At 47.4% G+C, this 144,179-nt stretch overlaps 1 protein-coding gene across 1 annotated transcript; it reads left to right on the top strand.

The window, feature by feature from the left end:
• Window positions 1-61,106: 61,106 nt before the first annotated feature.
• TF (transferrin) lies at window positions 61,107-129,894 on the top strand. The gene is made up of 24 exons (XM_038415100.2): window positions 61,107-61,263; window positions 65,410-65,573; window positions 65,839-65,947; window positions 75,540-75,725; window positions 76,344-76,473; window positions 78,890-78,945; window positions 80,046-80,218; window positions 80,362-80,533; window positions 82,767-82,927; window positions 83,333-83,426; window positions 84,283-84,321; window positions 86,464-86,622; window positions 87,659-87,809; window positions 89,466-89,530; window positions 90,668-90,852; window positions 93,054-93,240; window positions 94,236-94,259; window positions 100,382-100,648; window positions 101,710-101,804; window positions 103,758-103,835; window positions 105,758-105,840; window positions 113,662-113,798; window positions 115,190-115,244; window positions 126,006-129,894. The coding sequence occupies exons 1-24, from the start codon at window positions 61,221-61,223 to the stop codon at window positions 126,220-126,222; spliced, it is 3,030 nt and encodes a 1,009-aa protein (XP_038271028.1). The 5' UTR covers window positions 61,107-61,220; the 3' UTR covers window positions 126,223-129,894.
• Window positions 129,895-144,179: the final 14,285 nt, after the last annotated feature.

Raw genomic sequence — 144,179 nt, 5'->3', positions numbered from 1 at the left:
TGGTTAATAAGTGGCTGATAAGTGTCTGCTTCCATACTGGCTGTGGCAATCTTATTATCACTGCACTATATGGTCAGGATATGTGTCTGCAGACAATTTTTATCAGCAACTTCAATCAATCCTTAATGAAGAGAAGTCACCATGATCCCCTGGCAACTTTAATGTGCAGGTAGGAAAGACTAATGACATCTGGGCAAATATGCTTGGGAAGTTTGGGAGTTGGGTAGAAGAACAGGAATGAGGAGAAACTGCTGGAATTTGTGGCTGCCAATGATATGGTGATTGCTGATTTGCTCTCCAGTCACCCACAAGCAGAGCTGGTTTGGCTCAGATGTTTTACTAGGACTGTTATTGATCATGTTCGCGGAAGACACTAAGCGGGGGTGGGGGAAAGGTAGATACTCTGGAGGGTAGGGATAGGGTCCAGAGTGACTTAGACAAATTAGAGGACTGGGCCAAAAGAAATCTGATGAGCTTCAACAAGGACAAGTGAAGAGTCCTGCACTTAGGACGGAAGAATCCCACTCACCGTTACAGGCTAGGGATCGAATGGCTAAGCAGCAGTTCTGCAGAAAAAGATTTGGGGATTACAGTGGATGAGAAGCTGAATATGAGTCAACAGTGTGCCCTTGTTGACAAGAAGGCTAACAGCATATTGGGCTGCATTAGTAGGAGCGTTGCCAGCAGAATGAGGGAAGTGATTATTCCCCTCTATTTGGCACAGGTGAGGCCACATCTGGAATATTGCGTCCAGTTTTGGGCCCCCCACTACAGAAAGGATGTGGACAAATTGGAGACAGTCCAGCGGAGGGCAACAAAAATGATCAGGGGGTTGGGCACATGACTTACGAGGAGTGGCTGTGGGAACTGGGCTTGTTTAGTCTGCAGAAGAGAAGAGCAAAGGGGGATTTGATAGCAGCCTTCAATTACCTGAAGGGGGGTTCCAAAGAGGATGGAGTTTGGCTGTTCTCAGTGGTGGCAGATGACAGAACAAAGACAAATGGTCTCAAGTTGATGTGGGGGAAGTCTAGGTTGGATATTCGGAAACACTATTTCACTAGGAGGGTGGTGAAGCACTGGAATGGGTTACCTAGGGAGGTGGTGGAATCTCCATTCTTAGAGGTTTTTAAGGCTGACTTGACATCCCTGGCTGGGATGATTTAGTTGGTGTTGGTCCTGCTTTGAGCAGGGGGTTGGACTAGATGACCTCCTGAGGACACTTCCAACCCTAATCTTCTATGATTCTATGTCTCGTTTACCATTATTGGCAGCCAGCAGTCAGGGATATATGAGTTTGAAGAAGGACTGAACTTGTTGCTGACCATTGGCTTCTGCTGACAAAAGTGCACTTCTAATTTCAAAGACAGACAGTTAATGGGCCAAAATTAGTCCAATTCAACCAGAGACTCTGATTGCAACCACACTGTCCGATGGCTTTCTGTTTTGAACTGCTGAAGGCAATCAGTGCATTAGAGACAGAAGTCTCACTCCTTCCGTCATCTAATGAGGAATGGTGGTATTTCACCAGTGCTGAGCACTGTCAGCTCAGTGCTGGGGCCTCAGCCCTTTGAACCCCATCCATGGAACACTGAGGAGATGTTCCCAGCAGTTGGAGCTAAGTAGAAAGAGATGCTACAATATGAATCTTCAAAGACATGTTGGTTGAGAGCAAAAGCAAAAGGTAAATGGGTTTGACTGACTGAGTCATTGTGTAAGGAAGATAAGGAATCCTGGTGGTCAACTTGGGCAGCCAGTTGAGAACAGGCTGCCACCAGCCATGACCTGCACAGCCTCTACTCAACTTTTTGGTGCTTGAGAGGAAAGATGGCACCAGCTGGTCCAGTAAAGAATTGGGATGACAGCTTCTGTCAGAGGCTGCAGGACCAGTTGCATCTATGGGATGATCATTTTCATCATCATCATGGCAAAGATCTCTGGCAAGGAGCTTACGGCGGCCTGGTTGTATATTCAGTTTGTCCATCGCTAGCAAGCTTGTCACACCTCCAAAGCTTTTGACACGGATGTGATCACCAGCCATACAGCAGCATTCCTTGGTACACATGCTTCCGAGTTTGTTGGTCTTCCATTCTAATATGTCTTCACCAAGAAAGCCACCGAAACTGAACCAGTGCTGATGGAGGTGGTTTCTGGACTCAGCTTCACATATTCTCATTTCTGGTCTTGTCCATCTGCTTAATATGGAGCAGCTGATGAAGACTATGAGAATCGAAAATGTCAATCCAGTGCTCCTCAGTCTTCCTCAGTGCCACGTTTCACTAACAGCGGAGTTAGTGTAACTGTGGTTCTATAGAGCCAGAGCTTCATAGCAGGCTTGATGTCTTGATTTCCCCACAGAGGCTGTTGAAGGGCCTGAAACATGGCAGTAGCTACTGCTATTTAAGTGTCCTCCAGCACTGTCTATGATCCTACCCAAATATTTGACAGCTTCCACCTGCTTGATGTACCATCTGGACAGATTAATGGTGAGCTGGTTGTAATCTGAAGCTGGAGGCTACTTGATGGTGATGGTCAGAGCTTCATTTTATTGAGATTAAGAACCAGACTGATGCTCTCAGCTTTTTGCCTGACCAGATCAGCCATCAGTTGCAGTGATTCACCAAACTAAGCCAAAAAGACCTCAGATACACTGATGATGCTATCACAAAGCAGAATGGTGTTCAGCTCAATGCCACTGATAGCTGCCTCCTCACGCTTACCCATCAGCCAATCTGCTCGTATTGAACAGCGATGGTGACAGAACACAGCCTTGCAAAACTCTCATGGAGATAGGAAACCATGCCATGTATCTGCCACATACTTGACCACAGCTTTCTGTTCCATTATAGAGCTCTTCCATCACTGAGCCTATCTTCCCAGGGACTCCTCATCAGATTCCACTCAAAGCGCCAAATCACAGAATCATAGAATATCAGGGTTGGAAGGGATCTCTGGAGGTCATCTAGTCCAACCCCCTGCTCAACGGAGGACCAATCCCAAACTAAATCAACCATCTTCTCAAAAAACTGTCTCTAGGTAAAGATCTGGTCAACAATAGATGATCAGGTCTAAAGCCATACTGAGCATCCCAGTCTTTGCCACAAAGGGCAGTTGATTTGAGACATTAGCATGGAAGTGAAGGCTTTTCCAGGGACTGACAATAGTATAACACCTTAGCAGTTGTTACACTCTGCCTCATCACCCCTTTGAACAGAGGCAGAGTAACTCCCTTCTTCCAGTCATCTTGGATGGTATTTGTGCACCAGATAGTCTGGAAGAGCCTATGCTCAAAAAAGAGTGCCACAAAAAGTGGAAACTAGGTCTAATTACAAAGGATGAATGTAAACAAATAGCACAAGTATATACAGGTTTCAGAGTAGCAGCCGTGTTAGTCTGTATTCACAAAATCCGATGAAGTGAGCTGTAGCTCACGAAAGCTTATGCTCAAATAAATTTGTTAGTCTCTAAGGTGCCACAAGTACTCCTTTTCTTTTCACAAGTATATAGGGACAGAATTAGAAAGGTAAAGGCACAAAATGAGATTAAATATCTAGAGACATAAAGGGTAACAAGAAAACACTCTACAAATACATTAGAAGCAAAAGGAAGTCCAAGGACAGGGTAGGCCCATTACTCAATGGGGAAAAAACAATAATAGAAAATGTGGAAATGGCAGAAGTTCTAAGTAACTGATTTTTGTTTCGGTTTTCACCAAAAAGGTTAGTAGTGATTGGACTGCTAACATAGTGAATGCCAGTGAAAATGAGGTAGGATCAGAGACTAAAATAGGGAAAGAACGAGTTTAAAATTAGAAAAGTTAGATGTCTTCAAGTCACCAAGACCTGATGAAGTGCATCTTAGAATACTCAAGGAGCTGACTGAGGAGATATCTGAATTATTAGCGATTATCTTCAGAAAGTCATGGAAGACAGGAGAGATTCCAGAGGACTTGAAAAGGCCAAATACAGTGCCAATCTATAAAATCGGAAATAAGGACAACCTGGGGAATTACAGACCAGTCAGCTTAAATTCAGTACCCAGAAAGATAATAGAGCAAACAATTACGCAATCAATTTGCAAACACCTAGAAGATAAGGTGATAAGTAACTATCAGCATGGATTTGTCAAGAACAAATCACATTAAACCAACCCAATAGCTTTCTTTGACAGGGTACTGAATCTGGTGGACAGAGGAAAGAGGTAGATGTGGTATATCTTGACTTTAATAAGGCTTTTGATACTATCTCGCATGACCTTCTCATTAACAAACTAGGGAAATACAACCTAGATGAAGCTACTATGAGGTGGGTGCATAACTGATTGGAAAACCTTGTGAGCTGTAGCTCACGAAAGCTTATGCTCTAATAAATTTGTTAGTCTCTAAGGTGCCACAAGTACTCCTTTTCTTTCACAGAGAGTTATTGGTGGTTCACAGTCAAGCTGGAAGGGCATATCAAGCAGGGTCTGACAGGGATCAGTTCTGGGTGAAGTCCTGTTCAATATCTTCATCAATGATTTAGATAATGGCATAGAGAGTACACTTAAAAGTTTGCAGATGATACCAAGCTGGGAGGGGTTGCAAGTGCTTTGGAGGATAGGATTAAAATTCAAAATGATCTGGACAAATTGGAGAAAAGATCTGAAGTAAGTAGGATGAAATTCAATAAGGACAAATGCAAAGTACTCCACTTAGGAAGGAACAATCAATTGCCCATATTCAAAATGGGAAATGACTGCCTAGGAAGGAGTACTGCAGAAGGGGATCTAGGGGTCATAGTAAATCACAAGGTAAATATGAGTCAACTGTTGCCAAAAAAAAAAAAAGGGGGGGGGGCATCATTCTGGGATGTATTAGCAGGAGTGTTGTAAGCGAGACATGAGAAGTAATTCTTCTGATCTACTCTGCACTGATTAGGCCTCAGCTTGAGTATTGTGTCCAGTTCTGGGAGCCACATTTCAGGAAGGATGTGGACAAATTGGAGAAAGTTCAGAGAAGAGCAACAAAAATTATTAAAGGTCTAGAAAACATGACCTATGAGAGAAGATTGAAAAAACTGGGTTTGTTTAGTCTGGAGAAGAGAAGATAGAGGGGACATAACAGTTTTCAAGTACATAAAATGTTGTTACAAGGAGGAGGGAGAAAAATTGTTCTCTTTAACCTTTGGGGATAGACAAGAAACAATGGGCTTAAATTGCAGCAAGGGTGGTTTAGGTTGGACATTAGGAAAAACTTCCTGTCAAGGGGGTTAAGCACTGGAATAAATTGCCCAGGGAGGTTGTGGAATCTCCATCACTGGAGATTTTTTAAGAGCCAGTTAGGCAAACATCTGATGAGGATGGTCTAGATCAGGGGTGGGCACACTTTTTGGCCCTAGGGCCACATCGGGTATAGAAATTGTATAGAGAGCTGGGTAGGGAAGGCTGGGGGAGGCTATGCCTCCCAAAAAGTGAGGTGTGGCCTGGCCCCCAGCCCCCCAGAATTCCCACCTCCTTCCAGCCCCCCCCCCCCGCTTCCCACTCCTGACTGCCCCCTGGGACTCCTGCATCTGATCCAAACACCCCTGCTCTCTGCCCCCCACTATCCCACACGGATGCCTGTTCCCTATCCAATCTGCCCTGCTCCCCACCCCCTGACTGCCCTCCTAGGGCACCCCCACCCCCTATCCAACCCTCCCTGCTCTCCCCGCCCCATATTACCTGTGGGGTGAGGGAAAGGGGGCTCAGTCCTTTCCCTGTGTGTTTCCCCTGCTCGTTTGGTTGCTCTCCCTGGCAGTCAAGCAGGCCTCACTCCCGGTCTGGGTTTTGCTGCTGGGGAGAGGGGCCAAGCATGCTGGAGGTGGAGGGGGGCCCTGGCTTCCTCTGCCCCTGTCCCTGGCAGCAGGGCACAGTCCTCTTGACCACCCCGCCCCACCCCGCCTCCCCCTGTTCCTCGCCTCCCCCTCTCCCCCCCAGAACTCCCCCTGATTGTGCCATCCTGGAGCACCAGGTCTGGCAGCACTATAGCTGTGCCGCCCAGCCGGAGGAACTGTGACTGCAAGGGAGGGAGGCAGAGAGGGAGGGGAGCAGAAAGGGAGGGGCCATGGGCTAGCCTCTGCCCCGCTCACCATGCTGCCGGGGAGTTGGGCTGACTCCTCTGCAAGCCTGTCCTGATCCTGCTCTCTGGCAGGAGCTCTGGGGTCGATGGAAGGGTCCTGCGGGCCAGATATGGCCTGTGGGCCATAGTTTGCCCTCGTCTGGTCTAGATAATACTTAGTCCTGACACTAGTGCAGAGGACTGGACTAAATGACCTCTCAAGTTCCCTTCCAGTCCTATGATTCTATGCAGCCTTGGTACAAGAATGCTCTGACTTGTCTTCAGCAATCCATGGGTGACGTTACAAACCCTGGTGCCTTCCCATACTTCAGCTTATGGACTGCTATCCAGGTCTGGTCTTAGTTGAAGGAAGGTGGCTCTACAGCAACTTCCTGTCCCTCTTCAATTGGAAGGGGGCTGCAGGTGACAGACAACTGAGCAGTATCTTGACATGGTCTTCCCATCATTCCATACTGATGCTGCTATCCCAATTCTTTACTGGACAAGCGGGTGCCACCTTCCCCAATCAACGCCTGAAGTTGAGTAGAGGCTATGGAGGTTGTATCTGGTGGGAGCTGTTATAAACGGCCACTGGAGTTGAACCACAAAGATTCCTTATCTTCCTTACATGATGACTTGACGACCCGTCAAAGTTGAACCCATTTACCCTTTGCTGTTTCTCTCAGCAAACACATCTTTGAAGCCTCAAATTGTAGCCTCACTTTGAGGCTCCAACTGCTGAGAGCATCTCCTCAGTGATCTATGGATGGGATTTGAAGGGCTGAGGCCCCAGTACCGAGCTGACAGCAGTCAGCACTGATGAAATAACACCATTGCTGATTGCCACAAGCAGTTCCAAACAGAAAAGGTCTGATAGCTTGGTGATAATCAGAGTCTGATAATCGAACTAATTTCAGCCAATTAACTGTCTGTCTCTGAAATCAGAGGTGCAGATTTTTCAGCAGAAGCTGATGGTCAGTGTCAAGTTCAGCACCTCTTCAAACTCGTACATGCATGTCCACTGGCCCCCAATGACTGTTAATAAGGACATGGTCAGGAACAGTCCTAGTGAAATGTTCTGAGCTGTACCAGATCTCCGTGTGAAATCCTCGATGACAGAAAAGTGAATCAGTAAACCCAATCTCATTGGCAACCACAAATTCCAGCAGTTGCTCCCCATTCCTGTTTTTTGGCTTGATACCAAACTTCCCAATTGTGATTGCTCAGTTAGTATTGTCCTTTCCCATCTAAGCTTTAAAGTCACCCATGATTATGATGACATCTCTGTGATGGTGCCCCCTCATAAGGCTTTATGGAAATATGCTTATTAAGATATATCTGACGTAAATGGAATATGTTTTATGCTACATATGTCATATAACATATCTATGTTACGGTTATGATCTACTGAATCTATTAATCCTATTTATATGCATGTATCGTTTTTGTATTCAAAGTTATGAATATTGGCTCTGTACTGGCTTGATTTCTGAATAAGCTTAGTAGAGCATTTGATCAGTTCCTTGAGAAAGGAATGTGCAAATTAGGTGCCCAATCAAGAAACACTTAAAGGACAATGAATCTTGTAAGGCTCCAATCCACATAAGAAGTCTACCTGAGGACATTCAAGGAAGCATGTGAACCATGGCTGCCACCTCTAAGTTCTGAGTCATGCATGGACTTGTGACTTGCCCATGTGACTCCAAAACTCCATCTTGGAGCTGGACTTTGCATAGGAGAGAGGAGGGGGTCTCCACCCACAAGAGAAAGTCTATTTAAGCCCGTGGGAGACCCCCTCCATTTTGTGTTCAGCTGGCTAAGGAGAGAGCCTCTCCACCCCCAAGGATACCTGAAAGAAACTGGAACAAAGGACAGTAACTACAGGGGGTGTGAGTGATTGCTGGACCCAGACTAGAAGGAGACTAGTCTGTAAAAGGAAGCTTACTGGAACTGGTAAGGTTTTATCTGTATTGAGTTTTCTGAGACATAGACTTGTGTGTTCTATTTTATTTTGCTTGGTAATTCGCTTTGTTCTGTCTGTTACTACTTGGAACCACTTAAATCCTACTTTCTGTATTAATAAAATCACTTTTTACTTATTAATTAACCCAGAGTATATATTAATACCTGGGAGGGCAAACAGCTGTGCACATCTCTCTATCAGTGTTAGAGGGTGAACAATTTTGAGTTTACACTGTATAAGCTTTATATAGGGTAAAACAGATTTATCTGGGGTTTGGACCCCATTGGGGTTGGGCATCTGAATGTTAAAGACAGGAACACTTCTTAAGTTGCTTTCAATTAAGTCTGCAGTTTTGGGGCACGTGGTTCAGACCCTGGGTCTGTGTTGGAGCAGACGCGCATGTCTGGCTCAGCAAGACAGTGTGCTGAAGTCCCAAGCTGGCAGGGAAAGCAGGGGCAGAAGTAATCTTGGCACATCAGCCCCAAGGTGGTTTCTGTGATCCAACCTGCCACAATCTCTTCTTGGAGTTTCATTAAGAATTGATTGCAGTTGCTGGTTTAAAAAAAAAAAAAAAAAATTCGTTGCAGTCACATTGCTGGTGTTGGTGGGACCATACACTGTGATGAGGGTAAGTTGCCCACAGCCAGTACAGAATCAGATGTTGATCAGTCATTCATTAATCACCCGCTAACCCTGCAATGTCCACTGGGCATTGGGTGAAAGTCAAATGGCCAACCTTTAATGGAGCAACCTGTCAGGGTGGGCTGAGAATAAAAATGTGTGGGCCTCAACTTTCTTTTCACTGCTTCCTGGACAGGGCCCTTCCGATAAAGTGCAGATATCAATGTCTGGGCTTTCCAATAGCTTGACAAGGAGAATGGCTTTGGTTGTTTCAGACAATATTTATACATTCAGGAGCCAATTTTACATTTCCCATCAACATGCCAGGTATTGGAATGGCCCTTTTGCAAGGCTTCATTGGTCATTTTCATTTCAGTGGCAGAGAAACTCTCAGCCATTTTATCCAAAAGGACAACTGACCAGATTGTTGCAGGTGACTGGCTTCAGTATAAACACCCTCACAAGGTGAACGTATTGTTCCCAAGATTATTTCAAGCTACTACTCAACTCTCTGCCATCTCCTGACCCTCTTTTCTGCTTGGAGTGGGACAGGCAGTTCAGGTAGAGCCACATTCCTTTATCCAAAAGTGATCTGGATTCTGGCTGTAAATCTGAAGTCTGGGGAGGCCCCAAGGGTTTCTAACACCACATTTGAGTTGCTGAAGACAGGTGAGAGCATTATACCATGGCTTCATAGGCTCTTCCAGAACGTGCTGATATTATCCCTGATGACTGGAAGAAGAGGATTTTCTGCCTCTGTTCAAAGAGGGCAACTATAGAGGTATTATGCTGCTGTCTGTCCTAGGGAAAGTCTTTGCTTCTGTGTTAATGGCTCAAATCAGTGATGCAGCTCATGGCAAAGGCGACATGCTCATTGCAGCTTTAGAACTGGTTGTTCCATCACTGATCAGATCTTTACCTCAAGATAGTTTTTCTGGTCTTTGATTCAGCGCATTGAGCTAGCTTGTGGGATCTGATGAGGTGACTTGATGTCCCAGGGCGGCTAGTGTCATTGATCAAAGAGCTTGATAATGGAACAGAAAGCTGTGTTTGAATCTATGGCAGAGAAACTGTGTACTGTTTCCCATAGTCACTGAATTTCTAATCTGTCGGGAGATGCTTCCTCCCAGCAGGCCCTGCCCAGGCCCTACCCCCACTCCACCCCTTCTTCCAATACCACACCCCTGCCCTGCTTCTTGCCCCACCTGCCCTACCTCTTTCCGCCCCCACCCCGCCTCTTCCCCACCCAGTTCCGCCCCTCCCCGAGCAAGCTGCACCCTTGCTCCTCCCTCTTCCCTCCCCAGTGCCTCCTGACACTGCCAAACAGCTGATCTGCGGCAGGCGGTAGGTAGTGGGAGGGAGGGGAAGGCAGGAGGTGGGGCTGCTGGTGGGTGCTAAGCACCCAACATTTTTTCCCATAGAGTTGGCACCTATGCTGTTTCCTGTTCCCGGGGGCTTTGGCAAGCTGTGTGAGGTCGCCATTGTCAGTGCATCATGTAGGACTTGGTCTTTTTATAGCCTCCAGTCAGTATGTGTTACATGTCCTCTCTGTGCCCTATCCACAGGTAGAGTGGAATGCCTCCATACGGAGCAAGGCGCTGTAGCTTAGGTTGTAGAGACTCATTCTTTCTGCTCTCAAGGGACTGCGTTTACTGTCTGGTATGCCTGCCAGGATGGCAGCCTCCACACTTGGACAAAAGCTCTATTACAACAGTTCTCAACCAGGGGTATGCACACTCAAGGGGTACACAGAGGTCTCCCAGGGTGTACATCAACTCATCTAGATGTTTGCCTAGTTTTACAACATGCTACGTAAAAAGCACGAGTGAAGTCAGTACAAACTAAAATTTCCTACAATGATTTGTTTACACTGTTCTGTATACTATACATTGTATTTATGTTTTAGTACAGTATTTATATTCCAAGCCATTTATTTTATAATTATATGGTAAAAATGAGGCAGTAACAGTGTTCTGTGACACTTCTGTATTTTTATGTCTGATTTTGTAAGCAAGTAGTTTTTAAGTGAGGTGAAACTTGCCGGTAACCAAGACAAATCAGACTCCTGAAAGGGGTACAGCAGTCTGGGAAGGTTGAGAACTAATAATCTATGAATGCCATAGCGACACACATGGGCAGACCAGCTGCCTCCAAAGCAATGGCTCTCTAAATAGCAGTGTGCACACATGACTACGGGTTGATGGTAATTTTATGGCACAGCGCCCCCTACTGTATGAAGTTCTATCTGCATGTATCATTACACTCTAGGAGCACTGCAAGGGAGAGGGGGCACACACGTGAATAGTGTTTGGGGGTGGAGCCAGGTGTGAGAGTGCAGGAGACCTGTATCTCCATCCATGGGACCATCAAAGGGCAGTAAGAAGGACAGGGTGGACATGAGCTTCTGGTGTGGAAAAAAATAACAAATTTCAGCAGCAATGACTGAGGCTACTTACATGGCCTTCACCACCATAGAATGTGAGTACTTCAGAAATGCCTTCATGTCACCCCTGTGAGGCAAGGAGGTATCATTCTCCCTTTTACAGGCAGGGAACTAAGGAACAGAGAGAGTGTGGCTTGCCCAAGGTCACAATCTGTGGCAGAGCTAGGAATTGAATCTAGGCTTCCTGAGTACTAATTGAGTGCCTTAACCACAAGGCCTTCCTGCCTACTGCTTGCCATGGTCCCACCCCACAGCCCCTCCTCCTCTCACGCAACACAGCTCCATCCTTCAAGGTGTGGACACCCTACCAGCTGCTGAGAATCAACCTGACCCCTCCCAAGCAAGTGCCTTAGGGCCCTGCCCCAGGCACTCCAGAGGGCATCAGCCCCTCTCCCTTTCTCAAGAGTGCAGAAATCTGCAAATGGTGCTTTCCTACACATCTTATTTTGGCCCAGAGCCCTGTAAATTCAAGGGCTGGCCCTGCTCCATCTAAAATATCTACCCATTAAAAATGTTAGTAAATCTCTGACCTTCATGTAGTTAATCCTACACTTCACTGCACTGGCTATTGGTGACAGAGGTTCCCATTCTCCCAGGCTGGCTGCTTTTAAACCTTCAGCTCAGGTGGACACAGATTGCAGAAATGCAAACCAGCTCCTCTCTGACACAAGAGCATGCACTAATAATTTTTATTGCGTTATCATAGAGCCTAGGCCTGGCCCAGAACCCCACTGTGCTGGCGCTGTACATACACAGAGCAAAAGGACAGTCCCTGCCCCAAGGAGCTTACAATCTAAGACAAGACACAACAGTTGGATACAGACAGGAGTACAAGGACACAATGAGACTATTCATCAGCAGGACAGGCTGGCATGGCAGGCCAATCAGAGCCAAGCACAGGCAGTGAGAGATGAGAGGCAGGGTGGGAATTGACTGGGACGGGCCTTGAAAGTGAGGACAAGCAGCATATGTTTGATGTACTAGAGAAGGGGGAGCCAGTGGAGGGATGCAGAGAGAGGGTGATGTGGGCAAAGTGATGGGCTAGGCTGCTGCATTCTGAATGCCATGTCCAGGCACTATACAGAGGACCCTGCTGTGACTGTTGTGCTATAGCACCACCTAGTGGGGGACATTATTGTGCTTTTTCAAATTTAAAAAACCCTAAAAATTCAACTTCTCCCTTTGTAAAGTGTAGCGAGATCTGTGTGTTGCCAGCTGTTTATTCGCTGTCATGAAATGTCACACTGAAAACACTGAACTGGCCAAGGAATGTCAGTGTAACAAACAAAAAATGCCAAGATGTGATTTCTGGATAAACAAGCGAGACCTCTCCTGTCAGGTCTAGATACCTGGACTCTCAGTGGCGACTGGAGGAACCCAAAGTTCCTTACTGGTAAACTCCTCACATGCCTGCTGTCAGCAGCCTAGCCTGAGGTCTTTGTGTAGTTTCTCTTTCCTGCCAGGTGAGCTTATTGCTCTGAGTGCCAGCTAGACCTGGAGAGAGCCCAGGTAGCCATTAGCACCAAAGCCCATTGTACTCAGTGGGAAGATTTCTTTTTGACTTCCATGGACTGTAGCTCAGATCCTTAGGATCGGCATAAAGTGTGATGTAGTCAGTGATGTACTGAAACCAGGGCAATGTTAACAAAGGGGGGTGCTGAATGAGACCAAAGCATTGCAATGCCATTGGAGTGCCTCTCCACTTGGCCCTGTTCCCAGCAAACCCACTCTTGCAGTTCACCCAGCATCGTGGCTTTCCAAGAACAGGCTTTACCCTCTGCTTCTGGAACTAAGAAGGGACAAGATCAGTCAGAGAAGTGTTACAAGTGATGGAGGTCTCTGCAAGGTGCACCAGGGAGACCCTCTGCAGGAAGGGAAGGGAGTGTGGGGAGAGCACTAGAAGTTGAGCTGTCAGAGCTCCTGGGGAGAGTCTCCAGGTGCAGCATGGTGCAGACTCTGGGGGAAGGAAGAGTCGTGTTGAGATCCAAAGTTTCAAGAGGATGAGCATAGAGCAGTGTAGAGGCCAGCAATTCTAAATGTAACTTGTGTAACCCTTCTCCCAGTCAGAGTTGGCAGCAACAAGTGCCTGGTTCGGTATCTAGAGGTTCTTTTTCAACAATACAACACAAAAGCGGCTTGAGCACTCCCACCCACAGACCTGGGACAATTACACACCAGCCCCTAAGCACCTCTAAAGAGGCAATACTTCCTCTCTTGCAAGCACAGAGTCTGAGCATAGCAAAAAACTTTTAATAAAAGGAAGGAAGTAACTTGGCATTAATTTAGGAAAACACCGCAAACAGGGTTCATAAACATAAACCATGAGCAAAAGACCCACCCCCAAGTAAGTTGGGCAGTGCCCTTTTCCCCTCAGGTTCTTAAGTCCAGCAACCCAAAAGTCCCTTTAATGTGCCCATCCCTTCTCTGCAACCCACTCACAGTTGCTGTCCTTGGTCAGTGCAGCCTCAGAGTTCAGAGGTGCGCCTGCAGAGGTCAACTCCCACCCTGGGTGGAGGGGATAGTAAGGAGGCACCTTACTCAGTCTACTGTTCAGGCACTCACTCACTGCCTCTCTCTGCTAGCCTCCCTGCAGGGCTCTGTTCTGGCCCTCTCCACCAGCCATCCTACTGGCCACTCCCCACATCTTTCCGCCAGCTACCCTGCTGGCTGTGCCTATCCACCAGCTTGCGAAGATATCTTCAGCTCTCAATGATTTCAGTTGTTAGTGGAAGAGCTTTGCTGCTAGTGCAGACTGGGCAGTCTCTTGCATCAGAGACATGGTTCTAAAGTAAATCTAATACTTAGACCTAGGTATCAGTGACTTCAGCTCTGCGGCATTTAACAAGACTCTCAATAGAGTCTAAGGATATGTCTACAATACGAAATTAGGTCGAATTTATAGAAGTTAAATTTTTAGAAAGTGATTTTATACAGCCGATTGTGTGTGTCCCCACTTAAAACCATTAAGACCATTAAGTCGGTGGAGCACATCCACAGTACCGAAGCTAGCATTGACTTCTGGAGCATTGTACTGTGGGTAGCTATCCCACAGTTCCCGCAGTCTCCGCCGCCCATTGGAATTCTGGGTTGAGATCCCAATGCCTGACAGGGCAAAAAACATTGTTGCGGGGGGGTTCTGTGTATATGTCGTCAGGCCCCCGTTCCCTCCCTCCCTCCGTCCCTCTGTTAAAGCAACAGCAGACAATCGTTTTGCACCTTTTTTCCTGAGTTACCCGTGCAGATGCCATACCACGGCAAGCATGGAGCCCGCTCAGCTCACGTCTCCTGGGTGCTGGCAGACGCAGGACTGCATTGCTACACAGCATCAGGTCATTGCTTTGTGGCAGCAGACAGTGCAGTATGACTGGTAGCCATCCTCGTTGTCTCCTGGTTGCTCTGGCCGGCCTTGGTCAGGTCGGTTGGTGCACCTGGTCAGACATGGGGGCTCCTGGCAGACCTCGGTAAAGTCTGCCAGGGGCGCCTGCACATAAATGGGAGTGACTCAGGTCATTCTCTTCTTTAAGTTTTTTTCTAATGGAGATTCAGTCCTGCCTGGAATATTGGCAGAGGAATAGCTCTCCCAGCTAGCAGCACCGTCTGCTGCCAGCCTCCCTGCCCTCCCTCTGTGATAGCAACGGGCGACAATCATTTCGCGCCTTTCTCTGTGCGGGCGCCATATTGCTGTCAGCATCGTCATCCACCCGCCGCTTCCACTGCCACTCTGCTCTCCTGCTCACGCCATACCACGGCAAGCATGGTGCCTGCTCAGATCACTGCGGCAGTTGTGACCGTTCTAAAAACATAGTGCATTATCATGCAGTATTTGCAGAACCAGAACCTGCAAAAGCAGGCGAGGCGGCAACGGCAGCGCGGTGAGGAGAGTGATGAGGACATGGACACAGACTTCTCTCAAAGTACGGGCCCCGGCCATTTAGCCACCCTAGTGGCAATGGGGCAAGCTCATGCCGTGGAACGCTGATTCTGGGCCTGGGAAACAAGCACAGACTGGTGGGATCACATAGTGTTGCAGGTCTGAGACAATTCCCATTGGCTGCGAAACTTTCACATACATAAGGCACTTTCATGGAACTTTGTGACTTGCTTTCCCCTGCCCCGAAGCACCAGAATACCAAGATGAGAGCAGCCCTCACAGTTCACAAGCAAGTGGCGATAGCCCTCTGGAAGCTTGCAACGCCAGCTACAGGTTAGTTGGGAATCAATTTGGAGTGGGCAAATCTACTGTGGGGGCTGTTGTGATGCAAGTAGCCAACGCAATCAAAGATCTGCTGATATCAAGGGTAGTGACCCTGGGAAATGTGCAGGTCATAGTGGATGGCTTTGCTGCAATGGGATTCCCTAACTGTGGTGGGGCGATAGATGGAACCCATATCCCTATTTTGGGACCGGGCCACCAAGCAGCCAATACATAAACCAAAAGGGGTACTTTTCAATTGTGCTGTAAGCACTGGTGTATCACAAGGGATGTTTCACCAACATCAACGTGGGATGGCTGGGAAAGGTACATGGCGCTCGCATCTTTAGGAACTCTGGTCTGTGGGAACAGCTGCAGCAAAGGACTTTCTTCCCAGACCAGAAAATAACCATTGGGGATGTTGAAATGCCTATAGTTATCCTTGGGGACCCAGCCTACCCTTTAATGCCAGGGCAGTTAAAAGAGCACAGCAGGGCGTACTGCGCATCAGAGAAGCTTTGAAAACCAGTTTCATGACTGGCCAGTGTGAAAGTTCTGTTTGTTTCTTGATGAAAACCCGCACCCTTGGTTCATTCTACTTCCCTGTAAGCCAACCGCCCTCCCCTCCCGCCTTTGATCACCGCTTGCAGAGGCAATAAAGTCATTGTTGTTTCAAATTCATGCATTCTTTATTAATTCATCACACAAATGGGGGGATAACTGCCAAGGTAGCTCAGGAGGGGTAGGGGAGGAGGGAAGCACTGGGTGGGGTGGGGGAGGAGGGGAGGACAGAAGGAGAAGGCCACACTGCACTTCAAAACTTATTGAATGCCAGCTTTCTGTTACTTGGGCAGTCCTCAGGGGTGGAGTGATTGGGTACCCGGAGGCACACCCACCTCGTTCTTGGGTATCTGGGTAAGGAGGCTATGGAACTTGGGGAGGAGGGCGGTTGGTTACACAGGGGCTGCAGTGGCGATCTGTGCTCCTGCTGCCTTTCCTGCACCTCAACCATACGCCGGAGCATATCAGTTTGATCCTCCAGTAGGCTCAGCATTGCATCCTGCCTCTTCTAATCACGCTGATGCCACCTCTCCTCTCGCTCATCCCTCCTCTTCTCTCGCTTGTCCCTCCTATCCTCGCGTTCATTTTGTGCTTTCCTGGACTCTGACATTGTCTCCCTCAACACATTGTGTTGGGCTCTTTCAGCATGGGAGGCCTGCATGAGCTCAGAGAACATTTCATCACAAGTGCATTTTTTTCAGCTTCTAATCTTTGATAGGGATCTGGAACGGAGATGATAGGGGGAGCGTTGAAAGATTTGCAGCTGCGGGATGGAAAAAAGGGAGATTAGTCTTTAAAAAGAGACATTTTAGAGAACAATGGGTAGACTCTTTCATGGTGAACCAAGCTATTAATATTACATAGCACGTGTGGTTTCTTTACAAGTTCGCATTTTGCCTCTTATATCGAGGTATGGTGTGAGAGATCACACACGCAGGGCCAGCGGGCAACAGAATTCGGCTTGCAGGCAGACGTGGTAAGCCACAGTCTTTTGGCTTCTTTAACCTATGTGATAGACCCAGGCCAGTTGGATACAACAGAGTAGCGGAAGACACTGGATTTACAGTTTTCTGTTCCCTGACTGACCAGAGCAGGGGCTGCTCCAGGCTAATGAGAACACCTGACTCCAATTAACCTGCAAAGAGCCAGGTGAGATCATTAAGCTAATGTGACCACCTGACTCTGGTAATATAAAAGAGCTCACTCCAGTCAGGTAGAGACGAACCAGGGAGTCAGAGGAGAGGAAGTGTGGCTGAAGGGCTAGTTAATGAAGACACTCTCAAGTCATTGGTAAGGGAGCCCTAAGGTAAGGGTGAAGAAGGGAGAAGCGGGAGAGCTGTGGGGAAGTGGCCCAGGGAAATGTACCAACTCTGGCAGTAAAAGGTTAGCTGCCAACAGTTGCTACCATTAGGGTCCCTGGGCCGGAACCCGGAGTAGAGGGTGGGCCTGGGTTCCCCCCAACCCACCACTACAGAAGCACCTCCTGAGAGGGGAAAACAGGCCACTGTCAGGACAGGAAGCTAAACTGTTTTGGCATGAGGCTGTAGGAGTAACAGAGACTGTGGGAATTCTCTCAGCAACCTCCATTGCTGGCTTATGATGAAAAGGGCTTAGTAGACTTTATCCCTGGCCCTAGACAGAGAAGGGCTAGGTGGAGGGTTGCAGTGAGCCTCTGAAGCTAGCATAAACCGCCTGGAAGTGCGGGACCCATGGGAACAAGGTTGGAGCTCTGCCACAACTGGTGTCAGCAGTCGGATACGTGATTGTTCACAGCGTGGCAGAACAAAGAGGTTTTAAAAAAAAAAAAGTGCACTAGGGTTTTTGGTGTTGGGGTTTTTTTTGTACCACAATGGAAGAGGTGGTGAGAGCGCTGGTGCAAGCCATGGCAGCCCAGCAGGAGGCAACCCGGGCTCAGGCGATGGTGCAACGGGAGTGCATGAGGCTACAGCACGAAACCAACCAATTATTAATGAGCCAGGTGACCCAAGATCAAGCCTTCCTGTGTGAGGTAATGGACCAGCTGAAGATACTCACCACCCAGGCCCGGGGGTCCTATGGGACCCGAACCCTGAGGGCCACCGGTTGTCTGCCAAAGATGACGTCAGGAGATGACGTAGAGGCATATCTCTCATTTGAAAGGTCTGCTCAGTGTGAGGCATGGCCCCAGGAGCAGTGGGCCAGCATTCTCGCCCCTTTTTTGTGAGGAGAGGCCCAGAAGGCCTACTTTGATCTGCCCACCAAGGATGCCGCTGACTATTCCCGGCTGAGGGCAGAGATCCTAGCACGATCAGGGGTGACGGCAGTGGTATGGGCCCAGAGGTTTCAGGAGTGGAAATACAGGGAGAATAAAACTCTGAGGTCCCAACTATTCGATCTCATACACCTCATTTGGAAATGGCTACGGCCCGAGGCATGCAGCCCAGAGGAGATTTTGGAGACTTTCCAAGAGCATTGCCAAAGAATTAGTGGCAATCTTTGCCCGGGTAGAGCTATCAAAAGAAATCCTCACAGACCAGGGAACACCATTCATGTCCAAGTTGATGAAGGACCTGTGTTCCCTGCTCCAGGTCCAGACCCTGTCGACCTCGGTTTACCATCCACAAACCGATGGTCTGGTGGAAAGATTTAACTAGACCCTCAAGGCCATGATAAGAAAGGTGGTAAGCAAGGATGGGAAAGATTGGGACAACCTACTACCGTACCTCATGTTCACCATCCGTGAGGTTCCCCCAAGCTTCCACCAGATTCTCCCCCTTTGAGCTGTTGTATGGACGCAGCCCCCGAGGCATCCTGGACATAGCCAAGGAAATTTGGGAGGAGGAACCCAGTGAGGGGAAGAATGTAATAGTTCATGTGCTATGGATGAGGGACCGGATAGCCCGGGTCACTCCCATAGTGAGGGAGCACCTAGAGAAGGCCCAAGAGGCCGAGAGAACCTATTACAACCGTCAAGCCAAGGTTCGTCAGTTTCAACCCGGTGACCGAGTAATGGTACTGGTACCCACAGCTGAAAGTAAGCTGTTGGCCCGGTGGCAAAGGCCCTACAAAATAGTTGAACCCGTAGGGGAAGTAAATTACAAGGTGCGACAACTGGGACGTCAAAAACTAGAGCAGATATTCCATGTCAACTTTCTGAAACCCTGGCATGCGCAAGAGGCATGCACAGTGGTTCGAAAAGAGCTTTACTCAGAGAACAAAAATCCTGAACAGGTGAGGCAGTCTCCTTATCTAATGACATCCCAGAAGAAAGAGGTAACTGAGATGATCGCCCAGTATCAAGACATATTCTTGACAAAGCTGGGTTGCACAACTGGGACATATCACCACATCATCACGAACCTTACTACTGTATTAATGTAGATACAAGAACTCATCAACACAAATCCAACTAACCTCCCCCCCTCACACACACCCAATTCTCTGGGATGATCGCTTCCCCCTTCCCCCCCACCGCCTGGTTAACAGCAAGGAAGATTTCTGTTCAGCCACAGGCAAACAGCCCAGCAAGAATGGCCACCTCGGAATGTCCCCTTAATAAAATTCCCCTATTTCAACCAGGTGACCATGAATGATATCACTCTCCTGAGGATAACACAGAGAGATAAAGAACGGATGTTGCTTGAATGCCAGCAAACACCGGGATCATACGCTGCCATGCTTTGTTATGCAATGATTCCAGACTACGTGCGGCTAGCCTGCCATGGTAAAGTGTCCTACCATGGAGGACGGAATAAGGCTGCCCTCCCCAGAAACATTTTGCAAAGGCTTTGGGAGTACATCCAGAAGAGCTTCATTGAGATGTTCGTGGAGGATTTCCGCTCCATCCCCACACATGTTAACAGACTTTTCCAGTAGCTGTACTGGCCGCAAATGCATCTGAAGTCTTCAGGGCTACTTAATCATTAAACATGCTTGCTTTTAAACTGTGTATTATATTTACAAAGGTACACTCACCAGAGGTTCCTTCTCCGCCTTCTAGGTCCGGGAGCCCGCCTTCGGTGGGCTGGGAGGGTACTAGATCTAGGGTGAGAAACAGTTCCTGGTTGTCGGGGAAAACGCTTTCTCTGCTTGCTTGCTGTGCTTCATCCTCCTCCTCCTCATCTTCCTTGTCCCCAAAATCTACATCTCTGTTGCGTGAGAGTCCATGACGGTAGTTGTAGGGGCACCCCCTAGAATGGCATGCAGCTCATCACAGAAGCAGCATGTCTGGGGCTCTGTCCCAGAGAGGTCGTTTGCTGCTCTGTTTTTGTGGTAGGCTTGCTTGAGCTCCTTAAGTTTCATGCAGCACTGTGATTTTTTGTGATTCTGGGACTACACGGGTTTCAGAGTAGCAGCCGTGTTAGTCTGTATTCGCAAAAAGAAAAGGAGTACTTGTGGCACCTTAGAGACTAACAAATTTATTAGAGCATAAGCTTTCGTGAGCTACAGCTCACTTCATCGGATGCATTTCGAAATGCATCCGATGAAGTGAGCTGTAGCTCACGAAAGCTTATGCTCTAATAAATTTGTTAGTCTCTAAGGTGCCACAAGTACTCCTTTTCTTTTTGGGACTACACGGTCACTCTGCTGATGAGCTCTGCATGGTCACCTGTGATGATCAGCTCACCACACTGGCCAAAGAGGAAATGAAATTCAAAAGTTTGCAGGGCTTTTCCTGTCTACCTGGCCAGTGCATCTGAGTTGAGAGTGCTGTCCAGAGCGGTCACAATGGAGCACTCTGGGATAGCTCCCAGAGGCCAATACCATCGAATTGTGTCCACGCTACCCCAAATTTGACCCAGTGAGGTCAATTTCAGTACTAATACAGTCGTTGGGCAGGAGTACAGAAACCAGTTTTAAGAGCCCTTAAAGTCAGAAAAAATGGCTTCATAGTGTGGACGGGTGCAGGGCTAAACCAATCTAACACTACTAAATCCAACCTAAACTCATTGTGTAGACCAAGGTAAATTAGCTCTTTTATTACACTGGTGGTGAACAAGATAAAGGATCAAATGGTATTTACAGCCCTTAAACAGAGCCTACACAACCAGATATAAACTAGATAATTTTTTCACTTCAAGGTCTAAGAGACACAGACAAGGTTTTCATCTCAAGGCCAAAACACTTGATCACAGCCTTGGATAGACCAAGAGACTACTTACACTTGCTCTTAGCCCACAGAGCCAAGACACCTATTTCCCCACCCTATCTCAGCCCACTAGGCCTCTGGAACCCATGTGCCCTGACTAGCGAGCGTCACCTACCTGAGGGCGAGTCCCTCCATCGGGGTATGCCAGGCACAGTTCCACTGCCATTGATTCACACAGCAAGAACAACAACCATTCACTACTCTCGCCCCAACAATAAGGAGACTGGGAATCCAGCACCAGCCAGAAGTGATCATTTGTGCAAGCAATCCTATCATGCTGAGCATGTAGGAAGGGTGGGTGTACCCATGCAAACGAGATCAGCTCCTGAAGTCCTCTTCCACAGCTCATCACTAGATGTCAGAGAAGAGCTCATTCAGACTCTGTTCATGCTTGTTTTAAGGCAGGTGTTCTCAACCTTTTTCTTTGAGGCCCTGCCCAACACCCTATAAAAATTCCACAGCCCTTTGTGCCATAACAACTGTTTTTCTGCATATAAAAGCTAGGGCTAGCATTAGGGTAGCAAGCTGGGCAACTGCCTGGGGCCCCACGCCACAGAGGGTCCTATGTAGCTAAGTTGCTCAGGCTTCAGCTTCAGCTTCAGCCCTGGGTGGTGGGGCTCAGGGCCCAGGGCTTCAGCCCCAGGCAGTGGGGCTTTGGTTTTCTGCCCTGGGCCCCAGCAAGTCTAATGCTGGCCATGCTTGGTGGACACCTTGAAACCTGCTCATGGCCATGTCCAAGTGGCAGGTGAGAGACAAACTCAGCAGAGTTGGCCCCTTCCTCAGGCCCCTCACAGCTTAATGGTTTGGTGTACAGCTGTTTCTGGTATGTACAGCAAACTTCTCTTGCTAGAGTATGTTGGAAAATGGAATCCCTCCAGAGAGGGAGACAATAAAGGGACCAAGGACAGAGCCTGGAGGGACCCAGAGGAAGAGCAGGGAGGATGAAGAGCCACCTAAGGGGGAAATGCAGGAGGAGAAATTGGAGTCAGAGGAAGAGACCCAAGCACAAAACAGAGCCATGAAAGCCCCACCAGGGAGGGATTGACCATGTCCAAGGCAGTGGAAATATGAAGGAAAAGGAGAAGAGGGCCTCAGTCTTGGCCAGCAGTAATCCTGATTGCTAACAATAATTAAAATAAATACTACGTTAGCTCTTATACAGCACTTCTCATCCCTGGATCTCAAAGCGCTATACAAGGAGGATGAGAATCATGATCTCTTAGTACAGAAACAGCCATAGCAAGACACTACTCACAATAGACATTCATCCAGCCCCAGAATTTCAAGTCCCTTGAGGTTTCTAGAGAAGGTATAACAAACTCTCTGCCCCATGGAGAAAATAAAGTTAGAAGTAAGTTTACTGTCCTAGTCCAGTTACCTGCCCCGTGCATAGCTACTATATTAATGTAGACACAAGAACTCTTCCACATAAAGGATTTGTGAGGCATAACAGCATCTAGACTCTTTACCACTCATTCCTGTACGAGTCACCAAAGCAGAACCTCAGGCAGGCTGCCTACAATGCCAGGAGAAGCCAGGCAGTCACAGCAGGAGTCTATGAGGCACCCAAAAACTCCCCTGCCCAGGTGTCATTCTCAGGAGAACTTTGACCTAGTGCTGTCTCTGCCAGGGCCATATGACCAGGCTGTTGAGCAGCTAGTCCCTGTCCCCCTGCCCATGGCTGATGCTGATGAGGCACCATGTTCTGTGTAGAGCTGGTCGGGAATTTAGTGGCAATATGTTTCTTTGTCGGAAAATGTAGATGTGTTGACACTGGAACTCCACTCTGGGTGCGCTAGCACCCCCTGCACCTTTGAACAGAGATTTCTCATAACGGTGTCTGTTCAGCCAGTGCATGTGTTCTAGTGAGCTTCGGGCCCCATGCCATTGTTCTTCAGTTCCCTCTCAGCTGCCTTGGCCTGAGGCAGCTGTCCCCTGGAGATTATCTCAGTGGTGTCCTGGTTTCTTAGTATTCAAGTAATTAGTTAGGAAGTAACAGTAACTTTAGCTTCCTAGTTTAAAAAATAAAATGTATTTTAAAAAGTCTCTATATCTTATATTTAGATAGATATTAGTTAGTACATAGGTGAGTTCTTGTTCATGGGGAGGTTATGCCTGGTTCTCCCGGTTTCAAACAGTGTATCTTGTGCCGGGGGGCAATCCTGGTAAATGACAGGCACTCCCAGTGCATCCGTTGCCTTGGGGAATCGTACATTGCACAGAAGTGTAACTTCTGTCTGGGGCTGAAATCTAGAGCCAGAAAAAACAGGCAGATCAAACTACGCCTGGCTTCTGACCCAGGCCCAAGGAAGCCCCTTTATACACCAGTCTCTGAGCAAATCTGCTGCTTTCCTTTAGAGGATCTAAGAGGAAGATGCAAGATTCATCTCATAAGTCCTCCAGTGACCATGCCCCAACTTCACTAAGTAGGGTGAAAAAAGCAGTTCTAGGATCTGGTCAAGAGAATTGCTGATTCCTTGCATATCCCTCTCAAGGAGGTTAAAGAACCTCATTATATGCTGCTTGATGTCCTTCCCCATCTGATGGCTCCAAACTGCTTGTGGATAGCACAGACTCCAGAGCTACTTTGTGTATTCTTGGGATCTATATGCCTGCCTACAATAGAAAGTTTAGCACACCCCAGATGGCTCAGAGATCTTGTCCTGTTCAATTCCTGACCTCACAGGGACCACATGAGTTGTATCAAAAGAGACAGAAATTCCAAAGAAGGAAACGGTCCACCTCTTAGCCTTCTACCTTCAAGCAGCAATTTTGACAGGCTGGCTGAGGGCTTGAATTACCATCCTCATCTTTACCAGCTGCATCAGTTCACCTGCCTTCCTCCCATCAGTGACAGACTTTACGCCTTGGGAGTCGATTACTACAGACAGGTGGGTTTTTTTTGTGATTATCTCCATAGGGTACTCCATCTGCTTTACTACTCTTTTATTGACCAGCCCCACCTTCTTCATCCCTCTTAAGGGACCTTTCTCATGAGAGCTTGCTTCATCAAGAAATAGACTGTTCCCTAGGTGCACTACCATAGCACCAATAGGGACACACATCTCAAAGACCCACAGTTACTGCACAGGGTGAGTGACCATTTCTTTTTGTTGGAAAAGAAGGGTTTTGATTATTTTTTCCTACTCCAAAAGTTTTGAGAAAATGTAGAAATAGGCAATGTTTTCTTGTGACACTTTCTCAATGAAAAATTCTGGTTTTCTGTTTCAAAACAACTTTTTGCTTAAGATTTAAGTTAATTATAGTAAAAAATAAATAAAAAATGTTCAGAATTAAAATGAAATATTTAGATTGACCCAACCAAAAAGTAGTTAGAAATATTGGTTTATGAAAATATTTGAGGCTTTGGCTTTTTGTCTTGAGAACTTTTACAGGACAGGAAAACTGTCTGATGCCCAGCTCCAGTCCTGGAAGCCAGCAGAGGAGCTGGAGTCACTTTTTGGGACATGCCAATAGCTCCCTCCGGTTCTAATGCAGACAGAAGATGCTCCCTTTTCCTATGTACACACTAGTGTGTCCAGGCCTTGCTCCTTCCACATTCAGACCCCCTTTACCAGCCTTCTGCCCCAAAGGATTTTCCAAGAGAATCATAAAAAAGAAGAGCTCAGTTTAAAGCCCAGATTTTTCCTGACTGAAGCATTGCTCAGTGGTGACCACCCTAGGGAGCTATGACTTCACCTCTTATGGACATGGATGGAGGGAGCCAGAACCAAAGTCTCCTGTTCTGCAGGGCTGGGACATGTGAGTTACAGAACAAGAACAAACAAATCCAAAATATAATTCTCCAAAAGCCAAATAGGATAAAAGCCTCACACCAATTGTCAAAAGTTGTCCATGCAAACATTCATTGGATGAAACCAGAGTTGTACCTTGCAAAGGGAATTAAAACCAATAGTAAAAAGATCTTTAGTCATACAAATAAAGAGAAAACAAGGAAAGAAGTGGGATCATTAAGCACTGAGGATGGGGTGGAGATTAAAGATAATCTAGGCATGGCCCAACACCTAAATAAATACTTTGCCTTGATTTATAATAAGGAGCTTAGAGGTAGTGGCAGGGTAGCTAATGGAAATGAGGATTATGGAGGTAGAAATGACCACATCTGAAGTGGAAGTCAAACCCAAAAATTCAATGGGACTAAAGCGGGGGGGTCCAGATAATCTCCATCCAAGAATATTCAAGGGACTAGCATATGAAATTGCAAGCCCAAAAGGATTTTTAATGAATCTGTAAATTCGAGGGTCATACCCTATGACTGGAGAATTGATAATATAGTTCCTATTTTTAAGAAATAAGGAAATGGGAAAGTGATCTGGGAAACTACAGGCCTGTTAGTTTGACCTCAATTGAACAAATTTTGAAAGAGAAAGTAGGTAAGAGGTAAATCATAATTGGGATAAAATACAAGGTTTTGCAAAAAGTAGATCGCACCAAACCAACCTGATATTCTTCTTCTTTGAGAAGATAACTGATTTTTAAACAAAGGAAATGCAGTAGATCTAATCTGCCTGGATTTCAGTAAGGCATTTGATACAGTTCCACCTGGGAAACTATTAGTTAAATTGAAAAAGATGGGAATTAATAGAAGAATTGAAACATGGATAAGAAACTGGTTAAATGGAAGACTACAATGAGGCATACTGAAAGGTGAACTGTCAAGCTGGAGGGAGGTTATTAGTGGAGTTCCTCCAGGATTGATCTGGGGACCAATCTTATTTAACATTTTTATTACAGATCTTGGAACAAAAAGCGAGTGTGGTAATAAAATTTGTGGATTTCACAAAGTTGGGAGTTATTGCCAATACAGAGGAGGACTGGAATATCACACAAGAAGATACGAATGACCTTGTAAATTGGAGTAATAGAAATGGAATGAAATTTAATAGTGCAAAGTGCAAGGTCATGCATTTAGCGACTGACAACAAGAATTTCTGTTGTAAGCTGGGGATTTATCAGCTGGGAGGAACAGACGAGGAGAAAGACCTGGGTTTATTGGTTGATCAAAGGATGACTATGAGCAGCCAATTTGATGCCGCAGTGAAAAAGGCTAATGCAGACCTAGAATGTATCTGTAAAGATATTTCCAGTAGAGGCAGAGAAGTGTTAGTACCATTATACAAGGCACTGGTGAGACCTCATCTAGAATACTGTGTGCAATTCTGGTCACCCATGTGTAAGAAAGATTAATTCAAAATGGAACAGGTGCAGAGAAGGGCTATTAGGATGATCCGAGGAATGGAAAACCTACCTTACGAGAGGAGACTCAAAGAGCTTGGCTTGTTTAGCCTAACCAAAAGAAGGTTGAGGGGAGATATAATTGCTCTCTATAAATTCATCAGAAGAATAAATACCAGGGAGGGAGAGCAATTAAGTGCCAATGTTGCCACAAGAACAAATGGATATAAACTGGCCATCCACAAGTTTAGACTTGAAATGAGATGAAGCTTTCTAAGCATCAGAGGAGTGAAGTTCTGGAACAGCCTTCCAAGGGGAGCAGAGGGGACAAAACCCTAACTTGGTTCAAGATTGAATTTGATAAGTTTATGGAGGGGAAATGGCATATGGCCCATCCGCGACTGCTTTTAACAAATATTGCCAATGGTGGGAGATGGGACACTAAATGGGGAGGACTCTGAGTTATTACAGAGAATTCATTCCCAGATGTCCAGTTGATGGGTCTTCCTGAAATGCTCAGGGTTCAATTGACTGCCATCTTTGGAGTTGGATTGGCAGAGACCCTGTGGGTTTTTCATCTTCCTCTCCAGCTTGGGGCACAGGTCACTTGTAGGTGTAAATGGTGGATTCTCTGTAACTTGAAGTCTTTAAATGAAGATTTGAGGACTTCAGAAACTCAGCCAAAGGTTAGGGGGTCTATTACAGGAGTGGGTGGGCGAGGTTCCATGGCCTGCGATGTGCAGAAGGTCAAACTAGATGATCATGATGGTCCCTTTTGGCCTTAGAATCTGTGAGACCTGAAATGAAACTTTTTTAAAAAAATGTTTTTGGTTCACCAAAAAGTTCAAAACAATTCAGTTTTAGGTCAACCTGAAATGAAAAAATCCATTATTCCCACAATGATCTTAGCGGAGGCTAGTCCCAAAGGGTCACTGGTCTGCTCAGCGGAAGTACAAGAGAAATCTGTCATGTTAAACCAAGCACAAAGTGGTGCAAACACTCCCAGAGTCCAGGAATGTCACAAAGGGCCCAGCACACAGCTTTAGAGTCACCTGCCCAATCCCTAGAGGTAGCGCCTCCTACTGGAGTGCCAGTGAATGCTCTTTTCCTAAATCATTGGGAGTAGGCTGAGTGACACCTGCTGAGCTCTCTGCCCTGATACCTTGGGTTCTGCTACTATCTATTCTGTGGATGAATCAGGGTCACATTTCACCAACATTCAGTGAAGTTTTGCAGTGCTGGTTAGAAGTGATCAGGGACCAAAGCACCAGGTGAGTCACTCATAGTCGCCCACAGGCCTCAAGACCCAGATCCACAAAGATCTTTAAGCTCCTAATTTCCATGAATTTCAATAAAGACCAGGTGGGTGAGGTAATATCTTTTATTGGACTACCTTCTGTTGGTGTAAGGGACAAACTTTCAAGAATCACGGAGCTCTTTTTCAGATCTGGAAAAGGTGTCTGAGCTAAATATAAGTTGGGACATAAGGAGTTAACACATTAGGAATAACTATTTCACTAGGAGGGTGGTGAAGAACTGGAATGGGTTACCTGGAGATGTGATGGAATCTCCATCCTTAGAGGGTTTTAAGACCCGGCTTGACAAAGCCCTGGCTGGGATGATTTAGTTGAGATTGGTCCTGCTTTGAGCAGGAGATGGACTAGATGACCTCCTGAGGTCTCTTCCAACTCTAATCTTCTATAATTCTATGCTGCAGGAGGCAGCAGGATGTGTTACAACTGTTGTAATGGGCTGTAAGACCAGTGCCTCTGTTTAATCCATGGGTTTTAGTCTCTAGCAGAATTATGAATTTAAGCTCCCAGGCTCATCTTTTGAAGGTGTTGTGCAGTTTTCCTTTGAGGACGAGGACTGATATGTTAGATACGGAGTGATTGCATTGTGAGAAGTGTTCACCCACAGGTGACAGGGTGTTTTTGTCTTTTGTTCTGTGTGAGTGCATTCGAGAGCATAGTGATTGTTTGCTTTCACCTACATAGTTGTTGTTGGGACATGTTGTGATAGGCATGTGTAGGCCCCATGGATCTTGATGTTGTGAGGGTACCAATCATTGTAGCAGTGGAGATATGTCTGCAGATTTTTCTGGAAAGGTCTGGTGCCGCTTTGAATTGGTGTGTCCTGGTCTTGGAAACTTGCTTCTGATGATGAGTTTAGCGAGGTTGGGGGGTTGTTTGAATGCCAGAAGAGGGAGTTCAGGAAAGATTCCTTACAGGATGTGATCCCCATGAAGTATGGGTTTGATGTTACCCTGTAGGGGTGTCAGTTGGGGGGATAGGTGACAGCTAGGGTGTGCATTCACTGGGGGGTTTTCTTTTCTGAAGCAGGTTCTGATTTCAATGGACGACAGGAGCCCAAATACCTTTGTGGATCTGGGCGAGGATACTAGTGCCAGTAATGATTATTTGTCAGACCTACCTACCCCATCTGATTGCATTAATTTTCTTGAGTTTTATGTTGACCCCTCACTTATCACTTCCCTGTGTTGATGATTCACTAGGGGAGAAAAGCTAAAAGCTGGCCTTGTTCTGGAGGGCACGGGAGAGGCAGAGAGAATTGGTTGCAAAATGAATGACTGTAGCCCTCTGTCATGAAACAATGAACAATGCTGCATGGGTGAATTCCTGGGTGCTATCCCAGGGTCTGCAGGCACACAAAGCAACAGCGCATTTTGCAAATGAGATCTTTTGCTTCCTTTGCAGAGTGCTGTGCACACGACAGAACAAGCTCCGGCCATGGTGTTTGATCAAGGACTGTGCAAATGGCACTAAACCCTGGGCCAAGGCTGGGATTTCAGCCTACTGAGTGCAGCAGGTCAGCAGTTCAGAAGGAAACAGGACTGAGGTCCAAAGTACACACAGTAACTAACCAGCTATCTCTGGGATGCACACCAGGGCTGATGGCAGGCTGGGAACATAAAGGCTAAGCAGGGAGAGCATGAGGCTGGACCAGAGGGATGGGACTGGCACGGGGTGAAGTAGGCTCTCAGGTGCCTCACTGAGGAAGGAGAGAGTGAGCTAGCCAAAACCCTGCACGTCAAACCCTGACTCCAATGGCACCATGGTGACTTATAGCAGCTGGGGATCTGGCCCATTGACTCCAATTTTTTCCAGTATGTTTTGACAAAAATCTGCCCAAGCAACACTCAGAAATTTGGCCCAGAATAGCAGCTGTTAATTGGACGCTCCCCCTAGAAGAACAATGATCACAACCAATGAGAGTACTTGGAGCAAATCAGTGAGCCTCTTTGCCCCGGTAGGCAGACTTGCACTAGCTTAGCATGCTAAAAATAGCAGTGTGGACTCTGAGGCATGGCCAAGCCCACCCAACCCCCTGGGTTCGAGCTCGAGTGGCTGGCCCAAGCCGCTACCCGGGCTGCAATAGCCACATTGCTACTTTTAGCATGTTTACCCCAGTTGGCAGGCAGCTCCCAGCTGCAGTGTGTACAGTCCCTGTTTGGCCTCCAGTGTAGTGACCCTACACTCAGAGCCCAAAGCTCTGGATTAGATATTTCTGTGGTTCTATAGCTGCAGATGACAGCAACCCCAAATCCCACAACTCACCTAAACTTGCCCAAATAGCAGCTCTGCACAGCTGCTTCAGCAGCCCACCTCCTTTTAGGGGACCAAAGTATGCCCAGGGCTGTGGGAAGCCCAGGGCCATGGCAGCTGTGTTTGCTTAGCAAGCAGCCAGCTGTTTGCAGAGCGGGGGATTGATCTGGTTGCATTTTAGTTGACCTTTGCTCTTGGGAATTTGCAGTGTAATTCATCCTCCTGCTGCATCTGCCTCAGAACCCTTTCTGTGCAGGGGTCTATGTGGTAAATCAACCAGTCCCACTCCTTACCATTTCCTGGTTTTGCCTCTTCCACTGGGATACAAATCCCTTCTTGCCTCTTCTATGTCTGTCCAGCCCCTGGACTGTTGGCAGGACACAGGGCTCTGGGCGAACTATGCCTTACCAGCATATGTTCTCCTCACAGGGTAGTGTGAGGAGTCAGGTCTCTGATGTTCTTAGCTGACCCCCCTTCTGTTGAGGTCAGGGCACAAGGTTCGGATGTCCCTGGCTCACTCCAGCCCTACATGGGTGTAGGGCTGATGTCAGCACATAACCCTCTACCGTCTGACAGGGGTGTAAGGACACAGGACTTCTCTGCACTGTAGGACTGTCAGGGCGCAGGTCTTTCTGAGGGTAACATGGGGGTTCAAACCAGTGTTGATGCTGAGGTACAGGCCTCTGTGAGCTCTATGTCCCATGCACCTCTAAGGTACCGCAAGACAGACGTCATGCTATAAGTTTCTGAGAGTTGCTTGCTTCTGAGCTAGTGTCTATTTCCTGCCCTAGCTGATCCTATTCTGCAACTCTGGATAGATGTTATCCATGATGTGCGTGATTCTCTCAACTTTCCCTGTCTGATGTCAGAACGCTGGCCCCTGACATTTCTTCCTCATTTGCCTCTGCCTTTCTGGAGAACCGATGTGAGGGCAGAACCCAACCGCATACCGCTATCCGTAGCAACAGAGGAAATGAAGCAGGAAAAAGGTGGTGGTGAGAGTATGGTTAAATGGCAAAACTCAAGAAGCCAAGTATGTATACTCCAGAAATGGAAATCCAGTCAATAGATAGTAAAGTCAATAGAAAAAGCACATAGGATAGGGCATGGGAAGTGAAAGCTGGAAGTTATGAAGGGTAAGAAAGAACATGAAGAGGACCAGAGGGTAGCAAATATTGTACCTGGCCATCAGAGGTGCTTAGATCAGCTGCTGAAGCAGTAATTAGCACTGGAATTACCAAACTCCTAAAGCATATAACACATTTGTACTTTCAGAGAGCTTTGGATAAAGTTCCTCTTAAGATGCTGTTAAAGGAAATTGAATAGCTCAGGTGTTACACAAATTGCTGCCATGGATCAGGACCTGGGCAAGAGAGAGAAACAAGGGGGAGGAGTAAGTCGTCAGTGTTCAGCACCGCAAAGGTTTAACAGCAGGGTGCCCTGAAGTTCCATACCAGGACCAAGATTTAACTAATCAATTTTGGGGAGGAGAAATGGTGATCAGTGAGGTGCCAAACTTGTAGAAAACAATGTTTAGGTTGGTCAAAAACTAGAGAAGCCGGTGAGGAACTTCAGAGGGATGCATGTGTGGGCAACGTGGTGTTGTCTGTGACATTTACTGTACGCATACAGCAAACGGGGTGAGGTGGTACAAGGATAAATTAAGCCTTCCCTCTGCCCCATCCCATCCCCTTGCACAGGCTGAGCTCAGTCGCCGTGCTGGCTCTCATGTGAGCACATGGCTAGCAAGGCTAACCCATCACAAAGGCAGCAGGCAGGGACAAGGAGAAAGGCAAGCTGTGGCCCTGCACCCATAGCCAGCTAGCAGAATTGGCCATTCATAGGAGGGCGCTCAGGCATTCAGGGCCAGAACCTCAGCTGGTGTAAAGCAACACAGCTCCATTGACATCAGTGGAGCTGTTTACATCTGCTGACCACCTGGCTCCAGACATACGTCACACATTCCCTTTGGCTGAACGTCATCTGCAATCATGCTGCCCTCTCATCTAGCTTTGCTGCATCACAAGGGCCCCATGACCCTGTCTGCATTCCCTTCTCTGTACAGCCCAGCCTGGTGAAGGCAGAAGACTTTATTTCACAAGACTGTGTCAAGGCACCCAGCCTTTGTGCTGCCTGCCAGAGCGTTCGGCCTTCATCACAGCCAGGTGACTTGGAATGCCTTGGTAAACACAGAACTAGGAAGTTGCACTGCGCCAACAACAGGAAGGACTATTGATACATATGTTTTTATTTATAGATGAGAACTCACCAGGGCAGCTCCTGGGCCCTGCCTGAGCTCTTCTCTTCACAGCTGTGGAGGGTGTCAATGCACAGGTGACTGTAAGCCACTTTTACACACCCTTCAATCTTAGCCCATCTCACTGCTGGATCAGTCCCTGGGTCTATCTAGAGCCTCTAGGGAGGCTCTAAATTGCATGTGGTTGCTCATGGCCTAATCCTGAAGCTGAGGATTGCAGGGGTGCTGTGGCCATGCCCCTTTGCCCTAGCCACACCTCCTATGCCTGGGGCAGGGTGATATGATGGTGTAGGTGTAGCTATGTTGGGCCTGCACCACCCAGGCATTCTCCTTATGCAATTAAATTGGCTTTCTGGCATGGGGGACAGCATGAGTGAAGCTGAGAGTGGAAGGGACGAAAGAAGCAGTAAGGTGAGAGGGTTGGGAGGATCAGAGGTAGTGAGAAGGGGAGCACGGCAGGAGGAAACGAAGACAGAGAGGTGGGTGGGGAAAGATAACATAGGGCCATGTGAGCTTTCATTTCACATGGTGAGAGATGAGCAGCCAATGAAGGAATTTCTGGTGTGGGGCACAGGGCCGTGCTCAGAGCACTGGGAGAAGATGAGATCAGAGGCTGCATTTGGACAGGCTGCCGGGGAAGGAGTAGTTGTGGGAGCAGAGGGAGAACAGATGCACACAATGTGCTTCAGCAAAAATCTAGAGAAGGACCTCTGACCCAGAAGTCCCACAATTTATGACGGTTCTCCTTCTTCCCCCAATCCGTAGAGCAGCTTGCTCCTCTCCAGAAAATGGAGGACTAAGAACTCGGTCTTTAACTTCATGGAAGTGAGAAGCAGGTAGGCCAGAAAATAATAATAATGAATAGTATAATAAATACTTAAATCACCTGCAGCTCTCAGAGGAGAACAATACTAAAGCCAGGACAAAAGAGGACTGAGGGGTGGTCAAGGGCTCTAGCAGTGGGGACTGGAAGAAAAGGGCAAGTTTGGGAGATGTTATAGGGGAGGAAGGTTAAGGATGGAGGTCCCAATCCTGCAGTGGGCTCCTCATAGGTGAGCCTCCCATGCAGGCTTAAGGGTCCATCTCTCCTGGAGCCCACAGCAGGACTGGAGCCTTAATGAGAGACTGGATGGAAGGGGTGGGGGGGCGGGGAGAGTGAGAAGAATCAAAGGTGACACTGAGGATAAGAAAAATAGTGGCTCTGTCCCTGGAAACGTTGGAGAGTTCAGGAGGAAATATGGGGAGTTAGTCTATGGAGTCTGATCTTGAGATAGAAGCAGGACATCCAGGAGATGTTTGAAATGCAGCTGGAGATGCCAAGGTTGGGAGAAGATGGGCAGATGTGTTTATCCGTCATAGCAAGGCTGTAAGTGAACCATAGATGTAGCAGGAGAAGCTGGTGCAAGTCAGGAATGTGTTGTACCATAAGAGCTATTTGATACAGGCTCACAGCCCCTATGCCAGCTCTCCTGGTTCTAGACAACACTGCCAGTCCCTCTGTGTCATGAGCACAGAAATTCATCCCAAACTCAACTTAAAATAGCATGGAAATTCCTCTCCACAGCAGAAGCAGCTCAAAGGCTCTCTCTCCCCAGATTTCATGGAGTGCTTTATATAAAATGGAGCCCAGTTCTTTAGATTCCCCACAGTCATAATACCCACCTCTCTAATTAGACTAGAATAAATACATACTGAAATGAGAAACAGTCCAAAGCTGCTAACTGGAACTCCTCTCCTGAGGACATAGTTTATAACTCAGCAGGCCCTTTATTAAGAAGCTAATTTATTTGTGTAACTTGCACTGAAGAAATCAGATCAATCGTCCTGTTCACTGACTGATTCCAGGACTAGTTTAACATAAAGCTGCCCCAGAGAAGTGAAGTCTCTTCTGGATTTTGCCGCAGCCATGGTTTGTGGTCTGAATCAGATCTTAACTGAGTGGAATGGAGCTGTGTTATACTTTCGTTTAGGAGATGGAATCAATAATGTTGGGCCTTCAAAAGGATGGCTGCTAGCTACCATCTTTTTGTGTTCTGTTTGTACAGCACCTAACACAATAAGTGGTAGACTATTATTGTGATAGACTCTAAGAGCTCAAACTATTTAATTTAACAAAGAGAAGCTTAAGGGCTGACATAATCTGTAAGTAGCTACATGGAGAACAAATATTTAATAATGGAATCTTCTATCTAGCAAAGAAAGGGCTAACACAACCCAAGGGCTGGAAGTTGAAGCTAGACACATTCAGACTGAAAATAAAGTATACGATTTTAATAGTGAGAGCGGTTAACCACTGGAATAACTTACCAAGGGTCATGGGGGATTCTCCATCACTGACAACTTTTAAATTTAGGTTGGATGTTTTTCTGAAAGCTCTGCTCCATGAATTTTTGTGGGGCAGTTATCTGGCCTGTGTTATACAGGTCATCAGACTAGATGATCACAATGGCCCCTTCTGGACTATGAATCTGTGAAACAACAGTGTCCTGGTCTGTAGCTAGGGCTCCTGGGCCCTACACGAACACAAATAATAATAATAATAGTGCCAATCTACAACATGGCAATGGGCTGCTGCTTAGGAATTGTCATAGCACCAGAGAGTCTGGAGCAAGATGGCCAATGAGAGGGGAGGTTAACAGCACAAGTAAGTGAGGGACATGGTTCACTCTCCCACCTTCTGATTTCAGCATCCTACACTGAGTCGCCAATGCATGAACATGACTAAGAGATTCTGACAGCTTTGATAGCTACAATCTCCAGGGTCCTCTCCCAGTTTCAGGAATTCATCACTCTGTATCTCAGAGCTTCAGAAACCCCTCCCAGGGTCAACACAATTCAGACTCACTCTGCTCCTTCCTTCGAGTAAGCTCTTGCATTGGACTAGAATTCAGGCATTCAGACTCTATGTACATTCTGTGTGATCGGAATCTCTGCCTGTCTCAGTTCTCAGTGTATAAAATAGAGATTGCAATATTTTGTATGATTTGATTGTGAATTCTTCAGTCTCCATTAGGGCCTCTAGGTGCTACTGAAATACCAATAATCATTCATATTTTATGTGTATCTCTGAAAAATGAGTTTAATGAGCTCTGTTCTGGATTGAAACATGTAACTGATGATTGCTAAGATTCTTGCATGTGTCTAAAGGTGCTTATCTCTGTATCCAACACATCTCTCCCATCCCGGATGGTGGAGCCAGGACCGGAGATGTGCTTTGGCCAAAGAGAGATGTTTGCACTATGACTTGCAATTTCTCCCTACTAGCAACGAGAGTACTTTATCATCACACAAATTGTACACTGCTGGCTGGAGGGCAAAACTGTTCTGTTGCTGTAGACTTCCCATTCAAACGGAATGTACTAAAGGAGAGACGTTCTGTTTGCATTAAGATGTACTGGATCTAAAATACATCCTTCCCATCATCTCTCGTATACTTATCTATATATAGCAAGTTTATTGGATGTGGTAATGGGGCCCACGCTGTGCTGAAGGGCAACATGGTGGAATTCTTTTAAGAGTGAGCTCTCATAAGGCACCTCAATAGAGACATGTTGTACCAATTACAAGGGAGGTGTTTATTGCTCCACGTAATATACTATACAGCTGAGTAAACTGAGCTGTGACCAGATTCAGGTGTTTTACCCATTGCCCACGAGTCAGTGGCAGTCTCCTGATACCTGTTCTAATCACTAGACAACACTCAGCATTGCTACTCATCATTTGGCATTTCCGGATATCTGTAATTTACAGCACTGGAAAATGAGCTAACAGCAAGGCTGGTCTCAGGTGCTGGTAAGTTTGGTTTAAAATGATGGGTGCTCTAGTAGTGAGGTACAGTTGATAGGGGTGATCAACTGAAATTTTAAAGCCCTCAGATCAAGGGACAGTACTGTGCAAATTTAGTGAGCAGAACCTCGGTCGGGGATGGGAAATCCTGCAGACTGCGTGTTCAGGAATCACCCAGCTTTTCAGAGGCTTTTATTCACTGCTCAGGTACCTGAGCTAGCTAGATTAAAGCTAGTTTAGGTACGTCTACATGAGCAGCAATCACACCCCATGACTGCAGTGTTAGCCAGATCCTATGTCTAGGAAGCTCAGCCCTTAAAGGCATAGTCCCCGGTACCATATGGACTTCTGTTGCAAAAGAAATAATCAAATGAAAGATGGAGGAGACTGGATCCCTAATGAGCCATTAGAACAATGCCTGCCTACTTATAAATGCAATACAAACAAACAAGGCTCCTCAGTATCCACTAGAACATAAATGAGGCCGGTGCAGTTAGAAGATGAGTGGCATAGAGCCATTTTCTCTCCACCAAGAATACAATGTTCCCTCTGTGACATGCTCCAATCACACCACACACAGGACGAAAACAAGCTCCCTCTCCTTGCATCATTTTTTGTAAGGTATCTGAGGGAAGAAACTCTTTTGTTCCTTCCTTATTTGTATGACACAACTTGTTTCAGAAGCTAGTTCAGGCCATGTCAGATGTTACCGGAGCTTTCTTTAAATCCCTCTCTCATGCTGAGAAGCAAAGTGCATGGCTTCCCTTGTTGCAAGATGTGCTACAGACCTATGTGGTTGAAAATGGCAGCCGTTTTCTGCAAAAGAAAACCAAAGGAAAAGAAACAATTTTTGTTTCATTTTAAAATTTTTGCTGAATTTTTCTTCAAAGCAAAAATGGCTGTTTTGATTCAAATCAAAATGAATATTTTTTGGTTTGTCCCCCTTCTGCTTTGCCACTTAAAGGGAAAGGGAGGAACAAACAAAAATGCATTTTGATTCAAATCAAATAGTTTCTACTATGTTTTTGAATTCAAATGGAATTGAACTGATTCTTGTTGTTCTGAATTGAATCTAAGCACTATTTTTCATTGTCATGTTGATGCTGCCATGGGTTTAGTGCTCTTGTTGCTTGGGCTAGCCAGATCACAGCTAGCTTGGGTGTGGCTATCTGGGCTGCAGTCACACCTCCAGCTTGCTGTGTCGACAGACCCCCAGCCAGGAAGGGCCCAATGCAAAGCACAGCAGTGCCAGTGGGCAATGTCTAGTCATCTGAGCACAGATGGGAAGATTAAAAATAAAAGAGAGAGAAGGGAGGACCATGGGAATGCTCTCAGAGGTGGTCTGTGGTTCAGACCACTGTAGGGGACAGGATATCCCACTCTCAGAGCCTCACCCTTTGCTGGAATTCAAAACCTTCAGCAAATGCTGCCCTTCCCCTACAATCTCCTTTCTTTCCCTTGCTCCTCATGCAGAGCAAGTGCATGCTTAGAGCTCCCTCCTGGGGCTGTGCATCTTGGGCCCCAGTCAGCTTCAAGGTCAGTCTTCCTCCATGAACGGATCCATTGCTGTAGGGGGATTGCTGGTGCCACTGCAGCTGTGCTGAGCAGGGCTGCCTGGGGGAGGGGAACATGGTGCTGGCCCGGCTCTGCACTCTTTGTTTGAGCAACAACTCCCATCAACTGAATTTGGGGCTTGGCCCAGCTAAGGAGAGAGCAGACTGGGAAGAAGGGCCCCAGCCAATTCCCTCTGCCTCCAGTGGGAGCCAGGTCAGCCCTCACAGACTTTTTTAAAGGGACCATTAAATCAGCTAGACTGACCTCCTGCATATCTCAGGTCATTAAACTTCAGCCCTGTGTGGGGCCCAACGACTCTACAGAGACTAAAGCATTTCAGCCCTCAGGGAACTAAGCTGTTGTGTGTCACTTGCAGAGGACAGGCAGGACTAAAGTACTACCCATGCCCGAGGCCTCTGCAAAGGCAGGGAATTGTTAGGGGGACATGCCCAGATTATCCTCCCTGGTGATCCACATTGCAGAGAAAGGTGAGCTCCCCCATGCTCCCCCAGTCTCTGTCAATCAGACATGGGGAAAAATTCCTCCTTAACCCCAAATCTGGCAATGAATTTGACCCTCAACATGTGAACAAGAGACACCAACCCAACAGCTAAAAGGATTCTCTGGACCACCTCAGAGCATTGTTCCACTCTGTCTGGTATCCTGTCTCCAGTTGCGGCCAATCTCTGATGCATCAGAGGAAGACAAAAAAGACCTGAGACTACATCTGTCCAATTGTACATCAGGGGAAAAGAATTCCTTCCTGACCCGTGGAGGCAGCTGGCTGAAGCCCTGAAGCATGAGATTTGATTTTAGTCATTGTTTGAATGCAGAGCTGCAAGTGTTAAGAGCATGTTGAAGAGCTTCCTGTTTTTCCCATGGCCCAGGAAAGAAGGGAATGAAAAGAGGAATTCATAGATTCACTGATTCCAAGGCCAGAACGGCCATCCATCCATCCCGGCCCCATGCTCACACAGGCCATAGAATTTCTCCCAGAAGCTGAATTAAAGTGTGTTTTCCACAACACCATCAAATCAATGTTCTAATGGAATCTTGGCGTGTTATGCTGATCCCAAGATGGCTGCTTGGCCTACATAATGCATACCCTTTTAGTCTATTATTTCTGCTTAGTCATCCTTACAGAGGGAATCGTCAAGAAAATTAAAAAGATATGGAAAAATGAAAGCCTCAGGCAGAGATCTTTTGTCCTTTGCTAGCACCCCTTGGGCCACGAGTGTTATCTGATGGCTGAGACTTATTTCCTCCATTGCAAAACTGCAATTACTAGAAGGCAGGAGGAAATTTTACAGGCAGTGCCAGCAGCAGCTGCAGAGCTGTGCCAAACTGGAGCGCAGAAGAGGGCAAGAGTGAGCCAAATGTGGGGATTTGTTTTCTTTCCTTCCTTGCATCCTGTAGGCATTCGGGTTTGTCATCTCTGTGTGGGTGAAGTCTGATTGACAGCCCTGGAAAGTGAATTCCTGATTGTTTATGGGACTCTTGGCCTGCTGCTGCCAGCGTTGTGTCTGTTCTGTGCAGAGGGGGCTCCACAGCCTTCTACAAACAAACCTATACCACGAACCGACACATCAAATGGCAAATGGAAGAATCCCACGTTCTCTGCCCTGCCTAATGAAAAGTTCCGGGCCCACATATGTAGTGAGTGAGGCACCAGTTACATAGGACTAACCTACTAACTACTAACTCTTTAAAATAACGGTCACATGTAAGGCTGTGTTTTGGGGTTTTAGATATTAGATTTACCAGTGACCAAACATTTTCATGGCAGAGCCCCTGTGAGAGTTGCCATCTGGGCTGACACACCAGTGAAATGGGTGAGCTGGTACAGCTAAAGGGCCAGATTTTGTAGCTAAAACTGTAACAGTCTTATCCTCCATAGGCTGGGCATAGAGGGGGACCTGTAACACACACTCACCAGGACGACCTTGTAAACTGGAGTAACAGTAATGGGATGAAATCGAATAGTGCAAAGTGCAAGGTCATGCATTCAGGGACTAACAAGAAGAATTTTTGCTATAAACTGGGGACTTATCAGTTGAAGTAACAAAAGAGGTGAAAGACCTGGATGTATTGGTTGATCAAAGGATGACTATGAACCACCAATGTGATGCAGCTGCAAAAAAGGCTAATGCAGTCTTAGGATGCACCAGGTGAGGTATTTCCAGCAGACAGGGAAGTGTTAGTACCATTATACAAGATACTGGTGAGATCTCATATGGAATACTGTGTGCAGTTCTGCTCTCCCATGTTTAACAAAGATGAATTCAAACTGGAACAAGTGCAGAGAAAGGCTACTAGGATAGTCTGAGGAATGGAAAACCTACCACAAAGAGTTTGGCTTGTTTAGCCTAACCAAACAAAGGCTGAGGGGAGATATGACTGCACTCTATACTCACATCAGAGAGATAAATACCAGGGAGGGAGATGAGTTATTTAAGTTAAGAGCCAATGTGGACACAAGAACAAATGGCTATAAACTGGCCAGCAACAAGTTTAGGCTCAAAATTTGGTGAAGGTTTCTAACATCAGAAGAGTGAAGTTCTGGAAGTCCGAGGGGAGCAGTGGGGGCAAAAACCCAAACTGGCTTCAAGACTGAGCCTGATAAGTTTATGAAGGGGATGGTAAGATGGGAATGCCTACCATGGCATGTCGCTGCTCTGTGACTGCTAGCAGCAAATAGCTCCAACTGCTGGTGATGGGACAGTAGATGGGGAGGACTCTGACTTACTACAGAGAATTCTTTCGCTGGTGTCTGGCTGGTGGGTCTCACCCACATGTTCAGGGTGTAGGTGATCACCATATTTGGGATTGGGAAGGAGAATTTCTCCCCAGGTCAGATTGGCAGAGACCCTGGGGGTTTTTTGCCTTCATCTGCAGCATGGGGCACGGTTCACTTGCAGGTTTAAATTAGTGTAAATGGTGGATTCTCTGTAACTTGTCTTTAAATCAAGATTTGAGGACTCCAGCCAGAGGTTAGGGTTCTATCACAGGAGTGGGTGGGAGGTTCTGTGGCATGGGATGTGCAGGAGATCAGACTAGGTGATCATGATGGTCCCTTCTGGCCTTAAAGTCTGTGAGTCTGTGCTAGATAGTGCAGCATACTTTATGGTGCCAGTGCCACTGCACAGAAAGTCCTGCAAACTGAACGTGTTTCCTGTTCCACAGGGGTTCCGCTGCGTATAATATTGAGCTCCTGTGAAAAGTCACTGAGTAAAATCCTGCCCCATTTAATTCAGCAGGAGTTTTGCCATTGACTTCAGTGGGGTCAGGATTTCACCCATTCACCCCTTTCCTGTAGGGCAGGTGGACTATCTAGGCACCCCCTTCTTCAATCCCTTCACACCAATCTCATCTGCAAGCAGCCACTTCAACAAAAGAACATTGATTAATGCTAACTCATAGGGAAGTCGCTCTGATCCATGGGAGACAGGTGGGACTATTCATAGAGTAAGGCACTGCTCAGCATGAGTGAGGGAGGCAGAAGATGGTCCACAAGGTGCAGCACATGCTGTTTCTCAGTTGCCCTGGGCTCAGTTTTGCCACCTTTGCTTCCGTTGGATGAGTACTCTACTAAGCAATTTCATTCCAATGGGTCCAACTCAATGGGAGTAAGAGTGGTGGAATCTGGCCCTCAGCACACGGACAAAACAGTGAGACTCCAATCTCTCTCCTTCAGCTGAGATATTAAACCACAGTTTCTCCTGCCAAACGCCCAGAGACTGCTGGATGAATGGACGGTAAAACTCTCCTGGCACTTTCAATAGAATTCAGGGGAACATGGTGACCGGCCAACATTCCCTATTGCAATATAATTAATGGCCATAGCTGTGTTTCAGTTGTGACTGAATGTAGATGCCATGTTTACCTACACAGTCACTGCCCCAGGATATTCTAGTTCATTCATTTGGAAATGTGTATACAATGGTGCCAAGGAAAACTAAATTCTCTCCTCTCCTCCTCTTTCTCTTCACAAAGCAGGAGGGGGTTGCAATTTGGATTGATTAGTGACAATGGTGAGTAACATGCCGATTTGTTGGAAAAGTGTACAGCCAAATAGCAAATGGCTGCTGGCTTTACACCATGGCTTCACATGTTGTAACTGGAATCAGGCCATTGTGAGAGAGGAAGACCTCCATGGAGGTGTGTGCAAAAGATATTTTTGGCTGATGAATACATGCATTGTTTGCAAATGATGTAAGAGATGGAATGCCATACTACAATCTGTGTCTGTCCATGCCAATTCCCGTAACCAATTATAATGGTAACTATTATAACAATAATAATAATAACTAGGCATTTGCCCACATGCCTCGATTTTCAGGATGTCTTGCGTGGTAGACAGTTTTAATTATACAATGAGTTCTCTCAAGGGCTGCTGTTGTATGTCAGAGTCCTAGTAAAAAACTAAAGTCCCTTTTCACAATGTTCTACAGTGTATGTTCAGTGCATTGAGGCATTTTATATAAACTAAATAATGCCATACATGACCCAACAATTCATCTGTGGATATAAAAAATAAGATGGATGGTTTTTAGATCCTGTGACCCACTGTGAGTTCAATCCTTGAGGGGGCCATTTGGGATCTAGGGCAAAAATTGGGGATTGGTCCTGCTTTGAGCAGGGGGTTGGACTAGATGACCTCCTGAGGTCCTTTCCAATCCTGGTATTCTATAAAGGTCATTTTCTACTAATATACTAGAATGACTCTATTTTCTCAATATTCTGAGTGAGACAAAAATCCTGGATAAAGGAGGCCCAATAGAGATAATTGATTTGAACTTTCATAAAGACTTTATCCATCACAAAGGAAATTACGTAGTTGTGGGGCCAGGGGTGAAGTGCTCTCATGGATCAGAAAGTGTCTAAAAGATGGAAAACAAAGAGTTAAAATATCTAGCCAATTTTTTGTCATAGCAATACAGTAGAACCTCAGAATTACAGACACTTTGGAAATGGAAGTTGTTCATAACTCTGAAATGTTCGTAACTCTGAACAAAATATTATGGTTGTTCATTCGAAAGTTTACAATTGAACATTGACTTAATACAGCTTTGAAACTTTACTATGCAGAAGAAAAATGCTGCTTTCCCTTTATTGTTTTAGTAATTTATGTTTAACACAGTATTGTTCTGTATTTTTTGTGTGTGCGTGTCTCCGCTGCTGTCTGATTGCATACTTCCCGTTCCAAATGAGGTGTGTGGTTGACTGGTAAATTCTTAACTCCGGTGTTCATAACTCTGAGATTCTACTGTAGCTTAACAGACAGATGCCACAAGGTTCTACACTAGGACCATAGATTCATAGATTCATAGATACTAAGGTCAGAAGGGACCATTCTGATCATCTAGTCCGACCTCCTGCACAGCGCAGGCCACAGAATCTCACCCACCCACTCCTATGAAAAACCTCACCCATGTCTGAGCTATTGAAGTCCTTAAATCATGGTTCAAAGACTTCAAGGAGCAGAGAAGCCTCCCTCAAGTCAACCATGCCCCATGCTACAGAGGAAGGTGAAAAACGTCCAGGGCCTCTCCAATCTGCCCTGGAGGAAAATTCCTTCCCGACCCCAAATATGGCAATCAGCTAAACCCTGAGCATATGGGCAAGATTCACCAGCCAGATACCCAGGAAAGAATTTTCTATAGTAACTCAGATCCCATCCATCTAATATCCCATCTCAGGGGATTTGGCCTATTTACCCTGAATATTTAAAGATCAATTACTTACCAAAATCCCATTATCCCATCATATCATCTCCTCCATAAACTTATCGAGTAGAATCTTAAAGCCAGATAGATCTTTTGCCCCCACTGCTTCCCTTGGAAGGCTATTCCAAAACTTCACTCCTCTGATGGTTAAAAACCTTCGTCTGATTTCAAGTCTAAAACCAGACCAGGGATGTTCAATATTAATTGGACATCTTGGAGACTATCCATCAGTTGACTACCATATTCTGGGGAAAAGAATCCAGAGATTGCCTCCAAAAGAGGGCTCCCTGGCACAACATGACCACTGGCAGGCTTTGGGAAGAGAAGAGAAGAGTCAACCAGCTCAGCAATTATACTAGAAATAGTAAGAGCTCTAGGAGTCAGTGTCCAAGGAGGAAGTCAAAGCTCCTCCATTTATCAGTGTCTGTGCTATTTGGTACTTCTCCATGAAACATCTTTGAGGTCACTCTATGCTGCAGGATCAGCTGGCCTAAGACAGCTAGGAGTTATTAGCTGACTGGTGCTTTGGTTGTCCCAAAGGCAGATCTTTCCGCTAAAGTTGGCTCTGAGTTCCAGGTATGTGCCTCATTAATTTATCAGCAGGTGACTGTCATTTGGACCATTCTGCTGAGGATAGAGAATTGTTTCTCTTCTTTCTGTCCCCGGTATGGCAGGGTTATATTGCTACTCCTGGCATGTACCCATTATGTCTCTCTTTGTAAACATCCTTTTTGGTTCTCTCGTTCTTTCTTCTATGAATGAATGACTATTCAAATACTGATTCATTTCACTGGGGACCAGGACTACCTGTCTTGAGTACTCAAGAGATATGACTGCCTGGGGCAGAAAGGTGGAAGGGGCCTTCACAGGAGCAAGTGAGCCATGGCTAGTTTGGTATCCATTACCTTGGTCACTATAGGTGTAAAACAGTCATTAATCACAGGTACTGTCTATGTTTTTAACTTCTTCAAGGCAGAACCCCAGGCTTTTGGATTTGTCAGTGCCAGTATGTCATAAGTCAATGACGTATCTTTGAACACTGTGTTCTCTATCTGCCCACAGAACAGCAAGGGGAGAAGGTACTTCTAGTGGCATCTTTTCTTTGAATGCAACTGTAAAGCTGTTTTTGAGAGTTAAAATCCCTGTTAAAATACTCCCTTCTCTGAACCCTATGGAGCTTTGGGTCTGTCTTCACTGCAGAGTTAACTCAAATTGTCTACACTCGGGTTACTCCTCTCAAGTTAGACTAGTTCAAGTGAGAGTGGCCACTTTGTGAAATTACCATAACACTCGAGTTCCTGGGTCCACATGGGTGCTGCATTCCATTTGTGTGTGGCAGTAAGATTTCTGGGAGCAGATCCCAGGTTCTTAGCAGTGCAGAGAGTTGAACCACATGAATTCTTTCTCTGTGAATTGTGGAAGAACTTGTCTGTCTTTTCTGGGCACAAGCAGGGAGCTGTAGGGAGGCACTGGAGGACTGACTGCATTTGAGTGGAGCTAACTTGCATCTGCTTTTCAGAGTGATCACACTAGCAGCTGATGAGTTGTGCTCACTTGAGTTTTAGTGCATACCCTCTCTTGGGCCAGCCATCTTGAGTTAAAAGCATCATTGCACTCCCATTTAGGGTTTTTGTGTTTTGCTGGGACTTGATTTAGGGACAACACTCCAATTATAACTCGAGTTAATTTTGCAGAGAAGACAAGCCCTTGGGTACCAAGGTGACAGATGCCTTACACATGGTACAGCTAGTGGAAAATAGCTAGAGATGCGACCCAGCAGTCCTGCCTGGGGCCTCACTCAAATTGACATCAAAGGCAGATCCCCTTGCTGAAATAAAGCAGTTTGATGTTCAATGTATAAACAGAGAGATTTGGACAGCCTTCCCCACCCTTATTAGGTTTCAGATCAAGTCCTTGGGTGGATGGTGGTTACTACTTGTTGTCCTATAACTGACTGACCATAGCTATCATCTCTCACAGCTGGTAAACAGCCTTGCGCTTCAACGCCAACAGGTGGGCTTTAGGACCTGCCAGTTCTTTTCTTTCAAACTCTAACAGGCTCAGCCTTACTCTGTTGGATCCTTCTTCCTAAATGCTGGATAAGGTACATTTCTTAGCCTGACAGCCCCTGCTGCTCTAATGCCCTCTTCTGCTCCCTCAGAAGGGCACAGGAAATTTCACTTTGAAATTATTTAAATGCTACTGATATTTTCAGATAATTCCACAGATTAGGCAAATAGTTGAGACCTTTCCCACTATCTGTGCCAAATTGTGGGATATATCTGCAACCAACAGTATCCAGGCTGCTCCGTGGTGAACTGTGCACCTTAATTTCCTATGGGCAATTAATGAAACACACAGAATTTGGGTTGATTTTTCTAACACAATATGTTGTCACTTGTCATAATAGTATGATTTTGTCCCTTTTATAACAGTGTCACTGGCATTGTGTGTGTGTGCGTGTGTGTCTGTTTGTGTGTAGCAATTAGATTTTAACACACTCATCCAGGTCCTAAACACCAGGCAGTTCTTTATACTTACTCTGTCCTATAAATATTGTGAGCAATGACCTTTATCTGAAAAAAAATAAGATTCCTGGCAATGCTTTTTTATTTCAATCAACCAAACTTTAACATAACAAATCAAATAACAATGTAGTGAATCATAGAATCATAGAACTGGAAGGACCTTGAGAGGTCATCTAGTCCAGTCCGCTGCATTCAAGGCAGGACTAAGTATTATCGAGACCATCTCGGACAGGTATTTTTCCAACTTGCTCTTAAAAATCCCCAATGATGGAGATTCCACTACCTCTCTAGGCAATTTATTCCAGTGCTTAATCACTCTGACAGTTAGGAAGTTCCTTTTTGTGTTTAAATTCACCGAAGATTTCACTGTTAAGCCAAGCTGGGTCACCTGCCATATTTGCTATTCTTTCTGCACATTGGGATGGTTTGTTCCTGTGCCCTCAATAAGGTTTCTTTAAAATACAGTCATCTTTCCTGGACTCCTTTCCCCCTCATATTAGCCTCCCAGGGGATCGCCCATCAGTTCCCTAAGGGAGTCAAAGTCTATTTTTCTGAAGTCCAGGGTCTGTATTTTGCTACTCTCCTTTCTTCCTTTTGTGAGGATCCTGAACTCAACCAACCCATGGTCACTGCTGCCCAGGTTGCCACTCACTTCTGCTTCCCCTACCAATTCTTCCCTGTTTGTAAGCAGCAGGTCAAGAGGATCTTCCACCCTTGGATACTTACACACCTGGCTCCAAGGACTGGGGTGAATACAGCTTTGACCGGCAAGGGTCCTGTGGCTGTGTGGCCACCTCCCCTCTGCCTACTGGGAGTCAGCACTCAATTGTTCATTTGAAAATCGGTCATTTCCTCACGCCCGTGATCTCCTTTTCCCTGGACCGCCCTGCTCCAAGTGGTCGAGCATTTTGCGGTGAATATTCTTATTATTCATATGCAAGTACACTGATGCTCACAAAACAACTCCTGTTCGCCGATATGCTCACAAACAGCTCCCAAGACATCTGTGCAAACGAAAAGAGGTGCTTGGGAAATGCAGCAAAACAAAGTCCAGCTACAGCTACATGGAATCTGGAGTCAGATTTAGTGGTCGTGTTCGTAAATACCTTTCCTCAGCACTGAAAATATTTTTCAGTGCTCTCCTCCAGAAATATCCATTGCATCCTTTGAGAATATAGAAATCCTCTACTAGCTGGGGTTACGTTTACTCAATAATCCTGTTAATTTTGTGTTAATTATCCAACCTGTATATATCATTAAAAGGCATTTCACTAATTAAATATCCAGAGGAGTTAGGGAATTTCACATTAACCTCTGACTGTTACCAAGCAGAAATGAATCACTGACTTTAGCTGTGGGACTGGAAATTTAGCAGGGATGTTTAGAGCCACACACAAGATGAAATGAAAGACAGCACTGTTTCTCATTCACAACAATCTTGCTCACTCCACTTGCATATTACCAGCTGGTAAAGGTACAATGTACATCTCAGAAGTAGGGGAAATGGCCATTTTTTCACAGCTGCAGAGGGTATGCAGGAGAGTTGAATTATTGGTATCAGGTTAAATAGTGGGGCCCAGGTACCAGACAAACCAAAGCTTCAGATGTCAGTTCCAGCAACATGCCAGATCCAACAGATTAAGCAACTTCAGACAAGGCCACAGCCTGTAGCAGGGGTTAGTGTTGAGTGCAGGAAGGAGCTGATTCAGACACAGGCTCCTTTGTTTGCTGTATGTGATTTATCAATTGGGCAATATTTAGCAACAAATATTGATTCAGAGACCACTAGCTCCTCCCACTCGGCCAGCCAGTTTGACTCATTCCGTCAAGGAGCAAACAATGTATTGCAACACTTGAATAATTTGTCACAGAGTGTTACTCAGATCGGGTTGGGGAATCAGCAGATGGCATTGCTTTCAAATCAAATAACCACGAGCCACAAATCAGGAGTTTAAGTGAGGTCCCCCAAACCCAACAGTGTGGACCTCAAGCACCTTTCTGGAAATGTTCCCACAGTGCACCAAAGCTCTGAGTAGCGGGGAGCGCCACGGAGTGGGCCCCATAGCTCTAATGTGCCTCTTGCATGGTGCATGTAAAATGCCTGAGTGGCCGTGTAGCTATGGATCCACCAGCCATGCACTTTTCCCCTCCTGACCAGTGTGGTGGCACTGGGCTCCCCTCTGTGCAGGGGTGCAGAGCCTGTCCCCAGATCCTGACCTGCTTGTGTGCAGAGAAAGCAAACCAGTTCCATGTCCAGGGGGACCCCTCACCATGCTTACGCTGTCCCCTCTGCACATGGGATCCAAGCAAAGGTCAGTCCTGATGAAGTCCACAGACCGCCCCATTCTGGGGCAACCAGTGCTCCCTCTTTCTCTGCATCCCTTACCTGGACACTGTCCTACCCACCTCTCCTTATGGACATTTTCTCCTAGGAGTGTAGGAGGGGAAGGCACTTTCCAAGCCTGTTCCCTGAACTGGCCTCCAGAGAGCAAGCGAGCAAATAAAATGGAGGGCATAGAAGCATAGAATATCAGGGTTGGAAGGGACCTCAGGAGGTCATCTAGTCCAATCTCCTGCTCAAAGCAGGACCAGTCCCCAACTAAATTATCCGAGCCAGGGCTTTGGCAAGCCTGACCTTAAAAACTCAAAGGAAGGAGATTCCACCACCTCCCTAGGCAACTCATTCCAGTGCTTCCCCACCCGCCTACTGAAAAAAGTTTTTCCTAATATCCAACCTAAACCTCCCCCACTGTAACTTGAGACCATTACTCCTTGTTCTGTCATCTGCTACCACTGAGAACAGTCTAGATCCATCCTCTTTGGAACCCCCTTTCAGGTAGTTGAAAGAAGCTATCAAATCCCCCCTCATTCTTCTCTTCTGCAGACTAAATAAGCCCAGTTCCCTCAGCCTCTCCTCATAAATCATGAGCTCCAGCCCCCTAATCATTTTTGTTGCCCTCCACGGGACTTTTTCCAATTTTTCCACATCCTTCTTGTAGCGTGGGGCCCAAAACTGGACACACTACTCCAGATGAGGCCTCACCAATGCCGAATAGAGGGGAATGATCACATCCCTCGATCTACTGGCAGTCGGCCTTCTCACTGGGACTCCATTCTACTGTCACGAGACCCACAGGTGTGTGGGATAGTGCATGCTCATGGCATTAAGTCACCTTGTGGGCTGAGTCTTGTTTCCCCTGGTATAAAGGTAACCACTCCCTTTGCTTTGTTAATCTCGCTCTGCTTTGAACCTGGCTGCATCTTGCATAAAATCCTCAGCCTTTGACAGATACCTGTTCTGCTCAGAACAACAAGCTGGGCAGTGCTGGGAATCTAGAGACAGACGGCAGATCAGAATACCAGTTTGTATAAATCACCAGCGCACCTTTCAAGTCCACAGACCAGATCCCCAGCGGGCAGGATCCCCTGGGAGAATACCATGAAGGAAAAGGAGAGTCCAGGAGAACTGGCTGTATTTTAAAGAATCCTTATTGAGGTTTCAGGAACAAACCATCCCGATTTGTAGAAAGCATAGTAAATATAGCAGGCAACCAGCTTGGCTTAACAGTGAAATCCTTGCTGATCTTAAATACAAAAAAGAAACTTACAAGAAGTGGAAAATTGGACAAATGACCAGGAAGGAGTATAAAAATATTGCTCAGGCATGCATGACTGAAATCAGGAAGGCCAAATCACACTTGGAGTTGCAGCTAGCAAGGAATGTTAAGAGTAACAAGAAGGGTTTCTACAGGTATGTTAGCAACAAGAAGAAGCTCAGGGAAAGTGTGGGCCCCTTCCTGAATGGAGGAGGAAACCTAGTGACAGAGGATGTGGAAAAACCTAATGTACTGAATGCTTTTTTTGCCTCTGTCTTCATGAACAAGGTCAGCTCCCAGACTACTGCACTGTGCAGCACAGTATGGGGAGGAGATGACCAGGCCTCTCTTGAGAAAGAAGTGGTTCAGGACTATTTAGAAAAGCTGAATGAGCACAAGTCATGGGGTCGGATGCACTGCATCTGAGGGTGCTAAAGGAGTTGGCGGATGTGACTGCAGAGCCATTGGCCATTATCTTTGAAAACTCATGGCGATTGGGGGAGGTCCCTGATGACTGGAAAAAGGCTAATGTAGTGCCCATCTTTAAAAAAGGGAAGAAGGAGGATCCAGGAACTACAGGCCAGTCAGCCTCACCTTAGTCCCTGGAAAAATCATGGAGCAGGTCCTCAAGGAATCAATTTTGAAGCACTTAGAGGAGAGGAAAGTGATCAGGAACAGATAGCATGGATTCACCAAGGGCAAGTCATGTCTGGCTAACCTAATTGCCTTCTATGATGAGATAACTAGATCTGTGGATGAAGGGGAAAGCAGTGGACATGTTATTCCTTGATTTTAGCAAAGCTTTTGATATGGTCTCCTAAGTATTCTTGCCAGCAAATTAAAGTAGTATGGGCTGGATGAATGAACTATAAGGTGGACAGAAAGTTGTCTAGATCATTGGGCTCAATGGGTAGTGATCAATGGTTCCATGTCTAGTTGGCAGCAGGTATCAAGCAGAGTGCCCCAAAGGTCAGTCCTGGGGCCAGTTGTGTTCAATATCTTCATTAATGATCTGGAGGATGGTGTGGATTGCACCCTCAGCAAGTTTGCAGATGACACTAAACTGGGAGGAGTGGTAGATAAGCTGCAGGGTAAGGACAGGATACAGATGGACCTAGACAAATTAGAGGATTGGGCCAAAAGAAATCCGATGAGGTTCAACAAGGACAAGCGCAGAGTCCTGCACTTAGGACGGAAGAATCTCATGCACTGCTACAGACTAGGGACTGAGTGGCTAGGCAGCAGTTCTGCAGAAAAGGACTTAGGGGTCACAGTGGATGAGAAGCTGGATATGAGTCAACAGTGTGCCCTTGTTGCCAAGACGGCTAACAGCATTTTGGGCTGTATAAGTAGGAGAACTCTCAGCAGATCAAGGGATGTGATCATTCCCCTCTATTCAGCATTGGTGAGGCCTCATCTGGAGTAGTGTGTCCAGTTTTGGGCCCCACGCTACAAGAAGGATGTGGAAAAATTGGAAAAAGTCCCGTGGAGGGCAACAAAAATGATTAGGGGGCTGGAGCTCATGATTTATGAGGAGAGGCTGAGGGAACTGGGCTTATTTAATCTGCAGAAGAGAAGAATGAGGAGGGATTTGATAGCTTCTTTCAACTACCTGAAAGGGGGTTCCAAAGAGGATGGATCTAGACTGTTCTCAGTGGTAGCAGATGACAGAACAAGGAGTAATGGTCTCAAGTTACAGTGGGGGAGGTTTAGGTTGGATATTAGGAAAAACTTTTTTCAGTAGGCGGGTGGGGAAGCACTGGAATGGGTTGCCTAGGGAGGTGGTGGAATCTCCTTCCTTTGAGGTTTTCAAGGTCAGGCTTGATAAAGCCCTGGCTGGGATGATTTAGTTGGGGATTGGTCCTGCTTTGAGCAGGGGGTTGGACTAGATGACCTCCTGAGGTCCCTTCCAACCCTGATAGTCTATGATTCTATGATTCTATGTAAATTAACCAATGAAGTCAATAGAACTTTGCTGATTTACACTGAGGATCTGGCCTGTTTTGGCTTTTTGCTTCTGTTTGGGGTGATTTTTTTTTCTATTTTTTCCCCCTAAGATCTTATAGATGAATTTGGGATTAGAGCAGGGTGAATTCTTGATTTTTTGGTTCCATGCCTGAACCGGACCAAACAAAAAATTCAGGTCAACACTAATGAACTGTTTCAGTTTTTTCAGTCAGATGAACCTCTTCCCCCCAATACACTGGGGTCAAATTTAAATATTTTGTTTGAGAGAAAATGAAAAAAATCATTTTTTAACCTTTTACAATTGGGGGGGCAATTTTCATAACAAAAATGCCATTTCAAAGACAGGTGAAACTTTCTGTTTAGAAAAGGTAGCAGTGAAATATTTAGACTTTTCAGAATTTATCTCTCCCCCACATTTGCTGAAGTTGATCCAAACCCGTGAATAGTTTTGGTGTCCCAGAAACTGCATTTTTTTTTTTGAATTTCCAATTAGCAGAAGAAACTTCGCCCAGCTCTTGCTGACACTCATGAAGATGGTAGCTTGGGCCGGTGAGGAGCATTTGACCTGATGTCAAGGAAACTGTCACAATCTGTCATAATTCTTTGGTTAGATAAGTATTTCCTAATAAGGATACCATTACTGAAATCAATGCTCCAAAGGTTGGTTGAAATACCTGTTGCTGTTTCGGTACCTCTATTGGGAGTCGTCTCTCACAGGGTACAATTCATCTCTGTACAATTCATCTCTGTGCAAAGAACTAGCACAAGAACAAAGCTCCAATTCAGTGTCAATTCAGCCCATAGGACTTAACTGTTGCATAGGCCTTGAGCTAGTTCTCTGCAGAGCATAAATTCCCTCTCAGTGAGTGCTAACATTTGAGTAACATTGAATCATCACATGGACACTAACTTCCCCCCGTAATCTTCTCCCCCCAGCCCCAAACACACACATAGTTAATAAACTATTCCCACTCGCAAATGAAGAAACAGGTTGTTGACTGACTTCATTTTGAAGGCAAGTCGTGTTCCTTTTTTGGGGCCAGAAATGTTTATACTGTGCTGATGGTCTGTGGTTGGTCAGGAAGATTTGTTAATTTGTATTTCCTCATGATTTCTGTAATTTTGCAGTCCCATCCTCTTTCTGAACACCTACCAGCAAGATGGTGTAATGTAACGAACTCATGATGTGTAATGATATTTCATCTTATTTATGGCTGACTTACTGAGTCATGCTCAGTTGCAGTACAAGGAAGGGGCCCAATCCTCAGCTGGTTTACATTGGCAGAGATCCATTAATTTCTATTTACATCACCTGAAAATCTGGCCCAATGTTTTAAAAAACAATCAGAAGAACTCTCATGTTTAGGTAATCAGCCCCTTCCTGTTTAAAGTGAAGCCACTCCAATGCATGTGTGAACATGTAAGCACCTTTGTAGCCTTCATTTTTGTGCATGCAAATAGTGAGTTATGTGTCTAACTAGCCACTTGTACACAGTTACTTGACTTGCACATGCAATCTCGGTAACTGTGTGTGTGTGTGTGTGTATGTGTGTGTGTGTGTGTGTGTGTGTGCAAATTAGGTGCACAAACGTACATGCATTTTTGCAGGTAAAGTTTAAAAGCTCAGTCCTAACTAAACTAGCAGCTGAAAAATTGATTCTGCTTCTTGATTAATGAGCCATATTTACAGCCCTTTGGTTTCAGCATTTTTATCAAAACCTCTGAAAAATTCCAAAGTTTTGAAAAATCCAGTATTCGGATTGTGTCTGATTTCTACCTGGGTTTTGTACCGGCTTGAACTCCCTGACCCAGCTCCCTGCTCAGAGACACTCTGGCAATGGCACAGTGTGCTTGTGTAGGGGAGGGTGACTGCCAGGTGGGGGCTGCTGCCAAGCCCTCTCAGAGGTCCAGAGAAGCCCAGGTCACTTCCACCTTTTGAAGCCCTTAGCTATAATGAAAATAAAAAATAATGATACATGAAAACAAAATAAGGCACCAAAAAAAGAGTTGAGACATAATTTGAATATGTTTATATTTAACAAATGCTTTTCTAGCCCTTTTCTGTGCACATGCACTAATTATTGAGGAAAAATCTAGCTTTCGTGCAATGTCACAGTTGATATTAAGCATGGCGAGCCCATTCAAACTCTCTTGTCCCACAGTTATACAGTGATAGTTCTTTACCTGCTTCAACACATTGAAGATGCATTCACCTGAAGCCACTGATACAGGCAAACTGACAAAAATACTCAATGCCATTGTGATATTAGGAAACACCCCAGAGAGTCCAAGTGTGAGTATTTCTTGAGCAATTCCTTTGGCTTGCAATCCAATTGAAAGTTCATGGAATATATTCATTTGAGGAAGATAACCTCATAACAGATCTTTCGAGATTTCTTTGTTGCACTGTTGCTGAAATTGTTCAGGCTGCAGAAAGTAGATCTTCATTATTCAGTCTGATGAACTGCCAAAGAAACCCAAAAAAGAGTACAAATTAGTCGGTGACTCAAATCGATGTGTAAACCTGATTGAATAGAGTCAATGATGACAGGGAAGACATTGACCCTATAATGCTGCTTGGCATCGGATTCAGTAGGTAAGTTGTGATTGGTGGAGAACTCAGATGAAATGCCAGTATTCTGTGCTACTAATTTGGACTCAGTCAGGATCGTATCCCATTGTTCACGAATCTGTTGAATATCATTGATAAGACTTTCAGGTTTCAGAGTAGCAGACGTGTTAGTCTGTATTCGCAAAAAGAAAAGGAGTACTTGTGGCACCTTAGAGACTAACAAATTTATTTGAGCATAAGCTTTCGTGAGCTACAGCTCACTTCATTGGATGCATTCAGTGGAAAATACAGTGGGGAAATTTATATACACAAAGAACATGAAACAATGGGTGTTACCATACACTCTGTAACCAGAGTAATCACTTAAGGTGAGCTATTACCAGCAGGAGAGTGGGCTGGGGGGGGGACCTTTTGTAGTGATAATCAAGGTGGGCCATTTCCAGCAGTTGACAAGAACATCTGAGGAACAGTGGGGGCTGGGGTGGGGGGGAGAAATAACATGGGGAAATAGTTTACTTTGTGTAATGACCCATCCACTCCCAGTCTCTATTCAAGCCTAAGTTAATTGTATCCAGTTTGCAAATTAATTCTAATTCAGCAGTCTCTCGTTGGAGTCTGTTTCTGACTTTTTTTGTTGAATTATTGGCACTTTTAGGTCTGTAATCGAGTGACCAAAGAGATTGAAGTGTTCTCCAACTGGTTTTTGAATGTTATAATTCTTGACATCTGATTTGTGTCCATTTATTCTTTTATGTAGAGACTGTCTAGTTTGACCAATGAACATGGCAGAGGGGCATTGCTGGCACATGATGGCATATATTACATTGGTAGATTTGCTCCAACCCGTCGGACAGAGACAAACACCTTCAAGATCTCTATCAAGCATTCTTACAACTACAATACCCACCTGCTGAAGTGAAGAAACAGATTGACAGAGCCAGAAGAGTACCCAGAAGTCACCTACTACAGGACAGGCCCAACAAAGAAAATAACAGAACGCCACTAGCCATCATCTTCAGCCCCCAACTAAAACCTCTCCAACGCATCATAAAGGATCTACAACCTATCCTGAAGGACGACCCATTACTCTCACAGATCTTGGGAGACAGGCCAGTCCTTGCTTACAGACAGCCCCCCAACCTGAAGCAAATACTCACCAGCAACCACACAACAGAACCACTAACTCAGGAACCTATCCTTGCAACAAAGCCCATTGCCAACTGTGTCCACATATCTATTCAGGGGACACCATCATAGGGCCTACTCACATCAGCCACACCATCAGAGGCTCGTTCACCTGCACATCTACCAATGTGATATTCCTCTCAACATCAAGTGTAGCATTGCGTGCTTCAATTACCAGATTAGTTTGGTGGATCATTGTAAGTAGCGTCATCCACAAAGATGACATCAGAATGCATTCAAATTTGGACATGTGCTTCTGAATAGACTGAAGTTCAGTTTGAGCCTGTGCAGTGAGATTGAGAGATTCAAGCTCATTTAAAGCCTTTCTCACTGAATTTAAATGCTGTGCAACTGGTTGAACACCATCAATCCATGCAGACCATCTAGTTTTGGACATCTCATGCAGTGAAACAGGAAGATATTGCTTCAGAATTTCACACCTTTGTGGGAAATTTTAAATGTTTAAAATGTTCTAGTGTTAATAAGTAGCCTTTACAACTTGAAATGTTCTGCTGTAAATAAGTAGCTTATCCACACTTGAAATGCTCTACTGTAAATAAGTAGCCTATTTACACCTGAAATGTTCTAAAGTAAATATGTAGCCTATCCATACTTGAAATATTCTGCTGTAAATAAGTAGCTTATCTACACTTGAAATCTTCTACTATAAACATGTACACAAATGCTGAAAAGACTTAAAACAAAGGAATACTAATTAAGAACACAAAATGAAACAGTCAGACAGGTTATTATCCTTATTACTGAATCAAAACTCAAGCACGCAAGGTATAATATAACAGGCTGAGCTAAAGACAAAGGGATGACATATATATAGTAAACACAGACACGGATACAGACAGAGGGATAATGTCCAAAAATTCCAAACGTGTGTCCACATGACATTCATTGTACAAGATGGTCGTCACAAATTTTCACCTTGAATCTGGGCCTATAGACTACGAAAGCCTATGATGATAGCTAAGCTACCAAGCTAGGGATCAACCAACCAACCACTCACCTCTTTTAGCTACAATATAAAGATAATAATGATGAATTATCACACACAAATAATTTCTTAGTCAACTAGACGTAAAACTACGAAGACACTAAAATGTAACAATTCTCTACCTTTCAACATGCACTTGATCCAGCACCAGCCACTAGTAATGGTTTGTTTATATAATCAGCTGATCTGAGAGGACACATTCATCACGGTCTAATCCTATGCCATCAGAACCAATATATTTTAATTAATATTTTTGAACATTTTTAACTCTTTAATATGACAAAATCTATATCAGTTAACAAAAAATTATGTCTTTTGCCAAATCACATCTCTTACTTGCTTAAATTTGCAGCTCTAAGCTGAACGAATGTGTCTCATTTTGGTCTGATAGGGATGCACATAAAAACAAGTTGTGAAACTTATCAAAAGCCAAAAAATTAATAAGTGTCTAAATTTGAGGCCCCTTTGAGCTTGAGGCCCAGGCCAAATGGCCCTCCTGGGCCCCCCTCTTATTGGCCCTTGCTGCTGCAGCTATGCAGTGGGGGAGTGAGCTGGGCAGGGAACTTGCTGAGACCACTGCAGTGATAGAATGCAGGGCACAGGGGAATTGGGCCCTCCCCCAACTCCATGCCTTCAGCGCTGCCTTGGGGCATGCAAGCCCATCTTCTTCCCACTGTCCTCTCCAGTGCCAGGTACCCCCTGCCCCTTCCCCCCATGGGGCACCTCCTCTTCCTGCCCCTGCCATGAATGACATGTACCCCTCCCCCTGTGAGTAGCTGGGCCAGGGCTGCTTCACTGTCTGGAGCGGTGTCCCATGGCACTGAGCTCCATCTGATTCACCCACCAGACAGAGCCCCCTCCTGCCCCCAGGCCAGGAACAGGACCTGCTGCTGGCGGATCTGCGTCTCTGTGACCGGATCTACTCTCTCCTGGCACCAGTCCTTGTGTCCCACCTCTGTGGCAGGAGACATGATGATTTTAGGATGGGGGGTACTGTTGAAATGCTGGTACTTGTTTATTCTTTGGCATCCTTCAGGGACTAGAAACCCATTTTCTGGTTGCTGGAGGAAGGCTTTTCTGAGCCAGCATGGAAAAGACACTTTGCAAGGACCTCCGTGAGCTTGTGTTGCACAGGCCTTTGAACCCTGTGATAGGAAGCGCAACTGCCCAAGTCACCAACAGGAAACTGATTTTTGTTTGTTTTGTAATGGGGATTAGAGATAATGATTTCAAAAAACTTTTTTCTCTATTTGTTGCTTTTTTTCTGTCCCATTCCCCCTATTAATCCTGATGTATACCTGGGAAGTTAATTTTTTGCACTGATTTTCACCCATTTTTAATTTTTTTGAGAAATATTGATAAATTCCTTAGAAATTTTAAAAAAAAAAAGGAAAATGGCACACTACAAGTTCATTAGTGACTTCAATCTACTCCACTTTGAAATGGGAATAGATCAAAGTGCACTACTAGGGAATTAGCAGGGTCCATATGGCTAGTTAGTGGATAGAAGGCTAGTGCAAAGTAGATTTACAGCCCTGCTGACTGCCCAGCAGTCATCAAGACAAATCCCTGCTTTAGGATTCCTTTTGGAGTAGTGCGGATGCTGTATGTACAACAAAAACAACCACCACAGAAAATGCATAGCTTACATCAGGTTCTCACACACTCTAGACATTGTATGGCATGAAGAAGAACACCAGATGCCTTAATCCACTTGAGAAGCATAGATGTTCAGTTGGATGATACTGTTTGAAGAGAGTAGTCCCTTTATCAATTGTTTTTTAAAAACAGGTTGGCATCAGCTAGTTAACCCTAACCCTTTCATTGCTCAGTCACTAGCTTCTTTCTGTCTTTCATCTAATCTAGCTATCTCTGTCCATTTAATCTAGCCTACACCTTCTTCCCCTCCCCCAGGCCTAATGTGCTTGTTGCTGTAGTATCACACATTAAAAGATATCCTGTCAGTGAGTATGGCCCATCTCTACTTCCACAGGGTTGTATTTCTCAAGAGCATGTGAGGTGGGGGATCTCAAGGGGATTTGGGAGATGCTAAATCTAGGCTCACCAGAGGGCAAGTATGAAAAATCGGGACAGGGGGTGGGGGGTAATAGGTGTCTATACAAGAAAAAGCCCCCAAAATCAGAACTGTCCCTATAAAATTGGGACATTTGGTCACCCTAGCTAAGCCCCTCTGTATGTATCTTAATTTGGGCAAGGTCTCTGCACCATGGTATGGCTTGCACTGACCTGCAAAAGAGGCAAGACACATGCTCATCCTGAGCTCCAGGGGAAGATGTTTCCAAGGTGAATGCCCCGCAATCGGCAATACCCTGCCCCAGCATCCAGGGGGTTTCCCTTGGGTTCTGTCACTCCATTGACTAGGGCATTCTTAACACTTCAAATGTGGCCCATTGTAAAATGGTTTTTCCATTTGGTGGGGAAAGTTCTCTAGAATCTAAACATCTGGGTCTCTTTTTAAATCAACTATCTCATCACCAAGAATTCCAGGGGCATTATTTTTATAGGAGCAAAAGTTTTGTGCTCCCCCTACCAGGGAACAACAAACACTGCTTTCCTGATCTGTGCTGACATTGTCTCCAAGTCTGGAGCACACAATGCCATGTTCATCTCAAGGTTCATCAGAACTACAGAGCGAGAAAGCAATACTTGCTCAGTGGAAAGAAGAAGAAATCAGTTGCAGCAGAAAGGATATTTGCAACCCCCACAATCTAATTGCAATAAGACACATGGCAACTGTTGATGTGAAGCCAGGGGAAATGACTGGATGAACGTGTCTCGTTGCTTTAAAGCATTATGAAAAAGCGAGTCTTGAGGATCTGGAGTTCTTTAAATGAGGAATATATAAGGACCCATTAGAGCACATTAGGATACAGTCACTGTGGAATGAGAGATGGCACAGTCACCAGTTTAGGTAGGTCATGGGATCTCAATAGCCCCTGATTATTTCCAAACAGAAGCTTCTCACCAGCTCCCTCTGATTCAGCCAGTAAGTGGTAAACAACTCATCTGCAATGGTTATCCTCTCATGCAAAACCTCCCACGTTCTGGAATGTAACAAGTCCACATACTTCCACCCTTTATTTGCTCAACCAGCCCCTTTAGTCTATGTTCAGATGCCTGTTCCAAAAGAAGTTATTAAAGAAGGCCAGGCAATGTAACGATCCCACGCTGGTGGGGTGATGGGGTGATCCCTCTGGAATACATGTCCTTGTCCCATGCCATGCCTATAGGTGGGAGAATTTAAATTCATTTCTGATGTAGCTAGATATTGGCGGTGTTAGGAACTCCAGGCTTGGAATGCCAGCATCTTGGACAGTAACGTCTGGGGAACTGGGCTGGCCTGGGGAGAACGGTGGTTGCTGCAGATTGTGACAGCTCCTGAACCCCTCCCTCTTGGCAGTCCCTGATTGAATTATCACTGTACTTTACTAATTCCCTTAGAGTGAAATTCATCCCCATATAGAAGGCCAGCACAAAGCATCACTGAGGGATTCTAGTGGTGGCTAGGCCTGGTTTAGCACGGGGAGAATTTCACCCTTATTTTTTAATCCCAGACCGAGTGCTGGGTGCTGCTTGATACACAAATAAAGAAATGTGTGAGCATTCAAGGGCCAATCGAAGACTGGACAGGAATGTACTGGGAGGTCTAAAGAACAGTGATACCTCAACATAGTTATGCTCCAGTCCTTGCTGTTGTTTTCTAGGCATTCGGGTGGGATGGCAGTATACTGAAGTGGGTTAGTGTCTGTGGGCCTTGTGGAAGAATGGAGTGAGCAGGAGGGATTTGGATGGAGAAAGTGGCTAGCTGGTGCATTGGGCTGAGGAAGGAATGCTGTGTATAGAGGATGGCAGGTCTTTCTTTTTGGAGAGTCGAGAGGCAGTAGATTAAAATTTGCCAAAACCACCTGCTCAGAATGGAATGTTCCCAACTTCTGGAACCTGTGGCTATTGCTAGCTTGAACCACGTGGCCTAGGCAGAGGGCTCTGGGCAATGGAATAGCTCCTCCAGGAGAAGAATGAGCTGACTTCAATGGGTGTCAAGGACATCCTTAAAGTCAAGGATGTGCTTAAGTGCTGTGCTGAATCTGGGCCTTAACGCGGAAAGACCCAGGCAGCCGGTGGAGGGATCTGAGGGTGGGGGTGGAGGAGCTGGCACAATTGGAGGAGTGGTGGGGAAGAACACTTTAGCTGCCGCTTGTGTAGTTTGGAGAGGAGAGAACCAGGTGGGCCAGAGAGGAGATTCAATGACTGTAAGAGCTATGAGTGGTCACAACCACCTGAACTGGTGGTCTAGCAGAGGAGGCACAGGAAGGAGCAGTCGTTAGAGGGAGCAGGGAGAGGATGTGGTGAGACCACTGTGGCTATGCACTGTTAGCTCCAACGCTTCGGCCCAGAGGCTGTGTTCCTAGATATACTCTGGTCAGTTCACCCCACGCTATGTCAGCTTCCCCCTGGAGAATCCCAACTGCAGAGCAAAAGTCCTTTTAAAAGGCACAAGGGGCTTGCAGGAGAACGCAGAGCCAGCATTGCCGCCAGAGCAGGTGGCCTTGATGAGGAAGGGGCGTAGCGAGGAAAGCTCAGGAATGTCCCAAAGGAAGTGAGTCATTCAGCGGGATAGTAAAGCATTTTGGATTCAGTCCTTCTGGATGGAACGTGCACCGTGATTGCAAGGTTCCTCTTACCGACTCCTCTCCCTGCATTACAGTTATGGTATCAGGTGTTCTGGGAGGCACTGACTAATGTCCCAATTGTCAAGACCTGGCATACAGGACGAGCAAAGACTCCTCGGTGAGAAGGAAAGGCAATGGTTAATGGGAAAGAAGACTAAATATTCTAGACTGGATTTGATTCTCACAGTGGCTCTCTGAGATTAGCCTTGTAAGGCAGGGGGTGGCTGGAACAAAGAAAATAGCCCTTCCCACTGTATTTCAGCCAAGCAGAAATTGAAATAACACAAAGTGGGACTTTCCCGTTTAAACCCCTTGGGTGAACAACATGCACCTGCCCTGCTCTCACTCATGCCTGCATGTGATTCAGTGCCAAAGTGAAATGCTGCCTGAAAATGGTCTGACTGGAATGGGGCGGAGGGGGTGGGGTGAGGAAATCGAGGAGCTATTGGGAAACAAGGACAAACACTGCCAGTCATTGCTTCTGCTAACACAGTGAGCCCTGTCCCTCTATAAAAAGGCAAAGCGTAGCCCAGGAGCCATCACAGACTCAGAGGGGACAGTCTTTGAGTAAAGCTCCTGCAACACCTGGCTGCCGAGCCCAGGAGAGAAGGATGAAGTTCGCTCTCCATGCCGTGCTGTCCTTGGGGATATTGGGTAAGTTCCTGCAGAGCAGCATTTTCGAAGTGGGGGTGTCACTGACATTCTCAGCCGCACCCGCACTAGCCAGAGACTGTGAGGACGGTGCATAAGGGAGCCAATTTAATTGCAGTGCACAGTAAACACCAACAGTCACTGAACTGTGCAGGACAGAAACCAAAGGGAAAATAGCTCTGGACTGTGTTGGACTGTGTCAACCGTTTGCCAGGGATCTTGCAGTCCGGAGATAGCAATTTAATACTAATTACAGCAACTACCACCGTTCCTATTTTGCTAAGGGCCTGATCCAAAGCCCAGAGACAAGGAGCCCAGGAGTTTTTCCATTGACTTCAGTGAGGTTTGGATCAGGCCCTAAAACAGTCTGAAGGGAAAGGCTGCGGTTTCAGGTTTGCTCCTTATATGGAGCTCCTGCTGCAGGTATGGGTGGAGGTACGTCCCCCCTGGTGGAGCGCTGGTGTAGGAGGAGAGTCACTGAAAGCCTTCCCTACAAAGGATGTACATGTTTTTAGAGAAGCTTCTTAAAATAATATTAAGCAAAGAATCTTTAAGGTGAAAGTTACAAAAAAATTACTGCAAAAAATTACCTGTAGGCTCCTGTCTTTCTAACCTGTCCCATATTCTTCTCTGGGGGTGGGGGTCCCTGCAGCTCAACTTTGGACCCCCTTCTTATAAAGGGACGTGCCCCTTCAAACCACCCCCCCATCCTCCGACCTTGCCTGAGAGTCCAGGGCTTGGCTCTCTCCACAATACCCTGCATTGCTTGGGGTTATCTCAAAGAAGCTTCCCCAATGGTCTAGTGCCACTAATGACTGTACCCCTTCTTTTCTACCCCAGCCCTGCTCAGCAAGATGAGGCTGTGAGGAGCACCTCTCTTTCTTCTCCTGGGCCCAGAAAGGCCCACAAGTCTCCTTCCACTAGATGTGTCTGTACTCCTGCCTTTGGAGCCCCTGCTCTTTCAGGCTCCTGGATTCCTTTGTGCAAAAGGCTAGCTGTGCTCATGACAAATCGGTCTCTCTGTCTCTCTCCTCTCCTGGCCAGACCCCGATATGTGCTGATAATGAGGCAACCTCCCTGGCAGCATTACTCTCTTAGCCTGATCGTGGGACCCTTGACTTAAATGGGAGGCAGTAGGGGGAAGACATTTTAGAAATAGAACTATAAAAAGAAACACAGGCAAAGATTTTTTAAACCAATCAGTAAAAGCAGAGATTTGAAAATAGAAGCCGGGAGTGGGACAACAATGAGAAACAAGCAGAAAAAGCACACGGACAATGGCAGAGTTTTACAGGTAAAACAAATAGAAGCAGGCACTGATTATTATACAAACATTCTATTTTGCAGTAATTTGGAACAGGCAAGTTGTGCACATGTTGCTGGCCTGTGTGACTGCATAATCTTATTACTGTTACCCTTGTCCTCTTCCCAGCTGGTGTTTGTTACATTCCCTTAATGCTTCTTGTCTTAAATGAAGTGTCCTCTTCTATGAATCTATCATAATTGGGACCCCCAATCCCAGTTCGGGCCTATGGACACTAATGTTAGCTAAATAATCATCACACACAACACTGTGACTGATCCAAAATCTCAATCAGCAGAAGAAGAGCATCTGTTTATAATGTTCTGTCTGCCCTTCTTAAGGTCCTGATCCTGCAAATGCTTAAGTGCATGTGTAACTTTATGTATGTGAATAGTTGTCAATGGAACAACTCGTGCATGCAGTGAAACAAGGACATGTTTGCAGAACTAGGACTTAGTTATCTATCCTTGTATATTATATCTATTCATATATTCCCAAACAAAAAACATGGTGAATAAGAAATAAGAGTGCAAAGGTATTTTTATCACGCTGTAACAAGCCACTGAAAGAAAACTTGTGGAAAAGAAACCACATGCATTTTCCGAAACAGAAAGCTTAGACTTTAGCAGTTCAATACTCTTCATGTGGGACCTAATGCAAAGCTCTGTGAAGTCAGAGGGATTCTTTCCATTGGCTTTAATGAGGTTTAGATGAGCCCCTTTTATACCCCAACCAGCTTCCACCCTCATTCAACCTCAGTTTTGCCCATGACAATATAAACAAGGGGAAAAGCATGACTACACATCAACACCTGCATTCAGAGCCCTGCATTCCTACACAGTGATGATGGTAACTAATACAAAACTATTCAGTAAGTAATAGCCATGTGCTTTCAAACAATACCTTAGATTCTACAATGCACAGGCTCAGCATATTTCCTTATCCTACACAAGCCTGTAATGCCACCCTGCATGTTACCGCTTTCTTGGCTTTTGCCAACAATTCAATCTTTACTAACAGTTAAACTATTCAATGCACTGCTGTATCTTCAACCTGTCTTCCTTCTCCAATGGCACAAAATTCGTACCTGGCCTATGAAATCGGAACTAAACTTTACACAGCAGATTTGTATTTACCACTGATTCCCAAGGGTGGGCAGAGTTACCAATAGTTAGGTGATATGGCTGGTGGGCATGTGAGTGATTGTGTAGGGAGGGTGGCAGAGGGAGACTGGCTGCATACCTTAACAGCCAATTTCCAAATTCTCCAATGTGTAGGCTGGTGGAAATGCTGGGCAGATCTTGAGCCTCACTACAGCTGCTTGGTTTGGCTCCAGTGACACACACAGCAGAGGAAAGCTGACTTAGCTGGCCACCAGAGAATTCTCCTGATGTGAGGAAATGCTTCGGGTGATTCCACCTCTCCCCATATCTGGGGCAAGGGGCATGCCAAGGGACATGGGTGTAATTAGGGTGCGTCTGAGCTCCAGCAATCCCCACCCATGGGAACAGCCCTTTGGGCTTCTCTAGCTTACACCAAGGACTGGACCCTGGTCAGCCCCAGGATCAGCTGGGGAAAAGAGGCATCAAGACACCTTTTCTCACCCCCATGTCTGGTCCTGTACTGAGTGCAGTTTGGCCAGGTCAGAGAATGAGTTCCTGTGTGTTGTCTTTTTGTGAGGGTGTCTCCTGGGGGCATTCCAGACAAGTGATGGCAACAGCCTTCCAGCCTTCATTTCCTTCTCACAAACTGTTTCGTTTGGGAACTTGCAGGTTTGTGGTGAGTCTGTAACAGAGAACATGCTGTGTTTCCACTTCCATTGACACTGTCAGGAACTCAAGTTGGTGAGCCTTCCACTGCCGTTTGCCCTTGCAGCATGAGAGGCCTGCAGCTGCAGAGCTCTCATTGTGCGCACTTCTTTGGGGTCTGCAGGGTAGGAATCCTCCTCCTGGACACTTCCTAAGGTTCACAGGACAGGCAGACTGGAGAGCAGGAGAGCCTGCGCAGAAGAGCAGCTCCCACCCCGCAGACCAGGAAGTCCATGACAGTGGAGCTGCCCTGCTATATACCTTAAAGTCTGCATGGTAGGAGCTCCCCTTCTGCACATCTCTTCAGGAGTGACTTCAGGACTTTAGGGTAGAGCATGTCTCCTAAGGAATGAGGGAAAAGTGGGAGAGTAGTTCCCTGGCACAGAAACACATGTAAATTTGGAGAGCTCTATGACATAGAGGAGGAACCTGGAATAAGGTGTTTATTCAAGCCCTGGCATTTACCCTGCTCATCCTGATTTCAGTGAGTGGGCCAAGTCCTGCTCTCAGTTACACCACAAATCTGGAGTGATTCTACAGAGGTCAGTTACGCTGGAATTACAACAGGGTAACAGAAGGTTGCATTTGCTTCTATTTCTTCCTCTTCCTCGAAAAAGGAATGACTGTCCCATAAGGGCATAAACCCTGGGAATCATCCTGCATTTGGACTGGGACAAGGAGCTTTAGTAGAAATCTCCTGGTGATTTGAATCTCAGGCAGCCAATTAGTAAGAGCTGGAATATAAAAATATCACACCCCCTACACTTTGGGCCAAATCCATCAGTGCAGTAACTCCACTAATGTCACTGTGGTTACACCAGGTGTGAATTTAGCCCTTTGTATCCACTTGAATCTAGATCTAAGAAACCAGTAAACAGCATACCTAAGCCCTGGAGTCCTGCTATTGGGAGCGGGCAGGGAAGGAGAGACCCATGGGTCTCATGGGAGACCTATGTCTGTAGGGAGGGATGCTAGTTCTTTCATCTAGGTCTGAGGTTCATGAAACAACCTCTTAGTCCTCTTTTGCTCTCTCCACAGTGCTCTGTCTTGCTGATCCCCCAGCCCAAAGTTCCGTCCGATGGTGCACAGTATCTGATGCAGAGCAGAAGAAATGTGTGGAACTGAAGATAAAAATGTCCTCAACCCCTTCATTAGACTGTGTGAAGAAAACACTTCACCTTGACTGCATAAAAGCCATTGCGGTAGGTTGCCAGCAATGTATCAGGTCTGGGGCTAGGAGAAACAACTTGCCCAGGTGGGTTCCATTTGCCTAATCTGGGATGAAAGGTTCACTATCCTCTTTAAGTCACTGATTTCCTTCAGTCATTGCCTGGCTCCATTGCTACAGCAACACCCCAGCCAGGAAGGACCAGGACCCCAAAGTGAGGCTCAGTTAATTAATGCTCAGTGTTTTCTGGCTCTGCCGATGCATGTGCCCACAACTGATGTAACCCTTTTGTGTTTCAGGAGGATGAAGCAGATGCCATTAGTCTGGATGGTGGCCACATTTTTGAAGCACACCTTGCCCCGTATAATCTGAAGCCTGTTGTGGCTGAGGTCTATGGCACAGGAAAAGGTACATTTGCCTGGAAGACACTGTTATTGACCATAAAGTTGCGGCACTTGGACCACCACGGTGCTAGCTATCAGCATGTTAGTAACACCATACTACTAAGGCAAACCGGGAAGGCACAAGCCCCTGGGCAAGTCAGTGTGCTGAGATTATGTACTTCTTCAGAGCTGCCCACAGACCAAGGGCCAGGGCCTTAGCTGGTACGCATGAGGACTGATCCACAGCCAGTGACCTCAACACAGCTGTGCCCATTTACACAAGCTGAGAATTGGGACCAAAGTGTCCTGGTGGAAAGCAGCAATGATCTGTACTCCTACTCCCTGCCTCATTTTCCTAACTGTCCAGGTGATCACACTCTCCTTTGGAGCCATCAGCGTTAGTTCTATCACTCTACTCACACTGATCTCCTCCCCTTCCCCCACAACCAGACTGGGCCTTTCCTAATCCTCTTGATTTCTGATTGGTTTGAGGGGTTTTTCCACTTCCATGAACCTTCTGGTTCTTGCTTCATTCCTTCCCAGTGACCCATGGGTGCTAGAGTAATTTTACCTGCAGACTGGGGAGCAATGCTAAAGCAACTAGTTACATTTTATTACAGGTGACATTGTCATTTTCACATGTCCTCCGCAATACCAGCAAGTGAGGTGACTATCACTGCTGAGCTGGCATGGCAATTCCCCTCACCAGCCATGCTCACATGCCCCCTTCGTGGTACCTGAAAACTCTGAGCAGCAGCAACCTATGATGCACTTGGCTGTATGCGGGAAGTGTGCTGGGACCAGTAGCTTTTCCCTGATGTCTCTCTCCATGGCTGTTCATGCAGAGTTTAGCTTGTGCGCTGCTACCCTGAAGGGGATAGAGCAGGCTACAGGAGGTGGTGGTGGGGTTTCTATCCCAGAGCAACCTTTCCTCTCCACACAGCTCCCCTATATCATTTCCATTTGGCAGCTGAAATTTGGCTCCCCTGTGGATCACAGAGGAGAAGCAAATCAGCCTATAGAAACAGTTCTTACTCCCACTGCATGTGGCGGTATCTGGGGAGGTGGTTGAATCTCCTTCCTTTGAAGTTTTTAAGGTCAGGCTTGACAAAGCCCTGGCTGGGATGATTTAGTTGGGGATTGGTCCTGCTTTGAGCAGGGGGTGGACTAGATGACCTCCTGAGGTCCCTTCCAACCCTGATATTCTATGATCACAAGGGCAGTAACTCTTTCTCAACAGAACTGGAGTAAATCCAGTATGCTGCTATTGCTGTTCCCTCAGTGGAAGTTTACTGCTCACTGCAGTGGTGTTGCAATGGCTGGGGAAGGCTAATGCAATAGTGTGTCTGAAGAATTTTGTAAGGTTAATTTGTCTCAGTAACTAACGGCTCCTGACAAAACAGCAGGGGGACTAAGCTGAGCAAATCTTAAAGGCTTTCCGCTTTCAGGGACCTTGTACGAAACTGGAAAATAATTGGGCTAATCCAGGCACGTGAAACCCAAGCTATGAGTCAGCTGCAGTAACAGAGGTTAAAGAATGACAATAACACAAAGTTTGTAGTGTTGGGGTAGCCATGGTGGTCCAAAGATATTAGACACCCAAGATGGGTGAGGGAATATCTTTTATTGGACCAATTTCCGTTGGTGAGAGAGACAAGCTTTCGAGCTACACAGAGCTATTCTTCAGGTGTGTGTAGCTCGAAACCTTGTCCCTTCCTCCAAAAGAAGTTGGTCCAATAAAAGATATTACCTCACCTGCCTTGTCTCTCTAGCAACATGAGGGTCAATTGTTTCTTGGAGGACCGGGCTGAACTGAAAACACAGACGGGGCAGTGGATGAACAAGCCCAATGAAGGGGGAAAGGAACAGAAAAGAAAGCTAAATGTTAAAGCTGCTGCTATCAGAGTTGCTGGGCCTCAATGGAAGCTGTGACACAAACCCATTCTGTTCAGAATGAAGTCTATCGCTCAGTCTGCCTCCCCAGTCTGTAGTTCTGTCTACTGCATTACTGATGACTCTTGAAGGAAAATGACAGTACTTCTCCATTCCTGTCTCCATCGGCTCCTGCTTTCCAGATCCCACCCAAACTCCCAGCCTTTGCTTTGTATTATAATACAGGTCTCTGTTCGGAAAGTCAGGCTGTTTTTTTTTTCATAGATATTAGGTCAGAAGGGACCATTATGATCATCTAGTCCGACCTCCTGCACAATGCAGGCCACAGAATCTCACTCACCCACTCCTGCGAAAAACCTCTCACCTATGTCTGAGCTATTGAAGTCCTTAAATCGTGGTTTAAAGACTTCAAGGAGCAGAGAATCCTCGAGCAAGTGACCTGTGCCCCATGCTACAGAGGAAGGTGAAAAATCTCCAGGGCTTCTTCCAATCTGCCCTGGAGGAAAATTCCTTCCCGACCCCAAATATGGCGATCAGCTGAACCCTGAGCGTATGGGCAAGATTCACCAGCCAGATACCCAGGAAAGAATTCTCTATAGTAACTCAGATCCCACCCCATCTAACATCCCATCACAGGCCATTGCGCCTATTTACCATGAATAGTTAAAGATCAATTAATTGCCAAAATCATATTATCCCATCATACCATCTCCTCCATAAACTTATCAAGTTTAATCTTAAAGCCAGATAGGTCTTTTGCCCCCACTGCTTCCCAATAGTGGAAGGCTATTCCAAAACTTCACTCCTCTGATGGTTAGAAACCTTCATCTAATTTCAAGTCTAAACTTCCCAATGACCAGTTTATATTCATTTGTTCTTGTGTCCACATTGGTACTGAGCTTAAATAATTCCTCTCCCTCTCCAGTATTTATCCCTCTGATATATTTATAGAGAGCAATCATTATCTCCCCTCAATCTTCTTTTAGTTAGGCTAAACAAGCCAAGCTCCTTGAGTCTCCTTTCATAAGACAGGTTTTCCATTCCTCGGATCATCCTAGTAGCCCTTCTCTGTACCTGTTCCAGTTTGAATTCATCCTTCTTAAACATGGGAGACCAGAACTGCACACAGTATTCCAGGTGAGGTCTCACCAGTGCCTTGTATAACGGTACTAAAACCTCCTTATCTCTACTGGAAATATCTCGCCTGATGCATCCCAAGACCGCATTAGCTTTTCTCATGGTCATATCACACTGGTGGCCCATAGTCATCCTGTGATCAACCAATACTTCAAGGTCTTTCTCCTCCTCGGTTACTTCTAATTGATGCGTCCCCAGTTTATAACTAAAATTCTTGTTATTAATCCCTAAATACATGACCTTACACTTCTCACTATTAAATTTCATCCTATTACTATTACTCCAGTTTACAAGGTCATCAAAATCTTCCTGTATGATATCCCGGTCTCTCTCTAAATTGGCAATACCTCCCAACTTTGTAACATCCGCAAACTTTATTAGCACACTCCCACTTTTTGTGCTAAGGTCAGTAATAAAAAGATTAAATAAGATTGGTCCCAAAACCGATCCCTGAGGAACTCCACTGGTTACCTCCCTCCAGCCTGACAGTTCACCTTTCAGTAGGACCCGCTGTAGTCTCCCTGAATGCATCCGATGAAGTGACCTGTAGCTCACGAAAGCTTACGTTCAAATAAATTTGTTAGTCTCTAAGGTGCCACAAGTACTCCTTTTCTTTTTGTAGTCTCCCTGTTAACCATTTCCTTATCCATCTTTCAATTTTCATATTGATTCCCATCTTTTCCAGTTTAACTAATAATTCCCCATGTGGCACGGTATCAAACACCTTACGGAAATCTAGGTAAATTAGATCCACTGTGTTTCCTTTGTCTAAAAAATCTGTTACTTTCTCAAAGAAGGAGATCGGGTTTGTTTGGCACGATCTACCTTTTGTAAAACCATGTTGTATTTTGTCCCAATTACCATTGACCTCAATGTCCTTAACTACTTTCTCCTTCAAAATTTTTTCCAGGACCTTGCATACTACAGATGTCAAACTAACAGGCCTGTAGTTACCCGGATCACTTTTTTTTCCCTTTCTTAAAAATAGGAACTATGTTAGCAATTCTCCAATCATATTATACAGATGTTTACAGAGTTTACAGATTCATTAAAAATTCTTGCTAATGGACTTGCAATTTCGGGTACCAATTCCTTTAATATTCTTGGATGAAGATTATCTGGGCCCCCGATTTAGTCCCATTAAGCTGTTTGAGTTTCGCTTCTACTTCAGATATGGTAATATCTACCTCCATATCCTCATTCCCATTTGTCATGCTACCATTATCCCTAAGATCCTTTTTAGCCTTATTAAAGATGGAGGCAAAGTATTTGTTTAGATATTGGGCCATGCCTAGATTATTCTTGACCTCCACTCCATCCTCCGTGTTTAGCCTCCACTAGATTATTCTTGACCTCCACTCCATCCTCCCCACTTCTTCTTTCTTAGTTTTCTTCGTATTTATATGTCTGTAGACCCTTTTACTATTGATTTTAATTCCCTTTGCAAGGTCCAACTCTACTTGACTTTTAGCCTGTCTCACTTTATCCCTACATATTCTCAATGTACCTCCTGTACCTCAATAAGGTAGCTTTTCTTGCTGATCCCTCCCATCTTCCACTCCCTGTATGCTTTCTGCTTTTTCTTAATCACCTCTCTAAGATGCTTGCTCATCCAGCTTGGTCTACAACTCCTGCCTATGAATTTTTTCCTCTTTCTTGGGATGCAGGCTTCCGATAGCTTCTGTAGCTTTGATTTAAAGTAATCCCAGGCCCCCTCTGCCTTTAGATCCACAAATTCTTCAGTACAATCCACTTCCCTAACTAATTTCCTTAATTTTGAAAGTCAGAACTTTTGAAATCAAAAACCCTAGTTGAAGATTTATTTTTGTTAATCCTTCCATTCAGTTTGAACTGAATTAGCTCATGATCACTTGAACCAAGATTGTCCCCTACAACCATTTCTTCTATGAGGTCCACACTACTCACCAAAACAAAATCTAAAATGGCATCCCCTCTAGTCAGTTCAGCAACTACTTGATGAAAGAATCCATCAGCTATTGCATCTAGGAAAATCTGAGCCCTATTATTATTGCTAACACTTGTCCTCCAGTCTATATCTGGGAAGTTAAAGTCTCCCATGATCATGCAGTTTCCATTAGTATTTACTTCATTAAAAACATTAAAAAGGGCTCTATCCATAAACAAATTAGATCCCGGCAGTCTATAGCACACCCCAAGCACTATCCCAGGGAAGGCTCTAGTCGCTTTCTTCTCCAATGTGATTTTTTGGCCAGACAGACTCTGTCTTATCCATTCCATCACTTCTTATTTCTTTACATTCTACCTCATCATGGATATACAATGTTACTCCACCATCTTTACCTTTATTTCTGTCTTTCCTAAACAGCACATACCCTTCAATATCTGTAGTTCAGTCATGACTACTTTTCCACCATGTTTCTGGTTATCCCTATAATATCTGGTTTCACTTCCTGCACCAGTAGCTCTAGTTCCTCAATTTTGTTACCTAGACTCCTCGCATTGGTGTACAAACATCTTAATTTTTGCTGTTTGGCCTCGCTTTCATTCTTTACCCGATTAGGCACAGTCATTCTACAGCCAGTATAATCTATTAGACTGGTATCCACACTACCCTTCCTCTTTATATCCATTCTCCTACCCACGGCTGTATCCTTTCTTACTTTAAAAGAAAAGGAGTACTTGTGGCACCTTAGAGACTAACAAATTTATTAGAGCATAAGCTTTCGTGAGCTACAGCTCACTTCATCGGATGCATTTGGTGGAAAAAACAGAGGAGAGATTTATATACACACACACAGAGAACATGAAACAATGGGTTTATCATACACACTGTAAGGAGAGTGATCACTTAAGATAAGCCATCACCAGCAGCAGGGGCGGGAAAGGAGGAAAACCTTTCATGGTGACAAGCAAGGTAGACTAGTTCCAGCAGTTAACAAGAATATCAGAGGAACAGTGGTGGGTGTGGTGGGAGGGAGAAATACCATGGGGAAATAGTTTTACTTTGTGTAATGACTCATCCATTCCCAGTCTCTATTCAAGCCTAAGTTAATTGTATCCAGTTTGCAAATTAATTCCAATTCAGCAGTCTCTCGTTGGAGTCTGTTTTTGAAGCTTTTTTGTTGAAGTATAGCCACTCTTAGGTCTGTGATCGAGTGACCAGAGAGATTGAAGTGTTCTCCAACTGGTTTTTGAATGTTATAATTCTTGACATCTGATTTGTGTCCATTCATTCTTTTACGTAGAGACTGTCCAGTTTGGCCAATGTACATGGCAGAGGGGCATTGCTGGCACATGATGGCATATATCACATTGGTAGATGCGCAGGTGAACGAGCCTCTGATAGTGTGGCTGATGTGATTAGGCCCTATGATGGTATCCCCTGAATAGATATGTGGACAGAGTTGGCAACGGGCTTTGTTGCAAGGATAGGTTCCTGGGTTAGTGGTTCTGTTGTGTGGTGTGTGGTTGCTGGTGAGTATTTGCTTCAGATTGGGGGGCAACCAGCAACCACACACCACAGAACAGAACCACTAACCCAGGAACCTATCCTTGCAACAAAGCCCGTTGCCAACTCTGTCCACATATCTATTCAGGGGATACCATCATAGGGCCTAATCACATCAGCCACACTATCAGAGGCTCCTTCACCTGCGCATTTACCAATGTGATATATGCCATCATGTGCCAGCAATGCCCCTCTGCCATGTACATTGGCCAAACTGGACAGTCTCTACGTAAAAGAATGAATGGACACAAATCAGACGTCAAGAATTATAACATTCACAAACCAGTTGGAGAACACTTCAATCTCTCTGGTCACTCGATCACAGACCTAAGAGTGGCTATACTTCAACAAAAAAGCTTCAGAAACAGACTCCAACGAGAGACTGCTGAATTGGAATTAATTTGCAAACTGGATACAATTAACTTAGGCTTGAATAGAGACTGGGAATGGATGAGTCATTACACAAAGTAAAACTATTTCCCCATGGTATTTCTCCCTCCCACCACACCCACCACTGTTCCTCTGATATTCTTGTTAACTGCTGGAACTAGCCTACCTTGCTTGTCACCATGAAAGGTTTTCCTCCTTTCCCCGCCCTGCTGCTGGTGATGGCTTATCTTAAGTGATCACTCTCCTTACAGTGTGTATGATAAACCCATTGTTTCATGTTCTCTGTGTGTGTGTATATAAATCTCTCCTCTGTTTTTTTCCACCAAATGCATCCGATGAAGTGAGCTGTAGCTCACGAAAGCTTATGCTCTAATAAATTTGTTAGTCTCTAAGGTGCCACAAGTACTCCTTTTCTTTTTGCGAATACAGACTAACACGGCTGCGACTCTGAAACCTTTCTTACTTTGTTTTCTTCTCTCTCAATGCTAAAATCCTGCATGGAGATTACCCGGACATCTCCCAACCATCTCCCCCAAATTCCTAGTTTAAAGCTCTCTTAATCAGTTGTGCCAGCCTCCATCCTAGAAGTCTATTTCCTTCCCTACTCAGATGAAGTCCATCCCGAGAGAACTGTCCTCTGTCCATGAATGCCTCCCAGTGGCCATACATCCCAAAGCCCTCCTTATAGCACCACTGCTTAAGGCATCTGTTGATAGTCATATTCTTGTCACACCTTTGTTGCCCTTCTCTAGGAACAGGCAGAATCCCACTAAAGATCACCTGAGCCTCGATTTCCTTAAGCGTCTTCCCCAGCCTAGCATAGTCTCCCTTAATACTTTCATTTGTTCCCACATGAAAAATAATTAGGGGATTCTTTCCTGCTCCCTTTAGGATCCTTTTCAACCTCAGGTCTACATCCCGTATCTTAGCACCTGGAAGACAGCACACCCTTCTATTCTCTGGATCAGCTCTGGTTACAGGTCTCTCTATTCTTCTCAGTAAAGAGTCCCCGATCACATAGACCTGCCTTTTCCTGGTGACTGTGCTATTCTCCAGTCTATCTCCTGTTCCCTCTGGCTGCCAGTTCTTTCCATTCCTATTCTCCCTTGTAATCCTCTTCAGCCCATCCTGTATCCTCCTGGGGCTCATATTTGGTGTAGTCTCCATTGACTCTTCCCCTTTTCCTATAGGACTAGCCGCTCTTCTCTTCTTTCTTGCCCTTTCACCTTTAGTGACTACCTGCTGAGCCCCTTCTTCATTTTCCAACTCTGCAAACCTGTTCCTAAGCTCTATTTCTCCTTCACTAGCCCATCTTTTCCTCTGCCTGGTTCTTTTAGTTACATGCTTCCACTGACCACTTTCCTCACCCAGCAGTCTCCCCTCAGAATTCCTCAGTCCTGCTTCCATCTGCAAGTCTGAGCTTTTCCCTTCAGATACCTCATGTCTTTGCTCTATAAACTGCTCGAACCCCTTTCTAACTCAACCAGACTTTCCACCTGCATCTCCAAACCTCAGATCTTTTCCTCCATCAGCTCTATCAGACGGCATTTCATGCAGAAAAAACTCTTACCAGGTCCCCCCTCCAGGATCATGTAAATACCGCAGCTTCCACATCCAGTCAACTTCATTGTGTCTTCCACTACATGACTCACTCCCACTGCTGCCTCCGTATCTGTCCTAGCCTTCCCACCTAAATCCTGTTAATCTGGGAAACACAAGCCACACCAAAACACCAGCCCCCAACAGCAGAAACAAACCCCAAACAAGCACCACAATTCAAACTCCCCTTTCAAACACCCACTGAAACTCCCATTTACAGCTCTGTTTGCCAACTCTTGTGCTGCTACAGCTGTCTGATGCTGTGTAGGGAGTTCGGGCTGAAGGCAACATTACAGAGTAATTCTCAGTGTTATGGCTGAGAATTAAAAGGTACCAAAGTCAGGAAATTCAAAGTAGTGGGTTTCTGCTCCCTCCAGAACTCAGTCCCTTTGCATAGATGTAATGTTTACCAGACAGTCTATGGAGAGAATTTTAAGAGACCCAGTTTAGAGTCCAGTCCTGCAAGCCTTACTCACACAAATCATCTTTTCTTATGTGAGAAGCTGTACTGCCCTCAGAAAGACTTATCACGAGGGTAAGAGCTATTAATAACAGCACACGTATCAAATAAATGCAAAGACAAGAGCATTTAGCAAATACTAGTAATACTAATTAGTAGGTTTCAGAGAAGCAGCAATGTTAGTCTGTATCTGCAAAAAGAAACGGTGTACTTGTGGCACCTTAGAGACTAACAAATTTATTTGAGCATAAGCTTTTGTAAGCTACAGCTCACTTGCATCCGATGAAGTGAGCTGTAGCTCACGAAAGCTTATGCTCAAATAAATTTGTTAGTCTCTAAGGTGCCACAAGTACTCCTTTTCTTTTTATTAATTAGTAGAACATTTAACATTATGTCTATTACAACCATTATAATCAGATTGATATCAGCATGGCAACCCACTAATACTGAACAGGAGAAAGGGGTAGGGTGTCTTGCTACATTATTATAGGGTTGAAAATGTTGCACTTTGCTTCCTGTGCCCAGGATTTCTGTGACATGGGAGAAAACAATTGTGTGAACTGGAAGGGACGATAAGCGACTTCCATTTCTGTTTTTGTGTTCCTTTGTTCCAATGCTTGCTTGCTTTCTCTCCTCCCTCCCTTACAGATTTGGTTACCAGCTACTATGCTGTGGCCGTGGTGAAGAAAGGAACTAACTTCTCAATAAGGGAACTTAAAGGGAAGAAATCCTGCCACACAGGGTTGGACAGGTCTGCTGGCTGGTTCATTCCTATTGGGACCCTCTTGTACCATCAAATCCTATCCTGGGATAGAGCCACTCCCATAACCCACGGTAAGCTGGGAAAGAACTAGGTGAGTAGGGAGTGCTAACATTAAGATGGGGTTGAGGAGAACTGGGATTGATTAGTGTTAGGGGGAAGGAAGTAGATTTTCTGAGGAACTTTTGGGGAAACCAGCAAACCAACGGAACCATTCACATTTCCTAAATTTCTCTTCTTCCATCAATCAGGGCATTTCCATAACAGCAACAGCTTCCTTGCTTTGGAATCCATTATCTTCTACTCAGTCACACTCCAAAAATTCTGTTGTGCAATGGTTAAAGTTGCTACCTATGTAATACGCCATCCTGACACAAACCCAAGGAACTGGAAAGTTAAGGCACCTCTACTCCTCCACACACAAACACCCTGCACCACTGCCACGCACAGCAGACCACATGCCAGAACCTTCACTCTGCCCAGCTGGAGCTGCCATCCTTCCAGCATCCCCTTTACCAAACCACCCCTTCCAAAGGCATCATGTTACAGACAATCTTCCCTTCTGCACATCCCTCTCCCCCAACTACTTCCTCCAAACACCCCATACTACTATACCAAGCATCCACAGCTGGGAGAAGATAGTTTGCTAAAGGGTGAGTTTGCTATTAACTACTGCATGTCTTTTTCCATAGCTGTGGCCCAGTTTTTCTCAGCCAGCTGTGTCCCTGGTGCCCCCACAAATGAACCAAATCTGTGCCGCTTATGCCTTGCTCAGAAATGTTCCCGTACTGGGCCTTATTCTGGCTATTCTGGAGCCTTTCAGTAAGTGAAAGTTATTTTTATCTGGTAACTATCTGTCCCACACACATGTTTTCAGCTGCACTATAACTGGGTCTCCTGACATGGCTACACTTGTAGAGTAGTTGGGACGTAATTGTCTCATTGGTTTCTGTTGAGTAATGGGCCTCAATGGAATTAAAAAGGGCTCCAGAGGTGATCCCAGCAATTACAGACCTGTAAGCCTGACTTCAGTACCGGGCAAACTGGTTGAAACTATAATAAAGAAAGAAAAGGAGTACTTGTGGCACCTTAGAGACTAACAAATTTATTAGAGCATAAGCTTTCGTGAGCTACAGCTCACTTCATCGGATGCATTTGGTGGAAAAAATGCTTTTTCCACCAAATGCATCCAATGAAGTGAGCTGTAGCTCACGAAAGCTTATGCTCTAATAAATTTGTTAGTCTCTAAGGTGCCACAAGTACTCCTTTTCTTTTTGCGAATACAGACTAACACGGCTGCTACTCTGAAACCTATAATAAAGAACAATATTGTCAGACATATAGAGGAACATAATTTGTTGAGGAAGTCAACATGGTTTTAGTAAAGGGAAATCATGCCTCACCAATCTACTAGAATTCTTTGAGGGGTTCAACAAGCATATGGACCAAGGGGATCCAGTGGATATAGTATACTTAGATTTTCAGAAAGCCTTTGACAAGGTCCCTCACCAAAGGCTCTTATGCAAAGTAAGCTTCCACGGGATAAGAGAAAGGTGCTCTGATGGACTGGTAACTGGTTAAAAGATAAGAAACAAAGGGTAGGTATAAATGGTCAGTCTTCAGAATGGAGAGAGGTAAACAGTGGTGTTCCCCAGCGGTCTGTTCTGGAACCAGTCCTATTCAACCTATTCATAAATGATCTGGAAAAAGGGATAAACAGTGAGGTGGCAAAATTTGCAAATGGTACAAAATTACTAAAGATAGTTAAGACCCAGACAGATTGCGAAGAGCTACAAAAGGATCTCTCAAAACTGGGTGACTGGGCAACAAAATGGCAGATGAAATTTAATGTTGAGAAATGCAAAGTAATGCACATTGGAAAGTATAATCCCAACTATACATATAAAATGTTGGGGTCTAAATTAGCTGTTATCACTCAAGAAAGAGATCTTGGAGTCATTGTGGATAGTTCTCTGAAAACATCCACTCAATGTGCAGTGGCAGTCAAAAAAACAAACAGAATGCAGGGAATAATTAAGAAAGGGATAGATAATAGGACAGAAAATATCATATTACCTCTATATAAATCTATGGTATGCCCTCATCTTGAATACTGTGTGCAGATGTGGTCGCCCCATCTCAAAAAAGATATATTGGAATTGGAAAAGGTTCAGAAAAGAGCAACAAAAATGATTAGGGGTATGGAATGGCTTCCATATGAGGAGAGATTAATAAAATTGGTTTCAGAGTAGCAGCCATGTTAGTCTGTATTCGCAAAAAGAAAAGGAGTACTTGTGGCACCTTTACAGCTGTAGCTCACGAAAGCTTATGCTCATATAAATTTGTTAGTCTCTAAGGTGCCACAAGTACTCCTTTTCTTTTTATTAATAAAACTGGGACTTTTCAGCTTGGAAAAGAGACGGATAAGGGGAGATATGTTTGAGGTCCATAAAATTATGACTGGTGTAGAGAAAGTAGACAAAGAAGTGTTGTTTACTACTTCTCATAACACAAGAACTCGGGGTCACCAAATGAAATTAATAGGCAGCAGGTTTAAAACAAATAAAAAGAAGTATTTCTTCCCACAATGCACAGTCAACCTGTGGAACTCCTTGCCAGAGGATGTTGTGAAGGCCAAGACCATAACAGGGTTCAAAAAAGAACTAGATAAATTCATGAAGGATAAGTCCATCAATGGCTATTAGCCAGGATGGGTAGGAATGGTGTCCCTAGCTTCTGTTTGCCAGAAGCTGGGAATGAGCGACAGGGGATGGATCACTTGATGATTACCTGTTCTGTTCATTCCCTCTGGGGCACCTGGCATTGGCCACTGTCAGAAGACAGGATACTGGGCTAGATGGACCTTTGATCTGACCCTGTACGACCATTCTTATGTTTTTATGGAAGAAGCACCCCTACTCCAGGGTTGAGTATGTGGCCTATGATAGCTCCTAGTCCCTACAAGCAGTTAGTGAGTGATCAGAAATTGAGCTATAAATTGCACATGCAGTACAGAGCATTATCATTGGGCTACTCCTGATGATTTGCATTATACAATTCTTCTCTGCCATTGCATTTCCTTCTGCAGCCCGCGTGGCTTTTTGTGAAGATAAACTGTCATGTATCTGAGGCTTGTTTCAAAGGTAGTTGTCTGAAATGTAGAGGGATGATCTGAGATTAGCAACAAACACAGTATTTCACTGTCCTCCTTTTCCTTCTGCTTTATTTCCCCCTCCAGGTGTCTGAAAGATGGAGCTGGAGATGTAGCTTTTGTCAAACACACAACTGTTCTAGGTAGGCATGAAGGATCATTCCATTTCACCACTTTCTGGTCAGGCCTTTCACTGGGACTCTATTCTTGAATTCTGTCTATATTGCACCTGCATTCATTTCTCTCCCCGTTTATCCTAAGCCTCTTTTCTCTTTGTCTCTGGGAGGAAATATGATTTGTATGCTGTGTTTCTGACTGCTAAATAATCAGCAGAGAGAGAGACATTAGATTTCACCTTAGTTTAATGGCTCTTTCTTGTGGCTGAACAAGGCTACCAGAGTGGGGACCAGTTTGTATGTTGCTTCTTTGATGTTCACAGTGAACTCACACCAGCACATTGTTCTTTGAAAGATTAAATTTGTGAATAGGCTTTACCTCCACCAACATCATGACTGGAATCTACTAACATGATGCCAGCATGAGAGAAAGGATGGTCCTGTGGTAAAGCACTGGGCTGGGACTCAGGAGACCTGGATTCTGTTTCCACCTTTACCATTGACTACTTAGGCAAGTCATTTTGTGCCACATTCACAAAGGGTCTTGGGCGCCCTTCCCCTTCCCCCACTGTTTTGTGTGGAATTGCAAGAATGGATTCGATGCCTAAGACCTCTGACTCCAGAAGCAGGGGGCCTATTGGTGGATCGCAAGCAGAGACCTGCCCCCAATTTCAGGAGAGGGGCAGAGTTTAGGACACATCCCTCTTGTCGGTATCTGCCATTGGCTAGCTTAGGACACATGTGTCTTGTCGACTTCTCCAATTGACTAGCTTAGCTGTCTCCCCGTTCAGCATGCTGGCTTTGTGAATCCCATTCTTAGGTGCCTGTGTCTCCCCACACACTGTACAGGGAGCCTAGCCACGGCTCTCAGGCTTTGTGGATTTCTAGATGTCTAAGACTCTTTGTGGATCTGGGCCTTCATCTCTCTCGGCCTCAGATCTCTAGCTGTGAAATTGGGATGATAATAATACTTCCTGCAGGGAGGGAGGAATCTGTCTCATGGAAGTTGTCACGCTTCTGGTTCTCATTCAGGGACAAAAATCATTGGGGAGTTTCCTGAAATGGAGTATTCAAAGCCCTTTTAAATATTGGTGTTGCTGTAAATTGTGGACTTCCATTTCTCCCAGAAAATGACCCAAGTGGGAAAGACAAGTATGAGCTGCTGTGTGAAGATGGTTCCCGGAAGCCTGTAGATAAGTATCACGAGTGTCACTGGGCCAAAGTTGCTGCTCATGCTGTTGTGGCTCGAAGTGTTGATGGCCGGGCTGACGAGATCTGGAGCTTCCTCTCTCAGGCGGAGGTATTGCTTTCCTTCCCATTCTCTATCTTTCTCTCTGTTCCAGCCTTTCTTTTGCTATTATCCCTCTTTTGTTTGTTCTTTCCACTTTTTCAAAATTATCTCCTGCTCTTGTTATACACCTGATCATTTCTCCCCTGTGACAGGCAAAGTACGGCAAGAACACAAAAGAGAGCTTCAAACTCTTCAGCTCTCCTTATGGGAAGGATCTGCTTTTTAAGGACTCTGCATCCAATTTTACCCGTGTCCCTCGACTTATGGATTCCCAGTTCTACCTAGGCTACCAGTACTGGGCTGCTATTCAGAGTCTCAGGCCAGGTAAGCAGAGATTGGCCTCCATGGCAGGTGGACATGAAATTTTAAGCTGCGGGAGGGTCCATTAGGAGGTCATGGCCCCGATTCTGCTTATAAAGCAAAGCAACTACATCGACTTTATTCACTTTGAAATTAACAGAGCTACTGAGCTGTATCAGGATGTAGATGAGAGTTGGATCGAGCTGCATGGATTGTGCTCTGCAGTGTGAGTTCAATAAACAATTGGCACTGCCACGACTGGATCTGTTTGAATGCAAATGCTTGTGGCCAAGGGATCAGACTCCCACGTGCCATTGAGCTGCATTGTCATTAACGAGCAGTAGTTTGGGGTCTCTCTGCTCTCGCAGCATTCTGGGTCCAGCAAAAACGCTCGATATATAGCACACAGCCCCAGAAACACCCAGAGGAAGAATCAGGCAGCAGGGAGACACATTTCTTTCTCTGCCCTCTCCCGCTTGTTCCAGGGGCTATTCCCTGGCTATGGGCCCTGACCAAGCAGGTACCTCCCAACCCCCTTCCCTGGGCAGCGCAGCTGTGCGGCTCGGTGGAGTGGGGGCAGGTGGGAGCCTTGGTGTCGCCCATTTCTCATCCCTCTCCTGCCAGCAGCCCAACAAGGGGGTCCAGGAGCACAGCCCTTTGTCTCCCGAAGGAACAGGATGCTGCTCAGTGACATGGGGGGGGGGTTTCTCCCCCTCAGGCTCCTGTGCTGCTGTGTAGGCTGGGCCATAAATGCTGTGTAACACAGGACACATTAAACACAGTGATCCCTGACCCTCCAGTAATGGGGTGAGGGTGGTGGGGGTCAATGTCCTAACTACCGCCCAGCTGTTGGTTCCTGGCGTCTCCTGTATCGTGGGGACACCCGCTGCCCTTTGGCTTTGCTTTGCCTACATCACCTTTCCCACCACACTGGGTCTCCCTTCCGCCCCTGTTTAACGACACTCCCTCACCAGTCAGTGGGGCTGCCGTAGAGCAATATGAGATCTCCGTGGGGCTGGCCACCCTGCCTCTGCACCGCAGCTGGGAGAACCATTCTGCACAGATTCAGGAGCATCACCTCTGGGGCACTGTGTGCAATGGGCAGTTGATGGTTCCCATGACCTGCTCCTGAACTAGGGACACACCAAGAATCAGTCACAGGAACATTTGGAGAGTTGAAGAGTAAATCTGTTTGGGGGGAATGAGGCAATTTTCTCACATTTGCAGTCCAGAATTATTTGTCAGATGTTTGCTGTCAATTGTTCCTGCTCTGTTGTTCGTTCAGGGACAGCTCATGGGGAATATCTCATAGTAAAATATTGGGACATTTTGACTGGATGTCTGGATCACATGGAGCTAACTTTATTTAGGGAAAATCAAAAATCAAACCAAAAGAAATCATTTCAGATTGAAACAAACCATTTCAATTCAAATTAAATGTAGTCTTTGAACATTTAGTTTTAAAAATGTCAAACAAAATATTTAGACTTCTCTGACACTTATTTATATTATTTTGGTGCAGGAGGTGAAACTATTAACCAAATTCAACCCATGTTCACAAATGCTTTCTGTCCACTCAAAACTGCTTTTTTTTTTTAAAAAAAAAAAAAAAAAGCAAATAAACTACTCAGCCAAGAAACTTCGTCCAACTCAACTCCCAACCTGGCTGGGCTGGGGAGTGAGAGGCTGGGGCTGTGCTGAGAAGAACATTGGTCTCTCACATAGCAATGCACAGCATCACCAATGCTAAGTGACCCTGAGGTCATGAAGCCTGGGACCAGATTCTGAACTGGCACAAATCAGTAGAGCTAAGTGAAGCTAAGGAAAGTGGTGGAGTGTCCATCTCTTGCTGTCTTCAGACCAAGACTGGTGGCCTCTCTGGAAGATGCTTTGGTCCAACACACATTATTGGTCTCAAGACAGGGGTAACTGGGTGAAATTCTCTGCCCAGGGTTACACAGGAGGTCAGACGAGATGACCTAATGATCCCTTCTGGCCTTAAAATCTAAGCCTCGATGTTGATTTCGAAGTATCCCCCTATCCAGTGAGAACCAGATCCAGCCAGCTGACCTCCCTTTCCTGCATATTCTACACTTTACTAGTCCAGCATTTGTCAAACAACAAGACTATTTTGAATGGAGCTGCAGGGAGCATGTGTGCGCAATGACCTGCTGTCAGCAGTCCTGCTCTTGCTGCAATCAGTCAGTTGGTGGCTTTACATTTTAGATAAGCTTTTGGCTTATTCTTTCTGTGTCAGTTTCTTCCCTAGAAACTCCTGAAGCCCCTTTGAAAAAGGTGAAGTGGTGCACAATAAGTAAGGATGAGAAGGCCAAGTGTGATGAATGGAGTGCAGTGAGTGGAGGCAGCCTGGACTGTGCAGTGGCAGAAACCACAGAGGACTGCATTGCCAAGATAACAGTATGGGCTTTTCGTTTTCTCACTGTTCTCTCCATGCATCTGCCAGCTCAGAGAACAATTTCCTCTCTCTGTCTTTGAGCTGCGGTGGTCAGGAATGTTTCAATGAAACAATTTTTCATTGGAAAAGGCCAATTTGTTGAAACTGAAACTTTTTCCTGGAAAGGGTCAGTTCTGATGAATTTCTTAACTTGATTTTTTTTTTAAGTTTACATATTGTCAAAACATTTCGATGTTTTCTAAATTTTCATTTTCCGAGTCAAAGTCTATCTTCATTTTAAAATGTAAGCTACTTATACTACCCATCTCTTTCATGACAGCAATTTTTGTAAAGGCCTCATCTCTGGCAGTGGGAGGTTGCATGAGAAGTAGCTTCACTTCATATTTGCTGAGTTACTTTCATTGCAGAAAGGTGATGCGGATGCCATAAGCTTGGATGGAGGTTATGTCTACACGGCTGGCACATGTGGTTTGGTGCCAGTCATGGGAGAATACTACGGGGGTGAGTGAGGTGCAATCTGCCTTTTAGCTTGTTCTTGATGGGGAATTAATTGATATCAGAAGACTTTATTTTACAATGAACTATGATAAGTCAGTGGTCCTGATTCTGGTCACAATTAGCTTGATCCAAGAAATGAGTAGACGTGTGGGGGCAAAGTGGCTTTAAATCACTGCACCCCCTGGATGCTGAAGGCAGATTTGGACAGGAGTGGTCCTGGGCATAAGCTAGAGCATTCCCTTAATGGCTGGAGCAGGGTTCTTTAGCCACATCCTTCCTGCTTCTGACACGCTCCTCCGACCCCTGGAAAACCCCAGCCTTGGGGGCTGTGCGGAGAGGATGGCATGGGGCTGCTCCATTGGCTCTATCCCTCAGGGAACATCCGCCCTGTATCAGGGTATTCCTAGGTGGCCAATTCCAGATGATGTAGAGCCCCTCCCTGCCAGCAATCCAAATGTGGAGAGGCTGTCTGGTATCCACAATAAAGGCCAATGACAGCTGGTTTTGCCTGTCTTGAACAACCCTTATTCACAGAATTCCTCACAATCATTAAGTCATTGTCTTCTAGCCTCCAGCTCCAGACTCTGTCTACTGAGTTGTTGCCCCAGAAGGGGAGTAGGGCAATGCTCTGTTCTGCTAATGCACTAGATGTTAGACTGGCTACTCCTATCCCCTTCTGTATTAAGGCTTCTTCAGAAAGTAACTTGCCAGCAGCCCCACAGAGAAACCATTGCTGTGAACAGAATCCTTACAGAGCTAGGTATATACACAGTGCCAGGACAACCTATTTTTAGCATTAACTGCACACTTGCTTTTCAAGAGCTCTCTATCTGAAATCTCCTCCTCTTTCCCATTTCAGATGACATTACACGATGCCAGAATGAAGGAGCACCCGGAGGTAATTACTGGTAACGGAGGGGCAGAAGATAAAATCCTGACCTAGAGAAAACTGAAAAAATAAATTGGTCAAGGAACAGAAAGCTACGGGTTAGGAATAAATGGCCAATGTTCACAACAAAGATGGCTATGGGGACTTTTGTGTCCAGTGTATTTAGTAATGATCTGGTATGCAGATCCAGTAGTAAAGGGGAAAGTTTGCTAATGACCCTCAATTATTTAGATTAAGAAGCACAGAGAGGAACGACATAAGGACCTACCCAAACTGGTCAATTTGACAACATGATCTCAGATAAAATACAACAGAAAAGCCAAGGTCAAGGTAGTACATACTGAAGGGAACAAGTTAAATTATCCAAAGAATGTAAAGAAATGGGGTCAGGAAGAGATTTACCCCTTGATATAATATTGCCCAACTGGCCAGGTGGATTATGCAGGATTTTTGTTGTCTTCCTCTGAAACATCTTGTGCTAGCCTGGATCAGAGACTGGAGCAGACTAGATGATCTATTCTAGGATGGCAATTCCTGTGTTCACATGAACATTTGTGGTAACCACTGTTCAGAGAGTATTACACATTCCCCGCCCCCCCACTGGCTGATCCATAGGGGGTTTTGAACCTACATCTGGTTAGTCCGTTAGCTTGAGTTGTAGAGGTTCAGACTTTTAACACTGAAGGTCTTGGGTTCAAACCTTGCTGCTGTCCCAAGGAGGGGTGAATGAGGGGAAAATCTTTAGAGGAGCCTCATATACAGAAAGGAACCCAAGTTCTCTTATGATATCTAGAAAGTCTGATTTCATGTTATTCAACATAAACCCGTCTAGGGGAACTGAATATCTCCAGGAATTGCTAATGGGATATAGTGCTTGCTACCACTAGGTCACTGATCAAATCACATCAGTAGCACAGATGGTGTTATTGTCTGCTGCCTGTTCACTGACCTACATGACATGGGTTTGCCAGGTTCAGACCAGTTCCTAGTGGCCTGGCAGGGAAGCATTCACTGCAGCAGCTTGTGCAGTGCCCGTTCTCAGAATAAGCAGGGACTTTAGATCCAGGGCTGTCAGGAGCACTGAATAAACATGATGTTGGCTTTTAAGGAACACATCAACCTTTCTTCTGTCTTATTGTGGACCATGGGCCATTCGTCCTTAAGGGAGCGGGAAAGGAAAAACCTTTTCCACAGGCTTTGAACCTGGAAAGGAGGGGAGCCCATACTCAAATTCCAGTTTCTGGGGTCTCCTCAACACAGACACATCATGGCCAGTTACTGAACCCTTCCCACCAGGGGATCAGGTGGCCTGAAAAGGATCAGAAATAGAAAGCTCTGTAGCGGGAAATTGGGGTGTTCAGCCCTCGGAGAGCTCAGGCATTGGAGTCTAGGGTGACCAGATGTCCCAATTTTATAGGGACACTCCCAATTTTGGGGTCTTTTTCTTATATAGGCTCCTATTACACCCCACCCCATCCCGATTTTTCACACTTGCTATCTGGTCACCCTATCGGAGTCTGTCTGCTCCAATATATTGCTGAGTTGCGCTCAGCTGGATCTTCATTGTTAGCAGAATGGTGGATGTGTGGCCAGCTGGATCTGTGACTACATGGATTCACCAGCTGATCCCACTGCAAAGTGTGGAAGAGTGTCAGAGAGACAGTCTATGTGAAGCATCAATATGCCAACACATTACACCAGGATGTACCACAGGGACAGAAGGCCTGGGATACAGTACTAGAAAATAGGCTTTAGTCGAAATATTCCCCCAAATAGAGAGGCAAGATGGTCTTGTAGTCAAGGGGCAGGACTGGAAATCAGAAAGCATATGCTATATCCCTGGCCCTGACACAGACTTCCTGTGTGACTGTGGGCAAATCATTTAATGACCTAGTGCCTCAATTTCTGTGGGGAGAAAAATAATGGGGATACTACCAGAGGGGAATTGTGGGGCTAAATGCATCACACTTGCAAAGCCCTCTGTATCCTGGGATGGATAGGCTATAGGAGGACACAGTATTCTTGTTATTCCCATTTGTAGATCCTCTCTATGAATAGGAAGGATGAAAAGAATTCTGGAACCTTGGATGTCCATTCTGGTTCAGGTTTGACTCTCCTGATTCACTTCCTTTTCCTTCTGCTCTGTGACAGAAACATATTACGCCGTGGCTGTGGTGAAGAAATCCAACCCCCATATCACCTGGAAGACCCTGCGTGGTAAGAAGTCCTGTCATACAGCTGTTGGGAGAACTGCCGGCTGGAACGTCCCCATGGGCTTGATTCACAGTGAAACCGGGAGCTGCAACTTTGGTGAGTCAACTTGTGTATCAACTTCTCACAGCGACTGTGTGTATCCGTGTCCCCAGTACAGACATCAGGGAGGCCAGTGCTAGAGAGCAAGAGCCTCATCCCACAGCTCTTGTCTGGCCTTCAAGTCTCTGGTGACTCCCAGATGCTGGTTGAGCGCTAGCACGTGAGAAATGCTGCTTTGTTAAAGGTTTCAAGGAGTCATATTTCCCCGAGATGGACTTGAGTATTTCTTACCCTGATGGTGCAGCAGTCGGACGTGGCATATCAGTCTGTTTCTTTAGCAGATGTTATTGAACATGAAACAAGCAATGGTCATTTGTAGGGATAACAAGCCCATCTAGAGTTCTAATAGCCAGGATGAAAAAGACAAGGGGTTGGGCAGAAATTCGGTTTCTTGCACTTTCTTCTAGAGCAGCTGGTACCAGCTATGGTTGGAGACAGGCTGCTGGACTAGATAAACCCCCAGTCTGGACCAAAGTAGCAAAATCTGTCTTCCTGCTGTGAAGGTTGTTAGATCAAACCCTGACCCATATTGACAGTGATCCCAGTTCACAATGTTTTCCTTATGCAGCCTCTGCCATTTCTTAGGCTGAAGATATTGCCTAGATTGTAAACTCTTTGGGGGCAGGGACTGTCTTTTTGCTCAATGTCTGTACAGCACCTAGATCAGTGGGGTCCTGGGCCACGACTGCAAAACAAATAATACTTATTTCCAAATTACCTGTCATTGGCTTTGAGTCTCATGCTGAAAAACTGGTGCACATGATTTGCTGCCCACAGCAGAGATGTGCCTTTTTCTTATTGTGAGTTTCTCTATCCATAACTTCAGTTTGTACACGTGCAGCCTGGGAACTGATGGTTTCTGGTGAAATGCCTCCTCAGTCTTTTAAAGAGGTTTTAGTTTTCTTTTCAACTAATTTTAAATTACTTCAAGGCCTAATAATGATGAATCATATGAAGATTCTCACTAAGAGATAGAGAAATGCAAGAGCCAGAGAGGAAATATACAACAGGTGTTCTATATTCCTCCTGGCAGATAAGTTCTTCAGTGAAGGCTGTGCTCCTGGATCTCCACTTACCTCACCACTCTGCAACTTGTGTGTGGGCTCAGGCAGCAGCCTCCCACCAAATTACAAGTGTGCCGCCAACAGCAATGAGAGATACTATGGATACAGCGGGGCCTTCCGGTAGGTGATTCCAATATAATACTAGGTGCTCCTTGGGTGGTGATGGAGTGAGAGCCCTGCCCCTGCTGACAGAGTCCTGAGAATCCTACCTCTTTCCCCTCACTTTAATTTCCTCTTCCCTCCAAGCCCCTCAGTGCAGACACCGTCTTTCTCCTCGTAACTCCCTGCAAAGCTTATCAGTGCTGCTCCTTCAGGAGGGAAGAGCGATAGCAGATGGGGACTGGAACTTTAGACTTCCACAGGGCAGGGCCGCTAGATCTTACCCTTTAACTGAAAGGGAGAACAGGAACACATTTTTTAAATCTTCCCCCGAACTCTGTTGAATGATCCCAAAGGAGAATCTAGGGGGCCAGTTCCTGCCCTAGGGGCCAGCTCCTTGGCACCCCTCCAACAGCTCAGGACTAAGTAGCTTGTGCTGATACGAGCCTTGCCTAGCAATTAATGGTGTTTCACTCCCTACTGGTAAAGAAATGACCCAATGCAGCAGTGCTTCACGGCTCGCAGTAGTTTTGGCTATCACTATTAAAATGTACAACCAGGATCCTCACTGACAGAAATGACAAGGATTTTGAGGGTGGCAAATTGAGTCATGCAACAAGAAAATAAATAATAATAATTAACAACAGCCAGGGACAGCAGGTTTGTAGAAATTTTGTTGGTGCCCAGAATGCCCAGAGCCCGCCCTCCCAAACTCTGCCCCCCACCTGCCTAAGGCTCTGGGAGGGAGTTTGGATAGGGGGGAGGAGGTCTGGGGTACAGACCCTGGGCTAGGGCAGGGGGTTGGGGTGAAGAATGGGTGAGAGGTTGGGCTCTGGGAGCAAGTTTGGGTGGGGGAGGGGGTCAGGGGTGCAGGTTCTGGGAGGGAGTTTGGGGGCGGGAGGGGGTGTGTCGGAAAGGAGTGGGAGTGCAGGCTCTGGGATGGAGTTTGGGGGCAGGAGGGGTGCAGGGGGAGGGGGTTCAGGCTCTGGGAGGGAGTTTGGGGGCAGGAGGGGTGTGTGGGAAGGGGGTGGGGGTGCAGGCTCTGGGACGGAGTTTGGGTGCAGCCTCTGGGCTGGGGGTGCAGGCTCTGGGAGGGAGTTTGGCTGCAGGGGCGCTTGGGGCAGAACACAGACCCACCTTGCCCAGGGGCTGCAGGGAGGGGCCGGCAGCCACATGGAGTGAGCAGTTAGGAAGCTGCTCAGCTCTGCTGGGCTGCCAGTGGTGAGTTGGAGCCCCGGGCTGTTTTAAATCGGCTGGGGGATGCGCTGGGGGGGCGCCCAGGGGCAGAAGGCGGGGGCGAGGGAGAGACCAGTGCTGGAGCCAGGCCTGTGGTGCCTGGGAAGCAGGAGTATTCTTGAGGTCCAGGCACCATGGCCCATAGAACTTGCCGCCCATGACAACAGCACACAAGTTTCTTATTCATTGGACAAAGCTTATATTTTATGTTAAATTAAAAAGTGTCAGTGGTGAAATACACACTGGACTCCCCACATTGCTGGTGGTAAAAGGTTACATTTTAACTGTCCTTGTCAATTCTGTGTCAGTTCTAACAGAGCTAAAAATGCTCACAGATTCAGGTTACAAAAGACGAGAAGTATCAACAGCAGATGTGCAGGGAAGGCAACGATTCACAAACACGTGTAACTCCTGATTGTCTTCTCTCTCGGTATTTGTTAGGTGTCTGGTTGAGAAGGGAGACGTGGCCTTTGTTAAGCACACAATTGTCAGTGAGAACACCGATGGTATGCAATTATTTCACCTTGTCATTAGAGTCCATAAATGACGAGACTGGATACTCGTGAAAACTATGGTACAGACAGGCTGGCTGCAAAGGTCTAGGCACTAGATCTGTCAGTAAGCACAGAGAATAGAAAGGGCTGTGGAGAAGGGGAGCACTTCATCATGCTGATGGGAATACCCCATGCTGACTTAGCTGCTGATGAAGCACATGGTCTAGTAGCGTTGCTTCCCCTCATCGCCATCCCACTATGCTCTAAGGGCTTGAGCCAAAGCCAGCTGAAGTCAATGGGAGTCTTTCCATCGCCTTCAATGGGCTTCGGATCAGGTCATAGGAGGGCAAAGCCTCGTTATCTGCTCAGGGATAGAAATTTGCAGATTTGGGTGGGCACACACACTAATGCTAGCTTCAGACTCCAGTGGCTGGTCACTGCAGTCTATGGCCCAAGTCCTGCTCACTTTGCTCTGGTGTCAGGGAGCAGATGGCATGCTCACCCTGCTCCGGATAAAGCCTGCCTGTTCTGTCTGAGGTCAGTCTTACCCCTTTCCTGGGGTATGACTTTACTGGTAACTCAAACAACAATCATAGAACAGAAACCCCAGTCCAGGCTTTCTCCCCAAGAGTGTCTGGTCCTAGGGCTTCGTGCAGGGACAGGCTGTCTCTGTCCCTAGTTCTCTGACCACAGGCTCAGCCCCCTTTTCTTCGTTCCTCATGGAATTAAAAAGCCACACCTGCCCCAGTCAGCTCAACTCCCACTCAACAGCTTCATGCAGAGTTCTTGCTCCAGCCAGCTTGTCAGAGAGTCTGCCAGTCACTGTCTCTACACCTGAGAGTTCAATACCCATTTCCACAAGTCCTGGCTTTGGTCTTCAAGCCAGCCTAGAGGATTTACACACATCCTCTAGTAGAATGAATATTAACAGAAGATGTGTGAATAAATCCTCCAGATTTCCCTTACAGTCTCCCCCACACCAGCCGCTCCCTGCTGAGCTCTAGTCAGTACATCTCCTAGGCACATGCATGTATCCAAATACAAGCACACACAGACATTCCCAATGATATCCCCCATGGGCAGCCACACTCAGATTAAAGCCTGGTGCAGTCGAACAGCTCTAGAGCCTGCATCTAATTCTCTTTCAAGGACATAATACTGCTGAGTGGGCAAAGGGGCTGAGAAGCGATCAATTCGAGTTGCTGTGCCTGGATGGAAGTCGCGCCCATCCTGATGAATACAAGAAATGCCACCTGGCTCTAGTTCCTGCCCATGCTGTGGTCACACGTCCAGACAGAGCAGCTGCTGTCCGTCAGATGCTGATAAACCAACAGGTCAGTACTGGGGCAGAAATCTATTCAGCTTGTTTTTATATTCCCCTCTTAGCATTTAGAGTGAACCAATAACAGGTCAGGCATAAGTGACACAAACCAGTGTTAGAAACTCTTATCAGCAAGTCCAACTCCCTGTTCAAATCCAGATAGTTGGCTGTATCAGTGTTTGGATTCATGAGGGTGGATGACCGTACTGCTACAAATGAAATAGAAGTGGGGCAGTCTATCACACTGAATTTTTTCATCCAAACAGCCCACTGCATTTAATGAAAGGTCTCCCATTGACTTTGGTGGGCATCGGTGCCAGTCCCATAGGATGCCATAAGTCAGATATTTTATGGCATCACAGACCATATAAACTTTTCACGCAGTTTCAGCTTGTTTCCATATTCTGTCTCATCTACTGGAAATCTGAACGCACAAATAGTTTTCATACCATTGCAAGAAAAGTAGAGGCGATCAGGACCTTCCTCTTTTGCTGGCAGAGATTCCTGCTGTGACGGGTTGAGTCATAGAAACCACCTTGGGACTGCCACCTGAGGTGCTGAGACTACCCCGAGCCTGTTTCCCCTGGCAGCTTGGGACTTGGGTACACCTCCTGATTGTGCCACACACGCTAGCCTGCTACAAACACAGACCCAGATCTGAACCACATCCCCAAAAGCTGCAGGCTTAACTGAAAACAGCTTAAGAAGTGCTCCTGTCTCCAGTATCCAGATACCCAGCTCTCAATGGGGTCCAAACCCCAAACAAATCCATTTTATTCTGTATAAAGCTTATAGAGGTTAAACTAATAAATTGTTCGCCCTCTATAACACTGATAGAGAGATATGCACAGCTGTTTGCTCACCCAGGTATTAATACTTGCTCTGGGTTAGTTAATAAGTAAAATGTGATTTTATTAAATATAAAAAGTAGGATTTAAGTGGTTCCAAGTAATAACAGACAGAACAAAGTAAATTACCAAGCAAAATAAAATAAAAACACGCAAGTCTAAGCCTAATACAGTAGGAAAATAAATGCAGGTAAATCTCACCTTCAGAGATGTTCCAATAAGCTTCTTTGATAGACTAGACTTCCTCCTAGTCTGGGTCCAGCAATCACTCACAACCCCATAGTTACTGTCCTTCGTTCCAGTTTCTTTCAGGCATCTCTTTGGGGTGGAGAGGCTATCTCTTGAGCCAGCTGAAGACAAAATGGAGGGGTTTCCCAGGGCCTTATTTAGTCTCTCTCTTGTGGATGGAAACCCCTAGTGTTCTCCTGTGAAGAATCACAGCTACAAGATGGAGTTTTGGAGTCACATGGGCAAGTCACATGTCCATGCACCACTCAGTTCTTTACAGGCCGACACCACTGTTTACATGTTAGTTTGAACATTCCCAGGAAAGCTCAGATGTGGACTGACATCTCTCCAGGTCCATTGTTAGCTAAGTACTCCCGATTACTTGAACAACCCCTTCACATTATGTTGACCAAATCTGCCTTATGTGCTTCCTACAGCAAACACTTTACATACAAGCATAGAGCCAATGCTCATAACTTCAGATATAAAAATGATACATGCATACGAATAAGATGAATACATTCAGTAGAACATAACCTTTGCAAAGATATGTTACATGGAATATCTAGCATAAAACATATTCCTGTTATGTCATATTTACACTCATAAGCATATTTCTATAAAGCATTATGGGGTGCAACATCACACCTGGTATACAAGAGGAATTGTCCTATGGGAATCTCTGGCCACCTTAAGTTGAGCCTCAAAGTGAACTTGTGAGACCGGAGAATCCAGCCCTCTGCATGAGGAAAATATGTATTTCGAGATCTTTCACTATTTCTATTGGACCAAAACTGATTAAGATCAGTCATGTAGTGATACACGGCTTCATACTGCAGTCCCTGCTCTCTATATTCGGGTTTTCTACCTTGCCCAGCACCGTGGTATCTGAGCTCTTTCCAGGTAAATCTGCATGGTGAGGCCCCTACTGGATTTTGTGGATTCTTCTGCTCTCCTCCCATCCTTGTAGAAGGAAGTTCTTTTGGGAGTGTGTGCAAACATTTTTTTCTTACATTGTTCTGTTGATGGTGAGAGAACTTTTTCTCCAGCTTTGCACCCTACAGATGATCTGACTTTGCATGAGGCTGAGTCTTTGCTTTCATCTACGTCCATTTACCCATTCACTCCTGTATTTCAGGTATTGTATGGAAGCAATGGATCTCAGACAGATATCTTCCGGATGTTTCAGTCTGAAACCAAGGACCTTTTATTCAAGGATTCCACCACGTGCCTGATTCAACTCTCCAGAGGAACAACCTATGAGCAGTATCTGGGAAAAGAATACTTTGATTCTATCTCTAGTCTCAAAAAGTGCTCACCATCAGGTAACTGTAACAAACCCAGATGAGAAATAGATGAACTGCATCTCTCTACTACATGGACATGGAGATCATGGGGAGTTGGGGCTCAAGGGAGTTATGTCTGTCACTGCCCAGTCCAGTTTTCCAAGCAAAATGAAGGCAACGACTTATGAAGATACCAATAGATTTTTTTCTTGTAAAAATGTTATGAATTGAACCATGCTGGATTGGTATCACCAGACACTAAGGTCTGTTATTTAGCTCTAGTATAGTTATAGTTTGAGAAGTAGTGATGCAACCTTCCCTGCCCAGCCAATGTGCTCAGTCCTGTTCTGTAGAAACTATGTCTTAGGAGAAGAGACGACGAGCTCCTTTTTCACGTCCATTCAGTACTTGGCCTCTCCTCTGAGATTGCCAACAAGAAGGGAAATTAGAAGAGAAGCCAAGAACGGAAGGTGGCTTTTGAGATGTGGACTTGTGTCCACTAAGAATCTAGCCTGAGATCACCAGTTCGTTTCCTACAGTCCACTGTCCACTCAGTGAATGGTAGCGACTCTTGGCCCCTGCTGACCTGGCACAGATTTGAACCAGTGCCCAAGAATCCTCTTACAAGTCCCTTGAGCCCGTCCAGTCCACTGGCCACTTAATATTATGAAAAAGTTTATTCCCCAACTGGAACTGTTTTCCAGAGAGAGCTGGAAACAATATATTGCTGTGAGCTCTCCAGCCAGCCAGTGCTCCTGCCCCATTTCCTATGGTGCTTCGTGCTTGGAGAACACATGGCCAGAATAGCTCTGAGCAGCCTGCCCCTGGTCCATTCCCAACAGTGAACTCCTGTCAGGACTGGGTTGGGAGAGCTCTTTGTAGCACTTTGTGCATGTAAACCTAGGGTATGTTTTCCATATGGAGAGATTGTTACTGTAGTGTTATCTGTGCTGGTAGGATGTGAGATGTGTTTATTTTCTGTTTAAACAAGTTGCCAGCAATATCTGAATCTGCCTGTTCTCTTCCCCTTACAGAACTTCTCCAGGTCTGCAGCTTCAGTGACTTGGACTGATCAAATTAATGGGAGCGCCTCACCCTGGGAGGAAAAATCTGGAAGCTTCATTCCTTGTAGCGTTCTCAGCACTGAACTCTAGCTAGCTGGGGTCCCACTGCTGCTGTCTCTTTTCCCCTTTTTAACTCACCACTGAAGAGGTGTCTAGCCTGTTCTCATGAGATTTATGACTCCCTGCTGTCACCAGAGCAAGAAATAAAATCTCAGAGTCTAACATTGGGCTTGCTGTGATTTGGTTTGAAGTTCTTCTTTGCATTTGCAGAGTCTCAACTATTACAGAATGCTATCAAACACAGAATAGCAAAACCTGACCTCACAGAAATGTACATATTTATTTTTCAGAGCATGTGGTGTGCTTATCATATTTCTTTGTTAGCATGAACAAGGCATCTATACAGCTGCTCTTGTAACAAATAATAATAATACATACCCAGAATAACCCAAACCAATAGAGCTTATTCAGCACTAAACCTTAGATACCAAGTGGAACCAGTCAGAAACATTGAGCTGCAATTTCCATTAATGCTACATGGCCAGCATTTCTGATGCAATAGGTTAGCACCTGTAAGCAGCAAATAAACATAGTTCACTGCATGGAAAATTTTTATTGTGTGCTTTTCCAGAAGGACAATTGTATCCAACCAGCTAAAATCTCCAAAGTATTGACATACCAACTCTCTCAGAGAATGCATGGTCAGACCAGCCTGTCATAGCTCCAGTCAAGTGTCCCTCTTGGCTACTCCCAGACTGCTGTGTGGGGATCTAGCAACCAAATCCCTGAGTGCCTTCAGCCTCCAGAGATGGAACAGAGCCCAGGCACTGCCCCTGTCTTCGGGTCCCTAGGCACACTCTTGCGGTGCTGATCCTCTATCTAGTACCCCCTCCTGAGGGCCGAGACTGCACAGTCCAACTGCCCGGTGGGTACTGACCCCTCAGGCTCCTCAACAGCTTCAACCTGCTCTCTCCCAGAACTCCATCCGATGGTATGAGCCTTCTGGATTACAGTTTACTTCTTCAAGGGGCTACGTGAATAGTGCAATGCATGATACAGACAGGACTCTTTGCTCCTTACTCAGTCATACAAGAAATACACAGATCTATACAAAGTAAAGCCTACACACATTTCCCTACCTCAGTTTTCTCATCACTCCAGAGCTGGGAGCTAGAATCAGAGCCCACCACGGCTGTCCAGGGTCCTTCTGCTGCAGTGCAATCCTCCACCCCAGGAGTTGACACTATTCTCGGGGGTGGGGGGAAGAAGGGAACAGGAAGAACCCAGCCCCTTAGGGCCACTCCCTCCTCCCTACCCCCTGTGGGACTTGGAGGACAGGATTGATTTGGAGGTTGTGGGCAAGATTAATTGCTGGGCAGATGTTGGGTGAGAGCATCTGCAGCAGAACCCAGACTCCCTTCACCCAATGCAGATAGGAGACGGGGCAGCCCATCCTGGGGATGGGTGGGAGAAATTCACACATCAAAAGACAGACCAAAACCCAAAATCATCTTTTAAAATAAATCTCATGATTTGGGGGCCAGTCTGGTGACTTTGGGGAGGGAGATCTGACATGATTTTTGATCTCTTGAGGTAGGCACTGGCAGTACTGTGCCTACAGGGTGACGGGGAAGTGGACAGAGTGGAAAATTCCCCAACCAGACTATGACAGAAATGCAAAGCAGGGGTTTTAAAAGGACTCACAATGGAGGAAGAGTTGGGGAGACACAGAGGAAAGAGCAAGGGGATGGACTGACCCAGGTCAGAGGTGAGCTGTGGGGAGAAGGCTCCATCTAGGACAGAGGGAGGCAAACTACAGCCCGCGATCCGGCCCACAGGACCCTTCCCTCTGGCCCCTTTCTTTCTGCTCCCTCCTTCCCTCAGAGTCACAGTTTCCCCAGCGCCTGGGCAGTATGGCTGCAGCTCCAGCTAGGCGGCACGGCTATAGCACCGCCAGACATGGTGCTCCTGGGTGGCGTGGTCAAGGGGCGGGGAGCGAGGAGCAGGGGCAGTTGCAGAGGGGCGATCAAGGGCCTTGGCCCTGCTGCCAGGGACAGGATCAGAGCAAGCCAGGGCCCCCCTCCATCTCAAGCATGCTTGGCCACTGTCCCCAGCAGCCAAAGCCAGACAGGGAGCGAGGCCTGCTCGACTGCCAGGGAGAGCAGCCAAACAAATAGCGGAAACACATGGGAAAAGGACTGAGACCCCCATTTCCCCCACCCCACAGGTAACGTGTGGTGGAGAGAGCAGGGAGGGTTGGATAGGGGACGGGGGGGGGGGGGCCCACAGGTGGTCAGGAAGTAGGGAACAGGGGGGATTGGATAGGGAACGGGTGTCCCGAGGGGATGGTCAGGAGGCAGAGAGCAGGGCTGTTTGGATAGGATGTGGGAGTCCTGGGGAGCAGTCGGGGAGGGGGGGTTGGATGGGGGTGGGGGTTCCAGGGGGCTGCATAGAGGGCAGGGGCCAGGCCATGGCTCACTGTTTAGGGAGGAATAGCCTCCCCCAGCCTTCCCTACCCGGCCTTCCACACAATTTCTGTACCCGATGTGGCCCTAGGGCCAAGAAGTTTGCCCACCACGATCTAGGAGAACATTAGCCAACCCCTTCTTGCAGCAGCTCTGACTGGTTGTTCTGCTGCATGGGCAAGTGGGGCAGGCACCAATCACAGGGCTAAGATTTGCTAGGGCGCTGTGGCTTCTTAGCGCCAGACTGGGCCTAAGCCCTCTCAAAATCTGGTTCACTTGTGAAAAGTTGTGTGAGGTAGAAACACTGCAGACAAGTAGGAGGAAATATCTTCTCCCAGCTCCAGCCAACCTGCTTAGCATATCTATTGGCCAGTCAGCATACAGCCATTAAAGTTAAGGGTCATACCTGCTTAGGGTGACCCGAATTGGGTGGGACAGTCTCAAAATGCAGAGTTCAAGTCCTGGTCCTGGGCTGAATGACTCCAGGACCGTATTTGTCCCAGTTCTGCCCCTGCCTAAGGCTCAGAGGCAGCACCAGTCTCACCCCTGTTCCTCCTCTTCCCCATAGGCCCTGCCCACCAGCCAGGCCAGAAGCTAGAGTGGGTCCATGGTAAGAGCCGCCCAGGGAGACTGGGCCACTGTGGGGAGCCCTGGACCCTCCACCTGCCCTGGGTGGCACACTTGTTATTTCTAGTGCAGACCAGCTTGCTTCAGGCTGAATCCTGAAGGAGCTTACAAAGTGCTGTCAGGTTAAGCTAACTTGCCGAACAAGGCTGCTGATCTGTAATTTATAGCAGTGCTCTTAAAGTACAGGATATTTGATTCAGGGGCTTCAGTTTCAGAGTTCCCTTTGGACTAACACTAGTTTGGGATTTTTTAGGGCTCTTGTATCCTGGTTGTCCCCATTGATCTAGGCCAGTGTTGCTAACGCTTGTGATTGGTTGGAGTTTTCCCCAAAGCCCCAACCGCTGCAGTCAAGAGACTGGGTGAAGAGTAACCTCAACTTTCATTAACAAAAAAAGAAAATGTATAGATCTGATGTTTGCAGAGAAAAACTTGAAAAAGCTTAGGTGTGCCTTTTAAAACCTGTGCAAAAGAAAGCATAGAAAAAGAATCCACAATTTATTATTTAAAAAAACCTCAAGATTTTTAAGCCCATTCCATGATTTTTAGAGGGCCCTGCCTCAACATTTTTGAAAGCTTTGAGGTCAGAAATACTGAAATCAGACCATAAGTGGCCAGTTTTTACTTTGCAGAGTGACAGCATGTTTTCAGGCCTCTGTGTATTCTCAGACAGGCACTTTTTATCTTTTTAGTAGCACGTGATGCTTTAACTCAGAGGTGGGCAAACTACAGCCCATAGGCCACATCCGGCCCAAGGGACCATCCTGCCTGGCCTTTGAGCTCCTGGCCAGGGAGGCTAGCTCCTGGCCCCTCCCCTGCTGTCCCCTGTAGTTACGCTGCTGTGCTGGCAGTGCGGCTGGCTCTGTCTGGGTGGCGGGGCTGTGAGCTCCTGCTCTGAGCGGCCTGGTAAGGGAACGGGAAGGAGGGGGGTTGGATAAGGAGCAGAGAGTCCCGGGGGGCAGTCAGGGGACAGGGAGCAGGGGGCGGTTGGATGGGGCGGAGGTTTGAGGTCGGGGCGGTCAGGGGACGGGGGGGAGGGGGGTTGGATAGGGCATGGGAGTCCCGGGGGACCTGTCAGTGGGCAGGGGTGTGGACAGGGATCAGGGCAGTCAGGGGACAGGGAGTAGTGGGGGTTGGACAGGGGGTTGGGTCCTGGGGGGGCAGTTGGGGCAGGGGGTCCAGGGAGGGGGCAGTCAGGGCACAAGGAGCAGGGGAGGTTGGATGGGTCGGGGGTTCTGAGGGGGGCAGTCAGGAGGCGGGAAATGGAAGGGGGCCAGGCTGTTTGGGGAGGCACAGCCTTCCCTACCCAGCCCTCCATACAGTTTTGCACCCCGATGAGGCCCTCGGGCCAAAAAGTTTTCCCACTCCTGCTTTAACTGCATGGACCTCTCTCACTCGACTTGAGTACAGCAGTTGCTTGACTGGAAACAGAAGCAGGCTTATAACTTGGACCCTTTGTTTGCTGTAGCTCTCCATGTACATATTTATTAAGAAAACTATTGGTCTGAATATGGAGACAACAGAGGTTAGTGAGCTGGAGAGCAATCATGGAGAGTAGTATCTGCTTTGCTAATTTACATCTTAGTCGTACTTAATGATTTTAGCTTCTACTATCAGAAGCTTGCTGAGTTGTTATTTTTAGAGGAGCAAGCCCTATGTGTTAAAAAACAGTACCATCAAATGTGAGTAATTTCAAATGGATTATTTATATCCAAAAATTCATTACATATCTGGCAATTTAGTAGGGGCCCTGTGGAAAATATATTACTGTATGTACTCATGTAATTAGAGACAATATAATGTACATACGCAAGGGGGCACACTTCAAGCCTTAATCCTAACCTTTCCTAACTTTTGAGTACTTGACTTTGCAACGCTAATAATGTTCTCTTAATGCCATTTTTTGTATGGAATATACTATGTCATATGTAGAATTCAAGAATACAGCAGCAGGCTGATTCCTTACTCCCATGGTGCTCCATATAACTGCCTGTTTAGCTGTGGAACTCATGCATGTCACTCTGGTGGTGATCCATGAACTATCATCTTGTTAAGCCTTTGGGAAATGGCCCACCATGCTCTGGAACTATTTGGCGTTATAAATTGATAAATCCTGATGTGGTGGCGACGCTGGTTGTCCTACATGGGAGCAGGAGGTAGGCATGACTGTCAGTGATCCTGGTACAAAAAGAAGAGTCGCTGTTAAAAGTTTTACGGACTGTTTGGCAGCAATTGCTTGCAGATTGCTGAGTGACAGCACTTAGCAAAGCCACCTATGGTGCTGGGCTCCTGGCAGAGTCGGGCTACGGCCCCCAGTGCAACCAGTTCCATGGGAGGAGGGCTGGGCCCTCACGCCAAGTAGGATTACCATATGCAAGTTCCCAAATAGAGGACACTGCTGGGAGGAGGGGGAGTACAGTTTCTACCGCAGTTTCTTTCCAATTTGAATATGGAATATTTATAAACAACAAGTGTGATGACCTCAGAAACAAATGAAAAGCAAATTTAAACATAACTTTTCCCAGGCAGTCAATCCCGGCCCACAGCTGCTGCTCTCCAGCCGCCCAGTTCTGAAGGCAGTGCTGCTGCCAGCAGCGGCGCAGAAGTAAGGGCGGCCTCCGGTAAACACGCATGCTGGGATTTGCAGTTCTACCAGTACTGACGTTGGAAAAAGGACAAGAAAGGAAAAATCACAGACGTGTAGATTTCAAAAATCGACTAGGACAGAGATCAGAGGAGAGGCCGTGTGCAGGAAAACCCGGATGTCTGGTAACCCTGGCGTCATGGGCGCTACAGAGGAGCAAGAAGCAGGCGCCTGACCCGGCCCTGGGCTGCTCAGAGCAGTGGAAGTGGCCTGGAAAGATGCCCTCTCTGCCTGTGACCTCCGCAGGGGAATGTGGGGAGGTAAACTGGGTCAGGCCAGGCAACCCTAGAAGGGACCAACAGTTTGTGGGGCCCCCGGCTCACGGCACCGTCCTCCAGGCCGGGAGAGGGGGAAAAAAAGACAACTCCCCTGAGGCTCTCCAGAGAAGGCCCTAAAGGACCACAATTCCCGAGAGCCCTTGCGACGAGACTGTCCGCGGTTGCGAGCGGGAAACTACGTTTTCCATGATGCATCTGCACGGCGCGGCGCAGGACACGTGGCTCTCAGCGCGGGGCAGGGGATGGCGCTGGAGGGCCACCAGCGAAGCGGGCTGCAGCCCTACCTGGACTCGCTGCGGCGGGAGCTGCGGGAGCCGGACGCGACCCTGCTCTCGGTGCTACTGGCGCTGCTGGCCGTGGCCCTAACCCTGCGTGAGTGACCCCGGCCTGATACCCCGGCCCGGTATCCCGACTCCCTCCCCGGCCCGCCTTCCCCTGGCCGGTACCCCCGACATCCGGCGCGGCGCGGCCCGGCCCGCCTTCCCCCGGCCGCCCCGACAGACTGCCTGGCCTACCTCCCCGGCCTGTTACCCCAACCCCCTAACTTACTGAAAGTAGCAGTGTCACAAATTCAGTGCGCACAACCACCCCCTCTTGTGGTTTATTTTTGAATGCGCTTTTAATGTACAGCGGAACCCCATTTATCCGATCTAATTAGGACTGGGGCCAGATCAGATGATCAGAAATTGGGATCATCAGGAGAAGTGGCAAAGAGCTTTCTATCCCTTATTTTAAGATGAGGTGGGAGTTCAGGCAGTCAGCCCCTGGTGAGTGGTGGCTCGCTTAATATGAAGAGCCAGTTAAGGGAGGCTCGGATAAATGGGGTTCTATTGTATATCAGTAAAACGTGTTCAGACTGATACCTGTGTGTGTATATATATATATATATATCGGCTCAGGAAACTAGAGTTCAGCGTTTCATTTTAATGGTGGAAAAACGCAGATTTTTGTTGTTTTTATTATCAGAGAATTTTGGTTTTTGTATCATGGGAAACTAGGATCCCTGGTCAACTTTGCTCTGTTGCAGCTGAATATCCTCAGATGTGGTCCATGAGTTTTCCATGAAGTTTGGCTATATGGAAAATTTAGAAAAGTTAGTATGAACCATTTGTCAGCTAGAGAGATTTAGAGGAAAAAATGGTGGGACTTACAAAATTAAAGGGAGTATTATTTAATTTTAACTCTAGCTAATTAATCATCTATAACAAGTAGTATTAAACCTCGTCAGTATGAAACTCAAAGCCAGGTTACCTGTGAAGATGCTATGGCACCTCCATAATGCTCAGAGCAAGGTTAGGCGAAAAGGGGTAAGATATCTGAGCTGTATCTAGACTAGTACTTCCACTGATGATGAATTACAGATCCAAAATTTGTTTGTATTGATGCACATTTGGCCATATGCTGGTATCCTATAACTTTTCCTCTTTCCACAGTGGTTTGGAAACTTATCCAGGGCAGGAAGAGCAGCCGGAGGACGGTGCTTCTGGTAGGCCTTTGTGATTCAGGAAAAACACTGCTGTTTGTCCGAGTAAGTAAGGTCTTGTGTGTTTTATAGTACTTCTGCCACTGAGATTGGCAAGGCGAATGAAAGCTGAGTGGCTCGTGCTCTTCTTTTCAAACCTTTAATGGGCTCTTTGGGTGCATTTGTGGAAGGGGAGAATTCTCTTTAAATTAAAACTTGCAAGTACAGTATAGTAGATTCTGCTTAATAGAAACCTGGATGTTAACAACTTCTGGTTAATAGCATCATTTTGTTGGGAATCAGCCCTGTCGCATTGACTTTATGGTTACGAGGATTCAGACATTGGCTATGGCATGCCATGCCATTTATTAAGGACAGTTTTTTTAGGAGGAAGACTCCAGCTGCAGGTAGGTTTGCAAGCTGCAGCCAGGGAAGGAAGTGCTGGAACGGGCCTTCTCTAGCTGCAGCCCAGCAAACCTGCCTGCAGCCCCTAGTGCTTCCTTCTGAGGCTGCAGCCCAGCAAGCTTGCCTGTGCACATGGATTGCACAGGAGGTCAGGGGCTGAGGACTGTGTGGGGAGGCTGGAGAAAGGAGCTGCAGCCAGGGGTGAAAGTAACTTAACAGACTTACCGGTACGCAGGGCGGCCGGGGTCCTGGGCAAGGTGGTGGGGGGGCGGGGCTAGACTCCCCCAGCCAGCCCTTTGGTGCTGCCTGGCCTGCGCCGGCCAGGGCTCTCACAGCAATTTAAAGGGCCTGGGGCTCCGGTCGCTGGCATGGGCCCCAGGACAGCTGCCCCTTTTGCCTCCTCCCTTCCCCCCCAATCATGCCGGCATGGTCAGCTGTGTACCGGCAGCCATTTTCTTACCGGTATGCTGCGCTGTACCGTACCGGCTTACTTTCACCTCTGGCTGCAGCCCAGGTGCCAGAGCTTCACAGTACCTCACCTTGTGCTCCCCGGGCTGCACCAGGGAAGAAAGCACTGGCAATCCCTGGAGAGTTAAGGTGCTGGGCCGCTCTGTGGATTTCCATTGCCCCTACTCACTGTAGAAGCCCCAGTATCTGGGCTGCAGCCCGGCTGCCTGCAGGCACGTTTCCTTGGCTGCAGCCCTACAAGTTGCAGGCCAGCGTTTCCTACCCTGGTTGCAGCCTGCAAACATGCCTTCCACTTACTGGCAACTGCTAGATAATGGCAACTTTTTGCATGCCACTGAGGGGTTGCTAATAAGCAGAATCTGCTGCACTTTGTTTTATTCCCTCTTGTTTGCAAAATGCTCCTTGAAACATGAAGATTAGAAAACCTATTTTTTTTCTAATTGGCACATTATTTATTCAGTTTTGAAAAGAACTGGAAATGATGACTTTGTAAATGCCATTTTAAAACATGTATTTAAATCTATCACACTTTCCCAATCAGTTTGATTATAATGTGGGCCAATTATCAGACCTATGATATTTTATTCTTTTTTTAAAAGAAGTCTCAAAGCTGAGTTCATCTCTTTATATATTCCTGTATTTCGATTACCTTGTTCTAAATGTTGTTTAATCCCTCATTTTAGAAATCAGGCTGATTAAACAACTGGTTCGTACATAACTAAAAACTAATTATAGCTCAACATGCTGCTTTTTGTTTGCTTGGGTAGTCTTCAGTGTCCCTGTTCTGTTTCCAGTAAGGCTGCTGGGATACAGAGCAAAGAATGTTTAGTGTTTTCTTGAGAGGAAACTGCCTAGAGTATTGTAATTGCATGTCATTCTGGACTGTGATTAAGCATTAATGGCAGCTTTGAATTAGGCTTGGTGTTGGAGCCATTCATTTGGGGGGATGGAAGTGTTCCATGGAGATGGAGCCAGCCAATGTTCATTGATTGGGAAGTTCCTGGCATGATAGGACACAATCAGTTTAACATTTCCTAAAATAGACAATTCCATCATTTTGCTGAAATTTCACTGAGTAGAAAAACCATTTTCTCTGAAGCCTGGAAATAGGATTGATTTTCCTCTGTCTTGTTTTATTTTTAATAGCTGTTAACAGGCACTTACCGAAATACCCAGACCTCCATAACTGATAGCTCTGCTGTTTACAGAGTCAGTAATGACAAGGTAAGCAGACACTGGTTTGGATTTTGCATAAAACTCTTGGGACTTGATGAGTTTGGTTGTGAGTTGGTGGCCTTAGAATTTACAGCTGATTACAGTCAGATTCCGCAGAGAGAGGCACTAGTCTCTGCATAGTTAAGCGGAAGCTATCAATCTGATTTGGTGTCTCCTCCTCCAAGCTTTGCCAAAACTGGAACCGGTCTGCCTAAAATTTCACTCGATTGGTCTTAACCTGGAGTAGAATCTTTCTAGAGAGGCTGGGACAAATCCGTGATGGAAGGGCAGAGAGGGAATGGAGGTGTGAGAAGTTCAAGTGGGTTTCATTCCATTGTCAGTTTATATTTTTAGTTTTTTTGGCTCATCATATCTTCAAAGTGGCTTGATCTAGAAACTACAGATTTGTTCCAGTCTTTTAAGGAGGTTGGTTGGGGGATTATTTAGATATTAAGAAGTGTGTTCATAAGCTAAATAAAATATGCATGGCGCTGATGGGGCGGGAGTCATGAGAAGGGAACCATATTAGGAAAGGGGGCTGGTCCAGAAGAAGCCACAAAAATCTCCACAAAACTTTAACCCCGAGTTCAAGGGACGCTCTCAACTTGAAGTCTAGTTATTTAAGTCTTACACCAACCTCATGCTGCTAATATTTGTAAACTTATAATCATATTTTCTGGTTTTAGACATATATTTTTCTCCTTGTTTTGTGAAAGGCCTATACAAATTTTAGGGCAGAGGTCCCCAATCTGTGGGGCTTCCTCTCCTAGAGGGAAGCTGAGGAATATTTAGTGGTGCATGGTTGGGCCCGGGCCAGCCCTCACCGGGGGTAGGGAGGGAGCGGCACCCATCTCTGCTCCTGCCCCTGGTTGCCAGCCCCATGCCCACCCCAACGGTGACCCCAGCCTCAACCCTCTTACCCCTGACCGCATTTCCCCTCCCCCTGGGAGCCAGGGAGGGTGGCAGCGCCGCCATCTGTGATGGTGGTGTGGGGGGCAGTGGCGGCGCCATGGGTAGTGGTGGCATTGCTGGCAGGCTTCCTACCTTGCTCGGTGCCACCCTGGAAGTGGCGACATCCCTCAGCTCCTAGGCAGAGGGGGGAGGCACAGCCAGGCAGCTCTGCACGCTGCCTCCTCCCTGAGTGCCAGTTCCGCAGCTCCAATTGGCTGGGAACCGCAGTTAATGGGTGCTGCGGGGGTGATGCCTGCAGGCGAAGGCAGTGCATAGAGTGGCTTGGCCCCTCCGCCTAGGAGCCGAGGGATGTCGCTGCTTCCGCGGAGCCTCCGCGAGGCAAGTCCCGCCCGAGCCCTCTCCTGCACCCCAGCCCTGAGTCCCCTCCCATACCCAAACTCCTGTTGCTGTTGGGGAAGGTGGGTGCAGTGGCCTGAGACCGCTCCCGTAGCGGCCAGTGCAGCTGGCCCAGGGGCTGCCCGAGCTGCTCAGATGGCCCCTGGGGCAGCCGCAGGAGCCACTGCAGAAGTCCTGGAGGTCCTGGAAAGTCACGGAATCCGTGACAAACTCTTAGCCTTACTTATAACTAGTTGTAGCAACACAAAACACGACCATGCTTGTGAACGTAAGAAGTGTGTGGGGAAAGGTTCAACTAGCAGTTTAAATCAGCCTGCAGCTGGGCTTAGAGGAGAGATAGTTGTGATGGTGGCATGGGGGCCTCTTACGCTCACGTATAGAGGCTGCCTATCAACAGCAAATAAGTGGGAGATTTGGGACTCATATGCTGTAGGAGAAATGATGATACTAAAAGGGGTTGGGGAACAGCAAAGCAGCCTTGTTTGCCGTGTAGGCCCTGGCTGGCTGTAGAAGATGAACTATCGTGTGTCTTGATACATATTTTATTACCCAGGCCTGCATGATCGTGCATATTTGTGGATTAAATATTGATGGAACTGTTACTGCTTCTGGTCCATTTACAGGGCTCTAGTGTGACGCTGATTGACCTCCCAGGCCATGAGAGCTTGCGACTTCAGTTCTTGGAGAAGTTCAAAGCTGCAGCTAGGTAAGTGGTTGAAGAATGGAGGAGATGGATGCTTCAGTCTGTAAATGGAGAGAGGCCAAATTATGATACAAAGGGTGGGTTGAGGCGTGAGTTCAGAGAGATTCGAGCAAATCTGGAGCCCCTATCTGGAGCTGTTCTCTTTTGCCCTGTGTTATAAGGTCAAAAACTAACGTGCAATCTCCTTCATTTCCTCCACCCTTCCATCCCCCGGAACTGCTCTGCCATGTTGGGATGGGGGGAGGGCACAGGAAGAGGGTGGTAGTAGGCAATGGGAAATGCACATGGAACTGGTGTGTGCATTTCTGGAGAGAGTAGAAGGAGGTTTCTCTCAACTCTGCACGTGGCAGGTGTTGCTTCATACCATGATAAGCAAACATCACACTGGCATCCCTGGTAAGGCAGCACCCCCACCTGTCCAGCACACTGACCCATGCTGATTGGGGCAGGGGTTCAGTGTTGCCTTTGAGCAGAAAGTCACCTATGATACTGAATCAATAAGGTTGCTCGTGCAGCACCTAGACTTTCCTTGGAGGCCTCCCACAGTGCTGTTCGTGTCAAACCCTGCAAAGCTTTCAATGTGGCAGCCAGGATAGCATAGCTGCCTGGCCCCATTGTACAGACAGAGCATGCAGGTAGCATTTAGCAGAATTGCATTCCCAACATTTTATTCAATATAGTCCAAGCTTCTATGTAATGGAGCAACTCTTAGTTCAGGGGACTTGCCTCAGAGGGCAGCATAGAGAGAGCTGAAGGCAGTTCTTTGCTGGATTTTTGATACCAGCTTTTTGAAATAGCACCAGGAAAGTGAACCCATCAAGTTTGTTTGTTTGTTTTATTTAGGGGAGGGAGCACAATTGAGCTTTAAGAGTGGATCTTCAGCACCGCAAGCTAGTACAATCCATGCTCCTTGGGACTTTTCCCCTTTTTTAAAATCTTTCCTGTGCTAGTTAAATCCTGTACTTCTTCCTGTGTCCTGCTTCACAGCCTCAGATAGTGGCCTGGGTTCAGACTAAGGGTGCATTGGGAAATGACTTTCTCTTTTACATTTCAAAATTAATGTCAGTCACTGGGAGGGTTCTCGGGCTCTCTTTGGGAGGGTTGATATCAGCTGATAACTGGTGGGAGCTGCTGAGCCATCCATACCATAGTGTTAGCAGGAGGTTGGCTATGCACAGGGGAAGAGAGCTTGCCTATGCTGCATTCACGTTGCTAATCTGCCCTAGGTGTTCCAGAGCTGAGCCTCTGCCAGTGCCCCTCAATCATGATCTGTAGCTTTCCAGTTCTGGTTAATTTCTGAGCAGATCACCAGATGTAGGAAATGGTTTGCTGTTGTAAACAAAGGGCCTCCAGAGGTCAGGCCAAAAAGTGGCTTTGACTTGGGATGTGTTCTGAACACAAGAACCAATTGCTGATGCATTAAATCCTCTGCCCTTGATGGTATTTCTTAGAGGGCTTTCCCTTCATCCTCCCACTTCCCTGGTTCTTGGCATGCAGACAGTATGACGAATTGGGACTGTTCTTAATATTTTTCTCTGAATGCTGTGTGGGTACCTCATTTTCCCCTATGCATTTCTTAAGGATCTAGGTGGTGGGATAAGGGTGTGTGATTGTTGCAGAGCCCTAGAGGGCAGGAGTGATGCGGTCTGCACAGAGAATGGCTGACACCCTTTCTCCTGGCATCTGATGGCCTGGGCCCCTCCCCTGCAAGGTACTAACTGAAGGTGTTAGAGAACAAAGAGATCAGGTGGCCTCCTGGCCCTGGGAAAGAGACAAAGGCCAGAGAAGAGGCTGGAAGGAATCTCAGTTTGGAGCTGGTTGGGGAAATGGAGGAAGGCCCAGCACCGGGATCTGGGCTCCCTACCCTCCCAAAATGGACCTGACTGAGGGATCCTGTTTTCTGTACCTACAAGCTCTGTTTTGGACTGTGCTTCTGTGGTCTAATAAACCTTCTGTTTTACTGGCTGGCTGAGAGTCAGGGTGAATCGCAGGAAGTGGGGGGTGCTGGGCCCTGACTCCCCCACGCTCCATGACAGACAGCAAGCAGCAAAAGACTAGAAGTCTGAAATGCAGACAATGCAATGTTTATTGGGGTTAGTTTCCAAGCAAGCATATTCCAAAGCCCTTCACACCAGTCATATGTGTCTCTGATAGTCTGTTCCCCAGTGTTCCCTTCCCAGCTCTGACGTTGCAAAGCCTTGCCTGAGTCCCTGTTCCCATTCCCCCACCTTAGCAAACATGATTCCAATTTCCCCTGCACTTCCTGTTTGACCCCAGTTTATATAGTAATATTCTCAGCTATATCTTAACCAATCATTTTACTGAAATTTAACTAACCAATCCTAAGATATTGTAACATAATTCTTTAACCAAGTATATTCCACTACCCTAATTAACTTGCACCTAGCAAAATTAATTATACAGCAGACAGAAACAATTAGAGAACCAGACAGATTAACAATAGAAAAGAGGGGGCCATAAAGATAAAACATATGGAAATGACGGTTTCACAGCCACAACCATTGATGCATGATTTCTTGCCAGACAGGATGCTATCAAACAGTTTTCTTTACTGTTTCTTTATCTGGTGGTGATGGGCACTGTCAGGACAGGATCGTCTTCCTAATAGCCCAATACCACCTTATTCAATGTGAAAGGTTTGGGATGTGAGGATGTGACCGTATGCTTCCCAGCTTTTATGGTTGCCCCTCCTGCTTAGCCAAAGACCTTAGCCTAAAAGCAAGGCCTCAGACTATCCTTGTGAGAGAAGGCCCTTACACAGGAGGACTGTGATTTTGATTCTTTGTTTTTATACCCCTGTAACTAGCTAAGTGATAAAAATACAGCTAAGTTCTTAAAGTATAGGCCTTTACAGACAGGCCTGAATATCTGTAGTCTAACAGTATTGTCTGTTGCAGCCGTTCAGATAAGGAATTCTACTAGTCTGTCACTTCAGCCTGTCAAAATGCAGCCTCTTGGCTCCCTGGTGTTAAATCCAGGCTTGCTCAGACATGAGACATGGTGGTGGGGGTAATTGTAATCCTAAACAATGCTGCCAAGAAAGAAATCCCATTCTTTCTGGTGTTCCATAGCCAGCCTGCAGGCCCACTTCTTCTCGAGCCCTGATCCCCAGCAGTAGCTAGGAGAAGGCCTTAATGAAAGTACATTACTAGTTATGTGGCTGACGTGAATGACATAGTTGCTTGTTTGTAACTTTGGTTAAATTTTTATTAAAGTGTCCAGGCCTCCTACCTCCTCTTCTATGAGGGGCTCGTGCTTCCCATTGTGTATAGTACAGAGACTGTCCTAGTAAGGGAGCATTTTTTTTCTGCCAATCCTCTGGGAAACCTGCTCTCAAAGACAAGATACTGAGTTAACGGCTAATGGCTTCTTGCTGGGTGGGATGTGTTTTAGTTGTCCAAGTCTGCGATTGTGGTCAAGAGTGGGATAATGCTTATTTAGAGAAATACAAGCTTTTGTATTTTGAACCTGGTCCTGGGTTCAACTGTGGCATGGTCAGGAGTGAAAATACATTTGATAATCTTATTTTCGTACCTGCTAGCACAGTGGGCAGCTTCTTCTTAGAAGTGGGCTGGATTGAACAGTCGGAAAGTATTACAGGGGACTATTCTAGAGAATAAGGGAGGTGAATTTACCTTGGTGCCTCTCTCCATCTCTGGCTTGAGGACTTTCCCAGGAGAGCGTGCAGCACAGCTCAAGAAGGACGCCCCAGTCCAGATTTAGGTGCATCCTGTGTGGGCCCCCATGGAAGTGACTGTGATGTTGAACTCCGTATGTTTATGGAAATATGCTTATGAGTATAAATATAATGTAATTGGAATATGCCTTTTGCAAAAGGTCTCTTGTAAGGTATCATTACAAAGCTTATAATTTACTGAGTGTGTTCATCCTATTTGTATGACTATATCATTCTGGTATCTGAAGCTAGAAATATGAAGTATTACTCTAAAGTCCTATTGTAACTATGTAAAGTGTGGGCCATTAATGGTGGTTTGGAATCTTGATGGCTCCCATTAACAAGGACAATTGGTTGTAAATGGCTCTGTTTACTTATAAGACTTCCTGTGTTCCTGTGAGTCAGGCTGGGAAGAATGAAGGCTTGGGGACCCACAGGACATCTGACCATGTCACCTGGTACTGGAATCCATCTTAAATCTGGTGCTTTTCCATTTAGAATGAGGGCTGGGAACTCAGAGAGAGACTAAGGGCATGGCTACACTTGCAGATGTAGAGCGCTTTGAGTTAAACCCGCCTTTGGAGAGCGCAGTAGGGGAAGTGCTGCAGTCTGTCCACACTGATGGGAACAAGTGCACTGTCATGGCCACATTTGCAGCACTTGCGGCGGCATTGGGAGCGGTGCATTATGGGCAGCTATCCCACAGAGCACCTCTTTCCATTCTGGCGCTGTGGCTTGTGGGAAGGGGCAGGGTATTCTGGGTCCTGTCCCAATGCCCCATGATGCATTGGTTCGCATCCCAGCAATCCCTGTGCTTCCATCCATATTTGGCGCTGTCTTTCAACATTTTTTGTACTGCGTGCTCTGTCTTCCCTTTCAGTCTGCTGGAATGGAATCCGAACTGCTGAGGAGTATGCTGACGAGTCTTGCCAGCAGTCACATTTGGCAGTCGAGTTATTCCTTATGATCCAAAGTGACAGTGAGGGTTCTGACAATGATATTGACTCGAGTAACGCATAAGACATGAGTTTGCTTGTGGCATTCACGGACATGCTCACCACCATGGAACGCTGCTTTTGGGCTCGGGACACAAGCACTGAGTGGTGGGATCACATCATCATGCAAGTCTGGGATGACAAGCAGTGGCTGCAGAACTTTCCAATGAGAAAAAACACTTTCATGGGTCTGTGTGAGGCGCTCGCCCCCACCCTGCAGCGCAAAGACACGAGATTGAGAGCTGCCCTGATGGTGGAGAAGCGGGTGGCTATTGCAGTCTGGAAGCTGGGAACTCCAGACAGCTATCGATAGGTCGCTAACCAGTTTGGAGTGGGGAAGTTGACCGTTGGAATCGTGTTGATGCAAGTTTGCATGACCATTAATCGCATCCTTCTCAGAAGAACCGTGACTCCGGGTAACGTGCATGACGTTGTGGATGGCTTTGCACAAATGGGTTTTCCTAACTGCGGAGGGGTGATAGATGGGACGCATATTCTAATTCTGGCACCAGCCCACCTAGCTTCCGAGTACATTAATCGGAAGGGATATTTCTTGATGGTTCTCCAGGCGCTTGTGGATCATCGTTGGCATTTCATTGACATTAACTCAGGCTGGTCCAGAAAGGTGCATGATGCACGCATCTTTTGGAACACTGGCCTGTTCAGGAAGCTGTAAGCCGGGACTTTTTTCCCAGACCAGAAGATCACCATAGGGGAAGTGGAAATACCCATTTGTGATCCTTGGATACGCCGCCAACCCTTTAATGCCGTGGCTCATGAAACCCTACATAGGGAGTCTTGACAGCAGCAAGGAATGGTTCAACAACAGGCTGAGCCAGTGCAGAATGACTGTGGAGTGTGCTTTTGGCCGTTTAAAGGGCCGCTGGCGCTCTCTGTATGGGAAGCTGGACCTGGCCGATGACAGCATCTCTGCAGTTATATCCGCGTGCTGTACCATCCATAACATTTGTGAAGGGAAGGGTGAACGATTCACTCGGGTATGGAACTTGAAGGCTCAACACCTGGAGGCTGAATTTGAACAGCCAGAGAGCAGAACTATTAGAGGGGCCCAGCACGGGGCTGTAAGAATTAGGGATTCCTTGAGGGAGCAAATTGAGGCTGAAAGCCACCAGTAATGTCTGGTGCCCTGCACGGGAGTTCCAATGTTAGTAGGAATCTGTGTTTGCTACAATGACTTGCAGTGCCTGTTTCTTTCCTGGGCTAAGGTATCTTTTACTTTATGTAATAATGAATTTTTTCAAAGCCAAAAAATCCATTTAATGAAAAGAAAATTCATTTATTAAAAAGAAACATAACTGCTTGGGAAACAGGGCAAGGGGGTGGGGAACATACAATCACAGATTTGCGTATCTCCTGTTATCATACTCAGCCTTCCTGTCTGGAGTGCTGTGCAATGAGTTGTGCACTTCAGGATGGCTGTACTGCATGGTAATGGGGGTTGAGTGCAGTGGGTAAGGGTTGTAGTTTTCAGGGCTGGGTGGTGAAGCTACAGGTGTTGGAGGCAGCTGGTGGCGGTAAGAACCCAGATGTTGGGGAAAGTGAGTTGGAGGGAACATGGGGGCACAAGGGAAAGAGTTTTGGGACAAGGGCTGCAGGGGGGAGCGTGGACAGTAATTATGCAAAGTGGTGGGCCATTAATGGTGATTTAGAATCTTGATGGCTCCCATTAACTAGGACAATTGGTTGTAAATGGCTCTGTTTACTTGTAAAGCCTTCCTGTGTTCCTGTGAGTCAGGCCGGGAAGAATAGACGCTTGGGGACTCGCAGGACATGTGACCATGTCACCTGGTATTGCAATCCATCTTAAATCTGGTGCTTTTTCATTTAGAAGAAGGGATGGGAACTCGGAGAGAGACAAAGGATCCCCGCCTTGTGCCAAAGCTATAAAAAGGGGTGGAATAGAACAAAGAGGGCTGCCAAGAACTGTACCAGGGGAAAGGATTGGGCCCAGACTAGGAAGGAGTCAAGTCTGTAAAAGAAGCTTATTGGAACATCTCTAAGGGTGAGATTTTATCTGTATTCAGTTTCTTAATGTATTGTTTTTATTTTGCTTGGTAACTTACTTTGTTCTGTCTGTTGTTACTTGAAACCACTTAAATCCTACTTTTTATACTTAATAAAATCACTTTTGTTTATTAATTAACCCAGAGTAATTGATTAATACTTGGGGGAGCAAACAGCTGTGCATATCTCTCTATCAGTGTTATAGAGGCCTGACAATTTGAGTTTACCCTCTATAAGCTTTATACATAGTAAAACGGATTTATTTGAGGTTTGGATGCCATTGGGAACTGGGTGTCTGGGTGCTGGAGATAGGTAACTTTGCTGAGCAGTTTTTGGTGAAAGTCTGCAGCTTTGGAGGCATGGACCAGACTGTTGTATTGCAACAGACTAGTGTGTCTGGCTCAACAAGACAGGGTTCTGGAGTCCCAAGCTGACAGGGAAAACAGGCTCGGAGGTAGTTTCAGCACATCAGGTAACAGTCCCAAGTGGGTCTCTGTGACCAAACCCGTCACAGTGATGGTGCTGCAGGTCAGGACTAGAGCCGGGCGCAACTTTTTGATGGAAATTTTTCAAATCTGCTGGCAAAAATTGCAGATTCAGCAGCCCCGGAGTGCGGTGACAGTCTGGGTCCAATGCGCTGAATTATTTCAATCGGGAGGTGGGGCTTCTAAATGAAATGATGTGATTTGAACAAAACAAACTATTCTGGTTTTGTTCCAGTTTGCAATTTTCTTTCACTTTATGTTTAGAACCTCACAATGTGAACTGAGCCAGCTGAGAGGTTTTGTTCCAGCTGAAATGGTGGGTTTTTTTTTTTTTTTTTTTTACTTTTCCAGCATTGCCAGTGAACAGAAAAGTCTGTTGATCACCCAGCCCTGGTCAGGGCTCGAGTGAATTGGCAGAACTGCGTGGGAAGGCTTGGCCTGTGCTGGCCCTTTTCTTCATCAGGAGCGCTCTGAACGATTCCAAAATAAAAGCGTGCTGAGTGATCATGTGACAATCCACTGGGGGAAAACCCCTCTGGGGATGAGGACTTGGGGTGTGGGCTGTTAGGCAGTCTGAGCCTGCCAGCCCATGGCTATGTTGTGTTCACTTCCTTTTGCACAGAGCGATCGTGTTTGTCGTGGACAGCGTAGCGTTCCAGCGGGAGGTGAAGGACGTGGCAGAGTTCCTGTACCAGGTCCTGACTGACTGCACCGTGCTGAAAAATGCTCTGCCACTGGTGATAGCCTGCAACAAGCAAGGTACTGTTCGTTGATTGGGAAACTACAGCCCCTGGGGGCTGGATGTTGAATAGGCCAGGTCTTTCTGGGTTAGCTCATAGAATCTGCAGTGTTCTGCTATCTCTTTTCTTGGCTGACATGGGTGTTGGGTGGGCAAAAAGAGGTTAGGGGACCTGTCAAAGGACGACTAGCTCTTTAAGTGGGACTTGGTCCACTGCCCTGCTGTCCAGTTGGACTAAGAGAACGCACCTGGGCCTTATAAAGGGGGAAATTGCAGCAGATGGGTTGGCAGGTGCCTGCAGACAGTGCAGGGAGTAAGAAGGTTCCTGAGTTAGAACAGAAGGCTTGTGGAAAAGGCAAACTCCAGGCAAGAGGTGCTGGGAGAGCAGGAAGACAGACCCTCAGCGAGGGGAGGCTGGGCCCAACTTTGGACTGGAGCAAAGGCTGTGTAAGTTTGAGTTCTTTATTGAAAGACCTTTGTGCCGGACTTAATAAATTGGAACCCAGGACAGGAATGTTTTGAATATCTGGCTTGTGTGGACGTTTTAAGGAGCTTTGAGTGAAGGGGAAACTGAGGCAGGCCTCAGCAGGAGCGCAAAAGGGCAGGCATGCCCTTTGACAGGACCACATAGAAAAACCTGGTGTGTCCTGTCCAAGTCTGGACCCCACCAAAGTAAGGGGGGGAACAATTCCAGAGTCAAAGAGCTCTAGGCAAGAATGCTACCACCAGCCCTGCTTCTCCAGGTTATGTAGGGGCTCTGGTGCTTCGATGATCCCAACTGCACAGGAGTTACCTGGGGAGAGGCAGCTTATTAGTGAGCCATTGAGGTAGAGAAGACAATTTTCCAAAGGTGAACAGAGTGCACCCTGCAGAGTTGTCTTCCTGAATCTGCAACCAGCATAATACAGTAGCCCCAAGAGCAGTGTCAGCTGCCTCTGTGCATTTTGCAGTGTTGCCTCTGAAACAGAGTCGCAATTTGAATGTCAGCATTAGCTATGCTGCAAAGTTATGTCTCCAATAGACAGACGCCTGCAGCACACTGAAAGCTCAGGCAATGTGAAGTCAGTGTAATTTAATATCAAAATAACACAAGGGAATCTGTCCTTGCTGTGTTGTTCACTTTCATATGTAATTCAAACAAACACTTCCATTCTGTAATCTACCTGAGGCAGCTGCAGAATTCCAGTTTGCAACACTGGACTGACACAGAAAGTAGGGGGTCTTGCTGTTGACTGTAACTCCAGCCAGCCTTAATTTACATGGGGCGCTGGTTAAAATACCAGGTGATAGTATTATAGCAATGGGGTCTCATCACTGAGCGTTCATCCCCACACGGAGCCCACTTTTCCATGTCTTGGAAAGAAAATGATGACGATCCAAGTGTAATTTTTTTAAACCACTTTTTTTCTAGATATCACGATGGCAAAATCGGCCAAGCTTATTCAGCAGCAGCTGGAGAAAGAACTGTAAGTGTGGAGTGGATTTTGTTAGACATCTCAGTGCCCCCTCCCTATTTTACCCTCACTGATCTCCTCTCTTGTCAAGCAAAAGTTGCCTTTTGTGCATGTGTGTGGCCATTTCACAGTGAAGAAAGGAGCCAATACAAAAGCTAGTAAAATCACAGCAGCCCTGTCACGTGGGGATTTTCTGAATGAAAACATGGATGCAAAAAGTGGGTGTGCCCACAGGCTCTTAATCTACTGGGGAGGGAATGTTGGACCTTAACTACTGCTCCATGGCAGGAGCAGTGACAGAGCTCTCCTGTGTTCCAGCGGGTTACGTGTTCACAACACGCTGCAGAGTTCACTTACAAGGAAGGTGATGCAGCTGCTATTGGTTGTATTATCCAATTCTGCCCTTTAAGTGTTTAAAAAAATAGAAAGTGGGAGGGCAGAGGAGAGGGAACCTCTCTCTACTTGTCTGCTATGACCACATTCAGATTAAAATGATGAGGATTTAATCAATCATGGAGTCATCAGCTCATTAGGCCTTCCTGGGACAGTCAGTGTGGCACCTGATTTCTAGGAGAACTGAAAATCAGAACCTATTCGATCCAGTCAGTCTTGCTCCCCATGATTGTAACCAGACTGAGTCTGCTCTGGTCGGCCTATTAAATCACTTCTGCACTTTGTCCAGTAGATGGCGGTGGTGTTATTTAAATGGGGCCTGTTCCAGCCTGAATGCACGCCCCTCCCTTTCATAAACAGAATTAGATCCGCATTATGGAGCTCAGAGGGGAAAGAGGCTGCAGGGTAATTTTCTGCAGTTCCGATGTTAGATGTTTGCAGGTTATTTGTGTTCTGAGACGGGGTTTCTGCTTAGAACTCACTGGCTAGCGTGCCAGCACTGAACAGGGCCTTGCGATTCCCATGTTGTTTGCCTCCTGCTATACAGTCCCCTCAAAACACTACACTGGCTCTTCTCGGCATGGCAGGTTCTTTTCCAGCCAAGCCTGACCAGCAACGTATCCTGTGTGTTGTCCGTAAAATGAGGTCTCTGCTGCATTGGTGGGTTCAAATAACAAAAGCTGCTAGGCTTGGCTGAGAGAGAGAGAGGTCTTGGGCAAGTAGTTCAGGCATAAGAAGGGCTGTGGATTTGTAACAATAATGGAATGAAATGATTTGACAGTCCCATCCCGCCAGCTTTTCTAGATGCCCAGAGGCCTCAGTTACTATTTGCATCAGAGCCTGGCTTGGGTCTGACCGTCTAGACTTCCTTAGGCCCAGATCTGCTCTCCTTTTCGGCCTTTCAGAGGCAGCTGAAGCACATGGTGTAGGCTTTCTTGGCCTTGGCCCGCGCCGCTTCCCACAGCCCCCATTGGCCTGGAGCAGCGAACCGCGGCCAGTGGGAGCTGCGATGGGCCAAACCTGCGGACGAGGCAGGTAAAGAACCTGGTCCAGCGCGCCAGGGGCTTTCCCTGCACAAGTGGTGGACCGGCTTTGAGAACCACTGCTCTAGGGGGACATACACATGAACGAAAGCAATGTGACTGAATCTGATGGGGTTTTAGTGTCCTAAAAACCCAAGGGTCTGATCTGTGTTCACCTTGTTTACCTCTCTGGTTGGTAGATTATTCTCAAGCCTCCCCAGTGAAGGGGTTTGGGGGAATATTTTGTGGAAACAGGAACTCCAAGTGGTTCTTTTCCTGAATCTTTGTCTAACTCACTTGGTGATGGCAGCAGTACTCATTCAAGGACAAGGAAAGATTTGTGCCTTGGGGAAATGTTTAACCTAAGGTGGTAGAAATAAGCTTAGGGGGTCTTTCATGCAGATCTCCACATCTGTACCCTAGAGTTCAGAGTGGGGAGGGAACCCTGACACTGGTCTAGCTGCTTTTGTAATGTGGAATTCTGTATGGTTTGATGTATGCTAGGTAAGCTTTCCCCTCTAATTTGAGCTCTGTGATGGGATATCCTAACCATAAACGTTCAGTTTGTTCCTATATTAGCCAGGACTCCTCATGCCTGCACTTTCCTGCACCAGGCCTGATTCTTTCCAGATGGTGTTCTGCACCTTCATTGCTTTTCATGAATTTTCCAAGCAGTGCAGATTGTTGGGAGGGAATGTCCTTGAAACTTTTCACTTTCATTTGCAAAGTGTTACCCAGTTTCTGAACTCTCACCTCTCTTAGGAAGTGAGCAGAAGCATCTTCCTGCAGATAGAGTCTAGGGCCAGGAGTTGGGCGACGGAGGGTTTTCTTCTCAGCTCTGCCACTGACCTGTATTCTGTGGTCTTGGGCAAGTCACTTACCCTTTCTGTGTCAGTTTTTCCTCTGCAGAATGTAGAATACCTTTTGCTCTGTAGGTGACAAGTGCAATGTAGGTGCTAAGTAATGTTCTCTACTGACACATTTGGTTTCCATCGATGAAAGAGTAATGTGGCAACTGTCCAGTTTAGAATTAATCGACTCCATTGTTGGTCTGAGTTTTCTTCTGCTTCAGAAGTATCTGTAGGTGGGGATCCCAGTATGCCACGGGCAGGTATACCTCGGGGACCAGACCACAGTGCCTCATGAAATCTTGGCTTGCTGCTCCAAGTTCCCTCATTTTCTTTAAACCATAGCATCTAGCATTTCCAATGAAGTAAAGCCCTGTTCTTTTGCGAGTGATTGCGCATGTGTATTCCACAATAGATGTTTTTGCTCACCACGTGCACCGGTGCTGGAAGTTTTTCCCCAAGCAGCACCTGTGGGGGGAGCATCCCCACAACCCCTGGAGTGGCGCCTGCCTGGTGCAGTATAAGGGGAGCTGCCCACTCCCCCTACCCTCAGTTCCTTCTTGCCGCCAGTGAAGGTGCGTTGGAACTGCTCTGCTCCAGCTTTGCTGTAGCTCATCCCCAGAACTGTTCGTTCGTTCAATGTTAGTACCTGTAGGTAGTTAGCTGTTAGTTTAGTCAGTGATCCCGGGCCGGGGTATGCCCCGCGCCCTGGGGTTTAAGTCGTGCAGCTCTTGTAGGCATTCTATGCCAAGAAGTGACCTGTATGCAGAATGTTTGTGCTGTTTGGGAGATACCCATATCAGCAAAAGGTGCAAGATTTGCAAGTCGTTTAAGCCTCGGACCAAAAGAGAAAGGGACATTAGGCTCCGGGCCATCCTGATGGAGTCGGCACTGACCCCGACTCTGGCACGCTGCTCCGAACTGGTACCCGGCACTGTAGCATCAGTAAATGGAGACCCTCCAGTTCCATCGACCAGTCGGCACCGTTCCCCATCCAGAAAGTCTGGGACAGAGGCTAGGCCCGAGTCGGGCAGTCCTTGATCCCCACTGGGCCCCAGGCCTTCAACTTATGTTGAGCGGAATAGCCCGGCCCCTTCGGAACAGGCCTCTCTGGATGTCCGGAGGCCGTCCACACCTGAAGCCCTCCAGGCGGCCTGGAACGTTATGTCCATGCCGGTGCCCGGAGTGCCACCGATGTCGGCCCCATGCTCCAGAGGCAAGCCGCCACTGGGATCTCTGCAGTCTCGGTTGAGGGAACGTTCCCGATGCCATTCGCCGCCAGCAACCGTTCAGGACAGAGTCCATGTGGATCGCCCTCAACACCAACCAGACTGTCTGGCTGGGTTCTGTCCGGCCAGGACTCTCGGCACCGCTCGTCCTCAAGGAGCGAATATCGACGGGACCGCGGCAGGCATTGCCAACGGTCCTCGTCTCGGAGGGGTTACTGCAGTTGGTCACGGCATGGTCGTCGACGCCGTTCCCACTCGGACTCCAGCTCCCAAGTCTCCGCCAAGACATCACAGTCCCGGGCGTCGATCGCTGTCTTCTTGCTGTCGCTGGTCCGCCCATTGAGGAGCAGCTATTACCATTGGTACCGGTTCTCCACATTGAGATTGCGGTCCCGTGGCTGACATAGATCTCTGCACCGCCACTCCTCCTGGTCCAGAGACAGCAGCCGATCTTACCCCAGCCTGGCCTCCATTCGTAGCCGTCCTTCGATGGGCTAGGCCAGTCAACCTGAACAGCCAACCCCACCGGTGCCACAGCAGGTGCAGTGGCACCGAGACTCGTGGCTGGCCCTATGGTACCAGTGGGCACCGTGGCCTCCCACGCAGCCCCCAGGGGAGCTCGCTCGGTGGCCGGAGCTTCGGAAGCACCGTCGGCCTTCCTCTCCAGACCCCCCGAGAAAGGAGTCGGTGGGACTACGTCCTTGGAACTATGCCTGGAGTCCAACCAGGTGGTGACCCTCCGGTGCTGGCCGATACCCAGAACACCGCTCTGGCCTCCTCGCCGCCTCCCCCACCGAAGGAGGCAATTGTGGCCCTGCCCCCTCCACCCCACAGGAGAACTTCAGGGCCTATCAGGAGCTCTTAAAAAGGGTGGCAGCAAGCCTCCACCTCCAGGCAGAGGAGATGGAGGAGCCCTCAGACTCCCTGTTTAATATGCTGTCCCCATTGGCACCAGGTAGAGTAGCCTTGCCCCTCTGTGAAGGGGTGGCTAAGATTTCAAATGCCCTGTGGCAAACACCAGCCTCGTTGGCCCCCATCTCTAAGATGGCAGAATACAAGTACTTTGTACCCACTAAGGGGCATGAGTACTTGTATACCCACCCGGCGCCCAACTCCGGGTGGTCGAGTTGGTCAACCACAGGGAACGGTAGGGTCAGCCCGCTCGGACCCCAAAGAACAAAGACTCTCGGAGACTAGACTCTTTCAGAAGGAAAATGTATTCGTCTTTGAGCTTCCAGTCACGAGTGGCAAACCATCAGGCTCTCCTGGGCCGGTACAAATTCAATCTGTAGGGCTCCCTGCCCAAGTTTGAGGACTCCCTCCAGGAGCACGATAAGGAGTTCAAGGCGCTAGTGGAGGAAGGGACAGTGGCTGCTTGGGCATCCTTGCAGGCAGCCTTGGATGCTGTGGACACAGCCGCATGATCCATGGCCTCCGCGGTGTCCATGAGACGGGCGTTATGGCTTCTGGTCTCTGGGCTGTCCAGCAAGGCTCTGTCTTCCACGCGGGATCTCCCATTTGACCAGAAAGCTCTGTTTGCGGAGGAAACAGACACAAGGTTGCATGACGTAAAAGACTCCTGTACTACCCTACAAACTCTGGGCCTCTATGTCCCAGCTCCGGCAAAACCTAAGTTCAAGCTGCAGCAGACTCCCACTCCCAGGCCGCCCTCCAACAGTATAAGGCTGCCCATAAGAAGCACTGGGACTATAAGAGACGCCCTCAGAGACAGTCTCGGCCTTCCCCCCAGCCTGGGTCCTCCAAGGGCAAGCAGGCGGGGAAAAGGCGCTTTTGACGGGATGCTCGGGGGCACCCCACCAGTCCTTATCAGGGATCCACCCGAAATAAACCTCCCCTTCTCCAACCGGTTGTGTGCTTTCCTCCCAGAATGGTCACAGCTAACCTTGGACCGATGGGTCCTCAACACCATCTCCCGGGGTTACACCCTCCAGTTTACTTCCTGGAGGACCCCTTGCACAAAGCTCTACTTGAGCAGGAGGTGGGGTGGCTCCTAGGACTAGGAGGGACTAGGAGTGATAGAGGCTATGCCCACTGAGTTCATGGGCAAGGGGTATTACTCCCGTTATTCCTTATCCCAAAGGCCAGAGGGGGCTCAGACCCATCCTGGACTTGCGAGGTCTGAACCAGTACATGGTGAAACTCAAGTTCCACATGGTCTCCTTGGCCTCCTCTGTCCCCTCCCTGGATCCCAGGGATTGGTACGCTGCCCTTGATCTACAGGATGCATACTTCCACATCAACATATTCAAGGGGCACAGGCGCTTCCTCCGTTTCGTGGTGGAACAGAATCACTACCAGTTTATGGTCATCCCATTTGGTCTGTCCATTGCCCCTAGGGTGTTTACAAAATGTTTGTTGGTGGTAGCAGCCTACCTCAGACGGCGGGGGGTCCAGATATTTCCCTATTTGGAAGATTGGCTTGTCAAGGGCACCTTCCGGTCACAGATGAGGTATCACGTGGAGCTCCTCTTGTCCACATGCACCGCCTCGGACCTGTTGATAACAACACCAAGTACACGTTAGTCCTGGTCCAACGCATAGAGTTTATCGGGCACTCCTGGACGCAGCATTGGCCAGGGCCCCTCTCCTGCCAAACAGATTTGAGACCCTGAAAGGTCTCATCGACTCGGTCACAAGGTTCCTGGTGACGACAGCCAGGGTTTGCCTGCAGCTCTTGGGTCACATGTCAGCGTGCACGCACATGGTCCGTCACACCGGACTAGGGATGAGGCCCTTCCAGCTCTGGTTGGCCTCGAAGTTCTTCCAGGCCATGGACAGGATGGACAAGGTCCTCACCATGCCAGACTCTTCCATACGGTGGTGATCTGCCCCAAACAACACGCTCTAAGGGGTCCCGTTCAGGGACAGGGCCCCGTCGTTGGAGCTGGTGTCGATGCGTTGGACCTGGGTTCGGGGGCCCCTGTGGGGAACTTTCAGACCGAACACCTGTGGTCAGTTCAAGACTTGACTCTACGTATAAATGTTGAGGAGCTCAGGGCAGTACGGCTGACATGCATGGCCTTCCGCTTGCACCTGGAGGGCAAGATAGTCAGGGTCCTCACGGACAGCACAGCCTCGATGTTCTATATCAACAGGCCCAATTCTCTGCCCTCTGCCACGAAGCCCTCAAGCTGTGGGACTTCTGTGTAGCCCATAACATCCACCTGAAGGCCTTCCACCGACAGGGCTCCCGGAACGAGAGGGCGGATCGCTTGAGCAGGGACTTTTCCTCTCAACACAAGTGGTCCCTCCACCTGAAAGTGGCTCACCGGCTCTGCCAAAGGTGGGGAACTCCCCAGGTGGACCTATTTATGACTTGGCAGAACCAGTGATGCCCCCAGTTCTGCTCCGGGGGGGGCCTGAGGAGGGGCTCTATCTCCAATGCCTTTATCCTGTCCTGGTCAGGCCGGCTTCTCTACACCTTTTTCCCCATTCCCTCTAATCAGCAGGGTCCTGGAGAAGATAAAGACAGACAAGGCCCGGCTCCTCCTGACTGCCCTGGTGTGGCCTAGGCAGCATTGGTACAGGACCCTCACAGGCCTGGCGGTAGCTCTGCCGTGGCCATTGCCACTTCCTGCTCTCTCAGGACCAGGGCTGCCTCCTCCATCCTAACCTAGCGGCTCTTCATCTCATGGCGTGGCTGCTCACTGGTTAGGTGGAGAGGAAAGGACATGCTCAGAACAGGTTCAGTGCGTCCTCCTCAAAAGTAGACTGCTCTCCTCACCGCACTTATTTGGCAAAGTGGTCCCGGTTTTCTAGGTGAGTGGCGGACTAAGGTGCCTCCCCGATCCAGCTGATCTTTGATTATCTCCTTCACCTGAGGTCCCAGGGCCTGGTGCCCTCGTCAGTCAAGGTGCATCTGACAGCCATATCAGCCTTCCGTCCGCCGGTGCAAGGGCACACGGTATTTTCCCATGCTATGACTAGCCAGTTCCTTAAGGGTTTGGACTGTCTTTTTCTATATTCTAGACCTCCGGTCCCACAGTGGGACCTAAACCTGGTGTTGGCTCGTCTCACGGGGCCCACGTTTGAACCACTGGCCACGTGCTCCTGGTCTCACCTCTCATGGAAGGTGGCTATCCTGGTTGCAATCACATTGGCCAGGCGAGTCTCTGAGCTGGGCCCTGACCTCCAAGCCGCCATACATGGTCTTCTATGAGGACAAGGTCCAGCTCCGCCCACACCCTGTGTTCCTCCCGAAGGTGGTCTCTGCCTACCACATGGGTCAGGACACTTTTCTACCGATCCTCTGCCCCAAGCCTCACGTGTCCAGTGAGGAGCGCCACCTCCACACGCTCGGCGTGCAGTGGGCTCTGGCTTTCTACCTTGAGTGGACCAAGCCATTCAAAAAGTTCTCGCAACTGTTCGTCGCCTTGGCTGAGCGCGCGAGGGGCCAGCCGATTTCCGCTCAATGGCTTTCCAACCGGATCACTTCGTGCATCCGTTCCTGTTACGAGCTCGCGTGTGTGTCCCCCCGCCACCCATTGTGAGGGCACACTTGACTCGGACGCAGGCCTCGTTGGCTACCGTCGTGGCCCACATCCCCAGCCAGGACATTTGTAGGGCTGCCACGTGGTCTTCAGTTCACACGTTCACCTAGCACTATGCTATCATCCCCCAAACCAGGGATGATGCCGGGTTCGGCAGGGTTGTCCTCCATCCTGGGAACTTGTGAACGCCTACCCACCTCCAAAAGATATAGCTTGGAATCACCTATTGTGGAATACACATGAGCAATCACTCGAAGAAAAGACAATTACCTTTTCTGGTGTTCTTTGAGAACCTAACTGGTGTTCTTTGAGATGTGTTGCTCATGTCTATTCCACATCCCGCCCTCCCTTCACCTCTGTCGGAGTTGTCCGGCAAGAAGGAACTGAGGGTGGGGGGAGCGGGCAGCTCCCCTTATACTGCGCCAGGCAGGCACCACTCCAGGGGTTGTGGGGGGCGCTCCCCTCCACGGGTACTGCTAGGGGAAAAATTTCCGGCACCGGTGCACGTGGCGAGCACGCACACCTATTGTGGAATAGACATGAGCAACACATCTCGAAGAACACCAGTTACGGAAAAGGTAACTGGCTTTTGTGCTAGGTGCTGTACCCATACCAAGCAAGAGACAGTCCCTGCTCCAAAGAGATTACAGTCTAAGTAGGCAATGCAGGCACACAAGGTCAGAGGAAAGAAGGATTGTCCTCTCTGTGTTACAGGTGGGAAACTGGGCATGGGGTGGTTAAGTAACTAACCCAAGGTCACCCAGGCAGACAGTGGCAGAGCCAGGAACAACGCCCTCCAGCCCTTAGCTCATCCACTTTTTTACAGCGTTGCTGCAGTAATTTTTCAGAGAGTCCCGGATATCCAGCATGTCAAGCTATGTGGTAGTGGTGCTCTGCTCTGTTTTGGCCAGGTGCACTGTCTTTCTGCCCTACTCTGGTATCTTCTTTGCATTTCTCTCTCTGTCCATCCTTCCCCACTCTCCAGCTTTTCATGTGAGTTTGGATTTTATTTTTTTTTTAGCTCTGGAATTAAAACCAGCACCATCTTCAGAACTCACTAGGTTCCTTATTTGCATTAGATTAGCATATTTTTGCTGCGGAATGATCAGACCTTTGAATGGCTGACTCTGCTAATCCACATCTGAATACGGGCAGGGTAATTCCACTTCCCTAATTATCCCTTGGTAATCTTCTTAATTAGTATCAGGCTCTACTCTTGGCAGGCTAATTGCATTGCTGGATAACGAGATTTGTGTTACACGGTGCTGGCAGCCGGGCTTTTTAAAGAGATATCACTTCTCCTGGCAGAAGGATGGGGAGGTGCACTGAAGCATGGAGCAAGACTAGTGAGGAAATCATGGCCTTCCAGGAGGAGGTGCTTTAGAAGGTGTTGCCAGTTTATGGAGTCGGAACGGGTAGGTTTAAATCCAGCCTCGTGACATCGCTGCATTCTAAAGGCAGGGTTGCCTATGGCCCCGAAGTACACTGGTGTCAGTGCTTTTGCCAAGGCCGCTGAATTCTTGTGCCAGGCAGGATGTGGGGAGCTAAGTGCAATTCCTTTGTTCAAAAATACTTAAAAACCTTCATTTTCTCCAGCCGCTTGTAGCGTGAGGGGGAAGGGAAATAGTATGAACCTGGCTGATGCGGTCTGAGCCGAAGTCTACGGGCACATAAATTATTAACCCCTGTCTATCCTCGACACTTTGCCCAGGGCTGTCTAAATGTGAAATCGCATCAGGCTTTTTCTTGCTTACTTCCCATCTGCTGTAGGAGAATCCCAGTTTATGGGGGGAAGTTTAAATTCAGCTTCCTTTTGAATCTCACGATTTCAAATAAAGGTTGCCAAATACTGGCTGCGGTACCTTTTGAATTTGATAATTATAACAAGGGGCCAGGCTTTCTCCTCGGCTACAAGCAAAGGACTCCCACATCAGAATAATGCTCTATACACAGACTGGGAAGGGTGCAGCAAGACATACTCTGCTGAAGGGGAGATTTTCACGGAAGAGAGGGAGGTAATTTCAGGAAATGGGGACTCTGCAAATTGAAACTGTACAAGTTTCACCCATAATCCCTGATGGGGCAGCTGGTGTGTGAATGGCTTACTGTTCACTAGTATGTGCTTCCTGAGAGATCACTTTCCCCGACTTTGTCACTGGTTTTAAAAGGAACCATAACGTTCATGCAATGTGATAGTCGTGCAAAGGGAATCAGTCCACACGGCGGGTATGGCAAGCTCCGTGACAATGCTCCTCCATGAAATCTCCACGTAGCTTTGGAGGGATCCCCTCTGCCAATCAATGGGCAGGCCATTTCTCAGGCCTCTTCAGGCCAGCTAGGAACTAGCTAGAGCCCAACAGTTCATTGCACTCGCTGAACAGCCATTAAATGGGACCTTTTGGTCCCTACCAGCCTAAAACTCCATGTCCCGTTTTCACACCCCTGTAGACCCCCGGTGTCCTGAAGAGACTATTCTGTGGCATGAGCATCATAACAGGTGGGCAGAGTAGCTGGATGCTAGACACACAGTCTCCCTGCCTACCTGCTTCTTTCACCTTCTTGTTAAACCCATGCACATGTGGGGGTTTTCTTGTTCACCATACTAGCTGGTAGCTCAGTACTAAATGCTCCACTCCCCAGGCTGCAGTGGTGGGTGAGGAAGGTTTGTCAGAGCTGGTGTTTACTGTTCCACTGGTAGTCCTGTTGCATGAAAGTGGCTTGGTCTCTCCCCAGTTTATAATGTTTTCTACTTTTCTCTCCTGCAAAACAGCAATACCTTGCGAGTGACTCGCTCAGCTGCCCCCAGCACTTTGGACGGCTCGACCTCCAGTGGGACTGCTCAGCTGGGGAAGAAGGGCAAGGAGTTTGACTTCTCACAGCTGCCCATGAAGGTGGAGCTGGTGGAGTGCAGTGCCAGAGGCAGCAAGGCAGAGGAAGGCAGTGCTGACATTGAGGACTTGGAGAAATGGCTGGCCAGGATTGCCTGAAAGCAGAGGAGGTTGGGGTGGATGCAGAAACTAGCAAAGGGGAAACTAATGATAAAGACACTTAGCATCTGATAGGAAAGTACCGATGGGAAGGGGTGGGGCCCAAAATGTAATCTTGCTATGGAAAGAACTTCAGGCATGCGTTGGCAGTAAATCCACTGTTACCTGCACTGGGCTGGGTTTTAATCAACCTATGAACATATTTGCCACTGTGATTTCAGTCAGTTGCAGTCCTTCCTATTCCTATCCCATGCTCCCCTTCTGGGAGGCTGCCCCTAGTACTTGAGCTGCAGAGGGTTTCGAGTGGGGTTTTGGTTGGGGTAAGGAGCCTCTGGTGGTCCCAGGGAGCCTCCAAACAGATGGGAAGGTTATGTTTGGATAGCAGAAATTATTTCAAGATTGGACTGTGCAGCTGCTCCTGCTTTACCTTGGCATTTTGGTCCTGGTGCCCATGGTCGTTACTAACCTCCCTACTCATGGCATCTTGATTTCTTCTCCCATTCCTGTCCTCTGTGATTCGGGTACAGTGAGTTTGTGATCTTTGTGCTGCCACAGCTAAAATGTCCAATTGCACATGCTACTGGGAAATCCCTGCCTGCTATGGAATGTACTAAAGCTGCTTTCATGGGTGTTGGCCAGCATCCCGCTATTTTCCCTCCTTCCCACCTCCCTTTCAAAAGGAACACACAGCCAGATTGTTAGATGTGCTCAGCACCCATGTAAGCACCAATATGGAAGTGACCTGATTGTCAGACATACATAGTAGGGGCTGGAGGGTGCTGAGCACTTCTCATGATCTGGCCACTTCTATCTGGATGCTTAAGTGGGTGCTGAACTCTTGGAAAATCTGGCCTGAATAGTAAAGGTGATTGATGATCGTTGTGTAAATGGGGGCTGCCGTTCTGTTTGGCTCTGGCCCAGTCTTTGGTGCTGATTCACTTCTGCAGAGTGCACAGTGCTAAGAAAACTCATGCATTCCTGTACATGACTTCTCAGCAGTGGTGTACCGTTCTATAATGTGATCTTCATAAATGCACACAATAGTATTTGTAACAAAAACGGTCGGTCAAGGTTAAACTTCTGGGAGCATAGCTTCAATGTGTGCCTGGGTCTGAATATAACCCAATTCTCCTTCCCCCATGGGGCTGCAGCTTGAGCGTTAGATTCACCTCTCTCCACGCAGACATGCCCCAGTTTCAGCTCCGTTTTTTCTTGAGACAGAACAGCAGCTTGCTGGTGCTCAGGTTGTGCTCTGGAGCCACCTGTGCCTTTAGTATCAGGAGTGCAGCACCCATACTGAGGGAACGGAAACCAGAGCAATTGGAAGTGAACCTGACTAGCTAGAGGCGTGTCTCATATAGAGACTTGGCTGCCCATCTTATGTGATGGTGCCCTAATCTCCTGGTGAAATCCTGCCTCCTTTTGAAGTCAGTGGGAGCTTTGCCATTGACTTCATTGGCCAGGAGTTCACCCTTGATCTTTAACTGGGGCAGGGTCTAGAATTGCAGCCATCTCGCACAATGAATATGTATTAAAACCCCATTCAGGTGTGTGTTTCGCCTGTGTTTTGTCTCCCAGTCTTTCGGTTAGGCCCTCCTTTTGCAAACGTGCCCGAGTGGGCTCACTCAGTTCAGCACATTAGTAAGAGGTTTGAAGAACAGAACTGTCCCCATGTCGGATCTGCATGCGCCTCTGACTCGGTGATGTCATAAGCAGAGTTTGACATCAGGATTGTCCTAGAATTAATTGTGTTGTCACTTCAGTTGGACAAGGGCATAAAAAGAGAGGTATAGGTTGACTTTTAAAGGTGTTTTTTCTTGTTTACAGATAAAGACGGTAATTGTCATAGGAGCCAGGAATAGCTGCACAGAGGGCCTAAGAAGATCAGTTTACTGACATGAGTGGGAGCAGTCATTCCAGTTTAGGTGTTTCTGATGAAGGTTCTTGATGACAAAGGGGAAAGCATTGAAAGTTTCCCAGTACTTGTTACATGTTTGTCCCCTGTAATGTTTAAAGCCAAGGGATCTGTTGTGGTTCCCAGATGTGGTGCCCTGTTGTTTGTGACATGTATTATGCTTAATTTTGCAAAGGAACAATTCTGTAGCAGTCTGCTTCTTCCTGCGGATGTACTCAGCCCATTGGGGTCTGGTCCAGGACCTGTCGGAGTCTTACTTTAGCACATGTTGGATCTGGTCTAAGAGCTCTTTCCAAAGATGGAAAGAGTGAACTGACTGACCTTGAGAGAGATTCCACAAACAAGCCATCAGGGTGTTGGCAGCAGAAGGGGATGGGGGAGGAAGTGGTGGTCTTAATGAGCTGGCTGAGGAGATAACACATCCTCCTGGTGACCTTTTCCAACAGTTTCCTTCACTCCCAGTGGGGGCTCTGGCAGTGAGCATTGTCTGTGCCTCCAGTGGAGTCTTCCAGCGAAGCTCACTGCAGGCTCAAAGGGGGGGAATCCTTTGTGATGCTGGACTGTTCATCCTGCCTCTGCTTCCTTAATAGGAATCTTCTCTGTAAAGAGGTGCTCACTGACCGGAGGCCACCTGCTGCTTTTTGTCTCCCAGGCAATAGGCTTGTGGTCTGCTGACTATTTCCTCCACACTGTATCTGCTGAAGAGAGCAGCTGCTGGTACCCAGGAAATGCCGTTGCTGGGTTTTTTTTGTGGCAGGATTTGACATTATCTATAACCCAGCCACTCTCTTGGTCTAGAGGGTGGGAGGGAAGTGGTGGCTGGTCCTCTTCTTGGCTATATTGATAAGAATTCAGTATTTGAACTTGCTCCTGATAAATCTTGTTCCCTTTGATATCTTCTATCAAAGGTTACATTCTGTATCCACATATTCTTCTCTCTGACATCTGTATGCTCTGCTTTCCTTAGCACTAATGGGTGTATAAAGCTATGCAGCAAGAGCAGATTGACTTGTGCTACTCCCATCAATTGGAACAAGGTGTTTCTTTGCAAACAGCATCTTTACTTGAAGAGAAGTGAATGTCTGAGCTGGGCTTTGCATCCAAAACTGCCAAACCTGTGGGACTAGATGAATCCTCTCTCTTAAAACTGTGTGACCAGCCCTGTTCACTGCAGCAGCAGTTGGGAGGATTAAATATACTGCTAACACTTGGTGTAAGTGGAGGAGTGAGGGGGTGGCATGCTGAACTACCCCTCCTTTGCTTCCCCCTCCACCCTCCCAACCCAACACCCCCTACCCCTTCCCATGGCTCCCTCTTTGAGTTGGGAATGCTAAGACAGAACACTTCCAGCGCTTCTTTGGGAGACAGGTCCTTCCCAGGCTGCTCTGATTTAAAAACCTGTCCCTGGACCTAGAGAGAAGCAAAGCTAGATGCTCATGTCACAAGCCCAAAGGCTCACAAATGATTTTTGTGTTAAGTATGTTGTGCTCTTCAATTTCCAAGCATAAACTTTGCAGCAGCAGAATGTTGCTAGAGCTACTGCTCACAGTCGCATTTTGAATTTAGTTAGCCAGGGCAAGGGTCTGATCTGGTCAGTCTGTATCTGCAATGCTGAAGCAAGGAATGAAGAACTTGTGCTTTTTTTCCCCTATGCTACTAGCAGCCTTCCTCTTGGGAAGCCCCAGGACCTAGGAACCTGTGTTTGCTTTTAAATTATTCTCGGTAAATGTGATCACTTAAATAAAGAAGTTTGGCTCCATGTTGTCAGTCCTCATTCAGTGCTGGAAGCAGCCATCTGTTGCTGTCCTTTCTTGGCTTCTCTTTTCACCAGGCCCACCAACTGTGCTAAGCCAGGCAGAATGTGACAGCTCCATTTTAACAGGGCACTAAATAGCCCTTGAGCCAGGGGAGTTTCTCTGAATGTCGGTTAGTGGAAGGGTTGTTGCCCTCACAACGAATTTCACAAGATTTGTTCTGGCTCAGTGTTGTGAAACCGGGGCAAACCTGGCTTTTATTAATTGAGCTGAATTTGGTAAGAAATCAACTTAAGCTAAATCATTAAGTGAGGCTTAAATCAAATTCGGTACGTGTCCGTGCACTTCATGTCTGTCCGTCCATGCTTAACTGGCATTATTAAACTGCTTTTGGTCACATCAGTTTAACTTCCCTATAGATATGGCCTGCTTGTGTCTCTGAGCCCTGGTGCCTTAGCAGTGGCCTTACAGCTACGTCTGTGCTGTAGCACACCCCAGCCCCGTGAGTTTGTTCTACTGAGCCAGCACAGGAACCTGCTCTTACTGCTCAGTTTCCTGCCATGTCCTGCAGAGAGACACCTGCCCTGCCTCCTGCTGGTCTGGGAGTAGAGATGTTCCTTAGCTTGGTGCCCTCCATAGGCCCTTCCACCCATAAGGCTGGTGCGCTGCTCTGTGATCATAGGCAGGAGGGACTGGAAGGATGCTGCTTCAGTAAAGATAAGCAAGCTCCTGCCCTTCTCTCCCCAACTGCAGCCTCACTTTGGCTCCCTTCAAATCAGCTGCACTTAGTGCACATTTAAGGCAAACTTTCCCTGGGCATCCTAAGGTTGGGACTCTTTGGTTTCTGTCAGTGTGGCCGTACCTCCATGAGTGGCCTGCTTAATTAAAGCAGAGGCTATGGCAGACTTCTCCTGTGGCTGCTAATTGGTCTCTTCCTCTTCCACAGTGCGTTACTTTGCTAAGTCTGTGGTGCAGGGAGGAGCTGGTTCTGGAAGAGGGATGGCCCAGCAGCCAGGCAGCAGTTTAACATAATCATGTCTTCCTCTGCATCAGGCTGGAAAAAGTTCTCCTTTCCCTGGGGGTGAGGTATGGGGAAAGTCTCCTCTGGCCTGCCAGGAGTAAAGGGGCATAGGGTGTATCAGTAATGACCCTCACCACAGGCCATCAGCAGGGCTACAACCCACAGCTCCCAAAAAGCAAGTCTCTGCTGTCAGCAGTAGTAGGCTATTATGTGAACTAGCTGCTTAGGGGAACGCTGCAAACTCAACTAGTGGGTTACCCCTCCTCCATGCTAGACATCAGGAAATGCTATAAGAGACAATGGAAAGCCCTGTCCCCTGACTAGCCAGCAGATGAGATTCAGGGGATGGAGATCATGGCTTGGCATTTTCCCAATGCAGTCATCTTAATGCTATTCCCAAGCCCCACCCAGCTGTTGGGGGGAAAAGGGCACTGCATTCACTTTGTCCCTATCGAGCTGGCTGGAAGAGGTGGTTTCAAATCACGACTGCTTTCAGGAGATGGACAAGATGGGCTCAGGGTGTCCTGGGACTTTATACTGCTGGTCCTTGGGCAGTCCACCTAGCTGAGCAGCAGACAGGGTGAAGATGGAAAGAAATGCCACAAATTTCCGTTCTGTTTTTAATAACCAGGTTAATTGCTTGGATTAAGCAACTGCCCATGAAGTGTGTGATTTGGGGGGAGCACAGTGTGTGCAGAACTCTGCTACGACCAGGAGGAAGGCAAAAGTCCTTCATGTCCTAGCCAAGCTGTGATGGGGAGGCTGCATCAGCTATAATGTGTCTTTCTGTCCTGCTGGCACTATCCATGAGTGCTGCTGTCAGAGAGGAGATGTTTTCATTTGGTCTTAGCCATATGGGTGAGCTGTGATGTGTAGGAGAGCTCTACAGCGGTGCAAAATGGCCAATGGGAGCTACGGGGGCAGTGCCTGTGGGCAGCAGCATGTGGAGATTCTACCCCCACCCGCCTAGGAGCTGCCGCCAGAGAGGTGTGCAGGTGGCTTTCAGTAGTCACCCGAGGTAAGTGCCTCATCCCCTCCTGTACCCCAATGCCCTTGCCCTAGCCCAGAGCCTGCACCCACCACCCAAACTCCCTCCCACAGCCTTAGGCAGGTGGGGGGTGAGGAGGGGTGGGACTTGGACCCATTCCGGGCACCACCAAAAATTATACAAACCTACTACCCCTGCCCAATATCATGTGGTACCAAAATATCCCAATATCAAGGATGGTACAAAAACATTTCCCGAGGATAACAGAAACACACTAACCTCTCCTAAAAGATAAGGTCAGGATAACAGTGTGTAATAGAGACGTTTTAATCAAACCAACATGTACAAGGTGGCTAATAACTAGCCACATCAGGGGGCAGTAACTAACTATGTCAGGTGCAGTACATAACTTGTTTGTATCGGGGTATAAAAATGTATCTCAGAGTAAGCGTCTTTGTCTAGCCTAGGGAGGAACGGAAAGTCCCGCCGTTCACTGAGCTGGTCTATTGTTCTGGGCATACATGTATTAGAGATCCAATAGAGTCTCCGGGATACTAGTACCGTGCTTTGTCGACAATAAACCGGGCGTGGTGCCTTCGTACCTTGACATCTTGTGGTCACTGGGCAGTTTGCTCGAAGTCTGCTATGCCAGCTGTCTGCGCAGAGCAGGGGCAGCACACAGGAAGAACACAAAAAACAACACACACAGCCGAACATCTAACCACACAGCTGTCAACCTCAAGTCCTCTAACCCTCCCCTTTGGGTTCCCCCAGTGAAATTCCCTTCTCTTCAAATTCCCCCCAGGCAGATCTCCATCAGCCCCTGTCAAAATTTAGTTCACTCTGAGTCTGTAATTACTTAAATTAAGCCTGTTAAAGCTTAAAATAAAATTCTATGAAAAGCAGAAATTTACATGTAGGGGCAACACCTGAGTCAGAGCCCAGCTTAACTGTGCAGGGAAGACAGACCTGTAGGTTTTGTCTACACTTAACAAACTACAGTGGTGCTGCCGCAGTGCTTCAGCAGAGCCAGTACAGCAACGGGAGGGGTTTTCCTATCACTGCAGCTAATCCACCTCCCCGAGAGGTGGTAGCTAGGGTGATGGAAGAATTCTTCCATCGGGGTTAGGTCGCCTTACCTCGGTTTCTCGAAGTGCGGATCTTTCACATCCCCGAGAGACACAACCATGCTGATGTAAGTTTTCAGTGTGGACCAGCCCGTTGATGTTACAACTGAAACAGACAAAAAATGGGAGGAGAAATAAGAGCCCAGGGAGGTCAAGTGACCCACCCTAAGTCACTCAGCAGGCCACTGTCAGAGCTAAGATAGAATCTGGGTCCTTTGAGTCCTCAATTAAAGAGAGATGCGTTAGTACAAGACTGTTTATTACTCATTTTGGACAATGAATTTTCTTCCAAATGCCTCCAGCGCTCCCTTTCTCCCCACCCCACCCCCTCCATCGCCCCAAGCCTCTCAGGTTGCGTTGCTGCTGCTCCACAGGAAGTAAAACCTTTCCCCAACATTAACATCCATTGTAAAAAACGACTGCAGCAGCACAAAAGAATAACTGCACGTACCTAGACAGCATTGAAATCTACAAAATGTCATAACTGTATATCAGTTACAACACCCAGGCTGTCATCTGCATTGAGGGTTATGGTGGGAGGCAGGGAATGGAGGGAGATGCTAAATGGATGGCTAAATAATGTTACACAAACTGACCAAAGCCAGGAACTTCAATGTTAATTCTTCAGTGCCAAGAGCCGAAACTTCCTGGTGGAACTGTCTCCTTTGGAAGATGTGAAACTGATGATGACAGAACTACAGTTAAAGGGACAGAACTTAATAATCACACTGTGGTCTGATTTAAATGTTTAAAAGACAAAAGGGTTTAATTTCTTTTGAATTTTGCATGTGGAGAAGAATGATCATTTTCAGACCAGTTTCAAGCTACAGAAGATCAAGGAACTTGTTTTAAAAGAGAAAATGCAAATTAATCTTGTGGAATAACTTGCCCATCACTAAGGATTCTTCTGAACGCTGTAGCTAGCTAGAAGATAGCGTATATTAAAGCATCAGGCCATTCTTATTCAGGTGCCTAGTGTTAGAATCAGAGATTTTTGGTCCAAAAGGGACAATTAGATCATCTAGTCAGACCTCCTATATAACAAAGGTCATAGAATGTAACCCAGTTCCTCTTGCACTGAGCCCAATAAGTTGTGATTAACTAAAGCATCTTCCAGACAGGCGTCTGAATTGGAAAATAACCTACTTTCTTTGCTTTCTGTTTGCAGTAACAACTGTTTTTTTAAAGAAATAAAGTGGAGTAATATTTATCCATCTGACAGCACATTCCTTTACACAAAGACACTTTTATAGAAGATTACAAAACAAATCATTTATCCAAGCAAGTGGAAAAGCTCTAAATGGAGCCACCCTTGTCTATCAGCTACACAAGTGCTCACGTGGGGGTTTCTAAGAAAGCCTCATCTAAAAGAGCTATCTGAGCAATAAATGATCATATTCCTCCATGTGCTAAGGTCCTACGCAGGACTTGGGGCTTGTCTACACTGGCCCTTTACAGCACTGCAACTTTCTTGCTCAGCGGTATGAAAAAACACCCCCCTGAGCACTGCAAGTTTCAGCCCAGTAACCTGCCAGTATAGACAATGCACCAGCGCAGGGAGCCGTGCTCCCAGCGCTGGTAGCTATGCCCCTCATGGAGGTGGGCAGTGCTGTGCTGCAACTACACAAGCCATGTTAAAGCGTTGTTGTGGCAGCACTTTAATGTTGCTAGTGAAGCCGTGCCTAGCTCTGGTCTACACTATGAGTTTAGGTCGAATTTAGCAGCATTAGATCGATTTAACCCTGTACCCATCCACACGATGAAGCCATTTTTGTTGACTTAAAGGGCTCTTAAAATTGCTGTACAAGGGGATTAACGCCGAAATCGACATCGCTGGGTCAAATTTGGGGTAGTGTGGACACAATTCGACAGAATTGGCCTCCGGGAGCTATCCCAGAGTGCTCCACTGTGACAGCACTTTCAACTCAGATGCACAGATGTAGCCAGGTACACAGGAAACTGCGGGAACTTTTGAATTTCATTTCCTGTTTGGTCAGCGTGGCGTGCTCATCAGCACAGGTGACTATGCAGTCCCAGAATCGCAAACCGAACAGGAGGTACTGGATCTGATTGCTGTATGGGGAGATGAATCCGTGCTATCAGAACTCCGTCCCAAAAGACAAAATGCCAAAATATTTGCAAAAATCTCCAAGGGCATGATGGAGAGAGGGTACAACTGGGACCCGCAGCAGTGCCATGTGAAAATTAAGGAGTTCAAGCAAGCCTACCAAAAAAACAAAGAGGCAAACGGCCGCTCTGGGTCAGAGCCCCGGACATGCTGCTTCTTTGATGAGCTGCATGCAATTTGGGGGGGGAGGGGCTTACTACTACCCCACCCTTGTCTGTGGACACCTGCAAAGGGGGAGTCTCATGCAACAAGGATGAGGATTTTGGGGAGGAGGAAGATGAGGAGGAGGATGGCGCATAGCAGGCAAGCGGAGAAACTGTTCTCCCCGACAGCCAGGAACTGTTTATCACCCTGGAGCCAATACCCTCCCAAGGTGGGCTCCTGGACCATGAAGCTGGAGAAGGCACCTCTGGTGAGTGTACCTTTGTAAATATAATACATGATTTAAAAGCAAGAGTGTTTAATGATTAATTTGCCCTGAAGGATTGGGATGCATTCGCGTCCAGTACAGCTACTGGAAAAGTCTGTTAACGTGTCTGGAGATGGAGCGGCAATCCTCCAGGGACATCTCCATGAAGCTCTCCTGGAGGTACTCCCAAAGCCTTTGCAAAAGGTTTCTGGGGAGGGCAGCCTTATTCTGTCCTCCATGATAGGACACTTTACCATGGCAGGCCAGCAGCATGTAGTCTGGAATCATTGCATAACAAAGCATGGCAGCGTATGGTCCCGGTGTTTGCTGGCATTCAAGCAACATCCATTTTTATCTCTCTGTGTTATCCTTAGGAGAGCGAGCATCCCAGAGAATTGGGGGGAGGAGGGTGTTAGTTGGGTTTGTGCTGCACATTAACCTGAAAACCGCAGCCTCTCCTTTTAAATGGCCAACCCAATGGGTGTTTGGTATGGGAAAGGAGGGCACTGCTGTTTGAAACCATTCCCATATGTTATGAAGGTTGAAGAAACCAAAAGACTGTGGCTTACCATGGTTGCCTGCAAGCCGAATTCTGTTGTCCAGCCCTGCGTGTGTGATCTCTCACACCAAACTGGCAGGACCTCAATATAAGAGGCAAAATGCGACCTTGTACCAAAAGCACATGTGATATGTAATATTTACAGCTTGGTTCACCGTGAAAGAGTCTACCCATTGTTCTCTAAAATGTGTCTTTTTAAATACTACTCTCCCTTTTTTTCCTCCCGCAGCTGCAAATGTTTCAACACTCCCCCTATCATCTCTGTCCCAGAGGCTAGCGCATATAAGAAGGTGAAAAAATGCACTCACTCTGAAGTGTTCTCTGAGCTCATGCAATCCTCCCACACTGAAAGAGCTCAGCAGAATGTGTGGAGGCAAAAAATGGCAGAGTCCAGGAAAGCAGAAAATGAACACAAGGACAGGAGGGATGAGCGAGATGAGAGGTGGCTGGAGCGAGATGAGAGGAGGCAGGATGCAATGCTGAGGCTACTGGAAGATCAAACTGATATTCTCCAGCGTCTGGTTGAGGTGCAGGAAAGGCAGCAGGAGCACAGACTGCCGCTGCAGCCCCTGTGTAACCGCTCGTCCTCCTTCCCAAGTCCCATAGCCTCCTCACCCAGATGCCCAAGAACGTGTTGGGGGGGGGGCCTCCGGGCACCCAACCATTCCACCCCAGAGGACTGCCCAAGCAACAGAAGGCTGGCATTCAATAAGTTTTGAAGTGCAGTGGAGCCTTGTCCTTCCCTCCTCCACCACCCCACCCAGTGCTTCCCTTCTCTCCCACCCCTCCCGGGCTACCTTGGTAGTTATCCCCCTATTTGTGTGACAAATTAATAAAGAATGCATGATTTTGAAACATGCATCCAGGGTGCCTATGTATGGCTTCATGAGCCATGGCATTAAGGGGTAAGCTGGGTCCCCAAGGATAACTATAGGCATTTCAGCATTCCCAACAGTTATTTTCTGGTCTGGAAAGTAAGGCCCGTCCTGCAGCTGTTCAAACAGACCAGAGTTCCTGAAGATGCGAGCATCATGTACCTTTCCCAGCCATCCCATATTGATGTCAGTGAAACATCCCTTGTGATCCACCAGTGCTTGCAGCACCATTGAAAAGTACACCTTGTGGTTTATGTACTGGCTGCCTTGGTGGTTCGGTCCCAAAATAGAGATATGGGTTCCGTCTATGGCCCCACCACAGTTAGGGAATCCCATTACAGCAAAACCATCCACTATGACCTGCACATTTCCCAGAGTCACTACCCTTGATAGCAGCAGCTCAGTGATTGCGTTGGCTGCTTGGATCACAGCAGCCCCCACAGTAGATTTGCCCACTCCACATTGATTCCCGACTGACTGGTAGCTGTCTGGCGTTGCAAGCTTCCAGAGGGCTATCGCCACTCACTTGTGAACTATGAGGGCTGCTCTCATCTTGGTATTCTTGCGCTTCAGGGCAGAGGAAAGCAAGTTACAAAGTTCCATGAAAGTGCCCTTACGCATGCGAAAGTTTCGGAGCCACTGGGAATCATCCCAGACCTGCAACACTATGTGATCCCACCAGTCTGTGCTTGTTTCCCAGGCCCAGAATTGGCGTTCCACGGCATGAGCCTGCCCCATTGCCACCAGGATGTCCAAATTGCTGGGGCCCATGCTTTGAGAGAAGTCTGTGTCCATGTCCTCATCACTCTCATCATCGCGCTGCTGTCGCCTCCTTGCCTGCTTTTGGAGGTTCTGGTTCTGCACGTACTGCAGGATAATGCATGAAGTGTTTACAATGCTCGTAACTGCCTCGGTGATCTGAGCGGGCTCCATGCTTGCCATGGTATGGCATCTGCAGGAAAGCAGAGTTGCAGCAGAAGCGGTGGCTGACAACGCATGCCATGAGAATAGATATGTATAGAGAACGACGAGAAGACCTGTGAGATGGATTCATGAGAGCAGGACAGCAGAGTTGCAGCGGAAGTGGAGGAGGAGGATGGTTAGCACCGCACACATTTCCCAAGGAAGAACACGTACCCAGGAGCCCATGACAGACAACATGGAGAAATTCACTATTGAGACAATAGCAGCAGAGCAGAGTTGCAGCAGAAGTATGACAATGGTTAGCAGTCCTACTGCACCGTCTGCTGCCAGCAGCACACAGGACACAACAGTGGCGGTGGTGGTGAGCTGAGCTGAGTGGGCTGTATGCTTGCTGTGGTATGGCATCTGTGCGGAAAAAAGGCACGAAACGATTGTCTGCCGTTGCTTTCACGGAGGGAGGGGCAACTGACAACATGTACCTAAAACCATCTGCGACGATGTTTTTGCTACATCAGGCATTGGGAGCTTAACCTAGAATTCCAATGGGCGGTGGAGACTGCGGTAACTGTGGGATAGGTACCCACAGTGCACCGCTCCATAAGTCGATGCTAGGCACGGTAGTGAGGACATACTTAATGCGCTTAGTGTAGACATATGCAATCGACTGTATAAAATAGATTTCTAAAAATCAACTTCTATAAAATTCACCTAATTTCGTAGTGTAGACATACCCTTAATGTGTGACAATGACCCAAATGGTGGGGGGGATGGGACGGCCCTCACAAATATTCATACCAGAGCCTTTAAATGCAGTGGGATCCTTTCTATTAATGGAAACAACTCTCCCCTGAATCTATCTGATGTAAATAATCTGCATCTATGAATGTAAGGAGACACCAAATGTGTCTGGAAGGTTGGGAGTGGAATGAAAGCCACCTGGTGTGGTTAGAAGGTGAGGAAATGGACTCTCTTGACAGCTCAGCTATGCTCCTGCAACACTGCCTAAGAAAGCAACATCCAGTTCTCCCAGATGGCCAAGTGCCCAGGGATAAAGGAGAATGTGCTCTGCGGTGATGGCAATAAATCACTACCAGATGGCAGTGGTTCGGCTGGGCGGCACCTTCCGCCACAAGGCGGATGAGGGGACCAGGACTAAGACTGAGCATGTGCAAAGACCCCCAGCTTGCAAATGCTTTGAGTTCCACACACATTGGTGTATTCTGCTGGACGTTTGATTGGAGGTCTTAGAGATGTGGCTGGTGAGCTGGCTCAATCTTTAACTGAAAGGGCAGGTTCTGAGTTCAGTGGACCTGCTCATGTGCATAAAGTTACTCCTGTGTGTAAGCGTGGGTGGGATCAGGCCTAGAGCTGAACTTGGCACAAATGTGATGTTCCAAAGCCGTGTTAGTATGATTTTATTAACGGAGACAGAGACTGATTTTTTATTTAGACTTTAAAACATTTTGGGCCAGATCCTCAGCTAGTATAAATGGGTTTGACTGTAAATGGAGCTGCGCCAATTAAAAACGGCCAAAGATCTGTCTCAAAGGGTCTCGGTTGTGTTTGTTACAACTTATCTAATTCAAATGCCTGAATAGAAATAAATCATTAGTAATATTCAACACCCCACCCATTCAGCTAAGTTCACAGCCCACATCTGAGCCCTCCAATCTGTCCTCTGGTGAAGACCAGACTGGGGACTAGTGGCTGTCCAAGAGCCATCTCCTCTTGGCTTGACCATTGGTTCCAGACAAATGTTTCATGCTCAAGTATTTAACTAGCTACTTAGTCTTCAGCACTGTTAGTGGTGTCTGTCAGTTGTACAGCTTTGTTACTGCCTGGGCTGGGCATGCATTTGTGCAGCTAGTGGGATGTCATGCGGTATGCCCTGGGGGCTTTCCCCCTCTCTGTGGACACAGCAGATTTTTACAGATACTGAAAAACTGGGTGAACTACAAGGTCCCCTGCTCTCAGAGATGTTTTGAGAGCTGGCTGTTTCTTTACTTGCTCTAGGAATTGAGTTCTTAGTGGAGAGCACCCTGGTATCCAGCATGAGTAATAGTTACTTCTCTGTCCTGCATGAGAACACACAGGTAGATACCATCCTAGAGTGTCTGAAAGAGCTATGACTGCCCTTAGCTCAAATCCCTCTTGCACATGTCTACAGGTAGGGGTCAATACTGGTGCAGCTACACTGATTGTAGACCCAGAGCTATTCCAGACAAAGGCCTTTGTGCGTTTCTTACACCTTTTCGTCTAAAAGGCTGCATACTGTGGGTTCTAACCTAGAGCTGGTTCAGAGCATGGAGAAAGTGATAGAGCAGCTGCTTGTTACAGGCACCTCTTACCATGGGATGGTGGAACACACTTCTCCTTCTGATTTTACCCTTCTGGATCAGTAAGGAATTAGGGGTCATAGAGATTGGGCTGCCCCTCCAAAAGCTAGTGATCACAGCTCCTGGAAACAGGACAACATTCTGGTTATAGCAAATAGCCAGTTTGTCTGTGTACTGTGACAAAGCTCTGTCCTTGCCTCCGTGGGTGCCGTGTTTCCAGGCGGATTTCGCTAGCCTCAGAGGCTCACTGTGACCCTCCACGTAACCCTTCTTTCTCTAGAGACAAGGGTCACAGTCTACTGAGCCATTTTCATCATAAGCCAGCAAGGGAGGTGAGGAGAAGTTATCCTTCCTTGCACAATCTCTGTTGTCTCCCATTCTCAGTGATTAAACAGGGGGCAAAGGTGGGAGGGGGAGCCCAGGCCCACCCTCTACTCCGGGCTCCAGACCAGGGACCCTAATAGTATCAGCTATGGTAGCTGACCTTTTAGAAACATGACATGTACAATTCCCTGGGCTACTTCCCCCACAGCAGCCCTCACTTCCTCAAGCTCCACTTCACCCTTACCTCAGGGCCTCCTTCCTTGTGCCTGATATGGTGTGTACTACTCAGCCTTTCCAACCACACAACTTCTTCCCACAGCTCCTGACATGCACACCCACCTGACTGACTGGGAGGCTTTTAATTAGTTTCAGCCAGCCCCTGATTGGCTTCAGGTGTCCCAATCAACATAGCCTTCTCAGTGCCTTCTAGAAAGTTCTTAATTGGCCCCAGGTGTCTTAATTGACCTGGAGCAGCTGCCATTTCACTTACCCTGGCACCAGGGAGTTGTGCAGTCTGGAGCGAATCTCTCTCTCTCCCTCTCCCTCCCTCCCACTGCTCTCCCATAGCCTTCTAGCTTGGAGGGAGGTGGGAAGCTGCTACTCCTGGGCCCTAAACTCTCCCTGCTGCTCCAGCTGCTCCCCTGGCTGGGCCAGACACCCCCATTCTCTGCTACTTGGCTGCTGGACCCCCCACTCTCAGGTGCTGCTACTGCTCCAACTGCAGCCCCGGGGGAGGGGCTGCTAGCCCACTCCCCAGAGAGGAGGAGTGAGGGACCCCAGCCACTGCTGTTGTGGATACCACCACCACCACCACCACCACCTGAGAGGGGTCCTTTCTGCTTGCCTGGACTACCACCTGGAGTTCCTGGAGCTGCTGCTGCTGCTGTGGAGTCTGCTACCTGGAGCTGCTGAAGCCCGAGGAGGAGAAGAAGAGGACCATCTGCCAGTGGGGGAGCACCTAGAGACTTTGCAGACCACTGTGGAGGGGGCCCTAAGACTGAGTAATTTTTCAAACTGTGCTCTTGTGGTGGGGGTTTTGACTGTGTTTGTAGGGACACAGGGGGTGTGGCGTGGAGCTGCCCCCCGATCCATCTGTGTGTCCCCCCAACCCCCACCACTATTACCACCACCGCTGCCCCCTCCACCACCCCCACTGGCTGTATACCATCTGCCTCAGCTCCTGCCTCTGGACTCAGCTGCTTGCTTGGCTTGCCACGCCCATTTCCACCCTTTGGGCCAGAAGCAGCAGCAAGCTAAAAAAGACTTGTGCATGGGCACATGTGCCCCCCCCGGACTGCCTACCCCCCAGCTTTGCCCTTTACTACCTGCCCCATTTGCCACTTGCTTTGCCTCCTCTTTTGCTCCAGCCCCCCTTACTAGCTTCAGTTTGTTTGCCTGCCCCGCCCATTTCCTTCTGCAGCCTTTGTTTGTTTGCCCCGCCCCAGCCTCTGAAGCTAGCCCCTTGGTTTCCCTGTTCTACCCCCAGACCGCTTAGCCCCTCGCTCCGTGTGCCCATGCCCCCTCCCATGCGCTTGTGCAATTCCCCATTTTAGTTGCAACCCTCTTCACTGCACCCTCAATGTTCTTGAATCCCCCCCCCCCGTAGTGCACCAAGAGGAGCCGGAATTTCCACCTTGTGTCGGTGACTGACCCCTAACCCCTGATTGCCCCCCGTCCAGCCCCCCCCTTTTGGCGCCCTCTTCCCCTGCCTGCAGCCTAGCGGGGAGGAGTGGTCGACCTGCTTCCCCTCTCCCCTCCTCCTTTTGATGTCCTTCCTTTCCTCCTTGCTCATGATGGCGGGGGATGAGACGGGTGAGACCCCTCCAGCAGCCCGAGCTCCCCCTCCCCCGCCTACCCCTCCGTCACCCCCCCAAGCTTCTACCTCCGCTGCCAAACCATCTGCCACTGCCCCCGCTGGGGCACCAGCAGCGACGGGCACCGAGGTGACCTCCACTGCTGCCACGTCTCTCCCCCCCTCAGATTTGGGGGGAGCCCCCCCAGCCAGCGGGAAGGGCCAGGGGAAGAAGAAGGGGAAGGGCCCCGCTAAAAAGACCAGGCCCTCCATGGCAGGGGCTGCCCCCGATGCCCCGGCCCCATCTCCAGCTGGGGCGCCCCACCCCGCTGTTCCCTCTACCAGCTCTGCAGGTGTCCCTCCCCCAGCCCCCAGAGCATACGCCCAGGTGGCGGCAGCCCCCCCCCGCCTGCCGCTACATCATTTCTCCAGCCCACCGCCTCCACTACCATCTATAGCAGCCGGGGCCCCTTTCCCACCATGACCAGGAAGCACGGCGTCCGTTGCCTCCTGGTGCCCGCCTCACCCCACTTGGAGACCTATGTGCGGGCGTTGGCGAGGGTGGTGGGGCCCACGGCCATTGTGGCGGCCTCCAAAATGTATGGCAAGGTCGTCTTCTTCTTAGCATCGGAGGCCGCCGCCCAGGAGGCGGTGGAGAAGGGCCTGGCGGTGGGGGGCGTGTTCGTCCCTTTAGAGCCGCTAGAGGACCTGGGCGTCCGCCTGGTCCTGACCTCCGTCCCTCCCTTTCTCCCCAATGCCGCCCTGTTACCCGCCCTTTCTACCTTGGGGAAGCCCATCTCTGTCATCAGCCCTCTCCCGTTGGGCTGCAAAGACCCCGCCCTCCGTCACATCCTCTCGTTCCGCCGGCAAGTGCAGCTTCAACTGCTGCCGGCGGCGCGCGATGGAGAGGCACTTGAGGGGTCCTTCCTAGTCCCCTACCAGGGGACCCATTACAGGGTGCATTATTCCACGGGGGAGACCCGGTGCTACCTCTGCCGGGCGATGGGGCACGTCCAGAGGGACTGCCCCCTGGCCTGGGAAGGAGGGGAATCCAGGACCCCCGAGCCCCGGCAGGGAACCGGCCCCGTCATCGCCAACGCCCCTGGCTGCCCGGCGCCTGAAACCGCCCCTCCTCCTTCCCAGTCCACCATTGCTCCCACTCGGGCCCAAGGGGCACCTCCCCAACTATACCCAGACGAGCGGGAGAACCCTGCCCCCGCTGTTTGCAATCTGGCGGGGCCTGTGGAGGAGGGTGCGGCAGGGACACCGCCAAGCATGGGAGGGGGCCCGCCCCAAGGGGAATCTTCCCTCCCTTGTGCTGCCCCACCGTTACCCCCTCGAGTCCCTGAGCCATCGCCTCTGCCCCCTGACACAACCCCTGCTAGCCAGCCCCCGGATGATGCCATGGAGGGCTGGGCCCTAGTCCAGGGGAAGCGAGGCAAGCGGAAGGCTCGAGCTCCGCTCCTCCCATCTGACGCGGAGGCCCCCCCGGAAGACCAGGAAGGGGGGCACCGATGCCGAGCCTTCCCTTCTACCCACGGGTGTGTTCCATCCACCAGAGCCGGCTGGGGAAGACGTGGCAGCACTGGAAGGCGGTATGTCCCCTCCACGGGAGTCCCTCCCCTCCAAGACCCCCGAGGCACAATCTGAAACCCCAGTGTGCCCCGAAGTAACCGTCGCGTCAGGTGCCGGCGGGGAGAATCCCGGGGTAGCGGAAAACAATTTCCCCTCTATATATGAGGAGATCGAGGCCCTGGCTCTGACCCCGGTCACCCAGGGGGAGGACAATCCTATGCCAGCTGGCC

Source organism: Dermochelys coriacea, chromosome 9 (genome assembly GCF_009764565.3).
Source record: "Dermochelys coriacea isolate rDerCor1 chromosome 9, rDerCor1.pri.v4, whole genome shotgun sequence".
NCBI classification, from domain to species: Eukaryota; Metazoa; Chordata; order Testudines; family Dermochelyidae; genus Dermochelys; species Dermochelys coriacea.
This window is presented reverse-complemented; position numbering and strand designations above follow the sequence as displayed.

What these genes read in the sequence shown, in the direction of transcription:
- TF (XM_038415100.2), top strand. Translation starts at nt 61,221, where the DNA reads ATGAAGTTCGCTCTCCATGCCGTGCTGTCCTTGGGGATATTGG. An exon ending in GGCTATTCTGGAGCCTTTCA is followed by an intron (nt 76,474 to 78,889) that starts GTAAGTGAAAGT and finishes TTCCCCCTCCAG; the next exon opens with GTGTCTGAAAGATGGAGCTG. An exon ending in AACCGGGAGCTGCAACTTTG is followed by an intron (nt 86,623 to 87,658) that starts GTGAGTCAACTT and finishes TCCTCCTGGCAG; the next exon opens with ATAAGTTCTTCAGTGAAGGC.